General features: G+C 42.6%; 3 protein-coding genes across 4 annotated transcripts in view; all 3 read left to right on the plus strand.

Moving 5' to 3' along the window:
- Positions 1-18051: 18051 nt before the first annotated feature.
- Positions 18052-83102, plus strand: CACNB4 (calcium voltage-gated channel auxiliary subunit beta 4; the record flags this gene model as incomplete). Of its 2 annotated transcripts, XM_082483465.1 has the most annotated exons (13): positions 18052-18096; positions 52282-52401; positions 52746-52868; positions 57594-57724; positions 60124-60200; positions 60573-60592; positions 60692-60772; positions 62925-62983; positions 66954-67063; positions 68686-68837; positions 71867-71962; positions 78614-78799; positions 82842-83102. In XM_082483465.1, the coding sequence occupies 13 exons, from the start codon at positions 18052-18054 to the stop codon at positions 83100-83102; spliced, it is 1461 nt and encodes a 486-aa protein (XP_082339591.1). The 2 variants fall into 2 exon arrangements, with proteins under 2 accessions (XP_082339591.1, XP_082339592.1); XM_082483466.1 differs by lacking the exons at positions 60573-60592; positions 60692-60772; positions 62925-62983; positions 66954-67063 and having other exon boundaries at positions 60124-60272.
- Positions 83103-90183: 7081 nt separating this feature from the next.
- Positions 90184-100810, plus strand: ARL5A (ARF like GTPase 5A). Its single transcript, XM_082484350.1, has 6 exons — positions 90184-90282; positions 92282-92342; positions 95369-95516; positions 96664-96747; positions 99459-99610; positions 100131-100810. The coding sequence occupies exons 1-6, from the start codon at positions 90237-90239 to the stop codon at positions 100177-100179; spliced, it is 540 nt and encodes a 179-aa protein (XP_082340476.1). The 5' UTR covers positions 90184-90236; the 3' UTR covers positions 100180-100810.
- A 27096-nt stretch (positions 100811-127906) lies between these two features.
- Positions 127907-144179, plus strand: part of NEB (nebulin) — a 133564-nt gene continuing 117291 nt past the window's right edge. The window contains exons 1-12 of the mRNA XM_082483611.1: positions 127907-127995; positions 129385-129450; positions 134041-134085; positions 136949-137152; positions 138098-138205; positions 139821-139925; positions 140294-140398; positions 140515-140619; positions 141357-141461; positions 142700-142804; positions 142993-143100; positions 143867-143983. Of these exons, the coding sequence (XP_082339737.1) occupies positions 129418-129450; positions 134041-134085; positions 136949-137152; positions 138098-138205; positions 139821-139925; positions 140294-140398; positions 140515-140619; positions 141357-141461; positions 142700-142804; positions 142993-143100; positions 143867-143983 (1140 nt within the window). The 5' untranslated portion in view covers positions 127907-127995; positions 129385-129417. The remainder of the gene's footprint in view (positions 127996-129384; positions 129451-134040; positions 134086-136948; positions 137153-138097; positions 138206-139820; positions 139926-140293; positions 140399-140514; positions 140620-141356; positions 141462-142699; positions 142805-142992; positions 143101-143866; positions 143984-144179) is intronic.

The raw sequence follows: 144179 nt of genomic DNA on the forward strand, positions 1-144179 counted from the left end.
TTTAAATCCAAGCTTGCTGGGACATGGACAGTGTACATGGAATCCAGCAGAGGAAAAGGTCTCATGAGGTCTTCTGCATGATGACTTTATAGATTTCTAACTAAATACAAAAATCTATGCCCTTACTGTCCTGGGTAATATCATGGCTTTGATGGCTCAGAGTAATGTGGTGGCTCAAATTTAGTAATTTATTGCTTTGGGCACCAACTAGTCCCTTCACTAAAAGGTTATTCAATTGGGAATTCATGAGCCCTGTTGATAAGTGCTTTCCAGCTGTGTGGATTTGTATGATTTTAGGGCAGCCTGTAGCATTTCCAGCATCTCCTGGGAGGGTTATCTTCTCTTTGTCCTGGACTGGGAGAACTGAGCAGGCTGGGGGGGATCTCGGAGCTGGCTTGTCCTTTGCTTTTGTCTGCTTGGAACCCCAAACGCAGTATGCTGATGTGCAAATCTCTCTGCTTGCTCCCCAGACGTTGTAGAGCACAGCGAAAATCTTGAAGATGCTCTAAAGATGGTATTGTTTTGAGTCATGAAAACACTAATAAACACTCCTACACGCTTGCAGTATTCAGGCTCAGTTGTTCTAAATAATTATAATTGCTTTAATTCGTCATATTTTATGATGGCTTGTTCATTAAATCATGAGCTGCATGAAAGCTCCAGCTACTGAGTCGATCTGGTAGAAATAGTAAGATAGTATTTAGCTGTTTGCACAAAATTATGCAGCAATTATGACGAAACAAATTCATTCCAGATTCTGCTGATTACCATGGTAACCCACATTCAAAATAGCAGTATAAGGCCACTTAGCATAAGAAAAACAGGTTTTTATCTGTTATTGACTGATGCATACTATAGATTTTGGTAAAGAAATCCTTAAAATGGAGATGCTTCCCTTTTTAATTGCAGTCGTGTTGTAGCACTGTGAATTCTCCTAGGAAAAGGTGAAGAGCAATCTTGCTAGGAGCATCTCTTGCAGAATAGCTAACCTTCTGCTTTGCATAACATGTGCTATATATTTTTGACTTTTCTGACTAACGGCAATTAGTAAGGGAGGACAAGTGGCTGCTACAGGCAGAATTCCCAGGTTAGCAAGGCAGCCTATTTTTAGGCACATCTTGAAGGCACAGCTATTAAGTTCTATGCAGTGCTTCCTGTAGCTCCAGTTTATAGCTCTGGACTCAGTGAAACTTGAGCTGGATGATCAATTGGGCTAAAAGGATCTCATGCATTTGTGATGAGTGAGGTTTTGGCAACTCTAGGAATTTAGGAATTGAGTATTGACTCCCAAAAATAAAGCTGACTTCAGTTGTTATCAGGATAGCTGGATTGGATTCACTTTATGCTTGTCCATATCGTGTACCTTTGTTTTAAAGTGTTTTGCAGCTGCCGTGTTTTGAAGGCAGTTTTCCCCAACTGTGTTGGCCAGGAGCTTTTGAATTAAAGCTGAGAGGTTTTTTTACTTTTTTATTCTTTCTCCAGAAATTGAAGTGTTAAGAAAAGCATTTGATGTCATAGCACTCATGGTAAAACTGAAAGACTTTCTCATCCTGTAAATATTTTACTCATCATCGGTGTGAAAAATATGAGCTTTTTGCTATGAGTCACACTCCAGTGTAGCTGCAGAGGAAATTATCGGGGCATCCTGATAATGCCTTGCTGGCTTTTTGATCAAGAGCATGAGCCTAGCCTATACAGACTCAACAGCGAGTGACGTTCTATCTGCAGGAGAGCTGGTGGTGGAGGGGGGCAGCTCTGATGGGAAAGGCTGTGGCAGAGGCTTTGGGGATGCTGCCACAGAAGGTGATGCAGAAAACCAATTCCTTGCCCCACGGTGGGTCCCAAGTTCCTGTGGTGGAGAAGTTGGTAGCACTGAACCTGTAAATAGAAAAGGTTTTCATGCTGCAAAGCAACTAGAGTCCCGCTGGCAAGAAAACAGCTGTAACAGATGTGGCTCTTCAAAAGAGTGGAAGTGATAGAAGTGTTAGTGCTGGGGAGGTCCTGTGAGCTGGAGGAGGTGGCGTGGGGGAGGCCTGGGAGGCAGGCGGCAGGGAGCCGGAGTCGGTCAGCGAAGTAAACCTGAGCCCTGGAAGGAGCCAGAATGCAGTAGAATTACCCAGTGCTTTAAAGTAGATGGTGGAAAACTTAATTGTTCTAGCAGGGGGAGAATAGGAAGGATATGATTTCACTGATGACTACAGGAGATTAATTTAGTGGGTGCATACTTGTGTATTTTTATTTATCTGTTTGTTTGTGATCAGTGAAGCGTAACAGTAACGCATTCATTTTTTCATGTCCTCCAATTATTTTACTTGCCAGTACGCTCGCAAGCAGTACAGAGGGTGGGTTTATGAACAGTTCTGTTTGAGGCAGTGGATGCCCAGAAAATGCTCAGGGAGGTTGAGATGTAGTTGTAAGAATACAGTCGATGAAGCCTTTGAAAATTCACTTTTGCATCACAGCTCTAAGACTTGATGCAGAACTGAAACTCAAGTTCAGGGTGTGTTTTCACTCTGCCCAAAACACTGATGTGGAAGCTGGTTTGTCTGTACTTCCTAACTTAACTGAAACCACATGCTGGTGGTCTTACGAAAAGATTCTTGAAATACTTTCCTCCCTTGGATTTGCTCGATGAATGATACAGGGCAAGCATAAAGCTGTTTTTCCCACAATACACTTAGTGTGGTGCCATTTCCTCATTCTAGAAGGTTATTTTAAGTGATTTGTATTGCTTTGTAATAGCAGAAGCAAGTTAGCAATTTAGTGTTCTCACAAAGACTACAGCTTTTCATTTTTTGGGTTACTGGACCAAATCCAGCCTGGGCTGGCGAGCATGTTTGTCTTGCTCACACATATATTCAGTGGCCTATCAGAAATGATGAAAATCAGAGCCCAGGTCTCTGTATCTGGTAACTCTGCACCTACCATTAACTGACACTTGTTTCATTTGTTGGACTTCAAGCAGAGACCAAAGATGGCTCATTTGAAACAAGAAGACAGCACAGCATGCATGAAGTATACCTGTGCCACAAATGCCCATAATGTGCTTATTCCATTCATTAAATGTATTTAAGAGGCTTATGAGTGCGTTGCCTGTAGTGTAAATTACCTGTGAAGATGATACTGGCATCTGACAACACATTTGGGCTGTTTTCTATTTTTTTGTGGTTGATAAACTATGCCTATGAGTCTTGCTACAACAAAAGCTTTTTCTGGAAATAGCTTCTCAATTTTGTAATATTGACAGTTTAGTTGCTGTTATGGACATTAGCAAGATGGGAGAAAGTTCTGGGAGCTTATGTCTGGGGGAAAGGGAAAAAATTGCCTGCAGGTAGAAGGAATATTTTAATTACCCTTACATCACTGCTCATTTAACATAAAGGCATTCAAACGTCTGTTTTACAATCTGCATAGAATTAAAGACATTTGGTATTTTAAGAAAATGTTCCCGTGAATGTATCAGACCCATCAAACTTCACCTATTGAGCTAGATATTCACAGTTCAGAGCGTAATTCAGCTCGCTGCTATTCCTTTGTCACCTATGCCCTTGCCACCTACTTTCCCACCCCCAAGTTTTAGGTGGGTTCTTCAAAAGATGAATAAAACTGAATTAGCTGCATGAAGAAGAATTCAGGGCTTTCAAATTCAGTGGGGAGAGCAGGCACGCATGTGTGTGGGAAGGAATGAGTCCACTGACAAAAGAAGCTGTTAAATCTTTAATGCTTGCTTCCTGCTACTATGAAAAGTATTGAAGACATTTAATAAAAAGTCTTTTATTTTTATTTTTTTTCCATGACTAGGTCTGTAAGGCTGCTATACTGAAGTTGTGTTACATTCCTCAGCTATAAGATGCTGCGCGGTAACACCTGCTTGAAGGACCGTTCCCTGTTCTGGAGTCAGTGGTGTTTGGCTGTATTGCTGTTCTAATCTATGCCTGCACAGAATTTTAGTTATAACACATTTTTAACTTTGCTGCTTCCTGTACATCTGCAAAGCAATTACGTCTTATTACCTTCAACAAGTCATAGCAGTGCCTCCCCCGTGCAGTGAGAAGATGCATAAATGTTACACCCTCAAACAGTAAAGCAAGACTGGCGTGTGTCTTCCTGGGGCAGGGATGCATCCAGGCAGCTAGCAAAAGTGGAAGCAGCAGCAAGTTATTTTGAGGAGTAGATGGGGGGGGGGGGGAAAGGGGGTGTTTATGAAGATCCAGCTAGGTTGGAATACCAATACAGAAATACAAGGAGCGTCACACACAAAGGCGGCTGAAGAAGCAGGAAAATGCTGATTCAGCATTCTCTCATGGTATATTTGTTGCTTTTGTGCTCAAAGCCGTGCAGTGCTTCTTCAGCCTTTGTTTCAATCAGTTCACCTCTCTGATTAATCACTGAAGAAAGCAGTGGGTCCTTCTACATCTTTCCATTGGGCACGATTAGTGCCATTTATTTATTTTCCATGGTGGACTTTCCCTGCTTCATTTCCTTGTAATGCATACCATGCTGTGTCATCAAATTTCAGTTACTGTACAATTATTTAGTGTTTTCTGCTTTGTGTTTTTTGGATGATAGCTGTATCCTTCCCTATTACTTCACCCTGCCTCCGTTACTTCTGCAGTGCCCTACTTCCATCCCACCCGGATCTAGGCTGGAACTCCTTGGCTGAGCTGTGATCCAGGCTGAGTGGGAAGCAAAAGGAGTTCAGCTTGCCTTGGGGAGAGATGCTGTATTGTGGAGAAGAGGGTGAAGCAATGTGTGGAGTGGTGTGGAACTGGGGTGAGCATGGAGGTCCCTTCACCTGGACTGCCCACCTTCATGTGTGATAATCAAGATCAAGTCAAGAGGTGGCTGGAGTAGATGGACAAGAGCCATAACTAAAGACTCAACTCTTCCAGTGGAAGAGTTTTCTAAGAAATACAGTCAGTCTGAAATGGATGATCAGAAAGATCCAGTGGGTTTGTTTTGCTGGATGCAAGACAGAGTAGCTTTTGGGTGGGCTACTCCTGAGACAGGTATCTGATACTTTCAGGCCACGTGTAGACTTGTAGTGCTCACTGTAGTCTGTATCACATCATGGTCTCCAGATGTCCAGATTAATAGCGGTAAGAGTGAGTGATGGCTGGTGTGCCCAGGAAGAAGTGCAAGCTGGGGAGGAAGGGACAGGGAGACTGGTGATGTCCGGGTGGATCTCGTTTTGATGTGAAGTTGACCTGAAGGTAGGAAACACAGCTGGGACCAGGAACTGGGAAGTGCTTCCTTGTCCTGTAGAATAGCCACAGTGCCAGAGCTTCCTCAGGAGAACTACTCTGTGGCGTGGGACTTGGTGCTGCCATGGTCCCTTGCTGGGGCTAGCTGTGCCCCTCCACCATGGTCCTGTTTTGCCCCAAGCCTGGGGACTCTGGGGCCCAGCAGGTTGGGCCCCAGGTGCTGAACCACACCATGGCTTCCCTGGGTGGACCTCAGGTCCGGGAGCTCTGCCTGTGTGAAACCAGAGACCTTGGGGAGGCCAGGCCTGCATCCAGTAAAACTGATGGGCTTTTCAGTTTCTTGGTAAAAAATTCTTATTATAATTTTGACATCCTCCTGTTCGTTGGCCAGCCGCTGTCACACTACCTGTCAGGACAGAGGACTAATTGAAAGGGATCTTGGCAGGTTATGAATGTGGGCAGAAAATAAAATGCTAATCGGCTGCAAAAATACAGTCTGAAGAAGAGTAATCTTAAGCGTACATTGAACAGATGGATGGTGAGGAAAACAAGGGCAGAAGTCATCTCACAAAGGTGAGCATAAAATACGCATTGTGTTTCTCAGAAACATGTCTTTTGTTAAAGCATGAAAGTGCCGTTTTAATGCTCCAAATCTTGTCTCTTTACTCAAACAATTAGAAAAACAAAGCAAGTTTCAGTGGCATTTTTACTAGTGAACTCCCAATGCTATACTAAGGGAATAACTATCTTTGGTAACCTTTGCTCAGGTACTTTATAAAGAATGAAGGCAACTGTTCCCAAAAATCAGAAGATAAAAGCCTCTGGACTGAGCTCCCTAATGGTAGCTGTCAGCAGCATTTTAATCATGAGGGTGATTAACGTCTGGAGCAAAGGGAAGCTGTGGACTGTCCTGTCCCCGATGTCTTCAAATTGAGACCAAATGCCTTCCTGGGAAGTTCTGTTCACCCAGTATAAATTTTTCCTAACACAGATTTGTAGGTCTCGGTTAAGGGGTGTGGTGGGTAGGTGAAGTTCTTTGGTCTTCAACTTGGAGAAGGTCAAACCCAATCACTGTCCTTTCTGAACCTAAACACTTCTGAACAAGTCCTTTCCTGCTTCCTGGGAGAAGCAGCTGTTGGGTATAGCAGCGTACTGCTATGGCTTGTAAGGTGACTCTGTTTCCAGATTCATGCTCCAGATGTGAAGGAGCTGCATCCATTGATGCAGTTCCAAGAAGAATTTGAATGCGAAAATAGTAAAACTGCAATGTAGCTATCCCCCCTATCCCTCCCCCTCCACCTCCCCCCCGATTTGCTCTATGTTCACCCAATTCCACAAGGTCAACAGAAGTGACTCCAGAGTATCCCAGTACCAGCTAGCTTTGGAAAGCCACCTTGAAACCACAGGTTTCCAAGGGCCAAATTTTTGACTGTACAAGTCGTGTTGGAGATTAATGAAAGCTCCCCATACATACGCTCCATCTGTGGAACGCTACTCGGTAATCTTATTCTGCTATTTTTATTCTGCTGAACCAAGAGGTGGCAGCACTATTCATTACTAAGGCATTTGATGTGTTTTACTGTAGTACAATGTAGTAAATGTAGTACAATGTTTAATAGAAGTAATGAGGGTTCAAGTAATAATTTTACTTCTGGTTTGAACTCAGTAGCGACTCAGTAGCGACCAGTGATAGGACAAGGGGTAATGGATTCAAGCTGGAACACAAGAGGTTCCACTTAAATTTGAGAAGAAACTTCTTCTCAGTGAGGGTGACAGAGCACTGGAACAGGCTGCTCAGGGAGGTTGTGGAGTCTCCTTCTCTGGAGACATTGAAAACTCGCCTGGACGCCTTCCTGTGCAACCTCATCTAGGTGTTCCTGCTCCGACAGGGGGATTGGACTAGATGATCTTTTGAGGTCCCTTCCAATCCCTAGCATACTGTGATACTGTGATACTGTGAACTGGAGTAAAACCAATGTTTCATCATTGCACCGATGTGTCTGAAAATAATGCTTATAAGTTTCTGGTCTAGACCCAAAAGGTTGGGTTACCTTTGGCTGCACAGGGGTCAGTGTTGTAGAAAGTAATAACAACTATATTTGAATAGAGTGAATATGAGTCTAATCTAATATTCTGCCCATCACAGCAGCTAATGGCAGATATTTTTGGCGAATAAAATGCAGTAGAATAAGCTGTCAACAATATTAGGTATCTTCCTAAGCCTGTCCCTGCCAAGGGATCAAGGCTGAAAGCGAAGCTTGACCATATCCCTTCAAATTTTGCTAAGCAGAACGTGTAGAGCTACTGTAGTTGCAGTGTTCAAATAAATGTCCTTTTTTTAAGGATAAGCTTTACAAGTTTTTGGTTCCACCGTTTATTTTAAGAGTCTGGAATTTTTCTACAGTTTGGATAAATACGTCCGTTTATAAATTTTGATTTTATCACCTTTTAATTCTGTATTCGCTCTGGATATTGAATTAAATTCTGAGAACATGGGGTTCTGATCTGCTTCTCTATTGCTCATAATGATTATAGGCGGGGATGGCAGAGCTGCCATTATTTATTATTCTCAACACTTCCAATTATAATATTCTGTTTTCTGCTTGTAACTGTCAAGCTTAGCTGTTCAAGCTGAATTTTTCCATACTTGCTCTCAAATGACTTCATTTCATGTGACAACGTTGCTATTGTAATGGAGACCTTTTTTTTGGACTAGAGCAAATATTAGACCCTAAATATTGATCCTTCTCCATTTATTCCTGCTTTTTTTGTTTCTTGTCTCGTAGGCAGTTTTAGATCTAGGACAGAACTTTCCTCTCAGCAGCCTATTTAGGGTTTGGGTTTTTTTTAAAAGTAATCTCTATAAGGATATTGTCAAAGATTGAATGAACTAATAATTCTGTTCTTTTTTTTATGGATGAATGTAGGGTTTGAGGGATGAGGGAAAACCCATGTCTAACAACTGCATGGAAGAGTCAGGGGAAAAAATATTAGTATTTGTATAAGTGTTCAGAGAATCAGAAATTACCTGATCTGATCAAACTTCTGAACCATACTGAGCTTTCACAGAATTACATCCTAACATCATGTGCATTGGTGCATCATTTCCAACTGTGAATTTTAAAGGTTTACCAGTGGGTTCAAACACCTTTGCTTATAAGTTGAGAAACAGATTGTATTCTATCCTATTTTACTTGCTCCTCATGCATCAAACCCCCTTGACATACTGGGCTTTTCATACCTGTAACATGAAGATGGCCTCTGCTGCTGCAAGGATTTTTGTAATTATGATTGTTCCCTTTTGTAAAGAAAAGGCAGAAGGTATTTTTAGTCATTTCTAACTGCCTCAGATTTGTAAAAGGACTCATACAGTGCTGCTGGCATGTGGAGTATTTTGAGATGCTGAATGGATTAAGTGAGAATTGCAGGTGTTTATCCCCCTGAGCGGCGCACAGATGACTCATTTCATCCCAGATTCCTGTTTGACTTTGCTCAAGGATGGCGGTGCCCGAGGATCCCTCAACTGTCATCCGGTCGCAAGTCCCCGCTGCACCGCTGGATCCACTGGTGCAGACCCCACCTGGCATGAGGTCTCCCTGCAGCGAGGGTAGGCTGTGGAAGGGAGAGGGCTGACATTTTGGATGTTCTGTGTCTGTTTTGAGCCACCCTACCCAGCACAAAGTGCCTGTCAGCAAGATCGACTAAGGCCCTTAGTCCTTCTCCTGGAAATGGTGATGTTTGTTTCCTTCAAGGAGACTCACAGTAAGAATTACCAATGGAAGGGAATGAACCTCTCAAACAGGGACACGTTAAAAATATATTTTAGGATAATGATGATGAGCAGTCATCATTTTCAGGATTTTTCACACAGATTTTGTGTTCTGCTCCTGGATGGTGAGAATGTGACAAATCGACTGTTTCATCAGGTAGATAAGAGAAGGTCTCTTAGAGACTTTACAGGCAAGAACTCTACTTGCTTAAATATACAGAGCCAAATCCTTGAATCTTTGTTTTTCTCAACTTGGTTCCCAACTATCCTGACTAAATATTTAAAGAAATCAGGTTGGATAAATGGTTCCTCATTCATTGATCTGTTGTTTCTGGATCAGTTTCTCTACTTGGATGGGTGTCATGGAAATCTACTGAAATGAACTGAAGAGTTTCCTATAGTCCTTTGCCATGAAATTCAAAGTGCTGTGTTGCAGTATATGGTAATTGGATTATAAAGCATAAGAAAATGCAATAAAATCAACAGGTTAATCAAGCCATCCCTGTAAAACCCCATGGAGAAGCAGCTAAGTTTGTGTCGTGTTTGCCTAGTTTTATTTATTTGTTTTACCTTTTAAGCTCTTAACAAGAACAACAAATTCTCCTTAGCACTAGGACTTCAAAACTCTTTGTCTCATTCCTTTTAAGACACCCTTTGTCTTAGTCGAAGTTACCCTAAATACAAAATAGAAATTGTAGTTTTACTAGTTTATTTAAAGAAAAAAAAAAACTCCAGTGAGGTCATGTTTTTTACAGAAGTGGGTATTTAATTTTAGCTAGCAGGGTTATCTCTCCAGCTTCAACTGCTCAGTCAAGGCTTTGTTTTCTCTAAAGAACTATTACATGATAGTTGTTATTTATCAAAAATGTATTTCGAGTAACCTTTTTATGAATGTTTGCTGATAACCTACAAATATTTGAATGTATCTGGGAAATTAAGACTGACCAGCAGCTTTCTGGGCTGTATGTCTTTTATGAGACTGGAAAATCTTTCTGCTTATTGCTCTGTAGCCTCTGTGACATCCTCTGTCTCACAAGTTTGGGATTTTGATGAACTCACTTAGGGTAGCAGTGTATTGCTGCCACCAGCTAATGTACTCTTCTGTTACAATGGGTATCAGATGATGCTGAAGATCTGGAGATGATCCGTATGCAGAGTGTGTAACATTAAACAAACAGCCGCAGTTGGGTGTGTTGTACCTGGCATCCGTACGCTTGCAGTGCTCCTTCCCCTGCTACAGGCTCCCTGCAACTTTGCTTTTATCAGCCCCAGGTGGATCATCGTTCCTCTCCTCTGTGTGTGTGTGTGTGTGTGTGTATCTGTGTTTCAGTGCTGATGGGGTTTTCCATAATGTAGTGGGGACTTTCACTGCTGGGGTAAAATAGCACCAGCTTCCCATAAACTTTGTAATTGGCTTTTATTGATAGTTTCCCATCATTTCATCAGTTGCAGTCTAAAGTGGTGTACAGCAACGCTCAGCATCAGCACTTAGTGCAGTTAAGGAGATTGATTAACATTCATAAGAAAAGAAGAGGAGCTTAAAATAAGGAATAAAACAAATGCTTAATCCTTTGGCCCAGATGGCTTTTGGCATGGAAGATAAAATTGTGTCTTCTCTAAAAACAGAACGCCTCTATCTTCCTCCCAACAAAGAAATATGACACAGTTCCAGCCATAAAACCGCTCTGTCTCTTCTCTCTTCAGGTTGGTACCTGTAGCGTGACTCAGTATTTTGGACTTTCAGCCAGTAGCAGCCTGGTGGATGCTGAGAGCTGCTGATTGATGGGAGTTTTGCTGGAGGGAGATAGATCTCTGTGTGTTCGGTGCCTGTGAATATCACCGTGCCTGCTCAGCTTCCCACATACCAGCATAGGTACTTCATTTCAAGTTCCAAGTCTTTAAAAGGGAGACCCGTGTTAATATAGTGGTATGGCTACAGGCTGTGTCTTGCAACATTTTGCAGGTAATTTTGGATTTGCGTCGCTCGATACTGTGCACCAGTGGAAGCCACAATTAGAATTGGCTGGAGTTATTAATACCTCAGAGCACATTCATATCTGCCTCAGGAGGTGGAGGTAATCTACTCTTCTTTATCACAAAGACTCTGGAAGGCCGTAGCTATGGTTCCGAGTTCCCCACAGCTCAGCTTCTTGCAAATCTCCATAGTGCCTGCAGGAAAGAAATTTCACAACTAGTTAAATATAGAGGATACCTACAAATGTAGCCCAGTTACCTCTCTCATTGTAGGTGCTTTAAGCCAAGAGAAAGTGACAATGAAGTCTTCACACTCTCTTTAATTATAGCAGCCTTTATATAACAGTGTCAGATAAATGTGTTTTAGAATAGGTGGCACCTCACTTCCTCCAGAAGAACTGTCAAATTAGACCCTACCAGACTAATTTGTTACTTGAAATTCAAAGAATTAAAGCATGCTATCCAGTAGTCTCTTCGAATAAAACCTTTCAGTGTACAGAATCTTCTGGGCCACGACATGTTTCAGCCTGGAGAAGAGAAGGCTCCAGGGAGACCTTACTGCAGCCTTCCAGTACCTAAAGGGGCTACAGGAGAGCTGAGGAATGACTTTTTACAAGGGCGTGTAGTGATAGAATGAGGGGGAATGGCTTTAAACTGGAAGAGAGGAGATTTAGATGAGATATTAGGAAGAAATTTTTCACTTTGAGGGTGGTAAGGCTACCAAACCTAAACAATTCTGTGATTCTATATCCCAAACAGCACAATGCTTCCTTCTTTTGAAATACAAATACATACTTATTCATCTGATAGCTTTGAGGACTGCCAAATAACACAAATGTCATCCAGTTCTCATTGCTCATGCGATGCTGGAAAACAGGGTTAGTGGGGATCTCAGGAGGCTACCTTATTCGTACCTCCACCCCAAGGCAGAAGCTGTTGTTACTGAACCAGATGCTTATCTAATCTATATTATAAAACAAAGCAGGGGAGAGAGAGAGAAAGAAATTGCTTTAGAGGGAGAAGGGGTAAGCAATTGGGCTATGCCAAATAACTTAGAAGAGTGAGGAATTGAACTCCTTCCAACTGATGGAAGCAAGTTCTGCCTTAGGTGGATTGCTGGAGAATGCTGACGGTCCTTTTCCTTTATATTAATGAAATATATACTTGGGCTGTTTTGCTGATTTCAACAAGAGAGACATTGTGTGGGGGAGAGCAATTTTCTTCAACAGGTCCCAGAATTCAGGCAATGGAAGATCAAAACCAATGCTTATGTTTCATATGAAGTATGCTGATAAAGGCTGTGGGTTTTGGAGTCTTCTGTGTGCTTAAAATTGCTGGAAGAAGTGGGTTCGTAGCCAAATGTGCTATTAACATAACCACTAATGTTTTTTGTTAATATGCCCTCACCCGCTGTGGGGATACTCTCTTGTTACCCCTAACTGATGCTGAGAGTCCAGGGTCATAACCTTGCTGTCAGAGCAGGAAGAGGCCGTAAAGAACTTCTCACCTTCTTCACCGAGTTGGTATTTGGCTTTTGTTGCTTCAGGGTTAATATTCCCGTCGATCCTTCTCTCCTCCACAGTAGCAGGAAAAGAGGCATCGAGGCCTGCAGTCCTGCTCTACGACTTGCAGTGGGTTAGTAACAGCAAAATCCCAGGTGAAAGTGAAATTTGTTCGAGTACGAAAAAGAGAGAACTTGCTGACTTACATTCTGGCTTTGCGCACTGCAGTGCTGAGGCATTTACTTGACTTGGCAATCTAGTTACTGTGCATTTATTCAAATAGCACTTTAGTGTGTTTATGCAAATAGTTCATTGCTACATCTCCTAAAAGAACCATACAAGTGCTGTCATTTGATTGTGTAATCATTAGATTGGGCTTTAAATAAAATTTCCTATGGTTCTGTACAAAATTCATGCCTTGGGGAAAAAACAGTATTCCCACATTTGGGTAGCTCAGAAATGACTAAATAATTGATATTCAGGAATATATGGATGCATGTCTCAAAGAGACTTCCGTTGTACTTCAGAAAGGGTTGGCTTTAATAAAAAAGGAGAATATGAATAATCTCTAGTGGGATCAGAGTATTTGGAGGAAGCAGAGTATTTCAGAGGTCCGTGGGATGCTCAAAATATTCTGACTTCCAATCCATTCTTTTACCCCACCACCCGATAGGGTGCAATAAAGTCTTGGCTTTAATGTTAATGCTGGCTCAAAATTCCAGTAACAGCTTAATTATCATTGAGCCCAGTCTCTTGACGTGGCCCCTAACTTCAGGAGGAATTCTTTCTTTGCAATGATTCATGGGTTTCCTTGTGTGGTTCCCATTTGTGCTCAGGAAGGGTTGTTGGTAGGTAGTATTTGAGGGTGGGTATCATTAATCACTGTTGTTTGCTTGTTTTGTGCAGGATTTCTATAAATTGCATTTATTTGAGGCCAGAATGAAGTGTGTTAGTCTGTGTTATATCCTCAGCAACTTATTGGTCATTAGAAGTCTTAGAAGACTCTTTCCAAACGCTAATATTATCTTAGGTAGCCACGTGGGAACAGCAGCTATAGGTAGTGCTGTCTTACAGTACGTATTTGCAGGATCATTCTCCAACCCCAAGATTAAAAGGAAGCACAGAAAAACAACTTCCTCCATGTAACAGGTCAGAGACCAGAGCCTTTCAGCCAGTTGTGATTATGCTCCAGTATATATTTGCCTGTGTGTGGATGCTCAGTGCACAGGTGATCCAAAGTGCTTCAGGTACATGCCCAGGGACTCCTGGGTTCCCTGAACAGCCCTGCTTGCGAAGCAAGGGTTGCTGTTAACCGGGAACGGGGTAACTGCATTTCTCTTCATGAGATCGCTTTCACTGTGGCTGCTGCCAAGTATGGGAAGGGAACAAGACCGACTGGATTTTACCTGCTAGCTGTTGTTTCCCATTCTTTTCCAAGTCCAGCACACTTTTTTGGCAAGCCTCTCCTTTTAATTTCAGGCTTCTTATGAAGCCTGTAAAAAGTCCAGAGAAGGAGGAGGCTTCTAGCTACCCAGCAATAACAATTCAGGGCGCTAAAGGTGATTCCAAATGATACCTTCATTGTTAAGCCATGTGAACTCATGTTACACCTCTTCAGCGATGGGACAGCCTGTTTTTTGACAGACGCATTTCTGTAGAAACTGGATTGTTTTGCAGTTTTTTGTTTACATCTCTTTCAAAATCTCCTGTACCCGTGAGAACATGTGGAGTCGTGGGCTGAGGTCAAAGGACAATATATGTTCCCCGCATACAGTATTATAGTAAATCCATGTGAAACCTACTTCATAGTGGTCCTGCCATCATCACCAGAGGACGGCAATCCTCAGTGAGGAATGTCCCACATGCTTATAGAGATTGCAACACACCGTTATGAAGTCCTATTAAAAGTAGTGACTGGACTGCTTGAAGATGCCTATTTTAAAGTGTTAGACCTGAAAAAGACTCAGTTCAGCTCATTTACTCATTACATCTTTTCACCGGGTCTCTCGCAGCTATGCATGCGCACACACAAGCACTGATGGGTTTCGGATGCTGGTTGCTGTAGTGTTAGCCAAGTGCAGACTGAAGATGACAAGTACCAGAGTCTTTCTCAGTGGCCTGAGGCAGTGGAATTCCCTGCCTAATAATATCAGATCATCTGTATTGTCTTTTGGAAATAGGCCAGGGATGATTTTGATCTCTCAAAACCTTCAGTTCATGTGTGACCCTTGTCTGTTATTGCAGTGGATTTTTTTTTGGTGTTCATTTGAACCGCTTTTTGGGAAGCTAACCTAAAAAAGATGAAGCTTTTAACTGCCCCTCCCATTGTACTCTTTCCTTTTTGCCTGTGCTAAGCTATTCTATAAGTTGAAATTAAAGAGATTTGGCTTTCTGGAAGCCAACAGAGATGACCACCCATATATCCAGTGTAACATGGTGTCCCCCTCTGTAAAAACATAACAGACTTTTACTGAATAATGCCCCATACTCTAGCAGTCATGTATGGAGATACCTGCATGACATATCAGTGGAATTGTGACGGCTTGTCACTGAAATAAATTTTGAGTTATTTTCCTTACCCTGCATATCCTCCCCTCTGCAAAGCTTCCGTGCTCCTTGTTTCCGAGCTCCATCCAGCCTCCTGTTTCTTCACTGTATTTTGAGAACCTGATTACTCTTCAGACAACTTCTGAAGAGCGGGACGGCTTCTCCTCTCGCTTCGGTGTGCTACCTCTGTTGGTTTGCATTGTTTCTTGAATAAATTGCTTCATAATATTCAAAAGGGTCTTTGGTTTAGAGTTTCTCTATTTTACAGGTATTTGTATTTTCTGCATTTTAGGCACGTGCCTGGGTAAAAAACTTAGAAATACAAGGGTTACTATATTTGGCTCTCTATTAATTTTCCCCAACTTAGACCATGAAAATGGGTGTTAGATGTGTATGTTTGGGCTGATTGAGGTTTGCGCTGTGGCAGGGGAGGCAGTTTGGGTCTCCCCACATCCCGGTCCCTGTGCTGGCAGCAGGGCGCTGTACCGGGAGGGCAGGGGCAGGACCCTGTGCCGGTGACCTTGGGGGGATGTTGGGGGATAGGACTGCCAGACCTGCCCGCAGCCCTTCAAGCAAACTGGGAAGAACTAACTTGAGGCTCCTTGAGGGGGATTCAAAGCCCCTACCCTCACTAAATGGCCTAAGCACTGTATTTTAGGCACCTAAGCTAAATGCTTGAAGTAGGTTGTGCGACTGTCCCTTATGTTTAGACCTTTTTCAAGTACAGTCGCTATTTAATGAGCTGTATGTATTTTTATAGCATCTTTTAGGAGCCTTTCAAGTTGAGTCATTAAATATATATTTTTAATAACCTCTGTGTCTTAAAAGGACAGTGTGAAATGTAAGTACTGGAAATCAAATAGTGATTCCCCTGACTTCTGAATTTAATTGTTTCATTACAAATTTATGTGAAGTTCAGACACTTCTTTTTTCTTCTTGTGATTTCATGGCCTTTTTTTATTTTGAGCTGACAAATGATTCTGATGTTGCACTTAGAAATTCCTTCTGGTTTTAAATTTTAATAGTCTTCCACCAACAAAGTATTTATTTCTTTAAGTTTGTAACATCACAGATCTTCAAGGTGGGGAGGGGAAGGGACCTCTCCAGTAGCACAGGTCCTAAAAATTGATCCATTAACCCCTGTACACCATGAAATGTCCCAAAGCATGCTGACTGTTCTCCAACCCCGACGCAACTGGAAGGATAACCCCCAGGAGGAGGATGAGCCACTCAGCTTCCGGGGCTGTTCTGCACGTGGTCGAGGTGGCCAGGAAGGAGCCAGTTAGCGGTTCTGTCATCTGAACAACCGTTCCACCAGGAGCGGTTTGACAAAAGTGCTCTCTTGTTTGAAACAGACTACTGAAAAGCCATCAGAGATTGGCACAAGATTAACTGCTTGTGGTGGCTTGTTGGGTTCACGTTGGCAATAAGCTTGTGGCACAGGGCTAGAGATGAAGTTCTCTTCCTTGAAAGACCTCATAGTCTGAGAACTCAATCCTGAAAAACACTTCAAGAGACCTAAACTTTAACCATGAGATTCTTCTCTTGATCATCAGTGGGACTATGTTTCCTCTGTATGTGGATACGTAAGGTCTTGCAAACCAGGAGGTTATATGGGCAAAAGCAAAAAATGCACTGGGAGCACAGGGGAAATAGTAAATTGGGAATAAGACTTACCATAACTTTGTGGAATCTTTGATGAAATCTGTAAGAGGTTGTGAATATGGGGAGAATACTACCTTTGGCTTTGCTCCAGATGTCTGTTGGACACTTTCCAAGTGATTAGTGATAACTTCGCGTAAGCCTTTGGAAGGAATAGCGGAGGGAATGAGTGGAAAAGACAGCTAGGAAGCATTTATGGACAGAGAGATGGTGGATCTGATTGCTGTGAAGACGAGATTTAAAGTACTTGTTTTAATAGCGATAGGAAGCAAATTGTAAATTGTTTCCCTGTAATCTTTTTTTTATTATTTATTTACTTTTTTATCACATAGGGCTGTTCTCCAGTGTTACGCTCGCTTGCTACAAGTTGTGTCATTCTGGGAAGGACTGGGAAGGATTCTTACTCAGTGTTTTAAGCATGTGAGTTGGGAAGTCAAAAGACATACAAGTGCAGGGGTGGCTTTGCAGTTTCCTTGCTGTGTGACTGACTCTGATAGTCAACTGGCTTCTCTGGCCATGGTTCCGTTGCCGGTGGAAGGAGGGTTGCCGGTCCCGTGGGCATCCGGTGAGGCACAGCCTGCGCGTGTGGCCCATCCTCCACGGGAACAAGGAGTTACTTGAGAGGTGGAACCAGAAACTTCAGAATTAGAGCTCCGGTAGGACCCGTCTTAGAAATTTGTTTCTTGATTTAGTTGTAAATAAGGGCCGGACTTACGTTCTTTTAATTCTCAGTGTTTAGGGATTGGTTTGTTTCTTCCCAGACCTTGGCGGGGGGTGTGGGTCTGTGTGTTTCTCCTCAGAAACGAACGGCTGTTCTCTGGGATCTTAAAGAAGTGAAGCTGAGGGAAAGAAAGAAAGAAAGAAATACCCTCGTTATTTGCCTCCCCTCGCCTCCTCCTGGGGCACCCTGGCAGAGGAGGTGGCCCCGGCGCCGGCAGCCAGCGCCTGTCGGTAGTTTGTCAGGGCCGCGGCCGGCCGTCGTGAGGCAGTTGCCTCGGCGGCGGCAGGGGGCAGCGTAGCGGTGCGTCGCAGCCAATGGCGGCGCAGCGGCTGCGCGTCGCAGCCAATGGCGGTGCGGCGGCCGCGCGTTGCAGCCAATGGCGGCGCGGCGGCGCTGGGAGCGGGCCGCGGCGGGCGGGAAGGCGGGCGGGCGGTGAGGGGGCTGCGGGGCGGCGCGGCGCCGGCAGCGGCACCTGCGGCGGCGGTGGGCGCGGGAGGCGGCGCCGCGCGGCTGGGGCGTCCGTAGCGCTGAGAGGGCAGGCTCGGTCCCGCCGCCGCACAGGCCTCCGCCGCCGCTCGGGTGTCCCCCCCCTTCCCCCCTTTTCCCCTCCCCCGCGGCGCCTCGCAGCGCCGGTTCCGCACCGAGAGAGGCGCCCGGCGTCAGCGGACCTCCATGTACGACAATTTGTACCTGCATGGATTTGAAGACTCGGAGGCGGTGAGTGCCGCGGAGGGGTTCCCGCGGGGGCGGGGGGGGGGGGGGGGGGGGCGCAACACACCCCCCAGGGTTTATTACCGGAGGTGGCGTGTGCCGGTGGGAGCCACCTGAAATGCTCCTTCGTTGCATATTTTGGGGGGGGAGAACAGTATTTGGGGGTCCCGGCAGAGCTTGCCCGGTCCTGCTCCCGTGCAGAAGCATCAGCGGAGCGGGGAAAGCTGCTAATTACACAATACTCGGTGCGTGTTTGCCAAAACAGCAGCAGAAGTTGCCCGGCTGCCATCTGTATGGCACGTCTGCTGGCCAGCCGGTCAGCGTGGGCGCCTGTGCTGTGGGTGAATAAAAGCAGCGGTGCAGGTGCCGTGGTGGCCAAGGCAGCACCGGGGTGACGGTATCGTTATCGCCCAAAAGAAGTGGGGACAAGCTGGCGTTGTTCGGTGGGAAACGATCTCCCCACCGCCTCCCCCCCGTCAGCCTTGCTGGGAAGCCGGTGACATCCCTCACAAAATGGTTCTCTTGCAGTGCGGAGGCCCCCCGTTACCGTGGCCAGAGCTTGACGCCCAGAATGAGATGCGTTAGCGGCGGCTGTCCGAGTGGCGTTTTGTTCCGGCGGGAGCTGCGCGGGAGCCCCGTGGGGCAGAATTACTCGGGGCGAGGGAAACTGCCGGGATTGCCGCGGCGATGAGCATGCCGTTCCATATTAAACAGGGATCTGTTACATAAGGCGTTGTGGCCAGCTCGTAAAATACACAGATTATAACATAAAATAGAGTGTACGTCAATGCAGACGTATGTATCGTATGATGTGGTATCCCCCAGGAGAATGGACAAGATCCCACATCACTTCGGATGAGGCTTTTTTCCTTGCCTGACAATGAGGTTGTATCAGTTTAGGGCTGGAAGTGTAATCTGTCTACGTGTTGCCTCACGTACTGGCAACTTGTTTTAACATCCGTTTATTTTGGAGGGAGAGGAACGACAACTGTGCAGAATTGAAATTAAATAACACAGTACACCATGTATTTGAATCCTTTAAAACTATGAATTCTTTCAAAACTGTGTTTCTTTGGGTCAATTTAGAAATTCCTGTTTTTTTTAGTATGCATGTGTTAATTTCTGTTTTGTGTTTTCTCTCACTGCTGCTTACAAGCTGCCATGCCAAGTGCATATGAGTATGTTGGTTCCTTTAGGGATGTGTTTTAGGATCCAACTGGATGTTTCTGTAAATCAGGCATTTGTAAGGCAAAGCGTGAATTCTTGGGAACTGTTCTCAATCCTGAATTTGCCTTGTGGTGGTGTAATGTCTTTCAGCATAGTATCAATATGCTCTTACGAAGACAAAAGTACAGTAGCATGACTAAGAAGGCTAACTTGCTGGGTAGTGGTTGCTGTAGAGGAAATGTTTTATCTATAAAAGCCAGATTTTAAAGTTCACTAGAGAAAGCAAATAAATGTCTAGTGGGATTCAAGGGTGCTTCTGAGATCCTTAACTCCACATAGTTCAGTAAAGTCCCACTGATTTCTTACAAGAACATTATTTGGGAAAAGCAATTTAGGCGGTTTTAATGACAGAAGACCAAAGACCTACCTGTTACACAGACGTCTGTGTTAGGATTAAGGATTAAGAATCATGTTAGTAACAGAAGAGGGGAACTAGGTCTTTAGCCATCCACTTTGAAGGACTGGGATGAAGAAGGCATTTCCATGTTCCTTAATACTCTCTTAATTAGTTCATGATAATGCTGTTGACAGCTTTTGTAATTTTACAGTCTCTCAGTACTTGAGAATGTTTTTGATAGACTTAACTTCTGGAATTGTGGGAATATATGAGAATCTTAGTTTTCATTAATAAAAGAAACCCCAAACCAAATCACCAAGCGCTAAAAGCATTCTAGATCTCATAGTCATAGGGAAAAGCTAGAGGCCGTAAACCCCAAAGGCTCAGACACAAAGCAGATAAAATTCCCCAAGTGTTTGTTTGCTTTATGCTCCTGAACCGCTTGCTTAAAACATTATACCTTATTATTATTTTGAATTCTGACTCATGAATTGAGAATGCTTGCTGAGACAATATTCTGGCAAACAGGTAGCGTGATGGGTCATATGAGTATTACTTTCAAGCCAAAGAGAGCCAACATAATAGAATTAATATAGTGAAAAACAAATCAAGGGTAGAATACTGGTTCCCTGCGGTTAAGAGAAAATAACTGTGAGTGTGGAAAGATGAAAGAAAAGGCCTCTGTATTGTTCTGGTTTTTAGGACCTGGAAGGCTTAGCCCAGATGTTGTGCAGCTAGTGAAGTGAAGGAGCTATGAGCTTGTATATTCTACACGCTCTTTCATTCCCTGAAGCACAGGGAGATGTGATTGAGGACTTGCGCTACTTGCAATGCTTCAAGCATAAAATAAACCATATCAAGATGAGTCATTCCAGTACAGTAGCATCTTCCTAAAGTAGGCATTTGCCCTTATAAAACCCATACAGCCTAATATTCATGGCAAGAAATAAGAGCTAACAAATAATTTTTTTTTTACCCCTGTTTTCATTATTTTGCACGTGGACCCTGTTCACTCCTCATTTTCTCTGAAGGAAATCCTGGTGCATGTCCGAAGTAGCAGAAAGCTGTTGCAACCTGGTGGACTAGCAGTGGTCACTTAGAAGGTCTGTCTCGGCCCTCGGCTAGGAAGGCAGCTGCTCCGGAGTGTGCCTAAGTGTGCGGCTGCTGAGCGAGCTTTAGGCGCTCTCCCGGGCAGGACTTCTGTGGAGATGCGGTAGGAGCTAAAGCTGCACCTAGCTCTACTGGTAGGGCCAAAACCAACATCCACTCACCCTGCTTTCTCAGGGTTTGTCCCTGCAATGTAAAGAGAGTAGCTTGTGGGCTGGGTTTGTCACCGTGAATCTGTTCCTTATCGATGAAAGCAGAGGGAAGAGCAGCAGTTGTGATCAAGGGTTAACCTTTGTCAATCTTCACTGGACTGAAAGAGATGTATGTTGCTGAGTGCCTCTGAACTGCTTCAAGCTAACCTAGTGGTATTGCAGCTGGAAATCAGCTGAATGGCACACTGACAAATATCCACAATTGTGTTTTTTTTTTTTCAGTAATAAAACTATAGCCATTATAAGTTCTATGTGTACATATCAAATTTTAATTTGCATTGGAGGAAAACGGGAATGATCAGTGTATGGCACTTAGAGTAAACTTGCTTGCTTTTGGAAAGGTACTATAAAATCACAACATTTAAAGATAGGGAAGCTGAGGTATGTACTGAATTTATACCTAGTCTCTTCTGGTAGATAATATACAGATTAAGTGATGAGAGAATGCTAGAAGTGTGCAGGTGAAATTTTCCTGTTAAAACGAGGAACACACAGACATTCTTTAACAGTAAACAGACATATAGATGAATTTTGTAATTGAAGCTGTTATTATACTGTGTGCATGTATATAAAATACATGCAAAATTACATATTTTTATTTATGTATATATAAAGAAATGGGTTGAGTGCGTGCATGGGTATTACAATCCATTACCAGCTGTGATGATTAATGTGAAGTAGGTGATGCACTAGCTAGTGTGAGGCTTTTTGGAGGAGGAAAATTACACTGTTGAAGCTGAAAAAAACCTAACAGTGATTGTAGACAAAAAGTAGTTGCCGTGTTGAAGAAAAGAGGTGCAGAGATACGGAAGCAAACAACTTTTACAAGCACAAGTGCCCTTGTAACGAACATAGAAAGTGCAGGATTTCAGGTGATGGAACATGCATGACCATAGAGAGAAACATCTTCCCAATGAAGATTTTTGCATTGTTTGTTGCCCTCCCATGTGATTTTGGGTTTTGGGGGGCTTTTTTTAGTGCTTTGGGTAGTTCTAAACAAGGTCACCCTTTTTGGAATGAAAGCTTGTTTGCCTTGTAGGGAAGCGTGTCTCACATTCTTGATAACAAGAGAATAGGACATAAAAACCCATCAGCACAGGGGGCTTAAGAGGGTGAGGTCCATCGGGCAACCAGATAATGCTGTTTTACCTTCACAGTTGTGAACTAATAGGTGTGTGCCTGTTTGTGGTGGGAAAAGTTCTGAATGCTGCTTGATACATCAGTCCAGAATCTCCCAGTGTTCTTTGGTTTCAGTAAAGACTATCTTTTTCAGAAACAAATTGCAATGAAACCTTCCCATAAGAAATTGCATTTTCTGTAAAATTACATTTTCCATTAAAACAGCATTTCATTGAAAAATTATCTCCAGGAATTAGCAACAAGTACCCTCTAATGCAGAGTCCTTCTCAGCCCCACCAAATGATTGGGAATGACACTGGCTGCAAGTAAGTGTCACCCTTTCTGCACCTGCGGAACTATCAGACCAGTCCCTTTTAGATTGTTTGTTTATATTTATACCCCCAAAGCACTCATTTCAGAGCAACACCTGAGCATATGAAATGGCTTTCCCCACTTCTCACAAGGTGTAAGTTTAACGCTTGTCAACATGTGAGAGGCTTTATCTTGTGTGCTTGAATCGGTGATCAGGACTGTTGGAAATAGCTGCCTTTGGATAGGTGCTTATTTCAGCCTGGTTTGGTATCAGGCGAAAGTGCAGAGAGCAAGCAAGGGGTGGCCTGGCATGGGGTTAGCGAGGGGCTGGTGTGGGCAGGGCTTGGGTGAGAAGCCCCTCTTGCATGGCCGTGGTGGCAAGGGTGCTGTGCAGCGTCACTGCTCAGCGGGAGCCAGTGACAGCCTGCAGCACTCCCTCCGCGTGCCTTTCTGCTTAGTAATGCCAGTGTTTCCCATTCGGGTCATCTTCTTCCTCCTTGTCTTCAAGTCATTTTAGATGGCATCTAATTTATGCCTTCGTCTTCTTGCTTGAGAAGTTCATATTTAAATATTGATTGGATTTCTGTTTGGGACCTCTCTGATCTCTAAAGGAGGAGGAAGGGTGGTCTTTGCTTGCCCTGTACATCTCTGTTGTAGTGGGTCTTTTTGTTAACTGCTTTTACCTATTTGCTTTTTCTTCAGCGTAGTCTCCATAGCCAGAGCTGTATATGCACCTTCCTTTCTTGACTTCTCAGCCTTTTGGCCAATATCTAACCCTGCTTTAGTTTCCCTCAGGCTCTTCTCATCCCTGCATCCACAGCCTGCCTCCTGTTGCCGGTGCTAGAGGGGGCTCTCAGTACACCAGAGAAGCAGGGCTTTTCCTTTAGTGCCTTGTAAGTCAGGATGATGTGCTTCAATCAGAGGTACTATGCAAGTTCAAACTCTATCACCGAGAATTAGATAAACACTTTCAGTGGCATTCATGCCCAGATCCACAAAAACGTTTTAGGTTCTGAAAGTCCTTTGGTGTTTATAGGAACTAAGGACTGGTGAGACTGAACCTGGTAGCTAATGTTCAGAGTTTGCCATAAAAAGGGCAGTGAGAAGGGCTGCGTATGCAGATGCCCGGACTCTGCCGAAGTTTCTACAGCCCTGGCACATCAAGGCTGTAGCAAGGAGTTGGGAAATTGGGGCTGGCAGTGCAACGTATAGCATATCGTTACAGCATATAGCATTATCATACTGACAGTATGTGTGGTGATAGGCCTGAGTTTCAACCGCAGTGTTAATGGCTTTAGGTCATACATTAGGGTAGAAGGCTCTGCTTGGAGTCATGCTGGTGTATTGTTAACCAGTGGTACAAACAATGGTACTGCTGCAACTTGATGACATCGTGTGTGTGCTACAGGAGCCAGAAAGGAGACTGCTATGATGCAGGGCAACAGCACTGTGCATTCATTCCACTACACAAAAGTTTGATGCGACATCTGTGTAAAACCCATACTTATCTGTAGGCTTTGTCTCCAGTTACTGCATGTAATTCTTGGGAGAGCATTGTTGAGAATTTTTAGGAAAGAGGTGACAGGAATAGTAGGAAAGCACATTTTATTCACCATGCAAATGGTCAGTGGCAGTGTTTTGAGGACAGTGTACTCCACTCCCTTTCTCCAGTTTGGTGACATTTCTCCTCACACCAGTCATTCCTTCTGTTGCTAGTGTACACTTTTTCTCATGGCAACTGAGACAGGAAGATCTGGATGCTGCTCAAGTAGAAAAACATGATTATAGAAACACAAACCTTGGTAGAGAAGTTCATATTTTGAATATTGGTTGGATTTCTGCATGGTCCCTCTCTGATCTCTGAAGGAGAAAGAAAGGTGGGCTTTGCTTGCTCTATACATCTTCTCAGTTATCGTAGGTTGAGAATAAGAAATAAACAAAATGTGTATTTAGAAGTATTTTTCATCCCGTCTCTTTGGTGATTATACTACAAAACTCTTCCAGTTAGTGTAATCTTAAAGACTTGTTGCATTCTGTTTACTTGTAAACTGTTCTGCAGTATTGCTTGCGGTTAAGTGTAGATCCATGCAGAAGTTGCAGCCCAAAACATCAGTCTGCTGTTCACACAGCAAATACACCAGCTGCCACTTTAAGTATATTCTGGTTTCTTACCCCTCTCAAAGAAGAGGTGCCGGGCGGTATGTTCCGGGAAGGGGCGATGCCCACAGAGCACGCACACTGGGGCTGCACTCATGGCCAGTCTCTTGCACTCTCTTCTGAAATTCATTCCCTGTGCCTGCAGAGTTTGTCATCTCTTTCTGCTATACCAGAGCCAGTTACTGTAGTGAGTTTTGTAATAGCCGATTTGTTTTATCAAATGTCTTTGTACAATGGGCAGCTGAGACCAAGCAGAAGTCTTCATACAGCTGTCAAATAAAACCGGGGACTTTCAGTGGGGTTAGAAGGGTGTCAGTGGTTATTGGGTACATCATTTCCACAAGTTTCTTCTGCAGTTTTCAAGCTGAAGATTGAAAGTCGGTAGTCTGGGTCTGATTGTCATTTTATATGGCTTGATGGATTTTGCAGGCAGGGATGAAGGCTGCTAGTGAGAGTCAATGCATTTTTCTTTTTTTCAGCATGCTTGCCATCAGGATTCTCTGGTGGTGGAAAGCCTGGTGACACACACCCTCTTTACAGTGCGCAGAGGAGTTTTATACGTGCAAAATCTTTGCTTGGTTAATACGTAAAATTAATTATAGGGTAAGACTGCACAGGGAGCATGCTGAGTACCCAGCCATACAGACCGTCTATGAGACATTGAGCTTTCCTTGTGGTTGGTGACACAAAGGGAAATGAGATTAAGGCTGCTGAAGTCATCCTTCTTTGGGAGGTCCACCTTTATAAAACAGCAGGTGGGTGGTCTTGTAAGAGCCTCAGTTGTGGGGCTGATCATCAGTAGGAGGCAACTGGATTTCCTTTCTGTTACTCTTCAGAGAGACCATGGATGTGTATGTGAACAGAGAGAACAGTGCTTGCAGTGCCATTTGTTTGTTGATGACGCTTGGCTTCTCTTCAATCATAGCTGTTCTTTGTTTCTCCATTTGAATTAGTTAAATTTTCTCATGTTTAATCCAAAAAGGAGGAGTAATGCCAGGACCTGGTCATTCCAGGATCTCTTCTAACTGCTAACAGTTATCGACTTGCTGCTTGTATATGTAAGATTTTTGCTTTCAAGTGTGCACTAAAGTGTGTCTTGACTGGGAACATATTCAGTACTTTCTGATAAAAAGAGATTGTCTTCTGCCCATGAAGTCTTCTTAATTCTCATTGAGATTTGGCTTTTACACAGTCAAAGCATTTGTGTTTTTGACAGTTTCAAATCTGTTTTCATTTCCATTAGTTCTTAATAGATTCCCTTGACTAATGAATCATCATCTGCCTGACATTTTTCTTTTGTAGAAAGAGCTGTCTGACAAGGGTTGGAAAGTCAGCTTGTTTTCTGTTTTGGGGTTTGCTTGGGTGTTTTGGCTTAGGTTTTTCCTGCTAAAATTTCCAAAGTCCTAGTGTTACTACAACGTTAGCTATTCTTACCACGTCTAATGTTTTGTACTCATGTGAAAACTGTTTTCTGTCGGACTCAGATCTTCTGTTTGTTAAGTGTAATGTTGTGATTTGATAGCATAGTAGTCAAATAAAACTTCCGGTAAGAATCATAAAGAATTTTTATAAATTACTACTTGCTGATTCCATAGAGGTACTTCTCTCAGCAAAAAAAAAAAAAAAAAAAAAAAAAGCTTCAAGTCATCTAAACAAAAGAAACAATGAGGAATAGCTAACAGTGTGTGTTTTCCATTTCAACTGCAAGTAAGAGCTCACCTGATTGGGGTAGTGTGTGTTTAGTAATATTGTTTGTTCATGTGAAGGACTAAGGTGTGTAATTAGCTATGGCTTTAGTCCTGCTTTTGGATTGCTTCTGGTGAACTCTTGAATGACTGTGGAGCGCAGCTGAAGTGACAAGGGCTTCTCACAAATGTGCTGATCCTGGGTCGCAGATTGCTTTAAAAATTTCCCAGTGCTTAAGCAAATGCTGCCGCAAGGAAGCATAAATGGCTCTGCCTGGGCTCAAGGGCATCCAAGGGAGGAACGTGGCTCTTGGTGCTGAAGGAACACATCATAGGAATAATAAATAACAAGGGAAGAAGCTTAACCTAGGATTTGTTGATGTCATGGCTTGCTTCCCTATCTCCCTAAAACATGTTCTGCTTCTGAGATACTGAGCTGTTAGATGTTTTTCCATTGAGTGTGCAGTTACAGAGAGAGTAGAGCCTGGTTTTGAAAATCAGCAACTTGCACAAATGCAGATTACTTTACAAACAGGACAAGCCTGACAACTGTTCATGGTCATTTGGAATCCAGTAATTAATTTCAAACTGTCATTTAGCTGGCTGAATGCTGAGTTCTGTAGGGATTGCAGGTGGTGTCAAGATTTGCTTGCAAACTTCTGTCAGATCCTGGTCTGTATTTTTCCATAGTGCTTTGTTGCTGATTTTCATGCCAACAGTGAACTGTTTTCAGTTCTCGAGTGTCTCACTTTGCCATGTCCCTTCCTTCTTTCCCGGTTTTCAACATATAATTTATGTTCAGGTGCAGTATGTTTGTACTGCTGCACGGAGCACAGTGAGGAGGTTAACAGCCCATTAACAGGCACGGGTTTGTCTTTGCCCAGGTGGTTTCCTTCTTTTGGAAGGAGGGGTCCATCACTGGTAGGCATCTTGGTTCTCTTCACTCATGAGATCTTTCACGTCATGGACCTGTGTGTACCAAATGAATTTAGCTGCCTCCCAGTCACTCCTGATGTAACATTGTCTATGCATTAAACTCTTCGGGAGCGTGGCTTACAGGGAACTTTTCATTGTTTGTTTCATAAACCAAAGAAAAGAAGGATCAGACTGGAGCTCCTGTGCCCCGTTAAAGCTTACTGGCTCATGTGCTGGAGCACTGCTTCGTACCCATCTTTCTGTGTGTTACTGGGCATCAGAAGGGATTTATCCTCTGGAAAAAGGCACGAGAGAGCAGTTTTTGAAAAATGAGAGGAGATGTGGGCAGCTGGGTGGGTTAGAGAGAGTGGTAGACAGCATAGTTTAGCATGTGCTGAATAACTTTGGGGCCTCCTCTTTCTCGCTCCTGCATCTTGCATTACCTTCCCTTCCTCTAAGGTTCTGTCTTTCCTTAACTTGGCTCAATTCCTAACATACTCACTTTGAACAGATGATGGGTTTATGTCTATATATATACATACATATGTGTATATACATACATATGTATATATGGGGGGTTGGGCTCAGGAGGTCCCTTCCAACCTCAGCTATTCTGTTACTCTATGAAAACTGAACGAGGACTTTCAGAGCAGAAGGGGAGGCAAGAAGGGGGTAAAGTCTGTCCAACTGCAAGTTCGGATGCTGCTGTCTCATGCCCACCTATCTTTGTCTACCCCATGGCACTGATCAGGAAAACTTGATTTTTGATTTGGAGGATAACCCGTACGTCCAGAGTCAGCCAAGCTCTTCCACCCAGCACAGAGAGCTGGAGGAAGCCAGCGGTGCCTGATTCTGTGCATGCACAGTGCAGGATGTAAATCTGCATTTTCTGTCTCTCTCTAAAGCTAGCCTTGTCAGGAAGAGTTCTAAGTGTTTTGAGGAAAGGGCTCAGAAGGAGCAATGGTGGGCTACAGGGTCCACTCTGCTTCTCAGGGCTGTGAGGATTTTAGTTTTCACAAGGGCATAAAAAAGCAAGAAAACCCTGAGGGAGTGGGATAAAGGGCTGCTCTTCTGTTTTGGTTGGTTGTTTTTTTTCCTACCAAGTCAGGTAGTACAGAGGCTTTTTAATTTACAGAGATGGAGCTATTTGGTTGTGCTGTTTCACCAGCATGGGGAATGCAGCCTGGCAGTGATTTGATTTATTACAGTAACGTGGAAGAAATCATGAGGAGAAAATGCTCCCTATCATCTTGCTGAGTACTGAAGTGGTGAAGTGTGTGTTTGAACGAGCTGCTAACACTTCATATAAAACTTCACAAGCCTTTCTATTTTGAGAGAATTCTGCTTATACCAAATACGTTTTCTCTGTGAGTCTGCTCTTGTTTTTTTTTTTTTTTTCCTGTGCTGGGACATTTCCCTGCAAATGGACTCTCTCGCTGCTCAGCTCACTTGCACTTTCTGCTCCTTCCTGTGGGCTGTTTGTCCGTGGTGCAGTGGCGTCACAGTTAGTGATTACATTATCATAAATGTCGTGTTTTCTGTGAAAATGTATTGCTGTCGATACTGTCGATGCTGTACTAGGTGCTCTTGGTGTGTATGAGGCTGGAGGGTTTTTTTTTAATAGCTGTGTCCGTAATGGTCATAAACGAGACCTTTGCACCTCTTGCCCCCATCGGACGAGCTATAGGGTGAGGTGGCCAAGGCATCCTCCCGTTCCCCCTTCCTGCTCATGGAGCTGGGTACAACCTGAGAACCTCTGGCCTATTAGTTCAAACTAAAGTTTTTCAGAACTTTTAATCCTTTAATCTCTTATTATAAGAATCCTGTGAATAAAATCATGTTTCTAATGGTTACCCCTGTATTCTGCGTCTTTACAAACTTCTTTCCATGCAGGATTTCTTGACAGTATTTTTAAGCCACGTTCCTTCTGTGATTGGTGTATCCTCAGAAGAATGCATCTGTCTTTTGCCTGGGGAAATTATGTATTCTGACAAATCATCAGTTAGTCTTTGCTAAGATATATATATAGGTCATGAGATATCACAATAAAGTTTTATTTTCCGAAACAATCAGTGGTGATCTCATCAGGTTCTGACAGAACAAGCCCCAGCATCATTCTTGGGCAGAGATGTTTCAGTTATGACCAATGCTAAGAAAACCTTGACAAGCGCAAGATCCGGTGGCAGCTAGCTCTGCCTTTGTCAGCAAAGGCTACTTCTGTGTGAGACCTAACAGCAGCTCCTGGCACCAAGGGCTCTGTCCTCAATGGCATGATGAGAGCTCAAGAATAAACCCACCGCACTCCAGGAATGACAGATACCACAGAAATATGTCTCCAGGTGACACCAAGCTAGGAAAAGAAGTACCCATGATTCATCAGGCTGTGATGGTACTCATCCTGCCTCCACCAAGGCGGTCCTAGCTGTTGACTCAAGACAGATTCGTCAAAGGTTTGTCCAGTGTGGGAATGCAACTAAGCTACCAGCATGAGAATGCTCTGCAGCATCGAGTGTGACTTAAATGCTGGTGCTGCACATAGAAGTAATTGTCCTGCTTCCAGCTGCCTCCTGGTGTATGCTCTCCCCGCTGATGAGCAGAAAACTGTCTGCATCTGTGGCTGCTGCTGTCCATGGACCTGGCTGAGGTGTCAGCTCTCATCACTGTTTTCCTGTCTGAATACCAGAACAAGCCAGATATGAAGGACACGCAAGTTCCGTTACTAGTGAGGATCTCTTCTTTGTCCTGCTGAATTGCACCTGCACTGTCGCTATAGGACTCTACAGTATTTCAGGATTTCATAGCAAAGACTGCCAAGACCCGAAGGTGGGACGTGATATGTTCCTAAGATGCCTCTCAGGCCTCTCAGTCAGCCAGGACTACATTCTGAGCTAATGAAAGACTGTTTGACCTAGCCAGAAGGTGGCAAGTGGCAAGCACTAGTTGCTGTCTATCAGTGCTGAAAGGAGAGTAAATGAGTGGGCGCATGATAGTCTCTTTACCCTTCGGATGTCTTGTCCAATGTCATGGTCCTCAAACCAGGACAACCAACTTTGTTCATCTTAGATTTTTTTTTTTTTTTCTTGCAAGGGTCCTATCCCAGCTGCTCAGCAGAGATAGGCCCCTGATGTCGTTTTACGCGTGTACCTACCAGTGGATGTGGGCCGACAGCAGTCTCGCCTCACAGGGGCTCTTGTTCTTCAACCAAAATTACCTTACTGATACACAACTGTAATGAAGTTTACTTACCAAAGTGTCTGTGTGAAAGAGTGCGCAAAATTATTTCTAAGTCTGTTTGTTTTCAAAGTTTCTGGCAAGATATGAGAAGTAGCTTTGCCCCCAGTGTTGTGCTCATTCTAGTTAAAATGTTCTCAAGACCTTTTTGCACACTGTGAAACAGGAATATTGGAACGTTGCACTTTTATATTGATCTCTAATTAGAAAATGAACAGGATTATTGACAGATGGAAAACCAGAGAAATGAATTGCACTTTGCCTCCCTACATTTTTCCATGCTGATTTCAGTCGTCTGTTATTTTTTACTTACTGTCCTAAGGAATAGAGTGGTAGGAAGTGTTTTAGTACACTGTTGAATAGCATTGTGTTACACCCTAGAGTGGATTCATTTCAGGAATGTGTTAAGTAATCTTTCCCGTTAATAGATTAGGTCTACTATATGTAAACATACAGTATGAGTGGGAGTGTAAGAGAGGAAGAGTCGCAGACTGGAATATTTTCTGTTATACGTTTAAAATTCATAGTGTGGTGGTGGATACAGAGAAGCTGTGTTGCTGAACGGAATTAAGAAGTTGACTTAGGCTTTGAAACTTGCTATTGAATGTCATTTCTAGTGCTGATGCTGCTACTAGTTGTAATTACACTGAAGACATTTTATCTATTATAATATTTAAGAACCTTGTTAAATTTTTAGCTCCACTACTCTGTTCTGAATATATCACGTATGAATGTTTCCTTTTTGTTGGCTTAGAATCAGATTTGTAGCTTTCCATTTCATTGTAAAATCTTTCCACCTTATTTTTGAAAGAGGGATGTCCCATACCACCCTCCCAGCTCATGCAGTTACTGTATAGGTTTATGTTGTGCAGGAATTTGTACACAGGGTTTTGACTGATGTAGCGCCCAGCCCCCCGGAAAGCATTTTCCCTGTTTCTGGTCTGTCTCTGTCCTTGATTTGTTTGGCTATTCTTCTTGTTCTTTCTGAGCCTCTCATTTTCCAATATTCCTTTTTGAGAAAGGGAAGTTGTGGCCGGTGCTCTATGTACTCTGCAGATAAAACTGCACCAGCATGGGAGAAGTGTTCGGTTGACAACTTTGAAGTTACTTGTATTTCAGTGTATTTCAGGTGTATAGCACTGTGCTTCATGAAAAAGGTGTTATGCCTTCCAGTGACTGGACTATATACATTTGGAAGATAGGGAGAAAAAAAAAAAAGAGTTTGTATATTACTGAAAAAACCACTTGCAAGATGAGGGCTTTGCCGAGTATGTTGTTACTAGTTGAGAGTGGTCCAGAAAAAGATTACTGCATCAAATATTTCCTTGTGTGTACAGTTCCAGGTTCAAAATACTCAGGTTGATCCTTAGCCATTGGTTTTATATGTTTTAAGACCGTAACACCTTGGGTCTTAGACTACATCAGGCCAAGTGTGTCCCTGGTGTTGACCAAGTTTAAAGTTCTAGTCATGATATCTAAGGGGTGATTGTGACAGTCATTTTAATATGTAATATGCTCAGTACTAAAATCTATTAAAAGATGCTTGGATATAACACACAAACCCATCATACTTCTATAGACTTTCTATTTGTGGGAGGAAGCTTCTGTTTTTAAGGTTTCTTATTCTGGTCCTCTGCATGCAAGTGATATCCGCTCAGTGGGCAAATACATTCAAAGGAATGTAACTTTGGACAGATATTTTGTGTCTTCCTTCATAAGCAAGAATTTGATTTATAAAAGATACGTGAGATCTGTTTGGCATCAGAATTGAATATTTTACATTCCTCAACAGCAACAACAAATTAACAAAGCTAGTCTACTTTTCTTCTGGATGGTCTGATCTCTTACAGATAAAGAAATCCTCATCTGTATCCTCAGAATAACAACAACAATGTAAATAAATAAAAGCACTGCAGTGTCCTTTTGCTGAAAAATGGTCTGTGAAGAGGTTATGTCCAAAGTCGTTACAGCCTGCTCTTCAGGCTGATTTTGCTGAACATTTTCAGACCTATCTGGCCTAAATAGAAATCACATGTGCACATTAACACTGAAATTTGGGGCCAGAACTGAATTGAGGGATAAAATCAAAATGAGAGCCTAGGTTTCAGTGAAGCTAGACTAATGTATTTCAGGGAAGTATGGCCCAAAAGTCCTGATTCCTGCTCATCTCTTCCAGCCATTAAATAATTCCTCCCTTTGGTTGTAGTGAACTGCAGTTGCTGCATTACTTAGGAAAAAAATCCGAAAGCTTCTTCCCAGCAGCTGGAAGATTAACCAGCTTTCCCCCGTCAAACCGTTTCAGGAAGGAAATCAGCAGTGGTTTCCCAAGTGGCTGCCTGCCTGGCTGGCTGGGTACATGCTGCAGTCTCTGGAGATCCCAGAGGCGTTTCGGGGTGGGGTTTTTTTTTTTTTGCTTTCATTTTATTTTGCTCCTTTCTCTCTGCCTTTGCTCTGAATTGCAGCGGTGCTGCTGACACAGAGCGTGGCTGCGAGAGGTTCTGCCCGAGGGGAGCTACGGCTGCCAGGAGGAACAAGCTGGATTTTGCTCTTCTCTGGTTTTCTCTCTTTCAGCAGCTGCTGTTATCGTTCCTCCCGTCACATTCCAGGGCGTTGGATGAGGTTGGCAGTTGACCACCACACTGGTCACTGCTTCGGGATGGTGGAGTGGGGGGAAGGAAGAGGAGTCACTCATCCCTACGGCTCAGCACTTTTTTCCCCTCTTACTTATTTGGTACTTCGTAGTAATTTGGTAATTTATTTGTATTTCAGTGGCTTGCACAGCTCTTTTCTAAGTTTGAGACTGATGCAAGAGCTGCAGCATAGAATCATAGAATGCTTAGAGTTGGAAGGGATCTTCAAGATCATCTAGTTCCAACCCCCCTGCCCTGGGCAGGGACACCTCCCACTAGACCAGGTTGCTCCAAGACAGAAACATAGAGGTATAGAGGTATGGAGGTATAGAGAGGTACACAAGGGGCTGCCTTAGGGCAGCAGCACCACACCTCAAGAGCAATACGGATACAAATGTCAACAAGGAACAGCTTGAGCCCTGGCTGTGCCTGTGGTGACAGTGCGCTCACTCTGCAGTTCCCTGCCCACAGCATGCCCTGAAAAGACATGCAGTGGAGTAGGAGCTTCCTAGGAGTCCACAACTTCCAGGCCCTGGAGAGGATACACATGGACCGGCCTCCACAGGAAGGAGTCCGGGACTTCGTAGTTTTCACTCTGCTGTGCGTTGCTGGTAGAGCAGGGTAAAAATCCTCCTTTAGGAGATGGCTCTGAGTAGGAGGGTGATGTAAACCCTCAGTGGGACTGAAGGCGAGCCTGGGTACCCCACGGGGAGCTGCGCAGCTCCTCCGTACATACATGAAAGCACAGCCTGCGCTGGCGGGGGCTGGGTGCCCGCACCAGGGCTGGAGCGAGCGCAGTGCCACCTCCCTGGCCGTGTCTCAGACAGGCTTGGCTGTGCTTAGTGCCCGTGCCGCTGTAAGGCCGAGGGAGAGCTGGGGCGTATGTGGGCTCTGCCACCCCCAGTTGCACTGGCAGCCCCTTTTTCCAGAGGATGCTGTGCTGGCTCGTCCCTTCGGCGAGGCGGCTCATCAGTTCCGCAACTATGTGCGTTGGAAGAGGTTGCTGGAGTGCGGCGTGAGGCCTCCTCCTTCCCCTGCGCTGCTCCTCCGTGCTGCTTGCTGTCTCCGCAGCCTTCCCACCTGCTGCCAAGCCGGGGAGAGAGATGCTGGGCGCAGGAAGAAGCGCCAGTTTAACAACAGAGTGCAGCGACGCAGTGCCCTCCGCATGGAGCTAATGGCACACAAGAGGATTTACAGAATAGACTGGGGGAGAACTCTTCAGTAATTGAATTCTCCTGCAGGTTTTGTGCTGCAGAAAGTAGGATATACACAGCAGCCACTGCGGCTAAACACACACCTGATCCCAGAGGAGCGTTCAACCCTATAGCTTCCCGGGAGCAAGCTCCTGGCAGGGCAAATGCACGTAAAGAATGAAATACAAAACATTTAGTTAATGATAAAATGCGCTAAAGAAAACATGAGTTGAATACAAGCCTTCCTGCCAGCAGCACAGGGCACGTGGACTTGCAGTGGAGCATGGGGATCTCTTGGTGATCTGTCTCCTGCAAGGGGTGCCACAAATGCATTAATACTTACATGTACTATGCCTGAGTGTCTGTCCATCCCCAGATCTCTTCTGTTATCGGAGGTGGATATGGGTATTGTTTATGAATATATTTAGATCAACATCATGTTATCATGACATTGAAATATTTTATTGTAACAGCTGCAGGGTAAGTTGAGGGCTGGTCTGTCCAGCATGAGAGGTTTGACTACCCAAGAATGGAGCTCTGGGAGTTTCACTTTGGTTACCTCAGGACAGAAAGGGAACTTGGAAAGTTCCTAAAGTTCAGCTGACTGAACTTTACATCCTGCCCCTTTTCCTTCTCTTTCTTTGGGTGTGCAAGGAATGGTTTTGCATCTGACTTCACTGAGATGCTTACCTACCCGATGGGAACTGGCTCAGGGTAGTATCAATGTTAAGGGCGGTTGTGAGGAAGCAGCCACCTCCCATCTTTTGAACTTCCGTTCCATACTTGTGATTTTCATATTCTGGTAGATGATCTTTGAATGTTTTCCTTTTTTCTGTTGGACGTTTTCCTGTACCTTTGACCAGGCTTTAACTTCACTCTAGCATCACGCACATTACCTGCCTTTTTGGTTACATTTCAGTGCAGATTTGTAGGGCAGTAGCAGAACCCTTGACAGCAGTGACATTGTTTTTTGAGCAGATGTACCTCTTCTAGAATATCCCAAAATAATAGCAAGTCTTTAAACAATATTAAGGGTTTTAAATCTTGTCAAGCTTTTGACAGTTTCCACTCCTGACAGACTTTTTTTTTTTTTTTTTTCCCTTCTTTCAGCAAAGAACAATATCCAGGTGCTGGAAGTTGTCCTGTTTGCTTCTGTAGATTTGTGTTATTGATGCACGTGAGGATATTGACAGAGAAGGAGCTTTTTGCACAGAATGAGATCTTCAGTGTCTTTCTCAGTTACTGCTTTTGCCAAATCTAAGAGGCTGTGGGTATGATAGTGATTCCTAAAGGATTCTTTCTTGGTTGGAATTCGTATTGGATGCTAGTAGGAAGGAATATCAAACTGTTGTTTCTCCTAAGCCATTTAATTAAGAATCTATTTTGAGATAATACTAGGGGAAGTTATTAAAAGAAAAAGGATTTTGTCTTTGAGTTTCTAATTTTTAACTTTCTTAAATAACTGTCCAATACTGTTGTACTTTGTAAAATTGAAATAGTTTGTCAGAAGCTCATGGTAATCATAAGAATTTGAGAAAATATGTTCAGACCACGCTATGTACTGAAAAAAATATTTATGGTCTCTGGACTTTAGATGTAGACTAAGTTTTTGGCTGTTCCCTCTTCCTGGCTTTACATTTCTACCTAGCATAACTTAGTGCCTTCCTGTTTATCCCAACAGTGAATATATGGAGTGACTGTTGAGCTAGTGGCATCCCAAGGTTGGTTTTTTTTTTTAATCTTTGACATTTGTTTGTTCCTGCTTCTGATCTACCAAAAATAAACTGTTGTTTGTTTGTCTTGTGTTTTGTTGGTTCTTCTTACAAACCACCTGAGCATATGTGATAACAACACCACCTCTCAAAATACTATTGTGTTTTCAACATGTGAACTAATACCCAAATCGGAACAGATATGGTAACACTCAACAAATATTATTGGTGGGGATTTTTTCCATATTTTATGTAGTAGTGATAACCCACCCCCTAATTTGTTTGGACTACACCTGTGCTCCATCGCTACTCAGCAGTGCTGTCAGAGTTGTCATTGGGCAAACTGAATTTCCAGCCCTATCACTGTGAAGTTGCATCCAACCTGTGGGCAGCAAAGTGCAGACTATAATAACCCTGAGGCCCTAGAAAGTCCCTGGAGTCCTGGACTGATTACAGCAATTAAGTTCCATAAAGTGTCGCTTAAATATTACCTCTGCAGGTGATAGCAAGTTGCCCTTTCACTTGTATTTTGCTCTCAGCACATACAGTTTTTAGATTGCAAGGTTTTTGGGGAAAGGAGTTGCTATTTACAGAGTGCGTAGTACTTAGAAAATGAGAGCTTTTTCTTACTAAGATAATTCTAGCGGTATGTAATAGCTTATTGTGAGTTCAGTAGTTGTGTGATTTCAGAATTTGGTCCTTGCTGCAAGGAAAATAATAAGAGATCATAGCAGCTGAAAGTCTGTTCTCTGTGGAAGAAAAAAAAGAAAAAAGAGTGGAAAATGTGAAAAGAAAAAAAAGTAAAATAGTCTGTCTGTAAGCTGTATTCATTAGTGTTTAAAGCTGTTTCTAAGCCTCTGAGTTTGGAAGGTTGTGGAAGGAAAAAGCTAATTAAAACCACAATACAACACAACATACTAAACCATAGCCCAAACCCTATCAGTTGCCTGGCTTAAATTAAGCAGCATGAAATTCATTTCAACAACACCGTAACAGCATGTCACAATTCTTTCCCATTCACTCCACAGCGTGAGTATTTCAAACAAAGTAATTTTCCTATAATTTCATTGAAGATGTAAGTCTGCTTTGTTTTTTTGTGCCCTGGTGAGACCCTTAGCAAAACCTGTGAGAGGTGGGCAAAAGCAAAGGGGATGGGATGACTTCAGAGAAAGTCATTGCCACCTAAATACAACTTGTCACAGCAGAGAGCTGCAGTCCTCTGTGTAATGACTGGAGTTTGGCTGCCCACCAGGTTTCTTCAGTGAAGGATTACGAAGCGTGTGCTATCTGGAATTTGACTTCTGCAAGCTGGGGGCCTGGTACGGAGCTGGAATAGCTGGTGCCCTGCAGACCTGCGGGGCTCGTTTCTGTCTTACAAACTAATGGGCGATTGCAAAGCCAACCACCCGTCTGCCTGAGCACCGTTGGTGAGTCTGTGGTTTTACCAAATCAGCTTTGGGTGAAATTGTGAGACAGTTCAGCATGTTCTAAACCACTTCTGTTTAAAAAAATAAAAAGAAATATTCAGGGTTATTTTGGTTGTATAAAACCTGATGGTGTGGGAAGTGGTGACACCACACTAGAAGAAAATCAGGACACTGTAATCATAAAAATCCTTAAAAAGATGTATGCTCTTTAATTTAACTGTTTGAATTTGGAAAATCATGCAGTGAAAACAGACAGGTGGCTAGGATCTTCTCGACAATGAGGTCTCGAGGAAAATTCCACTTCTTTCCTCACATTTATAATACTTTGAAGGTTATTGTATTGAACGTTTCTGCTTCAGGGGCTGAAGTCTTCTGTGTGTGTTTGCAACCCAAAGAGAGTTGCACTGTTTCTTGGAAAGTTGAGAAAAATCATTTTAGCCAATGAACGGGAGAAAAGTATTACTGAGATCCTTCATTTTATACTTTTTACCCTTTCCAGTAATGCCAAGTCAGCATAAGTGTGTTGCGCAGAAGAGATGACAAGGAGGGAGGTGATGGTGAGGGTCTTCGCTCCAGCTGCTGCCTCTCAGCCACTTGGCAATGCTATTCTGTGAGTCTCTTCCATGCAAGCCATATTGTAAGGGCAGGGATTTGAAAACAGCGGCAATCTGGCTCACCCTACCTACTCTGTTTCTGTGCCATCAACTTCTGTGCTTGGGTCCCATTTACAAAAATAAGGTCCCTTATGCACATAATCTGTGAAATAAAAACCGGAGGTCGCAGCATATACTGAGGAAAATGAATGTCAGATGTCCATGTGCTGCTGAACAGTTCTCCAGGAAAATAAACTTAAATATTCCATCTGAGCTCTCCAATTTTTCCTTTTTCTAAAGGAATCAGCAGAAATACCAGCCATCCTCAGGCATAGAAGAAAGCATAAGTGACAAACTTGGTCAGTTCTAGCTCTCTTTGTGAATTAGCTTTTTGGAAACAGATTGCAGTCTGTTCACCAGAAGAAAAACAGAGGCAGAGGTAGAAAGTAAATTTCAAATACTTTAATTTTTCAGGCTTTTTTTTTTCTTCCAGGGAGCAGTTTGAAGAGTGTTGGATAGTTCTTGTTCACTTATTAAATGATCAGAAAATTAAATTCTAATAAATACTTCTTTCCTTGTCCATAAAAACAAGACTTCTAGATAAAAATCTGCTGTATCCGGAGCTCCTAGCTTGATTTGTGCCACTAACTGAACAAAACTCATCCTTGGGAAAAAGGTTGGTGAAGGTTTATCCATGTATAAACCTCACACAGAGTAGGTTTTTGAGGTGTTGTATGGGTTTATTCTGGTCCTCTGCTGAGAGTAAATTTCCTCCAGTGGAAGGTAGGTAAGGTGCAGCGGGGAAGAAGGGAAGAGATTCAAGGTTGGAAGGACAGAATTGTGGCTGTCATATCAAATTGATGAGATTTGGTGAACTGTACGAGGTTGCTGAAGGCCAGTTAGGGCGGGAGAGGAGGTGGGTCTGCTTGGAAGTCAACTGCGGGCGGTGGAAACTGGCTCATAAATGTAAGATGACATTTGTGGCTTCTCTCAGCTGTACTTACCTGTGCGTATTGGTATTTTGGAAAGCTTCAAGCTGGATTAGTACCCTCGTAGATTGATGGGAAATTGTATGTTTAAATACCCCAAATGCCCGTTACTCTATTTAGGTTGGGTTTTTAATCTATGTGCTTGGCAAATGTAAGATAGGTAATAACAACTGTGTTGCTTTAAAAACAGCCGCTTATTCTGGCACAAGTCTCTCATCCTGTTGCCTGTGTATGTCCATCAGTCCTCTCGGTGGCCCCTCTCTCAGGCGGTTGGTGTTGCTGCTCTGTGGCTAGATACAGAGTTCTTCTGCAAAATGTTGTGCTCCTTTACTCAGGCAAACCAGGCTAGGGTCGGGTGTTTTTAAAGCAGTGACGAGTATACTGTTACTCCCCGGTGGGCTTTTTGTAAAGATCCAAAGACTAAAATCTCACATAAGTCCTGTAGAGTCAAATAAAACAATGGTGATGTTCTCCAGAGATCATTGCTACAGAAGCATTGTTACTGGCCTGTTGACAAACTTATGTTGTCATAAAAAAACCTGAAAAAACCAGGCAAATGATGCTGGCCCTTATTGCCAGGTGCTTCATTGCCCTGTGAAGTCCCAAGGTGTGATTTTGGGGGTGATGCTTCCTGCGTCTGACTGCAAAAACATACCCGTGAACGGTCCTAAACCCATGACAATAACAGCATACTCGTTATTCAGCTCGCTGTAGAGGAATAAATGCTGATTTATAGACATGCCCAAACCCCAGTGGTGGCCTCTATTCAAAGGTGAAACAAGTGTTATCTGAGAGCAGTCCCGGGTGAGAGGGTACAGCAGGGCACAGGGCAGCCCAGCTTTCACAAGGGCAATGTGGTGGTATGAGTTCACCAGGGAGAGAAGACAAAGCTAAGATAGACGAAGACGAAAGAGAAATGGGAATAAACTTGAAGAGAGCAAAATAAGAGGAGAAATGGGAGCTGATCCCCTTCCAGATCAGCAAGTCAAATGTCTGTGATGCTGTAAAAAGGAACTAGGTGCAGGTGTGGTTTTAAAAAAATGTGGTCCACCCATGTCAGCAAGAACGCTCCATCACAGCCAGCATGAGAAAGCACCCATAATATTCCCAGTTTATTTGTTCTGCATGTCTCTCTGCTCTAGGATGCTGCGCTTGGAGCAAAAGGGATCTCTGAGAATAATGCAGAGGAGGTGGGGGGGAGAGCAGGGGCTTAGGGAGTGACTTAGAAATACACCACGTTATTGCAGGACTTCCTGGCTGAAGACTATGCTGTGTGTCTGAGGAAACGTTGTGGTAGACCACATATGGTAAACACAGATGCTTGTGTAGTTGGCAGTATGATTAAGCTTAGTTTGGGGGCAATATTTGTCTCTTTTTCTTTTTTTTTTCTGAAGACTTATAGAACATTCTTGACTTCCTAATGTGTTATTGGGGACAGACACAGAGCAGCATCTTTCCAGAAAAGCTCATTTAGGATAACAGGTGCAATTTTATTAGCTGGTGTATTATTATCAGGTGTCATAAAACCCAATAGTAGTAGCTTCCCCAGAGCCTCGGGAAGATCACTCAATACTTTCAAGAGCCAAAGTAATTAGAAAAAATAAAGCAGTGTCTCTTTACTGTTGCAGCTTTAATTTGGTGCCTTTTATCGCTGAAAAAAACCCACCTTTTTTCTCTCCTGGGTCTTCTGAATCGCTTTCATGAAAAAGAGGAACCAGCTGCAGAGATTGAGGCAAAATTCAGACTAGAGGTGTTCAGCTGTTGACTCACTCACACTTCTAGCAATTGGAATAAAACACTGATCAGAGCATTTCCAGACAGATCTTCGCTCTTTTATGGTTGAGCAAAAGATGGAGTTTGAAGCGTTTGCGGGTTGTTTGAATTTGTGGTTTGGATGCATTTTTGGAGAAAAACAATCTGAGCCTGTAGCTACCTATCTGGCTGTGATCTTCACCTTTCAGTTTGCTTGGAGACTGCAGAAAAAGTGCTTTGTGTGGGAAGATCTGAATTTAAACTCTTTTTTTTGGAGGGGGCGAAAAATCCTCACCCCAAAGCAAAAAGGATTAATTTGGAGGGAGGGGTAGGAAAAGGCTCAGCAGATACTCATGTCTGTCATGGTCCAGTTCTACTGTGAATGCCATCAGCAGACACGTTACAGATTCTAGCAGCCTCCTGTTGCGAATATTTCAGGTTAGAGATGCCTCAGAGACAATCTGTGTTTCTTTCCTTAGGTTACACGGCAGTAATCAGAGGAACCTGATGGGCTTTGCTGAGTGAGAGGATGTGCTTAATTGCTTTGCTGAGTAGTGGGCCAAAATGATACAGCAGCTAAGAACTGTTCTTGTGAAGGGGACCTGGTAACTTTTGGTACCCTCGGCTGTTTTAGGTAGTTGTTGCCAGCAGAGGTGAGGTAGCTGGAGCAGTTTGACTAGTACCACAATCCATTTAACAACTTACTTATTACTGATACTAATGTGTAAATGTGTTTTTACGGTCAAGAGAATGGAAACACTCATGGACAAACTAGTGAAACGTTTTGTCCATCTTTGTACTTCACGTAATTTATGCTGTCCTTTTTCCCACTAAAACATCTACGCTTTGTCCTGACCGATGAGCGTTTGAGGTGCCAACAACGGCAAAACGACATTTGAGTTTACAGTTATTTATAACATAAGAAATTACATGTCAAAATGTGAAAAGGAAAAGTTCAGAATGACTAACATATTCAATGACCACTATGCCTGGCTTCCTTTTTTAGTCTATATAGATCTTTAAACTGTAGATCTTTTCCATGTGTTGCACCCAGTGAATGTATACCTGTAACACACGTCAGGCAACATCTTGTATGTCTTGCATGTTCATTTGAACATTACAGAAAAAGATGTAGTATTTTGGCAGTAAATGTATATATTACTAGTACTTTTTTTAAAACTAAATTTCTTAGATGTAAAAACACAATCTGTGCTGAACTGAAGGCAGATTGAGAAAGGAGATGTGACTGCAAGATTTTAAATTCAGGAAAAGAAAGAGATTGTGAAAAAAAATGTTAGAACAGTTGCCCTATTTTCTAATAATTAGTATTCAGAAAAAAACCATGTTCTAACTACCTAGTAATTTCCAAATTGCTGAGACACCTAATGAGTTGTCTTAAATAAATTTACCAAACATATAGAAGGAAATAATTACTGAGCATTTAATTCTGAAATCACAACTCAGTGCAAAATGGTTATGCAGCTGGCTTGAGTGTGTCAGTTATTCAGCAAGAAAATGATTTGGTTGGGAACTGAACCTTGTCCTGTTTGGACTTTCAATGGCACATTCACATTGTCTCGTAGATGTGCATTTGTGAAAAAGTCCTACTGAAATGCTTTCCTGCAGCTCTACCGGACCTTGTCATTTAACATTACAACAGCTGTAACAGCTTTTGTAATTCTAGGGGGATATTTCTAGAGGATATTAAAAGCAAAATAGGGGCTGTGCTTCCAGTGTAGTCTCCGCACCTCATTCTGCAAAGCCTTTACAGGTGGGAATAACCCCTTTGGTTTCCTTAGTGCAAAAGATTGTTCCTCCTGCCCTCAGCCCCCACAGAAGTCTCACTCCGGCCCTTGGGATAGATAAGACCTCTCTGCAGTATTTCACTGGTGTGGTTCTTCTCACACACAGAGATTTTTCTGGCCCCGACTTTGATTGCAGCACAGTGATGTTTTCATGCCAAATGAATAGATACCCACTGGTTTGCATTTGCTTCTTAATTACATCACCTGCTCAGTAATTAAATTTAGCTGCCTGTCCCCAGTGCTGAGACCAGGTGAGCACCAACTGTGGTCAGTGGTAGTGGCCACTGTTATCTAAAATGTGGGTTTTTTTTAAAGTCCACAAGTTTTGATTCCTGTTTTCATGTAAAAATCTGTTAGTACTTACCGTCTGTAACACCCATCTTTGTGGCATGCTTACATTAGTAACCTCTGTGGGTTAAACCTACGTTTTCAGGCAGCGGGAGCAATACAGATGCAGTTTGTGCAGAGGGACTGCACGATGCACGTGGACCAGTGAGAGATAGCGTTTATGTTGGGTCTTGCAGTGAACTGCATCTAAAATGAATTGTTCTTCCATTTAAAAAAAAAAGAAACCCACATCATTCCTTGAACGCACGTGGCATATGGCAGCATATGGCCCTGCAGCCAGCACTGTGCCTATTTGTTCTCCTTTTGCTTTGCCAAGAACTTTATCAAGTTTCTGGGAAGTTGTTAAGGAGGTACATAGCTTTGTGTGTGGTGCGCATCGACCTCAATTCTCGCTGAAAGTGGCAGAGGACTGAGGACACTCAGTCTTTTTTCAAGTTGAGACTGCAGTTCTTGATGGATACATCTTGTGTGAAAGGCAGGTAGAGGATGGGCTACTGTAACCTTCCTGCTAATGAAATTGGTCTTCCTTCTCCGGGAGCTGCTTAGGTTTTTGGCTGCTTCCACTGTCAGAGTGTGAAGAGACCTCAGCCCCAGCTAGGGACAGAGCTACGGTCTGGAGTTAAACAGGCTTTAGGAGATATCTTTTGTTTCTGAGCAGTGCTAATGCCCCAAATCACACTGAAGTTTGAGCAGGCTGTTGCTGCTCATTGCTGAAGATGGGAGCATAAATAATTACATGGGGTTTCATTATTATTTTTAAAGTGGATGAATGGAGCAATGACAGCAATGGAAAAGAAGTGACAAAGCAATGCAGAAAATCTAAGAATACTAATAACAACAATAAACAGATCTTGAGTTGCTTAGAACTTGCAGTATATGGCAAATGGAAAGAGCCACTTCTCTGATGGGGTTTTATTGACCTTTTATCTGCATAAGCTGTCCTGGTACTAAGAAAAAGTCTTCTCTTATTATTTCCATGGACATACCTGGCAAGTTCAGAAGTAATGTATATAAGTAGTTTTAAAGACCTGCATCGCAGTGTAACTTGGAACAAATAATTCTCTGTAAATACATGTCCTGAAAAATAGCCAGCAGTTTTAGTCGTAGGGAAAACATTACTCTTGTGGGCAAGACATGGTTGCCACAGAGGGGCTTTGTGAGCATGGGCTGGTGCTGTGGGTAAGAGGGTTGGGAAGAGGCAGGGCTGGCCACCCCTGGCATGCACAGTGTTTGTTGCTCTGAACTGAGCTTTGGCTGCACCAGGGGTTTTGGGACCTCAGCTTTCTGCTCTGCTTTGGGAGGATGAAATCTTGGGATTTCGTCTGTGTGGCAGGAAGAATGTTTCCTGCCTGCTTTTGTACAAAATACTGTTGGTTACAGTACTCACACAGGTAACTTGTTATCACAAGACATACTGAATGCATTTAGAACAAAAACGGGACTGGTTTAGATGATGCTTGGGTAAACTGATTAATTGTGCCTGGTTGGGTTAGAATATGGTTTGGCTTGACAGCAAGGGTTACTTTGCTGTTTACTGTGTTTCAGCCTAAGACTGAATTTCTTGGGAAATTAACAGAGTGGAAGCAGCCTCTTCTGGTGGCAGCCTAGCCATGAGCGACAACCATGTGGCATCTGAGCACCCGCCGGCCCCTTCCAGGAGCACTGTATTTCATGTGCAGGTCTCCGATCAGAGGTTAAGGCAGCTGGACGAACCACAAGCCCTGAAGTGCCCAATTAATCATAAATGGCTCTATTCAATGGGAAGAAATGCTTTCCAATTATTGCAAAGCAAAGATCCTAAAAAATTCAAGCCCCATGACAGCATGTATTTAATCCAGCTGAAGTGACTAGAGGTAGCCAGTCTCTCCATGATTCCATGTCTTAGCCGAGAAATGAAATTTCAGTGTTTTTGCATGGAAATGTAATGTTTCCTGGCAGTGCTGTAACTACAGCTCCAGTCCTAAATGTGGCACTTCCATGCTTTTGTGGGAATCGGAGGCACGGGACAGATCTGTAAGTTACAGTGTCCAGCTTTATATAAGGATATTTGAACGAGCTGGATATTAAAGGACACGTCAAGATTGCACCCAGAAGTCTACTTTGGATGCTTTGATTCTTGGTAACATTGTTAGTTTAAAAAAAGAGCAGCAACAAAACCGCCACAGAAAGCCAGCCCCACTGTATTGTCCCTCTCCTCCTGGGTACGTAGGAGCCTGCGGTTCCTCCCAACCCATGCAGTTCTGGTTCTGCCATGCAGTGTCAGCATAATGCAGCAGAATCAACGTGGAACAAATTGCGGCATAAAACAAGTTTCCCTATCTGTATATCCATCTGTAAATGTAAATTTTTCTTTTAGTAATTATTACAAAAGTTGCAGGCTTCCAGTGCAGCAGGGCTTCTGTGTGCCAGCCCTCAGTGGGGATTTTTCTGGCTGTCCCCAACCTCGCAGAGACGGGGATGTGACAATGCAGGCTAAGTGTGAAAAACAGCGTGTAGGAGAAAGTCGCATTGTGTTTACAAGGCCATGTTTATCTGTTTTCCAGTATAAAACAGCTAAACAATGATGAGCAATCTTGTTTTGTACAATATTGCTCTCTTAAACCTCTGTCGTACTATATGTGTGCTCACACACTTGGATGTCTGCTAGAAAATTTTTAGTTGAGGTCTGACTGGTGTAAAAGCATTGGTGTGAGCTCCAGTTCAGCTCTTTGGTCTGCTGTGTAACCTCTGTGTTCATCACCAGGACAGGATCTTTAGGATCTTTGGGGCCTTTGCATGCTGTGCCTTAGAATCATAGAATGGTTTGGGTTGGAAGGGACCTTAAAGACCATCTAGTTCCACCCCCCTGCCCTGGGCAGGGACACCTCCCCCCAGCCCAGGTTGCTCCCAGCCCTGTCCAACCTGGCCTTGAACACCTCCAGGGATGGGGCAGCCACAGCTTCTCGGGGCAACCTGCGCCAGGGGCTCACCACCCGCACAGGAGAGAATTTTTTCACAATAGCTCATCTAAATCTCCCTTCTTTCAGTTTAAAACCATTCCCCCTCATCCTATGGCTCCCCTCCCTGATCCAGAGTCCCTCCCCAGCTCTCCTGGAGCCCCTTTAGGCACTGGAAGGGGCTTGAAGGTCTCTCCGGAGCCTTCTCTTCTCCAGGCTGAGCCCCCCCACCTCTCCCAGCCTGTCCTCCCAGCAGCGGGGCTCCAGCCCTCCCAGCACCTCCGTGGTCTCCTCTGGCCCCGCTCCAACAGCTCCGTGTCCTTCTGCTGTCGGGGGCTCCAGAGCTGGACACAATACTCCAGGTGGGGTCTCACCAGAGCAAAGTAGAGGGGCAGAATCCCCTCCCTCGCCCGGCTGGTCTTGCAGGAGGTGAAACTGCCTCGAACACCAAAAAACCTGTAGGGAAGCCTGAAGGTACCAAGTGGGATTCCTGTTGCGGGGAGGAACTAGAAGAAGAGGCACAGGAGGAGAGACAGGCAGGGGTCAGGACAGGACAGGAGTGATCTTTTTTCTCCTGCAGTATTTCATGCTGTCCCTAGCTCTGATATTACTCAAACTCCAGCAAACCATTCAAAATAATTGGCTGCCTCGAGGTGTGCTGCCGCTGCTGCTACTTCGTCATTTTAAAGTGCTATGGATTTTCAAAGTGAACTCTCTGTTATTGCAAAGGCATTTTTCATGTTCTCAGCTGAAAACAGCGTTTGCGTATGAACACAGATAGTAGGGCTTTCCTCTTCAGTGGCATGTATGCTTTATTAAGCATAGTGATTGCCATGTGTGCTCAATGTCTGTTTATTCCTGGAGAGATGCGCTCAAAATGCCCATAGCTAGTCCTTCTGTCGGAGAAGGAAGCCTACAATTAGACAATGCTGCCCTGGTGTCTTGCTTAATGGATGAGGCAGAAGCTTTTTCTCTGAGCAGAGTATGTTATCAGAAATGCTTTCTGGGTTGTGATGGACTCTGCAGCACCCTAAATCTTTTCAAAAGAGACTGCCTGTCATCTGGCTTATTGGAGCTCCTAATGGATTAGTGCTTTAATTGCACAAGCTATATGACAAAGCATTACAAGTTATGGCTGGATAGAGAGCAATTCAGATCTGTATATTTATGGCAGCTGGAAAAAAAAATTATTTGCAACCTCACTCAAGTTCGTTCTTTTCTTCCCACCCCCCTCCTGAAGCCATAACAGCTAAAGGTTGATATTTTCTTCTGCTCTTTTCTTCAGCAGGCAGGATGATGGATCTGGCTGGCTGCTGTTTGCGGTGTCCAGGAGGAGGATGCATGTGAACTTTTCCTCCCTAAACAGGCTGGGGCATAGAAACACCATGTTCACCAGGAATATTGTGTTACCCTTTCCAGTCACCCAGCCACCTCGGCACGTATCTTTCCGCAGTCTCAAGTGTAAGGCCAGTTAGTCAGTGAGCAAGAGGGGCTGATGATTTACCATTATCTTGTAGTTGTTGAATAAACAGACCCACTGTTCTTTCTGCTTTACCCGTTTTCCCTAGCATTTTTGGGATTGCTTCAACCTCAATGTTTTTATCAAAACTGAATTATACTAATTGATGAGAGAGGAAAATGAATGAGGGAGAAAATAAATAATAAATTGTAAGAAAAATGAATTCACAGAAGCCCAAAGTAAAAAGGCTGTGAAATATGAAACGAGTCTTTCATTGCCTTGAATAATATAATTATCTAGCAAAGCCTGTTTCCTTCAAATTGTCAAATCTGGTGTGCACTTGGACTCATTGAGTACGCTCCCACTTCACAAAGTTCCTCTATCTCCCAGGGGGGCGTGAGGTTGAGGTTGGGTGACAGTTGGCGTGATAATTGGTCCTTGAATATTATGTGCAAATGTGAAACTGTGGATGTATGTGATATGCCCCAAATTATCAGCTTGCTGCTGTAAGCAATAGGAAAATAAAGAAATTAAAGTGTCTTTTTGGTAAAGTTTTGGTGTATAGAAAAAGATGGGGGATGCCTTCTTTCCTCTTTATTCTCCTCTCACTTCCCTAAGACTGCTAACATGATTTGGTTTTCACTGTGTGCTCAGGCAGTCAGTTACACTTTCCCAGCTGCGACAAGAGCATGGATGCATCGTAGTATTTAGAATCACCACATCTATTGCAGTTTCAACAAATAGGAGCTGTCGGTCCAGAACTTCATTGCACTTGGTGCTGTACAGGCATGAGTGGTCGTATTGCACAGTATTGCTGGCAATATTCTGATCTTCAATCAAAAATTTTAAACAGAACCGGAAATTAAACACAAGAAGTAATGCTCTTGTCTGTGCACAATTTTCAAAAATAGACAAAAGCTGGACTTCTGAGGATAGCCAGGGTTATTTTTAATTTATGGACAGCTTGTGTTGTAGTAGTTCCCGGAAGCCTTAATCAGATTCCGAGTCCCATTTTGTGAGTAGAAGTCACTGCTGCCAAGAGCCCAGTGTAACTATGGATGCATCTTGGCTGGTGAATGCAGAGTGCTGGTGGTGTTAACAGAAGCATGAGAGATGCCGGGCACATCAGTGGGATGACCTGCAAGGGTCAGGGACTGGGCATACCCGATGGGACTGGGCACTCTTGATCACTGTGGGGCAGTGGTCAAGGTGAGAAAAGTAAACCTTAATCTTGCTTGGTCTTCTGCTCTGACCGAACGTGGACACTCACATTCCTTGGCCCACGCTTACGTTACCTTACAGAGTGCCAGTTTCCACTGCTTACCTTGGACTGCTTTTTCTGTCCATCTTGCTGCTATTTGCAGAATCGTGCCTTGTTTCCAGTGTGATGCTGCAGTTCAGCATCACGTGAGTCACAGTCCTGGGGCTGCATCTTTCAGATAAGCCACTTGCTATTTGGCATAACTTGCAAGAGAAGGGATCATGCGGATGTGATTGTACCAGTCCATATCATTTGGCGTACAGGCGGTGATTAGCATTGAAGAGCAGCCTGGGGTAGCCTTGCAGTATCAGCTACTTCGGTTAAGACTACTTTGTTTTGACAGCATTAAATAGGTCAGTGCTCAAACATATCCCACTAAAAGCCAGTATGGGAAACTGTGCATCCAGCATAGGTATCTATTTCTATTAAATTCCCTTACAGAGCTACACTGAATCATATCCAGAGGACTTCGATAAATATATAGATGTGAGGCTGTGCACTTTTTGTTCACCGTTTCCCCACACAGATGATTTCTGCAACCCACCTACGTGCGTGATGCTGCTATCTGTCCCATGGGTGATGTGTGCTGTGCCTTGTTCTCATACACCTTTCAGTACATAGAAAATTAAGGGGGAAATGACATGGTCGGAGGGCACGTGGATGAGGAACAGTGTCTGCTACTCTCGATGACAGCAGTAGTGGCTTTGTCTCAGGCTTCAGGCATGCCAGGATGTGGTGCGTTCCTGTTGCAGTGTATTATGCCAGGTAGGACTAAAATCTTGGAAAGAAGCCCATTCCTACTGCAGTATATTATTTATATTTATTATTATGCCTTTTGATTTATTATTATTTGGAGAGTATGATTACTTTTCCTTTCTGCTGCTATTGAAGCTTTGTTGTCTTTAAGTAAAAAATGTGATGGTCAGCAGCTATAAAGCATTTTGTTTCTTCAGAGTGTTTAGTGGACAGTAAATGCTAAGCTGCTCTCTGCCACAAAGTTGGTAGTTGGTCTGTCTTTGCAACTCCTGGTCTATTTTTTTTCTTTTCTTTTTTTTTTTTTTTTTCTTTAATTGCTTTGAACAATGCTGGCCCTGGTATAGAGCACAGGCTATAATTTTAGGACTAGAATATATGACCATATACGTTCAGTCTCCTACTGCTAGACTTCTCCTTCAGGTGCTGAACAGAGATGTAGGTTGGAACAGTAGGGCAGGCAGGGGGTCTCCTGCCACCCATTTCACCCGGGTGGGGTGAGTTGCCGTGCTTTGTGCTCTCGCTTTTGAGCAGGGAAGAAGCGTTCTCAGGCCTCTGTTGGTGATGCATTTGGCAGCTGAAGTTTTAATATTGCCCCCCAAAGTGGGGAGAGAGGAGGAACTGGCAGGCACTGGGCAGCCCGAGAGGCGTCTTTGGAGCGCGCCTAGCCCAGCGCCATGCCTGGCGAGTTCCCTTCTCCATCCCGAGGGAAGCAGAAGGAAGAGCAGCATGCCTAAGCTTCCCAGCTCGGAAAAGCTGAGCTGCCGCCAGCAGCTAATGCTAGTTTTCAGCGTGTTGAAGTTAGACTTGTTCCAGCTCAGGACCCAGACGCGTGGGTCCCTGCAGGCACCCGGCTGCTGGGAGGTGCTCTGCCCTTTCCTCGGGGCGCAGGGTGACTGGCTGTCCCGGGAAGGAAATTTTCTGGTCTGTTCAAATCGTAGCTGCACGCTAGCTCACGTTAGCCGAATTCTGTTCTTGACATAGATGAAATCTGCCCTCCCTCGTGACAGTGCCATGCTTATGGCCAAGTTATGAGTATGTGACAAGAAGAGAGCATATGCTCATCGATGGTTCGTTGCCAGAAGTCTTCTAGTGGATATGTACTCACATCAATATTTAAGAATATGTTCGCTTACGTGGAGAGTAAGAATATTGATTTCTATGGTAGATTACATAGAATATGTGTCCCTGTGCTGCAGGATATAAATCAATTTAAGGAAAAAACGTTTGAAAGACATAATGCTGTGGAATGGCTCTTTTGGAACACATATAGAGTTACAGATTTTGGAGCTCTGTGAAAATATAAATATATAGATATGTATGTCTTCAGTTTGTTGCTGGAAATGTGATGAGCTAGAAATAATTTGTTACACTGGTTATATAGTACAATGCAGTACACGTAGTCCAGCACATTACTCCTTTCTCTTATTTAAAAACAGAAATAGCATCTCTTAGCCGTGGTCAGACGTTGCCGTGTATCCCTCCTACTGACTACAGTACTGGGGCCGGATCCTTCTGCAGCTCTGTGTTATCCTGACCCCTTTGAAGTTCTCCTTTTTTATGATAGTGTTTTTGTGTAGTTATTTTTCCTAAGGCATGCAAAATATGTAGGTTAGAAAATTAGACTACAGTGCAAACTCCATGCAGCTCTTTATGCTAAACTTCATATACTGACCTTTCCAGCAGCAGTTCCCAGCCCAGCTGGGGAGTCGGGGACGGCCGCGTGTCACCTGCAGCCAGCGCAGACTGTTGGGCTGGGAGGGTGAAATGCAGACCTCTCCCGTGCTGGGAGCAGCCTAATAACCCAAACGCAAATTAGTCAAAATGCTGTATCGAACAGGACGGATTCTGCAAGGCTGGAGTCTGGCTTGAGCAAAGGCTATCGTTCACCAGACAGACGTTTTAATTTATTAGTAAAGATTCCATTTGCTTGGGAAATGGCTCAATAAGGGACATATATTTCCTGTTCAATGTTTACCTTGAGTGGAAAATTAAACCTAGACTTTGGGATTTTGAGGTCTTTGTAGGAATGTCCTCCGATAGTGAAATTTTTCTTCACCTTTTGTGTGAATGCCCAGTCGTGCACGCCTCCATCAGCGGTGCTCCTGAAGCCTGGGTTCAAGTCCTAGGCTTCTGGGTCATTACAGGAAAATAGAATAGAATAGACTGTTTCAGTTGGAAGGGACCTACAAGGAGTTGAGTGTTTGAGGTTGTGAAAAGAAGGGGATTGGCATTTCAGATTTCATTATGAGTAAACATTCCCTTTACCTTACCTTGTCTGTTTTGCAAGATTAAAGTCCCATCTTTCAGTTGGCTCCACGCAAACATAAAGATCAGCGGAGTAGGACACTGGAGACGAGAGAGGATCCACTGCATACTTCAGATGTTGCCAGGCGTCCTGAATAATGTCCCAGACAGAAAATCTAACTGTGGCAGTATCTTATTTCCTGCCTTACAGGCTGTTGCATTCTGCTGCTGCTTGTTCGTGCTCTTTTCATTTCATATCATTGTATAGCTTTGGTGTTGCCCTGTTGAGTAGCTTTTAATAATGCAACTTTTGACACTTTTTTTCCCTCTCGAAGCACAGAGCTTTATCTGAGTGGCAGCCACGGGAGGGAAGTACTATATTTACAGGGAGGGGTGATTCCAACCAAGCTTTATAATACCTTAATTATATTTGATGTGACCTAGCCCTTGACAGTCTTGAATCTAAGGTTGTCAAACAGGATTTAAATACTGTAAAGACTTCTGGACAGTGCCCAGAACTGAGCTGTATTTCACTGTGTCAGTAAGAAAGTGAAGAGATTCTTTGAAAGTGGAGAGAGAGGCTTTTCTTGGGATTTTTGTCTTTGGCTTAGTGCACCCGATTGGTAAAGCCAGGTTATTTCTCTCTTAAATTCTGCAGATTTTTCATGCTAGCAACAATATGTAAAACCCACTCAGAAAAATTAAGAAACAAATATTTTAAAAGTATTTTATGAATCTGACTGGGGAGGGAGTTTCTATTTCTTACACGTTTTCTTAATTTCAGGGCTCAGCAGATTCGTACACAAGCAGACCCTCAGACTCTGATGTCTCTTTGGAAGAAGACAGGGAAGCTATCCGCCAAGAAAGAGAACAACAAGCAGCTATACAGCTTGAAAGGGCAAAGGTGTGTTCTCTTCAACTTCAATAATAACTAAGTTATGTGGCATTTATCTTTTGCCCACTGTTAAAATTCACACTGTTGGTTTATGACAATGCTATCTTTTGAAATAGGTTGGCAATTGAGTCAAGTTATCTGCAGACAAGATGTTTTGGGGGAATATGGTGTAAATATTCTCATATAATTGGGGATCTTCTCTAGCAAGCTGAACTCTTGCTGGCCCATGTGAAATTACCAGGTCTGAATTTTGATGTGTTTGGCAAATGTCCTCTGCTAGGTTTTTGGTAATTAGATACAGTTCTTAATTCAGAAGGGTTTCCACTGTTTGTGATGTGTGTTTCTATTTGTAGTCCAAGCCAGTAGCATTTGCTGTTAAGACTAATGTGAGTTACTGTGGAGCTCTGGATGAAGATGTTCCTGTCCCAAGCACTGCCATCTCTTTTGACGCCAAGGACTTCCTACACATTAAAGAGGTAAACCCACGAAGTAGTAAAAGGGAATCTTTTTACATGCCAAGGACTGCAATTTGAACAGTCAGGGCTGAGCCATACTGGATGAAAAAGAGAGCCAAGAGCCGAGTGGAGGCGGAAGAGCCCAGCACATCCGGATGTCTGATTAGTGATGATGAGGTGGTACTTCAGCCTTTTTAGAGTTCCAGCACCCTGGGGTTGTTATCTTGCACTTTTTTAATGCTTGATGTTACTGACTTGTCGGATTTTCACATCACAGGAAGGAAATAACATCTTGCTATATTTTAAATCCCTTTCAATGTGGTAGATTCAGATTCTTTTCATCAAATGAAGTTTGTGATGGATCAGAAATTACGTAAGAGAAAGGGATTCTATTGATCAAAAAGTGAAGTAGCACCAGATTACACCAGGTCTTCATAAAGCACCAGCTAGGCTTGTAAGGGAGGAAATAAGACTTAGAATAATACAATAAGAAAATATTGAAGAGGACAGATGCAAAAATAAGTAAAAAGGAATAGGAATAAATGGCCCTAAGTATGGCTTTGGTAGTGAAAAATACTTTTTATTGCATGTTGAGCATCTTTCCTGCAATTCTTTATCTGAAGTGAGCCCTTCAAATTACCATAAACCCCTGTTGTTTTGTAGATTTGTACATAGGCTTGCAGCTTGCAAAAACATTTTTTCATCTCTGCATTCTGGGTTTATTTTAGGGTGTTCAGTACTCATTTGTCTCTCTCTTTGAACATGTGTCCATCATAGCGTCAGACCACTGATCTCCCTTTGACTGAGCACTTTTAGGAGGAAAACACCTGCTTCTGCACCTCCAGGGGCAGAGATTGGTGGTACAACAGGGGGTTTTGCTTTAAATTCTTTCTGCCTGAGAAGGACACAGGAGAGGCAGTTGATTCTCTTGTTCCACTTTCTCAGTTCGCTGCAAACAGATGGAAGTTTGATTTGGATTTCTTTTTGTGTGTGTGTGTGTATCTTTTTTTTAATATTTGTGTGGAACAGTGCTTAAACCGCTGCTGAGGGAGTGGAGCACTGAATCTGAATCTGCCTATCTCTCCGTGCAGAATTGATTGCCCCTCCTCTTCATTCACCAGGAAAGTGTTCTCTTCTGTCTAGCACCTCACCTGAACTCCCTTGATGTACACCACTTTCTAAACCTGCTTCCCATCAGGAAAACATCCTTTGCTAGCACTCAAAGTACAATGCAGACAGCTGCATCCATTACAGCACTCAGATCACTTTCTGAGCTACCTTCTTCCCTGACGTTTTCCCATCCACACCAGAAGTGTACCCTACCTGACATACTATCTTTTTAGCATACGTTGTCCTGTGTAACCATTCAGGTAACTCTGTGCATCACCATTAAAACAAGTATTTGATCTTGGCTTTCCCAGGATGTGGCTACCTTTATTGTCAGGCCAGTGAATTTAGTGTGCTAAACTTATACCGTGCTGCCCTGTACATTTTTCAAGAGAAGTGTCCCAAGTCCGTGTCTTGGCATTCTGTGAGTTTCCTTCCAAGATCTAAATGGCCAGGATTGCATTGCCACTAAACTGTAAGCCATATGGCTTACTGGTATTTGTCAGCTCTGCTAAGGGTTTAGCGTAGTTTCTTTGTTAACGCTGAAACCTTCAGCTTGCCTGAAGCTGTGGCTGTAACTCAGTAGGATGTCAGGAATGGTTCCCCGTGCTGGGGTCTGTAGCTCCGTGGAAGAAGGCTTTGCAGAATTTGTTTTTTAACAATCTGGCAAGCTTGCTTGGACTAGAACAAGCATGATTCCAGATTTTAGGATAATGCTAAACTAGGTAAGAAGTAAGGTCACCCTGCTGACGGGATGAAACACCAGCAGTACTGATGAGTTGCTATATTGAGAATGTGTCTTGTATGTCTCATCTGTCTCCTACAAGACTATACATTATGTGCTTACTTAAAAGATGAAGTGGCAACAATTACTGACAATGCAGAAGAAATAGGCATGGCAACCAAGAGGAATGAACTGTAGTCCTCCCACATGCTGAATGTGAAGAATACCATATGGGAGGTAATGACCTAATGCAAATAGCCCTGCATTCCTTGCTGCATCGTTATAATCTGTATTGTTCAGATATTCTCAAGCATAATGCTGATTCTGATCTCATGTCTAGAGGCATCACTCAGAGGTCCGTGACCTGCTGATGGAAGAAAGATTCCTGTTTTCAAGCCCTATGTTTAGAACCAAAATAGCATGGGTGGTGCTCATGGAATTCAGGTTTTGCAGTGGTTTAAATCCATTGATAGATTTCACTGATTTACAAAAGCAGAATGCTAAATCCTGAAGTATTTGTCTGTTTTAAAGAATGCAAGTAGTTCTGTTGACTTAAGCAGAAGCAACATATTTAAAATCATGGAATCATAGAATCATAGAGTTGGAAGGGTCCTCTGGAGATCATCTAGTCCAACCCCCCTGCCAGAGCAGGGCCACCTTAGAGCAGGCTGCACAGGAACGCGTCCAGGCGGGTTTTGAATGTCTCCAGAGATGGAGACTCCACCACCTCCCTGGGCAGCCTGTTCAAGTGCTCTACCACCCTCAAGGTAAAGAAGTTCCTCCTCATGTTTAGGTGGAACTTCCTATACTCATGTTTGTGCCCGTTACCTCTTGTCCTGTCACTGGGCACCACCGAAAAGAGCCTGGCCCCATCCTCCTGGCACCCACCCTTTAAGTATTTATAAGCATGGATCAGGTCCCCCCTCAACCGTCTTTTTTCCAGACTAAAGAGACCCAATTCCCTCAGTCTTTCTTCATAAGAGAGGTGTCCCAGTCCCCTAATCATCTTGGTAGCCCTATGCTGCACCCTCTCCAGCAGTTCCCTGTCCTTCTTGAGCTGGGGAGCCCAGAACTGGACACAGTACTCCATGTGCGGCCTCACTGGGGCAGAGCAGAGGGGGAGGATGACCTTCCTTGACCTGCTGGCCACACTCTTCTTGATGCACCCCAGGATGCCATTGGCCTTCTTGGCCACAAGGGCACATTGCTGGCTGTTGTCCACCAGGACTCCCAGGTCCCTTTCCACAGAGCTGCTCTCCAGCAGGTCAGCCCCCAAGCCGTACTGGTGCAGGGGGTTATTCCTCCCCAGGTGCAGCACCCTACACTTGCCCTTATTGAATTTCATAAGGTTCCTCTCCGCCCAACTCTCCAGCCTGTCCAGGTCTCTCTGTAGGGCAGCGCAGCCTTCTGGTGTGTCAGCCACCCCTCCCAGCTTTGTATCATCGGCAAATTTGCTGAGGGTGCGCTCTATCCCCTTTTTCATCCAAGTTGTTGATGAATATATTGAACAGGACTGGACCCAGTACTGACCCCTGGGGAACACCACTCGTCACTGACCTCCAACTAGACTCTGTGCCCCTAACCACAACCCTCTGAGCTCTGTCTTGCAACCAAAAATGAAACTTTGCTTACTGCCATTGTCCGAATGAGAGTAGTAACAGCCTGAAAAACAGATACTTAGAAAGTTGAAATGATGAAGTAATGGAGCCTCTTGCATAAATAACAGCTATATGAAGAGGACTGGCGTTCAAGATGATGGTATAAGGATTGCATTTCCCATAGCCGTATGTGTTAATATTTGTATGTATGGATGGGTTAATAAATAGGTTAATTTATTTTTCAAAGGTGTTGAGGCTCTGTATGTTTCAGAGACTTCAGTTAGGCACTGTTGTACCTTCGACAGCTAGGACGTGGTATTTGTGTTTCTGCAAGAACTTAAGTGCTGGAGAATACAGAGCCAAGAGAACTGATTGTTTTTAAGAGGAGATTTCTGTCATAACTTTTTCCTCAAGGCATGCAAACAGAATTGGTACATTCCTGCTGGTTTTAATGACTTGAAGGTCTGTTGTGAAAAGTAATATTTCATTTGAAAGCTAAAGTACCTAATGAAGCATAGCAGGTTTTCAGATATGTTGCTTCAAAAGCTCTGCTCTGCTGGCAGCCAGCTACAACAAATTCTTTTCCACTATGATTTCTGCTATGATACTGCTTTTCATCTCTCCATCATTAAAGTTAGGCCAGGCTTTCAGTAATGCAGAAAAATGTATGTTACTAAAGTTAATAATAAAATTAAGTTTTCTATGTTCAGGTGTATATTAAAGTTTCTTCCTAAAGGTGAATTTTTCTTCAGCTGTCATAAATTTTAAAGTGTATGCCTCCGAATAGTTTAGCTACTTCTAGGCAGCAGCACTATAAAAACGTCATTTGTAGAGAGGTGTCACAACTTTGGTTAGAGCTCTCATTAACTTTTACAAGGAACCAAAAACAATGGTTCTGATGGTGATATGAAGGTGTTATTTTTATGTTTTATATGGCTGCTGTGAGGTATTTTGGTGGCCTTGGTTCACCAGAAACTGGTTGAGCTCATTAAATCACCATCACGCTGAGCACCTTAGTTGGTGACATCAGAGGAGGATTCACAGCAGGATTGTTGTGTTGGGGCAGTTAAGAGATAAGGCAGTGCTGCCACAGGTAGCACCACTTTCCACTCTCTGGCTACAGAGACCTCAACCTTCCAAATCCTGCCTAGCACCTTGTAACTTCACTTAAATTCACATGGATTGTGCAGCATTCTGATGTCAGTGTGAGTCTGGTTTTGTTGACCAGCGTGGAGTTAAGGATTGTGGATAACAAAAGAAGGGAGTTTTGGACACGGAGCATTTTGAACTGAAGCCAGTAACCTTTCTGCGTTCCAGAAATATAATAATGACTGGTGGATAGGAAGGCTGGTAAAGGAGGGCTGCGAGATTGGCTTTATTCCAAGCCCGCTTAGACTGGAGAATATCCGCATTCAACAGGAGCAGAAGAGAGGACGTTTCCATGGAGGGTAAGAATGCTGTAACCTTTTAAAATAATTTAAAATCATTTCTGACACCGGACAATATTTTCAAAGGTCACTTGATTCTTTTTTATTGCAGTGCGTTTGGAGGAGTGTTTGGTTTGGGATTTCAAATGAAAATACATATTTGCAGAGAATAGACGTGTTAGATATTGATGATAAGAAACAAGAAAAAAAAGCGTATTGACTTTCGGAAAGATCAGTAATACAGTATGAGTGGTAATGACAGAAATTTCTGAAGGGCTAGAGAGTTTCATGTCCCCATGGGTTTAAGTCAACTTGGTGCTCAAAGGCTGCCAGATTTTTTTTCCAGCTGTTATGTTCTTAAGGTTGTGGGGGTTTTCTTTCTTTTTTTTTTCTTTCTCTCCATTTTGGGGGGGAAAAAAAAAAAAAGACTTTCCGAACTTTATCATATGAGCTTTGTTATTTCACTTTCTTTATTCTTCGTCTTCCAGCCTGACCATTCTGTGTCTTCACACTGCTACAGCTGGAGATTGCAAGTTCCTGGAAAAATATAATCTTGGTCACAGGTCTAGGAAGTAAAAGTGATTTCTCAAAATCTCAGTTCATACACTGTAGTCACTCTTCTATTGGCTGAATACACAAAATACTTTTCTGTCTTTTTTTTTTTTTCAGATTACTTTACTATTAGCGTATTATTCCCACTAATTGAAAACGAAATTTAAATGTTCACACAGATAACAAGGAGAACAAAACCTTTAGTACTGCAGAGTAGAGAGACAGGAGCCAATTGAATCTGGACCTAATAGATAGCAGTAAGAGGAGTATAATTTAGCCAGTATAGCACTGTTAGGGAATTGGCATACTCGAACACTTAATCAAGGTCAGGAATCATTTCAAGTATAAACCATCTGGGGAAATGTTTTTAGAATGATTGAACAGCATTAACTGTGCTTTTTCCAAATTGCTTTTATAGTTTTTGAAATAGCTTCAGAGGAAGCCAGTGTATCTCAGTGTACAGAAAGAAGTTTATCTAATTCAGAGAGATGGACACTGACAGTATTTAGGATACTGTTTCAGATACAGCATATGAGAAAAATTCTCTGCTTGTGTGAATGGGTATGATTCCACCGGATCACCAAGTCCTGCAAAGGTTTTTGTCTAATCTCACCTATGGAGAATATTAGGAATAAAATCAAGTATGAAAGAGACAGGGGAAATATTGTAAAGGATATCTATTAAGTTTTTAAGTAGTCTGCGCTAAGACTTCTGGGTTTGTATGATAAAATTGAAAGTAATGTATAATGATAAAAGAGTTTATTTTTGAGCACCTTTGTTTAGATAGAGTCGTATGGTATCTGTACCTTAAGATTTCTTTAAAACCTGTGACTAGCAGTCATACTAAGGCTCTATCTGATGAAGAAGAATTCTAGTTTTGTCTGAGCAAGGCAGTGAAAAGTCATCTATTAAAGAGGGTTTCTAGAGTCTAGTATGTGTTCGCAAAGGATTTCCAAGCCCAGGAGTAAACAATCCCTGCTCTGGAGAGCATGTGGCAAGAAAGCAAGGACAAAGTACTGGTTGGGACTGGTGTCCTCTTGCTGCTCAGCCTGTACACAATGAAAAATACTAAATGCTGTGCTGAGGACATGGATTGTACCACGGGGCTATTGTCACCTGCAGTAAGCAGGTTGCTTAAACAGTCCTCTTCTTTCTGCCCTGAGTTCTCCTTCCCTCCTCCCATCTCCTCCTCAGCTGCTTGTGCAATGAGCTGAATGGGAGAGCTGATTCACCAGAGCATCGTCCCCAAACCAGTTCCCTGTGCCAGTCTGCTGCAGGTTTGTGCTGGGTACATCACACAGGGAGAGGAGGACCGGACACAGGGACAGAACTGCCTGGCTGGAGGCAGGGAGGTACAGCAAATGGAAAAAGGAGCTACTTAAACCACTGTTGCTACACAACAAAAGCTATTTAAACCACCAGTTAAGATCCCAAGAGATGTGTCTGGTCAGTCATCTGTGCTGGTAGAGAGACCCCACAAGGCAGAGGAGTGCGGTGGGGGGGATCTCGTGCAGAGCTGGGCTGAGTGCTGAGTTTAGCAGATGTCTGTGCCCAGAGCTGCTGCATTTCCCAGCCTAGGGGCAGATCACAGAAGAGCTTTGCTCAGTCTGCAGCAGAACCTGCTCTCCCCTCGTAGCCTGTACGCAGCTCTTCCGGATGTGGAGATCTACTTAATTACAGAGGCTTTGGTTTCCCTGTGTCCCTTCACCTCTCGCTTCAGAGGAAGCTTTCTTGCATCATGAATGTGGGTGAAGACTCCTCTACTGTGTGATTTCTCATAGGGCAATTCCTCATAGCTGCTGCCTAAAACCTCACACGTTTGCCTCTCTGGGCACTTGATGTTAATGGGGTTCTTTCTAATACCATAGGAAATCCAGTGGAAATTCTTCTTCAAGTCTCGGAGAAATGGTTTCTGGCACATTTCGAGCCACGCCCACTTCCACGGGTAAGACAATTTTATTTAAGGAAACTCTTGTTATTTCTAATACTTCTATTTTAAAAACCGTATATGAAAAATGTGGGTTTCCCCCCTTTGCTGACTTATTAAGACGTTTTACAGAATGCTTGCGTGTGGAGGTGGAGAAAGGCACCTATTTCTAGACAGGTGATAGTTGCTAAGGGACTGGGAAAAAAAATCTCGGGAAGAGTGGGAGCTGCCCCAAAACGGAATAGATGACCAATTTAAACAGGGCCGACCAAAAGGGAGGCGCACTGAGAGAAATCGAAAGCGCATTGATAATGGGATTTTTGTTTGCAAGTGTTATGGTTGTTATACACAGTGTGTGTTTTTTAACCAAATTCTCATTTGGTCTTTTAGCAAAACAGAAACAAAAAGTGGTAAGTAGTACTTTTGTTTTCATTCTAGTACATAATTCCCAGGATTTTCATATAGGTCTTCCTTGGTTAATGATCTGAAGGGTTGTTTTCTTCTTCTAGACAGAACATGTTCCCCCATATGATGTAGTACCGTCCATGAGACCTGTTGTCTTGGTGGGTCCATCACTGAAAGGCTATGAGGTACGTATTCCAGGTATTTGCAATTAGTTCGCATGTTCTTATCTATAACCTTCCGTAGTACATTCAGGTTGTGCGGTCCAGTGCAACTGGTTTATGATAATTCAAAGTAATCTTTGCATAAATAAATGTCAAAAATACTATGTAAGAACTAAGAGCATAGTTACCACTTTGCACCATTTGGGTAAGGTGAATTTTTTTCTGCCTTGCAAGAGTGTCTCTTACTTGTGATGTCTGAGCTGAAGGGTGGGTAATGTAAGTACACCAGCGCTCTCTTTGCACTTTTACTGCTTTAAACATGGTGCACGGCCGTTATTTTCAGTACAGTTATTCTTGCTTAAATCAAGTAAGAAAAAGAGGATTTGTGTCCTCTACAACAAAAATTTAGAGCAGTCAAATTAACCAGCTAGGCTTCTGTACACATGTAGAATTTTAGTCAAACTAGCACATGCTTTCAACTTAATTACCTAAAATTTTGAAGAAACTTCCGCATTGTTCTCCTTTATTTGCTTAGAAAAACTTTACATCTTCCCATGAAACTCCGTGTCGGTAAATGAAGTAGCTGGGTTATCGCAGCATATTCAGTTCTCCAGCACCTGAAACTGAATATGAGAACTAATGATTATTATTTCAGCATGTTTTCTTGATGTTTTTTGGGTTTTTTTTTAAGATTATTAGTATATTGAAATATATATGTAAAGAGACCTTTAACCCTTCTAAGTTATTTGCCTCTGTTCAGCATGGAATTAGGTATGATAACATGCACAGATAAATAGGACACCCATTTTTCAAGGCTGCTGCAGATTCAAATGAGCATTTAACACGTGCTAAACGAGCACAGGCTTTTAGCAGGGCATTTGAGTGAACTTAACCATCTGTTAAGTGTTTTGCCGAATTAGGAACTAAATGAACATGAACATAAAATCAAAGATACACTTCATTTAGCTTAATTAATGTTGTTAGTACTTTATAGGATATTATTAAACATATTGGAATGGTTCTTTTTGGAAGATTACAACATGGTACCATTATTAGCATAATGCCATGGTTTTGCATTGTTTTTTTTTTTGTAAGAATGATTGAAAGTGTAGTTTAGCAAAGCAGGTACTTCATATTCTTCCTCTCTGCCTTTTAATTTTATGGTGATGTTTCTTGAGAGGAGTAAATTTCATCCGTTGACTTCCATGGTGCTGCACCACAGAGTAATTTGCCTAGGGACTCTCAAGTTTGGAGGGGAGAGAGGCTGTTTGTTAATACAGACCTCCACAAATATGCCGTCCTGCCTTTCTTTCAGAAAGTAATACGAAACATGACATCTTGAACATATAAAGGTGTATAAATGGTAACACAGAATATTAATTTCAATTACAAATAGTGGTCTACATAATAGAAAGACATTGATCTTACTTCATAACCTACATGGGAAAATTCTTTTGACTTTTTTTCCTGAGTGAATTCTGAGGGAACCATTTTGAAAGATAACCTAGGAGAAATAAACTGCCAGAGGCCTGGGGGCTTTGATTAAGTTTCTGTCTATACTGGCAGATAATGGGTGTCAGCCTGAGTTGTCCTGAAAAGGACAAGGAGCTCATTCAATAAAATAGATGACAGCTGTTGGGGCTGAGCGTCCCTCGGATGCTTTACCATGTACAGGAACGGAAGCATCCATTTTTTCTGCTTGTATGCCTCTCTGAGAATAGTTTTTCTCTTCGGGTAGAACAGTCATCCAACACGATAAATCTTGTATCTGCAGTATTAAGCCAGTTCTAATAATGTTACTGTAGGGAAAAAATCAAATCATCTGTTCAACCTGAATAGTCCCATATGCTTCTGACATGTTCTGAAGCCTGCTGGGAATGGTGTTGCTGTGGAAGGTGGTGAGGTGTGCTCTGATGCTTCAGTGCAAGTCAAGACAAGAGCAGAAAGAGCGACAGCTCTCACATCCTCCGTTCCGCATTTTGGAGAATGAGTCAGAAAACTTGCAAGTATTTATTACAAAGCGTGCTGCCAAGAGCATGAAAATTAAATGATTGCCACCTGTAAAAGGTATTGATTGTTGGCAGTATCCTTACCTTCTACTTACTTCTTTTCTTCCTTTTGACTTCTTTTTCTCCCTGTCAATCCTCCCTGTTCAATCTTCCTCACCTCTGCAAAGGTGACAGACATGATGCAGAAAGCTCTCTTTGACTTCCTGAAGCACAGGTTTGATGGGAGGTGAGAAATACTGTCCTTTCATTCTGCCCCCCCCCCCCCCCCCCCCCCCCCCCCTTGTGTTACTAACATTTTACTGATTTATTTTTTTTATAATGCAAGAAGATTGATGCATGTTCAAAACTGATTTACTGGCTTTGTATCAACACTGAAATGCAGCCGGCTGTGGGGTGGAACACAGCTTATGTGTTACTAGAAGTGCATGTATCTTCATATCTGCTGTGTCTGTAGTAGGATTTCTTAGGTTTAACAGAATAATTCTGCCTCAGCATCTTGCCAGCCTGAAGTTACAGGAGAAATCTAGATGAAAGGTGACTGGGGCCCGTGGAAAATGCCAGAATATCTTTAAACACGTCATTACCAGGCTCAGGTTTTTAATGTTGCCCTGGGAAGCAGGCTGTGCCCCTTGTTCAGCCAGGATTCGGAGGGAATGGTGCTACCCGGTGAAGAGTCCTTTCGGCAGAACCCGGCTTCTGGCTCGCTGCTGGCCCTCGTCCTTCCCTCCGGAGCTCCCAGGCCACTGCTCTGTGGCCTGAGCCGACTGCGTGTTGGGGAAATGGAACTGAGTAGATTGCTTTTTCAAAGAGCTGTCCAGTTCCTTTTGTGGGTGGAAGAGTTGAGAAAGCATGACTGATTGCATGTAAAAGTACTGTTTTATTCACAATCCTTTGGGCATATGAAAATTTCTTAACCATTGGATACAAGTGTGTACTGCTGGACCAGCTCAGCCAGCCGCTGAAGTGTGCAGACACCAAATAGTAAGTGCCTCCTGGTTTTATTTTGAGGTTGCTCTGTTTGGGCTGGGTTCATTCTAGCACCTTTTGTGAAGTTCCAGGCTCCTGTGCAGCAGGACGTTTTCTAAATAAAACTAATCACACCCTAGTCCGGAAATAAGCATCAGAAACAGAAGATTTCGACAGGGTGCAGTAACGGTGCTTTGGACCAACGCCTAAGAAAAATCAACTCTTAAATATTCTTAGTAGTCAGAAATACTTAAAAAGGCAGTTTAATGAAGGAAACGCTGAGAACTAAAATATAGAAAAAAGTGTGTCAGAATAGGAGGGTTCATCTTGTTCAGCTGGAACACAGAGAATAATTCCTGATGAGCTGTCAGAAGGATAATTTGGATTTCTTTGCTAGGAACATAGGCTTGGTCCGTGGCATCTCTTCTTTTCCGCTGGAGCTCGTCAGTAGTTGTAGGTGTCTGCTGCATCTTTGGGATGTTCTGCCCTTCTCTCATCCTAGTTTGTTCAGTGTATTCTAACTGTGAAGAGGAGCTTATACTGTGCTAGCTGGCATGTGACAGTAAGTCAGGTTTGAAAATACCTAAAACATTGGCACTGGGAGAGTGAAAATAACAGTGTCTGTTTAGAAGAGGTAGAGTATGATTTATGGTCAAGGCACCTTTTTTGGGTGCAGTGAGGAGATGGCGGTGCTGAACTAACCCATCAACAGATTAGACAAAACGTTTCATGATCAACAACTGTGCAAAATATCTCATCTCCTCCCCTATTTTTAATTGCCCAGCTCAAGTGATTTTAGCAGATCCTAAAAATGTAGTGATTGACTTAAAACCTGACAGATGAAGCACCGTACGTGACAGCCTGCAGTTAAATTACTGTTTTTCTGCGCTGTTCACTTGTCCTCCTGGTGCCTCCCCCCCCTGCTCGGAGCAGTGGGACCGCTCTGGTTCCACTGCAGCTCGCTCCATGAGCTCCGGTGCCCATTTGCGTTAGGTGTAGGTACAGAACCGCAGCATATGTTCTCTTCCAGCTGTTGGCATATGTCTGTCAGCTTTGCATATGCCGGTGGTAACTGAGAGTCATTGTTTTCGGTAGGAAACCATGGCAACGGGAAGTGATAAGTCATCTCCAGTTGCCACGACGTGATTGCTATGAATATATCCTTTATGAGGTATATTTTTATACCCTATATGAGAATACACTCAGCAGAGGCCTGGTCCATGAAGATAAGCAGTGCCTAAATACAGAGAAGAAAAGGTAAAGCACACTTCGAGACGCCCCTTTAGGCTGCTTAATGCGATGGGAGGCAGGATGGTGCCTTGCCCTGCTCTCTGTCTTTGCCCCACCGTACCCTTGGGCTGCGCAGAGGGGTAAAGGGAGAGATTCTGCCTGGAGTGGGGTATTTTTTTGGAAATCCTATTGCCATTAGCAATATTGGCAACTACATCGGGTAGAAGTATGAAATTTCAGCATTGAAAAAGTTAAATGCCACAAGCAAGCTGTTACAATTGACTTTAGCTCTGAGTAACTTTAGAAAAATGAATTAAATTCCTTTTCAGGCACCTCAGCTGCTCCTTGGTTCTCCTGCCAGGTTTTATGGCTTTGCAGTCTTCCCCCTCCCCTCCCCTCCCCTCCTTTTCTTTTTCTTTCTTTCCATCTCTTTGGCAATTTTGTGACAGTTCCACGTTACCAAGAAGGGAAATGACTGTCCAAGGGAGGAACTTTTCATAAGACTCGAACTAGCAGCGCTCCTTCCCTGCCTCTGAACACACTTGGTGTCTGTCGGCTCCTTTTGTAACTGCAGCATCCTCTCCTGGGCTGTGAGCTGAAGGAAGGGCCGGAGGGCTGCGCTGGGCACACCTGCGGAGAGGGGTCTGCTGAAGCTCTGCTGGCACAAAGCATTCGGGGAACGGCTGCTGCAGAGGCTCTAGCGGCGTCGTTTTCCTAATGCATTGTGTTTGATCACTCTTGCATAGACCAAGCCTGACTCTAGACACCGTGTAAACAAAACAGCAAAGGCACTTTTTTTTTTCTTAACATCTTTCAGCAACAGTGATACTTAGGATTACTTCTTACGTGGGAAGACCGAAATGCTTCTTGTATCTGGCACAGTGGGTGAGCATTTCTGGTCCTTGCTCTGTTGCACCGCTCTGATTCCAGCTGTCAGAGGTCTAGGACCTCCCTGAGCCAGAGGTGCAGTCTGGACCACCGTGTTTTGTTGTCACCTCTAGACTGAGGAGCCATTAATTTCTCCCATTTCTTTTTTAAACTCATTTATACTTTTGGTCTCCACTGTATTTTCTGGCAATAAATTTATTTATGTATTATGTAGAAAAATTACTTGCACTTCTTTTTAACCCTCCATCTGGTAATTTCACTTAGAGCTGCATAAATCTTACGTTGTTTGGAATAGCTGCTAGTCATTTCCAGCTTGCTTGCTTTTCAGTATTCATAGCTCTTCGGCTTATCACAGTCCTCCTAAATAGAGTTTACATGAAGTGATTGTGGGTCTTTGTTTTATAACCTTTTGTCTCTTGTCAGCTCACTGACAGATCAAGTAAAAATAATCACCTTCCTTAAGTTAAAGAGGAGGCTCCAGTGGTACAGATAGCTGTGCTCAACTTACTTTTCTCCTGTTCAACCATGAGCCGAGTCATTTAGCCCATCGGCACAGCTCCGGGTCTGGAAAAGGAGAGTGCGTGTTGGAGGACCAGTCTCCCAAAGCGAGCAGCTCTGTTCAGTGACTCCTGGGCACTCAGATACGAGTGACGCGGTCTGCTGGGATATCCAAACATGACCCTTCCTCACCTCTCAGCAACGTCAGCTTTAATCAATGGTTTAACTGTCTGGGAAGAGAAGTGCTGTTACTGTTACGACTCTCTTGCTCTATGCCCTAAGACTCACATTACTTGTAGTATTTACGGTACTGTGTAAATTCATGTAGGAGATGAGTTGGGGAGGAGAAAAGTTAACTAATGCATTAAGTAGAATAGCAGAAACTATATGCCAGAATCTACAGTAGTGTAGGGAGTAGAAAATACTTTACAGTTACGCAGCATTTCTCTTTACTTGTTGTTTAATGATGATATAACTTAGCTATAAAACATGTTGGAGTGGTATTTTTATTGTATTTGCACTTTGGAATGGAATGTAGCTGTAAATCATGCACAGTGCACTGAAAATTTGACTGCTGTGTTTTTGTTCTGTCTGTCCTGTGTTCTTACTCATAGGATATCAATAACTAGAGTGACAGCTGACATTTCTCTTGCGAAGAGGTCTGTTCTAAATAATCCAAGCAAGAGGGCAATAATTGAGCGGTCAAATACAAGATCCAGTTTAGGTAAGACATTGACACAGATGTCATTCTGAACGTATTTACCTACTGGAGGAATGTGGCAGGATTTCAGCCTTCAAGACGTCATCAGTTCTGCAATTTTAAATGCGCCTACAGCATTTTAATGTATAATTCTGAATTTCACATACTCCAATGGGAGACAAGTTTTGCCTGACGGAGGAGTGGCAGCAGAGCACAATGTGCTGTGTTAACCTCGCATGAAGCGATGACCTGGGCTAGAGCAAGCAGTATTTTAGTTATTTGCAAAAGATGAGTTAGGGGCCTGCAGTCAGAATGTAGGTTCAGTGCTGGTTCCTCCCAAGGTGAGTTGGCCTCACAGCTCCCCTGTGCTTTTAACTCCACATCACAAGGTGCTGGAGAGGTTTCACCTTGCCCAGTCAAGAAGTAAACATGTTCTTATTCCTGACCCTGCGACTGGGGTTGTATTTTACGCTGAACAGCTACAGCTCAGTTTTCCTGTCTGGCCATGAGAGCAGAGACTGGGGTCCGGGTCTTCCCCACTCGCTCCTCGCAATGGCATGGCTGCTGGGTTACACTGGCCTGGTGAATTTTTCTCTTTCACAAGGGTGGAAATTTGTGTGTAGTACATGCGTGCCAGTCCCCTGGTCTCTGGCTGCCATCCCAGGAGGTAGAAGGAGTTTGCTTTCAGTCTTCACAGGAAGAAAAGGCTCTTAAGCCCAATTCTCTGACATCCTGAGAGACTGTTTGAACTGGAGGTATAGTTCGCTGGACACTACGCTTCTAGTTGGTGTTCTAGTACAGGGGTAGGCACCCCAAAATTAAGTGCTGCAAGGGTGAGTACTAATCTTCTGCCTGTGAACATAAGTTGCTCTGTGGAACAGCTCTTAGGCAGATTAAGTGCATGTGAGTTGCTGACATACAGCTCTTTTGTACTTTGGTGGTGTAACTTACAGGCTTCAATTTGCACTGAGTTTGTCTATTTAAAATTCATCACATGCATGCGCGTGATTAAGAAGGATCAGAACAATGAATATCAGAAATACAATTTACATGGAAATAAATTTCTCCTTTTTCTTCAGACAAAAGTGCTTTGGTGTGAACATTGCCATTAGTGTCTTCTTAAATAATACCCTGTCAATTATTTATCATAAACAAATTTTTGTGGTTATAGATTAGGAGGTCACAGTTCTGCTTTTCATGCAGACTCTTGGTTAAGTTAAATCAGAATTGCAGTCCAAGAACAAAAAATTTTTAAGGAATATCAATACATCACTTGCTGTTGGAAATAATAAAATCTTATGACTCCTAAGCTATTTAGCAGATTTGGAAAATATGCTTAAGTCTATTTTGCTTTAATAGAAACATGCATATTATTGTACTCAGTGTTTAAATACATTGATATTATAAATTAACATAGTACGTATGTATTTTCAGGCAACAGAATTATCTCCAAGGTAATATTTATTTTAAAAATTGCCATGAGTAATAGGTTATTTTATGGAAGTTACATTAATTCACATACAGAGTTCATATACTGAATGCATACAGTCCATGAAAACAAATGGGTGATGGTATTTTTGTCTAAGTAATGCTGGGAGTAATGCTGGGGTTGAATGGCTTTCACCTGTTTTGTTTTCCTTTACTAGCTGAAGTACAGAGTGAAATCGAAAGAATCTTTGAGCTGGCAAGGTCCTTACAACTGGTTGTCCTAGATGCAGACACTATCAATCACCCTGCACAACTTATCAAGACGTCTTTAGCTCCAATTATTGTCCATGTTAAAGTGTCTTCTCCGAAGGTAATGTATCTCACCCTTAAAATATGTGCGTTTGAGAGGGACCTGGCGGGCAGTGTGGGAGTGAGTAGGGTCGTATCTGCTCTGGAAAAAATTAAGAGTGAGATGAAGAGAAAAAAAGTGAAATTTTGAGATCAAGGGCTTGACAAGGGAATGTCTGATGCAATTTCCTTTTTCTGCCCTAAACCTTTACCTAACCTTAGGCTGAACCTTAGACGAGGCACCCACCAATTCAGTAGACACAAAAATTCCTGAGGAGCAAATTCTTTCTGTAGCTCTCAGTTCCCCCTGGCAGTCCCTTTGCAGCCCCCCTACCCCAACGCAGCCGGAGTTCTGGGTTGTCTCTCTACAAGCCCTAACCTTAGGCTGAGCTTCAGAGACGAAACCCAGCCCTTTGCCCACCTCCCAGGCAGTTAATGCTGGTCGTCTGTTGATCACAAACAAAGCCTGTCTGCTTTTGTCTGTGGCTTCTGCCTGGGGCATGTTAATAGACCATCCACAGCTGGGTCTGGGCCAGTGTGGCCAGGCTACTGGCCAGCTCCAGCTATGGAGCATCAATGTGACTGTTGCTCAGGAGCACAGCACGGACCCCACCGTGACCTTGGCTGTTGGTGCAGAAGGGAGCCTGGAGTCATGACGGAGACACAGCGATGGTGGGATTCTGCCCAACACCTGCTGGAGGGACCACCGTGGCACATCAGAGATGGCCGCAGAAAGGCATGCGCCAGTTCTTGGTGCAGGTGACCAGCAAGTGATGGGGGAGGTTCTGCTGGACCTGCTACTGCAGAGGAAAAAAGGAAGAACTGGACAGAGTTGTGAAGGTGCAGGACAGCCTTGGCTACAGCAACCGTGAGAAAGTGGAATTTAAGATCCTGAGAGAAGCGAGCAGTACCAATAACAGAATGGCTGACCTGGGCCCTAGAACTGGCTTGTTCAGGGACATGTTCAGCAGGATCCCATAAAAGACTGTCTTGGATAATGAAGCAGCTCAGGAGATCTGTGTGATCTTAATGGACAGCTTCTTCCAAGCACAAGAATGATCTGTTCCTACATGGAGCTGGCAGGAGAGCAGTGTGGATGAACAGGGAGCAGCCTGAGCTCAAACACAAAAAGGAGGCACACAGAAGATGGATGCAGAGAGAGGCATCCCAGGAGGAATACATCTGGGGGTCAAGTTAAGAAAGCCAGAGTTCAGCTGGAGCTAGAACTAACGAGATCTTAAGGGTAACAAAAAAGGTTCCTGTAAGAACATGGCAAGCAGAAAGAAAGCTAAGAAAAGCATGGGTCCACTGCAATGTGTGGCAGGGACCCACAGTAGAGGAAGGTTGATCTGGAGACCACCTAACTAACTGGACATATGCAAGACCAAGGGACCAGATGGGATTCACCTGAAGGAGCAGTCCTGTGCCATTGCAAAGGTGCTCCCTGTTACCTTTTAAAGCTCATAGTGATCTGGGAAGGTTCCTGATAACTGGGAAAAGGCAGATGTCACATCCATTCTCGAGAAGGGTAAGAAGGCGGATCCGGGGAACTATAGGCCAGTCAGTCTTACCTCAGTCCCTGGGAAGGTTATGGAGCAAATCCTCTGGGAAGCTGTTCCCCAGCCACATGTGAGACAAGAAGGGGACTGGGAGCAGCCAGCAGGGATTTGCCAAGGGCAAATCATGCCTGACCAACCTGGCTGCCTTTTGTCATGAGATTATGACCCCAGTGGACAAAGGAAGAGCAGTGGCTGTTGACAGTCTTTACTGTAGCAAGGCGTTGATGTGGTCTTCTTGTAGTATCTGATGGGCAAATTGGTGAGATATGGTCTGGATAAGTGTGGACTATAAGAGAGATGGAAGACTGGATGGGCTGCCGGGTCCAGGGTGCTGGTCAGAGGTACAAAGCCCAGCTGGCAGCTGGTTACCAGTGGTGTCACTTGAGGGTCTCTAATGGGGCCAGTACAATCCAACATTTTTGTTAATGACCTTTGTTAATGTCCAAGGTTGTGGACAATACCTAATTCTGGGGCAGGTTAATGTTCCAGAGAGCAGGGCTGTCCTTTAGAGGGACCTTGGCAGGTTGGAGAAACAAGCTGTCAGGAACCTCTTGAAGTTCAGCAAAGGCAAATATCCAGTCCTGCCCCTGGGCTGGAGCAGCCCCTGGCCCAGGTCGGGCTGGGGCCAGCCGGCTGGGGAGCAGCTCTGCAGCTGGGGACCTGGGGGTCTTGGTGGGTAACAATTTGGACAGTTGTGAGCAGTATGCCCTTGCAGCAGGGAATAAGCCGCATGTTGGGCTGTACAAGCAGACATGGGTCAGTCGTGGCTCACAGAGGTGGTGAAATCTCCTTGGAAATGTTCAAAACTCAGCTGGAGGAGGACTTGAGCAATCTGATCCAGCTGGTCTTACCTGGAGTGAGGGCTTGGCACAGACACCTCTAGAGGTCCTTCCAACTTAAAAAATACTCTGTTGTTCTATGATCCTGTAATTTTCTTTGAGACTATACAGAGAAACAATTTAGGATTCCTAACTTTTCCGCCCCTTAAATTCTAGTAAAAGACACGGTGGAAGGAAAATAATAAAAAAGTAATATGAACTATGTGTGTAAAATACCTTCTGTACCCAAAATGTACCTCAGAACAGATAAGGTTACAGCGTTATTGCTACACAACATAACATGCTGCTACTGTTGTGCTGCAGTCAATCCAGCAATCCAGTATAATTCTGTATACGTATAATTTTCATGGTTCTGGAGAAGATTACATTTGTCAAAAATAACCTATTACTACAAGTAGAGAAAAGCAAAATCGCCATTCTCACTGCATTTGAAATATTTGCAAGGGATCAAACGTGATGCAGAGGGAAATGTGCACAGCTTTCAGGGAGGTTATCAGAAAGGTTTGTGCTTATATTCAAGGACAATATTTTATCCCTTTTGTTAAACATAATGGAGAGCTTCTGAACTTGGTAATCCTCCGATGGCATGTCAGTCTGAGCTTTATGGAGATACATGATCCTTAAATTCACATTTTCCTCTTTTCCTCTGTCAGGTTTTGCAGCGACTGATTAAATCTAGAGGAAAGTCACAAAGTAAACACTTGAATGTTCAGTTGGTGGCAGCTGATAAACTTGCACAATGCCCACCAGTAAGTACAGAAGAAAGGCTAAATGACTTGTAATACATGGAGTTTTAAAGATTTCTGCTGTGTTGGTCCTTGATTATAGCTGAGTTCATACGTTACCACGTCACTTTATGGTGATTCAGACAGCCCTGCAATTGCGACCGTTGATCAGCTTTTATTGCTAAGAAGCAAGTTGTTTGATACTTTCATCCCGATATCGCCTGTGCTGGGTTTATTATGATCTTTGGCAAGGTGACAGGTCAAAAACGACGTGTATGGTAAAACTGATGTACTAGGACATAAGTAAATTACATCATTTGTGAAGCAGTGCTATCTTAAGGTCCCATAGGACCAAAGTCTCGGACTCCTGGTTTGGGAGGAGGCTGCAGAGGACTTTCCTCAGCTGCACAGGGAGTCCAGACCCACCGTCAGTACCGGGCGAGTCATGTGTCTGCGTGCACGTGATCCCTGAGCCTCCTGACACAGCAGCATCTGCAAGCCATTCTGGTTACCTCATGGGAGCACAGGCTCCGCTCACCGACCATTTTATCGAAGATACCGATTACTCACCTTGAATCACCTGCTGCATAAGGAGCAGAGGTCCTGGAGAGATGATTAGGCAGGCAGTGCTGTGCAGAAAAGCTGCACGGGTGTTTGGACAGGGCAGCTCAAACTTGCTTTTATTTTCGAAAACCACACCTGGTTTCCACAACAGAGAAAGCCTCTCGGTGGAAAAAAAACTTGGATGAGGACTTTGGTCCTCATTGGTCCGGTAACATTGCTCTGGTAGAGCAGAGACTGCTGTTCATACCAGGGCAGTGATCGGACAGTCCAGCCTACGGCTCGCTGTATTGCCCGTCTTTCTCATGCCAAAGAACTGCAAGGAGAAGTCAGATTAAATCAGAGAAATTCAGAATAGGCACTGGGAAGGTTTCCATGATCACACTCTCTGACTTAAAATAGGGAAAGTGCTGACAAAAGAGATGTCTTGGAACAATCTAGGAACAAATTTGGGAGTTGAGATCAGCAGAACGAATGCCCAACCCGAACGGTCAGATAATGCTTCTAGAAAACTTTGCCTTCTGTTACGTAGACCTTAAAGAGATTGCCTTCATTTCATATGGCTTTTATTCTCGATGCAAATGAAAGTAACAAAGTTCAAACAGCTTTTGTTCTGCTGTAACGATCTACAAAGATTTATTTCCGTGAAACTTGGGTTTATTTGCTTCTTAAGATACCAAACTTCACAGCCTCCTCCTCTCTTGTCCCCACTGGCCATTAAAAGATAATTGAGGTATTTCTGGCCACTCCACCTAAATTACAGTAACAGATGTTGCTTTCTAATGGTTCCCATTGGTAGGAATTGAGGCTGAGCCACATCTCCTTTAGGCCAGTGCTCTCACACCCCTCAGATGTCCCAGAACTGCTGGTGGTGGGAATGGTGGCACTCCATCCAGTGAAAGGGAGACCTGGAGAGAGCTTTCTCCTTCTCTCTTCTCTTGCCTACTAAAAGGTTGGCCTTTTAGGTTTGTCGGTTCCTGCCATCAGGTGGACCTCACCTAATTGCGAGCTGCTGTGTGGAGGCTGCCGGGCTCTGCTGCATGGGGGCACCCGTCTTTCCTCAGCAGCGTTGTGTCCTCCCGCCTGCGTGGAAGAGTCGGGCCCCTCTGTGGCATCAGGTCTGCCCAATTCTGCCTTGGCTGAGCCAGGGAGCGGGTGATTCCACATGGACAGACCCGCTTTCTGGAAAAAAACATTTCAAGCTGCTGACACTGCTAGCAAGTTCAGGTTATGTTTACTCAGTAGTTTCAGCTGAATACAAAGTGAGGAATAATTAATGTGGGTCTGTCAAACTGAATTTTGGCAGGTTTTGCAATGTTTTGGTGTATGTTCAGGCTAGATTCACACTGGAATGTTAGAAAGCAGAGAAAAAAGTTAATAGGTTTGGCTGAAATGTCTGTCCTCCGTATCTAAAAGTGGAAGGGAGACACGGAACTTGTCCAGAATAGGAGAGATCTGATGCAAATTCCCCTTTGCCTGATATAGAGCAGAATTAAAATAATCCAGAAAGGCGCTGGCGGTGGTGTGTGTATGTGGGAGGTACATCTCGATTTCACCAGTTAAATACCCTTTTTGCAGTGCCCGCTGTGCCCCAGACAGCTTGCCGTCTCCCTGGCGGGTGAGGATTTTGCAGCCACCCTCCTGCTGTCCCTCTCAAACCGCCAGCCCCCCTTGCAGACGTCCAGCTGTCCTAAGGGGTAGATGGTGACTGCATGTGCATCCACCTGGTTGTGTCACTGCAGACCTGTAAGCTTCTGGTTACAGTAACTGTAGATCGTGTTCCTCACTCTCTTACCCTTGTTTTCCACTTCAGGCAGCACTGAAAGATGTTCAAGCCATCTTGAGTTCTTCTGGAGAACTCAGCTATATTATGTTTCTCACGTGTAATTTTCTACTGAATTGTTATCTCTTAAAATGGTGACGGAGAATTCCCATGAGCCATTCAGGTTCCATTAACTAAAACGAAATTGTACATTTTTCTGTAGTACAAAATAATTTCTATAGAAGCATATAGCTTCCTAACTCTTAATGGGTGTGAGCCAAGTTAAATGGAGTTGCACCTGCACCCATTTGAATACGGCTTGTGGTACTTACACCGAGCTGTCACTAAGCTTACACACAGAACAATCCGCTGCACATTGTTCACATTTGAAAGGTGTATTTATTTTTCCACCTGCACAGAGAAGGCTGTGCATGTTTCACAGCCTTGTTTGCCCTTTATACAGTGATTTCCTCTTATTCCACTTAGGTTTGCTCACATCAGTTGAAATGAAGTGGTTCGCTGCGTGGATTGAAATAAACAATGTGCAGCAGCAGGATGCATGTCCCTGCCTGTTCCTTGCATGGTGGCACTTAGATTGTCCATCCCCAGGATCGAGTAAACTCCTTAACACCCAGTCCTGCAATTGTATTTTGTTGCCTAAGTGAGACCCCACCTGGATAAGAAGAATATTTCCAAATTTCAGTGTCCAGATTACAAACATATAACCGTGCTTGCTCAGAGGCTGCCTTCCACTCTGACCTGCACAACAGCCTTCCGCAGAAACCATCCGATCAGTTTTGCCCTGTTTGATCTCAAGGAAGTTATTGCTGACTTAGAGCACTTGAGGGGAGATGAGAGTCTGGGTTAGGTTTAAATTAAAGGACCAAGTCGATCCATGATTTAATTAAGTAAAAGTATACTGCTAAGACCAAAGACACTGCTGTCTGTCTTGGGCGCTGTGACCTGCTTCATCCGTTTTGCAGCTCAAATTCCTGCAAGAGGAGTGTTTGTTTAAAGTGAAGATACTTGAAAACTGTAAAAACCTCATTTTTTTTTCATTTGCTGAGAGCCAGCCTTAAGTAATCAGATGGTGCTCTATGTCTAGACATTTTAAAAATAGCTGTCTTTTTTGGCATAGTTAAGTTCAGGAACCGCTTTCATTATTAATTCCTTGCTAATCTTTCAGTCATGCTGCTCAAGCCAGCGCTAAGCATGTCTATCACTGCCTGACTCCATTAAGCAGGAACGATGGCTCAAGGAAACACGAACTGTACTGACTGTACAGCTTTAGATACAGTGGTCATATACAGTTCATTATGATTTTTTTTTTTTTAACATTTGGATCAGGGATCATGTGCTAAGAGAGGGTACACATCCCTCTGGTCTATTTGATATAACCTAAAAAATACCAGAAATTACAGTCCAGCAGAACTAAAATGCATTGGTTATAATTAAAAATAGCCAGTACACCAGATATATGTACAAGTTCAGATTCCTTTTCAGGTCCACTTCCATCCTTGTGGTTCTGTCTGGGGCATCTTTTCCCCCAGAGCCTGAGCTCACCTCCCCTGACCCCCAGGATTAAGATGCAATTTGGGATTGCCCTTAGCTGTACTAAGGAACTGTGGGCTGTGCCTGAGGCTCAGTCCCTCTTACACTCCTTCTTCTGAGCGTCCCTGTGGGGAGGAGGATGCCTCTGGAGTCAGGACCATTTTATTTTGTGCTGCTAACTTGGGGTAATGCACCCGGAATACTTCACCGTGGTCAGACAGTAAACCAAAAGAAATAGCAGAGGACAGTGGCAATTTTATCTTCTCTTCAGGAAAGAACACTAATGTATATCACTTAAGAAATACTAGTATATGGAAGTGCTCATATGGTAACTATTTTACACATGTTGTAAGAAAATACTGCGGTGAATAAAATGCATTGTAAGGAGAACTGGGAAGAAATTGCTTTACTCCATGACCCTTACAAACAGGGATGTCCTTAAAAGACTCTTTCCTCCCAAATTCATAGAAATAGAACAAACACAGTTTAGCTATGAGCAGAACTGCTAAATGCAAGAAAAATACCTGAGTGCTTTCTCTGTAATTTTTTTCCCTGTAAAACACTGTAGTGCCCTGGAATCAGGATCCTGCCAGTTTTGCGGCTTTTCCCCGTGACCTTCAAATGACAGCCTGAGAGGCTCACCATTACCAGTCCTGGTGTTATTTTACAGTCAGCTGTTACAAAGGGGACAGTTGTACTGCAACTGTTAAAAGTTCTTCTCCCCTAAATTCAATTTAATTGAGATCCCTGTCAAAATACCACGTGAAGCTCCATACCGTCACAGAACTGGGTGGTTCAGGTATGTTAGCTAGAGTATTAGCCGTGCGTTTCTTGGAGGTGCGTGAAGGTGTTACTCTGTTAAGAAGGGAAGCCGTAGGCAGCAGTACTGGCATTCCCATCTCAGATCTCTTTGTCTCCCCTTGCAGCACGTTTAGTTATGCCGATACAGCATTTTGTGAGCTCCCTGAATCAACTGATCCAGGGTGAAAAAAACAAACTTGAGATACAGTTCCCTAGTTCAGCAGGAGGAGGTTGGAGCGTGTTGGAAGAGTACTCATTGACCTGCTTGCTGGTAAAACCCTGCACAGCTGAAAATATGCCTCGAGACAGAATTACCTTGCAACCTGCCAAGCTGAGTTTTGTATCGACAGCCAGAGTTGCCCTCAAATCCGCGTGGGGCTAGCTATGCGAGGAACGAGGAGCACAGGAAAACTGCTTACTAGTCTCAGACCAGAAAATGACAAAATTAATTCTTTATTTAAGAAAACACTTATTATATTCCAAGTGTAGTGTTTTAATTTCAATATTTTCCACAGCAACGTATATGTAAGCAGACCACCTTCTTTTATTTCCTAACCTAACTATGTTTGAATTACTAACTTCTTGCACAAATAATGATGTGTGTGATATAATGGAATATGTAGTGTATCAACATGTGTTCAAATAGCAAAGGAGGGTGTAAAGGGTATAGATAAATAGAGGAACAAACCAAGCAGCAATAAACACTGAATTTGACCAGAGGATGTAGTGTTAGGAGTATTCTTATTAGAAGAAAGCTCCATACTTGCTGGCAGAGGAGGAAGCCATGCCGATGAGAAAATAAATTAAAAAATAAATAATATGGCTTTAATATTAAAGTAAGTTCTGGAGCAGACTTTTGGGCAGAAGGTAGAAGTGTGATCAAAATTTATGATAAATTCATCATGCAGTTTTACATCTTATTCTAGAGATGTCAGCTCAGTGTACATTGGATAGATCTATAAATATGTATGGAGGAAAAAGCAGCCTGCGGTTTGTATCGGTTACTCTTAACACCTGCAACACTTATTTTTCACTTTCTGTCCTATTTTCACAATATTTTTTTTCCACTAAGGCGTGAGTTAAGATTAAAGATGAGTTACAGAATTTCACTGCTGAAAATAGGTTTATATTTCTCTTGAGGGACTCGGTTTATGATGGTTTATTATCAGCAGTTTATTACCAATACCCATCATGCAGATAATCTAAAAACATTGTCTGCAGCATGTGCCTTTGACTTCTTGGCTAGCAGAGAAGCCACACGGCTTTGAATCCCCTCCACGTTCTGGGGTCAGTACCCTCTCTGTGGATTGTGCGGGGAGCAGGTCGGAGGCAAGCACCAGGACTTGCACTGATGGTCAGGGACTGTCCCCTGGTAACCAGCTCAGGAGGGACAAAGGTCCTGCCTGCACGGTCTTGCCGATGTGAGAGCAGAGAGGTGAGACAATCCAGACAGGTGTAAATGAAGAAAGTTAACAAACAGCACACGGAGATAGTCTCTGAAGAGTTCCCAGCTGTAGGCAGCGGTGGGATGTCCTGCAGCAGCCTTGCTGAAGCAGAAGTCCTGCTGCTAGCAAAGTGCATGCTGTGTTCCCTGAAGGGGAAGCGGTTTTAGGGGCATGGAAATGTGTCCACAGTTAGGGCGAGAGAAGCATGTGTGAGTCCCTGGGTCCAAAACCAATGCAGAGCACCCCTGTGTTACTCTGATGTCCTGCTTCGGGACCTATCTTAGAGCAAAATAAATTCATTAAAGGAGTCTTCTGCCTTTGGGCACGGCAGGGCTCATGCACTGTGTAGTGAACCTGGCTGAAAGAATACAGGGACTTCTGAGAGCTTCGGCTTTTGGTCACCTTATAAACCCACTGGTATGATTTTCTTTTGCTATCCCATGTTCTGAATCTTATTTATCGCATTTTAAAGGATTAGCGTGATGAGAATTGTTTAACGTTTCTTTCTTTTCACCTGTAACATTGTAATGAACCAAACTTTGTTGTTGTGATCAGGAAATGTTTGATGTGATTTTGGATGAAAATCAGCTGGAAGATGCTTGCGAACACTTGGCAGAATATCTTGAGGCATACTGGCGTGCTACTCACACCACCAGTAGCACACCCATGACTCCTCTCCTTGGGCGAAATTTAGGATCCACCGCACTTTCACCATATCCTGCTGCAATCTCTGGATTACAGGTAGGAAAATCCACTTCAGCCCCAAACCCCGGTGCAGATCAGGTGGGGTTCTTTAATCCATGGGGAAATAGAGTAATAGGTTTAATATAGCATAACTTATATTTGCTTCATTAGTCATTATTCGCTGTTTGGCCACTGCCAGCAGTACGAAGGCAAGCCAAGGCCCGTAATCAGTGAAGAAGCCGTGAGTCAGCTGAGTGCCGAAGCGCTGTCTCTGCGCTTGCGTTCATGGGGAATGACATGGCCAGGAGTTTTCTGGCAAGGAGTGAGTTCTTGAGGAAGAGTTAAATGGCGCTCCGTCAATTGGTATTGTAGCCATATTAGAAAACGGCGCTTTTTTAATCTGGAAAAAGTGTCATTGCAAATGCAGCCCTATGAGATTGAGAATAAGCATGTGCAGTATGTCACAGCAGCTGAGCTAAGGGCTACCGTGTTTAAGAATGCAGAACAGTGTCTATAATGATCCCTTTTATTTCTATCCTCGTAACTTCACAAAACATTCCCTTTTGGGTGAAAAGCTTCCATGCTTGTCTCTTGCATCAGCAAAATGCCTTCACCTTTTTGAGTTCTTTGAGTGTGAATAAAATACATTTTTTTACCCATTGAAAAAAATTCTGACCATTTTTTTCCACAGGGATAGCTCAAAAACGGCTGAACTTTGAAACTTCAAACGTGGCATGTAAATAGTCCTTAATGAGAAGTACGTGCTTTACTAAGTTTGAAAAGAGAAAATGTTTTTGATGAATAGTTATGAATGCTTGAGAAGATCAGGATTGCGGCAAACTTTTAAGTCTGAAAGTTTCAGAAGGAGTTGTGTGTGTGTGTGTGTGACTTTCCAGGAGTGTGCACTTTCTAATGTATGTCAAAAGTAGAGCTGAGCGAATTGCGTTTAATGAATAATTCACCTGACAAATTTAACCTCTGTTCTGCTTGTAGAGTATCTGGAAGCAGGTAACAATTTTGAAGGAAATGATGCTTTGTTCAGTGTTTTCAATTAACATAAAGCTGTTTTTTCTGTGAGTGAATTGCACTTCACTGAAGGTGCATGATACTTGATACTCACATTTCTAATGCTGTGCTTGATTTTATTAGGAGCAGTAAGTCACTGTTTCCTGACTGGCTGAATGCACAAGCACTGTTCTATTACTAATAACGTGCACATGTAAACTGTTGTTTCCATTTTCACTTGCCTTAAAATTTCAGTTTTCCATCCCTTCATGACAATAAAATACCATCTGCAGAACTTTCACCTCTTCAGTTTCATTTTGAAAACTGGGTGTATCCACAGAATTTTTTTCAGGCATTTATTTCTCTCTGATCAATGGACACCAGCAGTAACTGTGAAATGTTGCTCCATTTACTTAGGGAAAACTCACACTGAAGATGAAAATCACCCCTGTGCAGTGGGCTGGCTGAAGGTATGCATCACTTAATCCCCACTTCACCCTAATTGTGAAGGCTTAGGTGGGACTTGAATGGTGCTAGTTCTCTGCAGAGGGGTCAAGTTCTCCCTGAGTGAATGATGCCCAACTACAGCCCCCAGGATTTGCCTTTCGGTGCCACTTCAGCGTTGAGGCCCACGTAAAGAGTTCTGATGTTTTACATGGTTATCTCGCAGTAAAGACTTCCGTCATCTGAAGTGCTTATCCACCGAGAGGTTTTACGTTAATTCAAGCCTTTGGAAGGATTTGCATCAGTTTTAACTGTAATGATGTGCTATGGTAATTAAAGCACTCGTCCGAATCCTAGGAATTAAAGCAGCTTAGGTGCTTATGATATATTAAGAATTTAGACTTCTTATGACCTTGTGATTCCTTCTCCCCTGATACCTTGGGGAACTGAATACCGAAAGATCAGATCCTGGTGTAACGGTCACACCTGAAAACGATACAGATTTGCGGGGATGATCTGTACATACTTCACCTAATCAGGACGAGGGAGTATCCCTTTTTTACTTGATTGTGACTTGGGCTTTAGTTTACTGAGACTTGAAACTTCTGATTTAACTTTAAGTCTTTGGGCTTTGTGAAGGTCATCAGGGTGAAGTGGCATAGATACACAAGAATCAGAGAAAGCAAGAGGGTATATGCAACAGCGTGCTCCCACTGTGCCCCGTCACACCGCGTGTGGTACACCTGCCAAAGCCAGTGGTCATTCAGTCCTTGGTGGTGACCTTGCCTAAAAGGGGAAGATGTCGATGTTGAGTTGTGTGTGTTTGCAGTCCTCAACAGGAAGAGTAGATTTTGTCATTGCCCACTCCTAGGGGCCAGTGGTTCGCCCTTGTACCTAATCCCTGGTTAGCTCTAAACCTACATAGTGTAGTCTAATTTCAGCAAATGGCCTTAAATCCTGTAATTCAAATTTGGGGGATATGTGTTTCTTAGGCTCCAGGGGATTTGCATTTTAAGTCTGTTACTGCAGGGAAATGTAATGCAGCTTATCATTCAATTGCGCTGCAGGATCAAAAGTTATTTGGGGCATAAGACCCAAATAGTTGGGTAACCCAATAGAAACAAACAGTTTTGTGCCACCCTTACACCTCTCAGGAGGTAAATAGTGGGATCAGAATGACTACGCAGTCGAGGCAGGGAAACAGGACAGTTTCTAGAAAGAAGCAGGTTGCAGCCAGAGCAGTAAATTACTACAGGGAAGATAGAGGGTGTGAGCACAGAAAGTTAAATTTGCAATTGATTAGGTGATTATATATCAAAATTGTATGCCCAGGTCAAATACATATGAGAAGTACAATTTGTGAAGAAAATATGTGGACTTTGACAAATAATCACTACTAAAAAATGATGCTGTAAGGAAAACTTGGGGATAATGTGGTAGAAGTTGCTACCCTGCAACCGAGTGTGTGAATTTGCAGAAGGGCACCTTTTCCATGCCAGCTCGTTAGGTGGCATCTCTCCATGAGTAACCTTGGTAGCATCGATCCACAGAAGGAGATGCGACATCGTATCTGCGGTGCTGTAAATGTACACCCATCTGCACAGTTACTTCCCCGTGCAGACAAGCCTTTTGTTATAAATTATGCAGCTAAACAGTTGCCATACAGAGAGGGTGCAGCAATAGGAGGAAGGTTTGAGAGCACAGAGCAGGGCCAGAATTTCCGCAGGGAGAGGAGCAGACGATGCTGTCTGTGCGCAGGAACCTGAGGCCACAAGAGTGCAGCCGTCGCGGCAGCATTCTCTGGGCAGTCGCAGGATGAGAACAATGACATTGGGCATGTAATCTGGAGAAAGAAAAGTATCGACTGAGTTTGTTCTGAGAGTACGGCTAGCTATACTCTTGAGAGGTGTAATGTGTGAGGACGGCAAACAAAATATTTTTTGAGGCGATTTCTTCATTGTGCCATTTACCGGCAAAAAAGATGAACTCATTCTGTTCATGTGACAAATGTAGCACATTATGGGAACGTGAAGATAGCAAAGGCTAAACCTTTCAATTATTAAGTTATCTTAGAAAAGGATTTCGCGTCAACATATTTAAAATATTTATTATGTTTTAGTTGAAACAATTTGTTAACACCTAATCATTTTAGCCACCCCTTAGCTGCCTGGTTAGCAGTCCATCATTTGTTTGGTCATATGAAGATTTTTAAACAGGGCTCAGAGAAAACCTTTTAGAAAACAAAACCAAAAAAACCCCACAACAAACATCTTCAGATGTTTTCTAAAACCACCTAAATCAATGCTTAAAATTTTTTAAGCAGAATAGAAGCATGAATGTTATGTTCATGATCAGAGAAAAGTGATAAATGCTGAATACATCAGCTCACTTTTCATGCTAACTGGCCTGTAATATTTAACAAGGTGAATACCGTAAGGTACGCATCGTAATACTGCCTTTGGTCTGCTTTCAGCTCTAGGAACCAGACTATTCTTGTAACCCACTCCTGTAGCACACAGACTTTAATATAAAATGAGTAACACAAAAGTGGATGGACTCTGAAAGACCTCAGAATAAGTCTCAAAACAAGTTAAAAAAATGTAAAATACTTTCTGTCTGTATTAATGCTTGGATTCTTTGGCACTCGTAGAGCCAGCGTATGAGGCACAGCAGCCATTCTACAGAGAACTCTCCAATTGAGCGGCGAAGTCTAATGACCTCAGATGAAAATTATCACAATGAAAGGGCTCGGAAGAGCAGGAACCGCTTGTCTTCCAGTTCCCAACACAGCCGAGATCACTATCCTCTAGTGGAAGAAGAATACTCTGACTCGTACCAGGACACTTACAAACCCCATAGGAACCGAGGATCCCCTGGAGGATATAGCCATGATTCACGACATAGGCTTTGAGTTCAAGAACCTGGGGAAAAATAGTATTCATCAGTTGATAACTTGCCATAACGTAGCTAGGAAAAAAAATGAAATATCATCTTAATTTGGCAGATGTAACGCGGTTATACTGAAGTTGCACTCTGCTGTCATTTGATGTTAAGTAGGGGGCAAAAAAAAGTTACCATGCCCTTACGTTTATGCCCGATCATCTAGGTTGTTTTTTTGGATTTATTTTTTTTAGTACAGCATTTGCATTTATAGCCATACTTTTTCTTGTCGTTAGATATTAGACACATCCGTTTGTAATTTAGAGTACTTATCAAGGCACTTATAAAATAATTTCCTGTGCTGGAAATTCCAAATGACCAGTTCCAGTTGGAACCAATTTATAAACCAATTCCTGTTGGAATTTGGGTGAATTGACTGGAAAGTCGACTTGAGCATGTTGCAATCAATTGAAAAAAAATACAAACGAAAAATCTGAAAATTACAAACCATAGAAGCCAGAAAGTCAGCTACAGTATTTGTTTGCTGGAAGCTCAATTTACATTTAAGGTTAGAATAAAAGGATTTATTCTAACTACTTATTTCCAAAATGGCTTTAAACTATTTGAGAGTGCCAAATATCACAAATTATTGCAGCAGTTACAAAATACTTTCCAGTTTGAAATTATTTTTAGACCTGGCATGAATATTGCAGCAAAATGATTTCTTTAGTTTAGCCAGTACTGACATTTTTGTTGCGGTCAGCAATGATGAACTATGACAGAATGAGGGGAAATAGAAACAGGAAAATGAATAAACTTTAGAATAGTTTGTATGGTTAGAGGTCAAGAATAGTCTTTTTTTTCCCCTCTCGTTTCCCTGAATACAGCTAGTAGTCCCAAAATTGAACATTAGTGTATGGATACATAATTATTTATTCCCATTTTTAGTACTCCGCCTTTTTAAATGGAAAACAATACCCTCTTCTTACCCAGTATGTAGAGTACCTACATTCCAGTACATCAGAGTACCTACCTACATGTTACATCTTCCCAAATCCATCTTTGAATGTCTGAAAATTCCAGCATCGCACAAGAACTCTCCAGAAGAACATCAGTTTAAATTCCAGTAATGAAATCCAAGGGAAGGGGGCAGGGTTAAATATTTGTAAATGATGAACATTTAAAATAACATATTGGTCAGAATCAGCGTGCAGAAAAAAATCTGCTCACAGTAAAATAGTAGAGCTGACATTTTTCATTCAAAGAACTATGGTAAATCTTTGGAGATATTGCTGCCTTACTTCCTAACAATCACTTCTTTTCACCTACTGAGTCTTCAGTTTTTTTGAATAGATAAATTTATGTGATTGGACCTTATGTCTTACACAATCAGTGAAGCCTTAGATCCGATGCGACTGAAAAATTTACCATAATTGACCGTTTTGTACAACCCACTAATGTCTTTAAGTAGAGACTCCTGAAATTCCCCACTGCGTGCGTTTTCTAAAATTGACAGAACTGTACTGAACATGCATTTTTTTAATGCAGGTTCACGTCAAAACTATTTTTTCAAAAATGAGGATCGTAAACTTTTAAATTTGCTTATTTTCTTCCCAAAGCCTGCTAACAGTAGGCTTTAAAAGCATGTAGCACTAAATGAATTTCCTGAATATTACCGTTTCTTCTACTTTCTGGACCGGTTAGCGAGAATCACTGGTATTTTCCACCACTGTTGAGTCTGGTTATCTTCTTGATGTTAACAATGAGAAAAGTAATTAATCTCCTATCTGATACAACCAAAAATGATGTACATCTCTAGCAGCATTAAAAGACTGCAGATGCGTGATTAATTTTTTAAACAACTTCACTGCCTAAAAGGCAGCCTTCAACACCACTAGATGATTCGAATGGGCCGGTTACCAAGAAAAAAAAAAAAAAAAGAATCTCTGCATCCATTGGAGTAACAGAGTGAAGAATGGATATGACAGACCTGATCCTGTTTGATTTTCTCAGGCTGGATGCCTGCAGATTCCAAAAGAGCGTTTAGGCTGAGAAAGCAGGGCAGGATCTGGTCTGGGAACGGTAGCTTCAGCTGCCTTCTCTAATATTTTCTGCTATAGCACAGTGGAGCATTCTCCAGTAATTTTTACAAGTCTTTGTTACATGTACAGCACACATACCTGCATGAGAAAGAAGGCATTAGACAAAACATTTTTTCTATAAGCTTTAATAAGTTTCTTGTTTGTGTGCATTAAAGTATTAATTGCAAAGGATGCACTGAGATGTATAAACCTAGATTAGACAGCTCTTTTATCTTTATTCTGTAGTAGCATTAGGGATCAGATCATTTAACTGCTTGAAGATATTTGCATTTTAATGGCAGGTAGCTGCGAAGCATCTACATATATTTTCTAGTAAACAAGGTTACTGCTTTATCATTTCCTAGACAAAAATGTCTTTATTTCTAGAGCGTTTTGGAGCCTTGTTTTTAAGTCTTCCATGTCATGCTAGTAAAGGAAAAGATCGACACAACACATATGCACAAATTCCATCACTTGCAGCATCTGAAGTGCCAAAACTACTTTGTTTGTTCTAATAAAAACAAGCTTGTGAGGGAAGTCCTGTATTGTCTTGAAAGAACACATTGCGTTCCTTTATTATGTGGGTTTAAGTTTACTTTACTGTTGTGTGTAATTAGTTTACCCTCCCCTCTCCCACTGCCCATTTAACATAAGAAATCGGTTATAAGTGATCCAGCAGGTCTTGCTTGCTGTTTTTTTATTCTTTGAAGATAGCTACATCTTTAAGTACAAATACACTGGATATGCTAATAGATGATTAATTTATTCTCTAGATACAAGCTATGGGAACTCTTTATTTTAAAAAGTCAATTATTTTTAGGAAACACGGTAATCAGTAAAAGCTGCAATGTTGATCAGGACATGTTAACTCATAGTATTTGTATTAGAACTTCAGCAATGCTAGCCAGCTGTATTGTGATTTATTATGCAATGGCGCTATATAAAATTGTGAAGTTCATGTATTCCTGAATGAATACGACTAAGACTAATTTTCCAGTCCTCATACCATTTCTTCTTGTTATTAAAATATTATTAAAGATCAGAGTTCTGTTCCTAAGCTCTGGCTTATTCAGAGAATTTTTAGAAATGTTTATAAAACCTTTTTTGTTGTTGTTGTTGTTGTTGTTGTTATCTGAGTTTTTCATTAGGACACTTTTGGATTAATGAAAATTTAGCCAATAAAGGTGATAACAACAATCTTAATATCTAAAGACAATATATGTCACTGCATTCATATGTTTGTGAATGAATTAACAAAGTATTTTAAAAATCTTAAAGCCACTTTAAAGACAATTAATTGTTAAGCTTGTAATTTAAAATACTTTGGCAAGTTGTATTTAACAGATGTACAGGTTCTTTTACTAGTTCCATAGATGAACATTTATCCCATGGGCTGTGCACCTCCCAACTGATTGTTTTCAGAGCATATTATGAAATCATGTTTAAAGGAATGCAACTGAAGCATTCCATATCAAATTTTAGTTTATAAACAGTGGGCCAAATTAGATGATCGTTTTCTAAACAGGTCAGTTGCTCTGCTTGAGAACTGATCGTGCGGTATGGCCCGACACCCGGCTTGTATCCCCAAAAATCATCTTGCCATGGAAATCAGGTGGCGCCCCCGATTTTGTACTTGATAAGCAAGAGCAGTTTCTAAAGTAAGTGCTGTTACCTCTTGCTAATCACCCCTAACCTCAGGGCCCCACTGGGCACTTGGCCTGCTTCGGACGCCAGGTCTGTCTGACGTAACTCCGATGGACCCAGTTAAACGCGGTGTGCTCGGGATGGGAGGTGGCTCTGTGGCTCGGCAGACGCAGCTGCCGGTGATCGTACTCACAGTGTTAGCGTTGGGTTTGCTGCAAACAGAAAAACATTTTACTGTGTTTTCTCCAGGTTCGAAAGCTGCTTCTGAAGTTGGTATTTGGGGCTTTAATCTTTTGTGCTCCTTGCTTTTAAAATATCGTTTAATAGGTAGTTCAGAGAGTGAAAATTACAAAAAGGAGGAAAGGTAGCTGGAGGAATAACAAGATGATGGTAGTTCCTCTGGATGTGCATAGGCCTGTAACAGTTTGGTCTCGATACCATAGACTTCTCTGAAACATCCCCGAATGTCATGTTTGCTGACATGACCATTCTCAAAATAATGTTGCTAATACTATTACTTTATAGCATACTGATTTGGGTAGGTTAGGGCTTTCATGAGTCATTTTTTCTTTAAGAATGTATTAAATGTGTCCTCTGCTCTATTTTTTTTCCAAGTTCAGTGCTTCTGAAGCCAGTCCTTTACTCCGCAGTCTTCATTTTCTTTAACGCAAAAAATAATTGGAGACCACAAAATGAAAAAATCAAATGCCTATTTTGTAAAATACCATTGATAGAAATCTGTTTTCACTCCTAAAAATCTGTATTTTAAACCCGGGTTGTGTTACCCCAATTGGTCTCAATGCAAGTTTGGATACGTGGTGTTCTGCTATGATGTATTCTGTTGCTGTTACCTCTCATTCCTTCAAATAGCAGTTCTATAAAGAGTAACAAGACTGAAGATACTGTAATGTAGCCAATTCTAACTTGGGGGGAATTGAGTTCCCACTATCTTTAAAATGATGCCAAAAGAGAGTATATTATTTGAATAACCTCTGTTAGATTGTTATTCAAGTCCAATTTATTTTGTATAGAAAAATAAAGGTATGTCTTTAAAAATAAAGGGACATTTTAATTATGTTATAAAATATATGTAAGGCATTAACTTGGAGAAAGCTGAAAATGTTACTTAGCATTGAAACTTGTGTTAAGATCTCTTTCATTACTTGCGGAATCCATTTAAGAAGTTAGGAGAAATATTGTAATTGAATCCATAGAAAGAATTTTGGGAGAAGGCAGAAATCATGTTAAAATGTTAGTAAGAGTGTGTCATCCCTTTATTCCTTGGAAAGTGGTGAAGTTGGGAGTAGCATTGGCTTGGTCTCAGCCATCTTTAGTAGATTTGCCTTTTCCCCTCAAATTTCTTGGCAGTGAGTTACTATCTGGACTAGATCCTACAGACACCTACTACGGGACACAGCGTTTATTACTGTCTTCTCCAAGAGTCAGTATGTGCGAGGTCTGACCGTAAAATGTCACATACTGATAATCATATGCCTTATCCATATTTCCTGAAAAACAAAATGTAATTAAATTTAACACCACAGTCCCCTTTGATATTAATTCTATTCTGTATAAGCAGTAGAAAATCCATATAGTGAGAAAATATATTGTACAGTACAGAGTAATATATTTTGCCAATGATGTAAAAACAGAGCAAGGAAAAAGAAGCACATTTGTAATAGCACAAATTTACAATAATTCCACTACTGCATTTGGCATTGTATTTTTGAAAAAAAAAAAAAAAAAGGGGGGGTGGTGGTGTAAATATTTTGATCCAGCATCAATGGATTTATTGCATTTTTGATCAGTTTAACTTGCTGCCCGATACTTCAGCAGTTTATTTCTAAGCCTCGCATTTTGCATATGTGATTGATTTTTCAATAACTTGTATTCCTTCCAATTAGTGAAAAAAAAAAACCCACCTTTTAAAATTAGAAAGTCCACCACATTCATTTCTGCTAATTTCCTCCTCAAAGCTGAAATTACATTAATAACTTCTAATTTTGGTCAATGTACAGATTTTGGCATACGACTGATGAATATCCCACGAATACATAAGTAGCCCAAGGTTGGGAATTAAATACCCCCGGTAATTAGGTTGTCGGGGCTACGGAGCTACGTGCTTTTGTGTGGGGGGACGGGGAGGTGGGGGAGAGAGGAGCGTTACACCGTACCAGCTGTGGACGAGTCCACCCAAAACTTCCACTCGTACTGCTGAGAATTTAAATTTAAAAAAGATAAACACAATTTTTAAAAGTAAATTTAAAAGGAAAGGAAAGTAAGCTTAAGGAATGCATGCTTGGGCCCGAGGTGTGTTCATATATATAAACACGCGTGTATGTATACGTGTGTGTATATATAAACGTGCCCGATTCTCTTCTCACCCAGAGAAAGTCAACGCTGTGCGAGAACAGCGTAGGAAGAGAATCAGGCGAGATGCAGATTTGTGTGTGCGCCTGAGAAACAGAGGGGCAACGAGAAGACGATGAAAACGGTCGTTCAAACCCCAAACGACGGACCTCGGGCTTCTCAGAGGACAGAAAATCCTGTTTCTCACCCAAAACCGGTTCCCAGCAATGGCTTGGTGGGGTTACCTCAGCAGGAGCCTGTTCAGTCGCGCTGGGAAAGACGTTACTAAGAAAGAAAACAACCCACCAATTTTTTCTTCTATTTTCTGCTGATTCGCCCCTTTCTGTTTTTACTCCTATAGATTCTGTATGTGTAGCATTCTACGAGGCATGCCGGGTACAATATACTATGCAAATTGTGTACAGTGTTGCATGCTTTGCTCTCCCTCTGCTTTTAGTGGCTTTCGAAGGAAAAAAAAAGAAAAAATAGAAGTGGTGTTATTTTTGTGACCAGAATCATTTAAAAAGACAAGAAAACGCGGGCTTGCATGCTGAAGAGTGTCCTCCTTTCTATGGGTTTGTTTTATGGAATTTAGATGTATAAAAAAAAACTGCATTACAGTTAACTTTTCTACAATAAATGAGGTAAAAAAAAAAACCACAAACCGTGTAAAAGTCTCTCTGTGATCACTTAAGCGAGAGGCGGCGGCGGCGAAGGCCGCGCTCGTCCCTGAGGGGTCGAGCGCGGCCTCCGCCGCGGCCGCCGCTCGCTGAGGCGGAGTCGCGTAATGGCGGCCGCCGCCCTACGTCACAGCGACGCGTCAGCCCCCGCCTTCCCCCGGCCCTACGGTGGCCGCCGCGTCCGCCCATCGCGTCGCTTCTCTTCCCCGCTCAGGCGAGACCGGCCCCGGCTGAGGCGAGAGAGGAGCCGGGGGCGGGCGAGCGGCGATGTCCGAGCGTGAGGTGATCCGGCCAGGCCCCAGCCGGCAAAACGGGCGCTGGGCCGGACCCTGAAAGGCGGAGGCGGGGGTGGTGGTGGGGGGCAGAACCCGGCGGTAAGCGCTGAGGAGGCGGCCAGGGCCCCGGCTGAGGATGGGGATCCTCTTCACCAGGATATGGAGGCTGTTCAACCATCAGGGTGAGGGCGAGGTGGTGGAGGCGGCCCGGGGAACGCGGTGGGGACGGGACGGGACAGGCCTGAGGGGCGATGGCCGGCGGGCTGGAGGCGGCGGTTCCCGGCCCCTTCCTGAGGTGGGGGCCCGCTCTGGTAAACCGCCACAGCTTTGGCCACCGGGGCTACTGGGCTACGAGCCCCGGGCGGGGAAGGGTGGGCAGTGGGTCGGGAGGACAGGCTGCGGCCAGGAAAGTTGGGGGCTTTTAACCTCCTCTCCCCCCCCCCCCCCCCCCCCCCGACCCCCTTAAGTCACTGGAAAGCTCATTTACTGAAAGGTGGATGTTAAATTATTAACGCGAATACAGCTGTGTTGTGTCGTTGCGTCTCGTCTCCTCTCCTCTCGTCATCTGCCGTTTATTAATGGCTTTGAGGGATCAACCTCCATATCTGGCAAAATTGCTGCTTATGGAGTAAACGTTAAAAGTAACTTCAGATTTGTACCGCCTGTCTCCTTACAGTAAGGTTTTAATGAGAGTTGGAGCTTTAACTATAAAACACATGCTGACGCTCTTCTCTGTGTTTATAAGGTCTTTTAAATTTGATTCTGGGTGAACTTAAATACTCTTACACATGCATGCTGAATGTCCCAACTATATGCCCATTGACACTTAGTGCAAACACAACAAAATATTTTTGTCTTGTAGCATCCAGCCCCACCTCAGATCTTCCGTTCCAACTGATTTCCTAACATCCACTATGCTGGCAACATCACACCAGAAACAAAAGTTCCTAGTTATGTGGGGTCAGGTAAGCAGATATTTTTACAATATTGTGCAGTTATGCAAAGTTATTAAAACTGGAATTTATCTTTGATGGTACGTAAGACAAACTCTGCAAAACCACACAATATTGATAAAATGAAAACCAAGAAACCCCACTTACCTGACCCCTGTCCCCTACCTCTCTCCTCTGTGATGAATCAATGCAAGTGTACTTTGCTAACAGAAGGAATTGATCTCTGGTCGTCTGAAGCTTGGGCAGACTTGTAATGGCTTTTTGTTGCCCTTGTGGACCACTGGGGAGGGGAGGAAGAAAGCCCCTTCTCATGAAGCTTTTACTTGCATGAATAGTCCTGTCGAAGCCAAGGTTATTTGTGCAACGAAAAGTTGTGTAATATGGCTGAGAGCAGGCAGCGCTGACTCGTCCTGGAAATCGTAAATTTGAATGTGCTTGACAACACCAGCTGTAGAATTCAAATTGAATTTTTTGATGTATAGAAAAGAAGGTGCTAAATAGAAACAATAATTGATTCTGGCATTGAGTTCAGAATGTGTTCGCATATGTGTCAGAGTAGTTTTGTGTAGTAAGTACTCTTTGGTTCATCTAAAACTAAATTGGGTGAATGCGTACTGTAAAATATTCGTAGGCAAATGTGTTCTCCAGGTTCCAAACCTGAAAGGAAAAGAGGGCACTGCGGGAGACAGCTGGATCACCCTGCTTGCAGTGCAAATCAGCCTTGCTGTGTTTTTTAACAACCCTGCAAAGGGGTCAGGATGTTGCAGACCGTAATAAAAGTACAGCCTTAGAAATGAACATTTAACATGTGTAAGCACGTGTTCTGGAGAACTACTGTAGTTGGGGGGAATAGAGAGTGCAGTCTGTTACAATCCACAAAAATGTGTGGAAGTTTGGGAAAGGATTCCAGCGTGAGAGTGCTCTAGCAGTTTAGAGAAGGAAAAAATCAGCATGTAATCTCTGTAATCGCTCAGAAATTGTTCCTGTAGATGTGCAGATGGGGGAAAAAGCGGCCAGTCACTTAGCTGCTCAGAACAGTGCACGGGTTTGTACACCTCCACAGTCAAACCAGCTTTTAGGTATGGCCCATGAAATGTGGCACCTGAAGTTTGGCGGTGTTTGCCTAGGAAATCAGTCAAAAATGCGACACTAACATTGTTTCATAACACAGTTGTTATCGTGATAGCAAAGTTAACTATGTGACTTACTAGAGTTATTTTTATTTCAGAGCACAAAGTAATCATTGTTGGTCTGGATAATGCAGGAAAAACGACCATTCTTTATCAATTGTAAGTATGAACTGCAGATGACGTTTCATGTACTTCAAGGTGTGCGTTGTATATATTACTCTGACTTGTTGCTGCTTTCCTTGTTAGTTTTTCCTTTGAGAGCATTATGCTGAAGATTACTGAACAGCATAGGTGGCAGTGGGTCAAAGCGTGTGTTTAGAGTTTGGAAAGGTCTGTGTTTTGCCTGGTATATGAATAAGGTTTTGTTCGGGGCTTTTATTTATCAGATTACATTGCTATTACCACTTAATCACAACTGCCTTTGGTGTCACCGGGTGGGCTGTTTGCCAACTCCATAAAATATGATCATAGCGAGGTTTAGCCACAGGACAATGCTGCTGAACTGATCCACGCCGCAGCATGTAAATACTAAACAAATTGTGCTGCGAGTAGCAAAGCAGTGAAGCCTGACCTCTCCCTGCCGTGACTTGTGTGCTGCGCACCAAGGTGTACTTCCATGGCGTTTGTGGTAGGGGATGAAGGAGGAAGGCTGAACCCAGGGCAGCACAGCTCTGCGGCTGGTGGCAGCCCATGCTGCCTGGCCAGGGCTTTATTTGAGCCGTCAGTGCTGGTGGCTGTTCTGCAGCTTCTGCCTTGAATAGTGGCACTGACTTGTGTTTGTCTTGCGTTAACCTTGCTACTGGTTTATGTGAAACTTGTATGAGCTTCGTATCTCTGGTCCTCAACTGCATTTTGATAAAAGGGGACAAATTTGTCCACAGACTCAGAAGCTTCTAGGTGGGACAGGCGACTCAAGGTCTGTTTATAATAGAAACAGATTTGCGATTTCTCACGTGAAGTGGTCTAGTGTTAGGAAGTATTCCTGGGTCACTATCAGAAATAATTCCTGTTAAGTGATACTGGTCCAGCCCAACACTTAAAATATGCTTTCGTAAAATGTTTGGGTTTTGTTAAATTGTGATCTACTTTTGCCTTTCTGAAACGTGAAGCTCATGCGGCATTTCCAGCCACTTATGCCCTAGCATGCTCTGCAGAGAAAGTGAAAAGAAGGTGGTTGTCGTTATTTGAATCTGGAGTGAGAGATTTTAAAAAGCATAAATAGAATGAAGAATAATTTTCAAGTCTAGTAGCTGCTGCAGCTGAGAGCTGTCCTCAGTGCATTTTAATGCTGCCTGTGTCTTTCCACTTCCTCCACAAATGTCTCATGATTCTTCTCATCTTATTTCTGCAGTCTCAGTGTTTTCTTTTCCCTTTTGTACAGTGGATCTCTATATGCCTCCGTTTTCTTTATACCCGTTTTAGCTCCACAGGACTTCCCCTTCTCTCTCCTTGTATTCCCCTTCCCCTGTTTGCTGCTTTGACAGAGCTCTGTACGTGTAGTGTCCTCTGTTCCTCCTGCCTGACTCCTCCTTAAACCCTATCTCCATCTGTGCGTATCCCATTTTTTTTCTTACCGTTTCTTCGTGGCAGATAAGTGTTCTGAGCATGAATGAATATGTTTAACTCTTTTCTTAAGAGATGGGCAGAGATAACCAACAGGACGAGTAGTGTTGGTCAGTGCGCTGGCTGTTACTTTGATGTCGTGGAGGGTCACAGCAGACGTGTGAGTGGTGATTCTTCTGACAGATCACTGCAGCTCCACAGACACTTAATTTCGTCCTGTTCTCGTACTCAGATCTCCTCCCTCCCCTGAGGCAGCGGTAGGATTTTGTGATCAGGTGTCTAGAAAAGATGTTGAGCTTCATGCTCACCTTGTGTCAGTGGGGAGGAGGGAAAAATCCACCTATCGTATTGCAAACTGAGATGCCCGCAGCTTGAATGTGAAAGGCTGCAGGTTCAGCCAAGGAAAGGGGACTCATGATACGTCTCCTCCAAGCATTAAAAGAACTCTGCTAAAACCTGTTTTTTAAATATGAAATCAGCCACAGGCTTCTTATATATCATTGTTATCCTTAATTTGATTTTATGGTTCTTTCTTCTAATTCTCATTCCCTTACATAGTTGCCTTCAAATGTGCGGGGTGAGAAGGTATCTTGTTACGCTGCCGAGACACTGTGTAACTGGGATTCCTTTTCAGAACGCTGGACCATCCCTTTACCTCCCCCATTCTCTGTATCCTCTTCAGGAAATATTCCAGCACTGTTACAAGTCTCAAATTGCTGTCACTGTAACTAAAAGCTCTGCTAAAGCTTCAAAAAATGTTCATATAAAATGAAAAAATATATCAAGATTGTCAGAAGAGAAAATAATTACGTTCTTTCAAAATGGTTGATGTTTTCCTTGAAGCCGCTTAAAATTTTTTTTGCATATTCCCATACAGTAGAGTTTAAATAATTTGAACTTTAGAAGTATGCAGAGTACACATTTGGTTATCACTACTGATGTGAAACTTCAGTGACAAAATTGCACTCAGTATCTCTAAACCAATATATTTGAAATACTTAATGTCTGCATTTGTCTCCAAAAAGTAGAGGTTTTGGACTGTGCTGAAGGGAGAGAGAAGAAAGTTTGGACATAAAGTAACTGAGTTGTGAAGAAAGTGCGCTCTTCGTGGCCTGTACTGGAAGGAGGGCAAGATGTAGTATGTTTGGTGGAACTGGATGCTGAGTTGTTGTTTTTCTGCAGCCTTGGAAATCTTGTGGCTTAACCACATTCTTGTAGCAAACAACTGCTCTCTCCCCATGCGTGCCAAAATCAGCCTGGAAAAAGAAAAGCTTAGAACAGCTTCTGAGGCAAATATCCTCTCAGCTTTATGATTCTATCAATTACAATGTAGTTTCGTTCATGGATGCGCTCTCAGCTTTATAATTAAATTATTATTTAGTTTTCTGAGTGCTTTTTTATTGCTATTTGTAGTTATTTTTATTTTTATTCACCTTCCACTGTCAAACCTTTTCTCTATTTGCTGCATAAGGAGTGTTTGCTGCAATTCTCCTACCAAGCTTTCTACCTCGGAATAAGCATGAAGATTAGTTTTTATAGCAGTAGGTCGGTTTGGAGTCCTATGGTGCTCGATAATGCCAGTTTTTGCAGCGTCTCACCGAGTCGCTCTCTTCCCTCTGCAGCTCCATGAACGAAGTGGTGCACACCTCGCCCACCATAGGGAGTAACGTGGAAGAGATAGTGGTTAACAACACGCGCTTTCTGATGTGGGATATCGGAGGGCAGGAGTCCCTTCGGTCTTCGTGGAACACCTACTATACAAACACTGAGGTGAGAACGAACGCCTTGCTGGAAGTCTTAGTGTAACCGTTGCTGCGGCGTACCCGAGATCCGTACCAGACACGCTCCCAGAGGGCTGCATTAACTGCTTTGAATGTCACCGTAGCCACTTCGGGGTACTCTTGTTTTGATTTTTGGAGTCTCCTCCTTAGCAAGCTGTTGCATGACTCGCTTTTATATTTCTCAACATCAGGTGCATAATATGGACTTGTGATTAAAACCAACTTGTTTGTAAGGATTCTGTGTCTGGGTGTCTGCGGCTGTAGGGCGGGCGCTCAGTCTGTCTCGGTATTGCAGATCCCCGTGTTTACAGGTCCCTTCTTGTGGGCCACGACTGCCCTGTCTCTGTAGCGGGTACTCTAAAGCCTGGGTAACCCCTCAGGAGTAAGACTGAAAGCCCAAAAGTTTTCCTCCAAGACCGTGGGAGCTCTGTCTCGCCAGCTCCCATCATCAATTGATTTAAGCACCCCCAAGAATTTTAAGAACTCTTTAGCGATGGGGTTGCAGAACATACACCGAACTTGATTAAAATAATGATTTAAGTCAAGGTTTCCTATGTGATATCAATTATGGGTTTTTAAAAAAGTTGTTTTTTATAATAATTAACTTTGTTCTCCTGAGCTTCCCTATAAGGTGCTCTGACATGTATCTGCATGTGTGCTCTCAAAGTATGGCGTTTACGGGTTTTTTAAAATCCCTCGCATATATCTATTTGCATGTTAGTATTTGAAGTTAAGGGAAAAAGCTGGTACAGTTTTATCTTTTTAATGCTGCAACAAATTATTTGAGGGATCTGTGTGCTAACTCAATTATGCTAAGCAAAGAACAAAACCAGATCTGGGATTACAGAGAAACACTTGTGATCAATATAAATTTTTCACTTGGAAATGGAAAATGGAAAGTCGAAAGATGTGCCAGAGCTACTTTTGTATACAAACCACAGCATAAGTTGTAAATGATACCAGTGCTGTGGATAATCACGCTCCAGCTGGGAGAGCGTATCTGGAATATGATGCTATCTGACAATCCAGCTGACTGTCTGGATAATGCGAGGGGAACAGTAATCTGTTCTGTTGACAAGTGTGTGGCCAGAAGGATGGAGTTTGTTCTCTGACTAATAACTTTTCACTTTTTAAAGTTTGTGATAGTTGTTGTGGACAGCACAGACAGAGAGAGAATTTCTGTGACTAAAGAAGAACTGTATAAAATGTTAGCACATGAGGTGAGTAGACCCTATGTTTTCTTTGTTTTAGTATTTATTGCGGGTAAGATCTGGATGATGCGTGTTAAGGGAAGCAGATTTGCACGCTGCTTGTGAAAGCTCTGGCTTACACCTGCTGGCTGGAGACAGACCAGAATGGAGAGAGGCCTCTCCCGTGAAGCCCGAGGCAAACCTTACCAGTCACGGTCTCCCAGCTGCAGGTAGTGCTGTAGCAGAGCTGTCGTGTTCCTGCTAGAGGCTGTCTGTTGTGAAGCTCCTCATAAAGTTGTAAGTTAATACCAAATTCCTAAAGAGAACTCCCACAAAAGTAGCTTATCAACTTCTGCATGCGTCAGTGAAACAGAAGTTAGGACCTATAAATGACTTTTGTGGCTTTTATACTTCAATCCATGTTAATAGCTGAATGAGATAATTTAAAAAAAAACATTGTTTTCTCCAACAACTTAATTACTATTTTTGATAGCTTCATGGTTGCTTTCTGTTTTCACAGTGAAACAGATACAGCCTTAATAATATGTCTTATAGCAACCAGCTATGAGACTGAAGAAATGCACTGCCTGTGGCTACAATAGCCATTCTATTTCTACTTGGAATTACAGAACCAGAATACAGGTTGCTAACTTGCAAAGAATCTTTTTAAAATTGAGCCCTGTGTTAGGTCTAAAACTGAGCTATCTGGGTCCGATTCAGAATTAGCGGACTGACGCATAAGCTGAGGAGCACCTATTGCGTGACCTGAATGTCCCAAAGACTTTAATCTATCTGTACAGTGCCACAGGACCAGAGCCCTGATTTTTGCTGAAGATGTGTTTATATAAGATGGACTACTGGTGGGACTCATAAGACAAGTTTAATGCAGACTGGATCAGTTTGTCTGAGATGACACTGAGCTTCCAAATTTAAGTGTCAGAATACAAAGACATGCATAAAATTGATGGCATTATATCCCCAAATATTCCATCTATATTTAAACTGTAGCCGCTGTTTAGTAGATGACTGCAGGAAGGGCAAAGGCTGCCTATGTATTTCCTTTGAGCGATCATGGTAATCTGAAGCATTTGAGAAAAAACCAAGTGCTTTGCCTAGTGTCTTGAATTTATAATTTTTGGCATTTAAGTTAAAATTGTTTAATAAAATAAATTCTTATAAAGTAGGTCTGGCTTTCTTGGTTGTGGTGGAATGTTAAATGTGGCACGGGGGGAGTATTGCCATTGGGTTTGCTGTTGTCATAATTAAAATTTCAGAGATGTACTCTTCAGTCTGTTGCAGTCGCTAAACAAAATCTGCATCTTCTGCCTTATAATCTATAAAGGAAGATGCGGATGTTGTTAACGAACTGAATTTGAAATGAGGGAAGTCTGGAACCCCAAGCAGCAAGAATGCCCTTGCTTCGTGCTGGAAGACTATTTCTGTGCTCCAAAAGAACCCGTCTAACAGTAAATGTGCCCATTGTTTTACAACAGGATGTTTTCAGTATATTCTGCTAGCTCTCCAGATGCTGTGACGTTTGAAGAGAACAACAATACATATAAGCTGAAGTGAAAGTCAAATATTTATTTAGAATAGCTTTTCCTTGCAGTCCTTGAAAATACTTTCTTTCTGATAACCAGTTCAATTGAATTTTCGTTAAGGCAAAATTGAGTTGCCCAGGTCGGTTCCAACTATTTTCTGGACCAGTAGATCATTTGGGAATTAATTTTACGGCTTGTAAAAATTCGTGTGCCTGATAGGCATTTAAGTGAATGTGTTGTCTTGGCTTCCTGGGAAGACCTTTTTCCTTTTGGAGGGGCAGATTTTCAATAATACATGCCCGTACTAGTGTAATTCCAAGCAGCTTGAGATAAAATAAGCTTGCCCCTAGAGTCACTGTTCTCTAAATTGTTAGTACTAATGTTTTAAATATTACATAGGCCTTATAAAGAAGTTTGTTGTAATGTGCTTGTTCAAGTAGATGTCCATCCTTGGATTCTGAAGCAGCATAAGCGATGATTTCCTACAAAGTCTGTGTATCCTCTAAATAAAATATTACTGCAGCTTGCTTTACACCGTCACTGGCAGTCTTAAAGCTTCTTAATGGGTGGGATTTCCCTCGCCGAGAACTGCTGCGCTGGCAGAGCGTCCTTCTGGCTCCGGTGAGCCACGGTGCCGGGCTGGGTGCCAGCACGCACGCCACTGGCACCTGCTGCGGGCAGCCCTGGCAGGGTTTTACCACTGCTTAAAACATTCTGGTGGGGGAGCCCACTGTTGCCCCATGTAAGAACTGCTGCACATTTGGTACTAAAATCAATCTTAACAGCATGGTAATATGTAAAAGTGTGGTGTGCGTATGTAGAAAAGCCAGGCTCAGGAGAATGCAGAGGTTGGTTTGGCTACACGGGCAGGAATGACCCGCAAGGTCAGGGCTAAAGGGACGGCCGTGGCTGCTGAGGAGGTGCGTGGCGTTACTGCGACTGCGCACGCACACACACAGGGTGCCTCTGAGCCTCACGGAGCACAACAGAATACGTAGTTTTACAGATCATCCTAGGCAAAAATTACATGTTTGATCTGCGGGATCAAAGGATGTTCCGAAGTTCCGTGTCAATCAGCCCGCAGTGTTTCAGTTTAGGGTTTTTTTGCTGGGGCTTGAGGTTCTCTAGTTTGGTGTCACATCTTTTGCCTCCGAGGGCTCATTTGTAATCATCATCTTTTTTTTTCTTCTTTCTCCCTAGGACTTAAAAAAAGCAGGTTTGCTGATCTTTGCTAACAAGCAGGATGTTAAAGAGTGTATGACAGTAGCTGAAATATCTCAGTTTCTGAAACTGACTTCAATTAAGGATCACCAGTGGCACATTCAGGCATGCTGTGCTCTAACTGGAGAGGGGTAAGAGTTATTCTCATCTGTGGGAGGGGAATCTTGATTTGTTGTGGTATTTTTATTGCTATGTTTGGGTTTAACATGTGTTCCTTTCCTGTCAATAATAATCTTATACTTGAAGATTTTGGGGCTCAGAACATACTGACTTAGGATCTGTGTGATCTGAAAACCAACTTACACATTAAATCCACAGTCTTGCCTCACAGTGATAAAACTTTGTATGATTTGGGCCTAATGAGGGCGGGGGTGGGAATGACCTAAAACCTCTTCTGATTTATTAAGATAATCATAATTAGAGAAAACTTCAGTATACGTCTTGAAGTGCTGGGATCTAAAGTCTCTCAGCCGTAGATTGCATAATAAGATCTAGGAAATGCTGCGCTCGGAGTGAATCGTTTCTGGAAATGATTGCTTCAGCCAGAATTGCAGAGTTCTTAGGAAGAAATTAATTGGTGCCATGGAATTGTCTTTGAAATTACCCTGAGAAATGCATGTATTCCTTAAAAATTATCTCTTTTCTTTACAGACTGTGCCAAGGACTCGAATGGATGATGTCAAGACTTAAGATCAGATGATTTTTAATGACCTCTTTGCACAGACATTGCTTAAAAAGAGCTGTACCCATGATTACCTTCACAGTGGCAGAATTAATGGGTTAGATGTATTTATACTGAACTGATTTCAACTTTATTTTCTACATAGATGCACACACACATACGTGTATATAAATTAAGACCTTTCAGCAAAAAGAAAGATGCAGTCGAGGCTCTGGTTTGGTTTCCTGTTTGGTTTCCTCTGAGGATGCATTTAAAAGCTGTGATCAACCGTCTTTGCAAGATACAGCCTCTTGGAACAGTCCACCGTTGAGCGTGGTGAAGATGAAGTGAGAGGAAGGAGCTTTTAATTTTGAGTTTTATTATTCCATTGTAGTCCTCTCTAGTTGAAGATGTTGGCTTCATTATTCCAGTAAATTAGCAAACAAATCAATGGCATAGATATCAACTTTCCAGTATTTTTAAGGTTACCAATGTTACAAATGCAAAAATATTTTCCTGTATGTGTACTGTACATATTTGTGTATATTTATACCTCAATTTTAGGTTAATTGCAATCTGTTCAGACCAGTGTGTAAGGCTGAATCAGTATGTTGACAGTAGTACTAATATTTGACGTCGCCAACTTGTCACAACTTCTTTGTTATCTGTATGGCTGTAACATCCATCAGACAGTTGGCTCGCCAGAACTTTATAAAGCAAACTCTCTCTTAAGACTGTTGCTTGTTTTTCACGTGATTTTTCAGTTAGGGAGGATGCCATAATGAATTGGGGCATATGGATCGATCTTCAAATTACAGTGTTGGCAAACAGTAAGAATATGCCTAAGACTTTGAAAGGAGATAGATTTTCTTTTTTTATGGTAGTCATCATTGGATTCGGTGATTCCAAAAAGTTCATGTCATGCTGTCCTATGGTACTGCTTTGTTTTTTTTGCAGTACTGTTCATCTATGATTCAAGTCTAGGAGAAGTACCTTTAGCTGTCATAAAGGGAAAAATGTCATCTCTTTTTCTTTTTTTTTTTCCTTAACCAAAGAAGAGGCACAAAAGTATGTTTTAAAGTCCCACTGGAATCTTACAAAAGTCATACTTTTTATTAAGTGTTTTTCAGAGGAAGGCACACTTCTCTTTGATAGCATAAAATGTATATATATCTATATGCAATGGATGGAACTTGGATGGGGAACAAAACACATTACACTACTTGAAAGGCTGTAAGTGACCCCTGGATCACGTTCCCACAGAAGTGCCAGGGCAGTACTTCTTGAAAATATAACTCCCTTGCATGGTCCCCAGGTGACTTATAAGGAGGTGTCAGGACACTATGTGATTTTCTTACTGTAGTACCTACTGCGATGGATGTCCCATACCGAAGCTGTTCAGAATTCCCATTTTAAAGGACACAGGCTTTTCAGTGGGATGGCAGTTGGATGGGTTGAAATATCGTCAGTATTGTGAAAGTGTACGTAGCCTTAATCATAGGCTTTTATGTTGGAGATGTATGTTTGGGGAGTATAGCAAAATGAAATAAAACTTTGTTTAAAATGTCCTTCCCTTTCTTAGCTCATGCATCTGATAAGGATGGAGAAGACATTTTAAAGAAAAAGCTTAGTTTGAACTTCTTAAGGTGCTTATCTTTGGTTATGGGATAATCTAGTCGGCGCACCTGCCTTCCCGTTTGCCTGCTTCGCTGGGGATCGTGGTGTGAATTTGTGGGGAAAAGAAGGGAGGCAATTTCAAAAGTCTGTATTTAACAAAGGCAGGTAAAGAATTTAACTTTTTAATATATTTTTGGTATCTCTTTATGATGCTCACTGGCTAGGGAATCTGCTGTCTTTGTTAAACATTTTAATGTGTACATGCATATATTTATAGTGCATGCACATAGATATTGGTATTTAACTGGTGTATTGCAAAATGTATAAATGTTTGAAGAAATAACAATTTAATGCAAAGACTTTCTCAGTTTATCTGATAGTATCTTTGAGAAATGAGCTCTGTGCACACTTGCATATGAAATGGAACTGTACGTTTTCTAGTCTTAAAAAAGAAAAAGCAGACTTGCTTATAAACCTAAGCGTTTGGTTTTTGGGTCTTATGTCTTCCCTTTCATCCCTTTAAAATATTTTGCTTTAGTATCGTTAAATACTGCATCCTTTTGCCTGAACCTGCAGAGGCTGTGCATGTTGGGTTTTTGTTTGTTTTTAAGAAAATGAGCTGTTGCTGTTAATGAAAGAAAAACCATGGAGCATTATTCTGATACCTGCTTCTTGCTGAAGTTTGCTGCCTGCTCCTTCGCTTAAATTTGTAGGGCTTAGGATGTCCGTGCAATGAGAGTATGATGGTTTTTTCCAGGTACGGCTGATGTTGCAACCAGACATCTTATGTTTGTACATAAGTAAACTTATGTTTACTCTTCTTCCCTCTCAGTGTCATGGCCACTTCCACTTTCTGTGGCCTCTGAGGTACTGCGTGGTTCACTTCATCTTTGTGTCACAAGTGGCGACAGACCCTGGCAGGGAGTTGGGATAACTGCACGCGGGAAGACTGCCTCTTGAAACAATGTCTTTTGCGCCCAAGAGCAAATCCTTGTCTGGGTGTTGGGCGGTGAGCAATCAGCCTTAACCTGACTACAGCAAAGGTGTGTGTCATGTCACATATAACGATGAGTCACCTTTTCTACCTATTCCGCAATCCCATAGTGTTTGAGCAGACAGATGTGCGCTTCATAGCAAGAATTCAGTGGTGGCCAAGTCTTACTGACACAGCGCGTGCCTGTTGCATTCTTGACCGGGGCTTAGGAATCAACGTAAGACACACCTTCATTTTAAGTGCTGGATTTGCAGTCTCTAAGGATGATGGATTTTGTCTGTAGTAGCTGGGAAGCTCTTTGTCACCCCATTGTCACCAGAGGTGACGATTCCCAATTCTCACCTTGCGTGCGATGGTGCATTAAATGCAGCAAAGCGTAGCAGAAGCGGAATGGCATTGACCAGGCATTGCGGTGGAAGGTGGTGTAGGAAAGTTTGTCTGCCTGAAGGTTTTTCATGAGAGCAGCTGTGTTTGCTCAGATACTACTGAGATGAACATTAGAGGAATATACAAATATATATACCCTCATGATAGTGCTGTGGCTCTGACGGTCCTTTTCTACACACCTTGCCTTTTGTGTAACGTTAGAAATGTTTTTAAACTTAGTCACCTAGTAGGGCTGGAGAAGAGCAGACACACTTTTGAACACACAAACCCTTTTTGTATGTGCTTCTTGTTTACAGCTTTTTTTGGTTTTCCTGTAGGACAATTCGCATTTTTCTCACCACTCTGCCCATAGAAAAGCAAGTTAACTTTGCATCAACGCTGCTTTCAACTGCACTCCTTATTGTTTGGAAGTGATTGTCTTAACATGAGTCATGACCTTGATTTGTATTGCTTTTGTGTTTTCACCCTCTGTGTGTTGGGTTGCTTTGGCTTTCAGCTAAAGCTTAAAATTACTTTGCCTTTGTTCTTAATGAAATTTATTCTTAGGATATTATACAGAAAAAGGGAGAGGTCTTTAAAAATGGTTATTTAAGTTTATGCTGCAGAATGCCATTTTACTGGCACAAAAAATACAGCAGTAACTCATATTTCAGTAATCTAATACATAAGTTTCCTTTGGTTTAGCAAATAATGAACTTGGTAAATCAGCTCTACAACATGCTGCCTCTGGGATCTGAGAGTTACGCAGGTTTTTAATTGTGAGGAAAGGTGGGAAATGTAAACAGGGATCTACATAGCTGTTTTGTTTTGTTTTGTTTTGTTTTCCCAGGGAGGCTTAATAGCTGTTTTCCTATGCATTCTGTGGTATGTTCCCAGGTGTACGGGTGCGTGTGTGAATGTTAAACATATCTGATGGGCACCTTCTACAGTCTATGCAGCTCAAGTGCCTGAAACTTAAGTCGGTGATTGTCTTTTTTCTTCCTATGCTACAATTTCCATTTTCCTTAAAATAGATGTATTTCTATAAAAGCATCTAAATGTGTGTGAATGAGTGGGGTTTCCCCCTCCTTACACACCAGTTTTAATATGATTTATGATAAATTTATTTGTTAGAGTTCTTTCTATCCTCTGCATTCCAAGCACTTTTCCTTTTGTCGGACATCCCATAGTTAGCTTGCTTTGTGAGAGGAAATACTAAATTTGCACTTCTGTCGGATGAGTTAGCTGGAATTCCTTTTCAAGGAACTCCGTTTAAGTAACTTAATCCAAGAATGCTTGGCCTTGTGAGCATCCTCGTGTAAGTAGTTCCTTTTTAATTGGCTAGGAAAACATTAACTTTGCAAATGAATGTAATATTAAGCCTTTAAATGGTGCGTCGTTGAGCATTATGGGACAAGGATGATATGATGTCACGAAGAATGGCACTAAGAAAGAAAAACGTCTTTGCATATAGTCGTGACGTATTATAAATACAAATGGGACTTGAATATAATTGTTGCAGTGAATATATTAAATGTACAAAAATGAGAAAAGACAAGTGGTTGCTACTGTAACTTTTGTACAATGTGCTTTAGAATCATAAGCAGAAATTCTAATCTTGCCTTACTAGCATTTTACCGGGTAGATTTTATATTGTACAGAAACTTTGTTTTTTTGAAAACGCTCTTCACATCAGAGAGTAGCCTTCGTTCCGCGCAGGGCCACGCTGCCTCGCTCGTGCCACCCTTAGCCTCTTAAGCCAGAGTGAGTAAGGACACAAGTTGGGTGAGGTTTTTAAGCTTTTCCTCTTTGTAAATTTAGAAAAGTTAGCTGGTACTGAATTAAGTTAAAAACTGCTGCTTTACCTAGAAGGCTGTAAATCATTCTGTGTAAATCACCAGCTCAGTGTTACTCTTGTCTAAAACTTCCTGCGTCAATGGCTGTGGAGGGTAGAAGAGGTGGCCAAGAAAAGACATAATCTCCTGCAGAGAGATTCAAACATTAAACAAAACAAAGCCCCCAAACCCTCAGATTGGAAAGCCTGAGCGCTGTTCTGGCTGAATTGAAGAATTGGTAGGATGTGATAGAGGAATGGTAGCCCATCCAGTTTAAACTGTGTCTGTATTATGTTTTGATGAATGTTTTCAATTTGTCCTCCGCTTTCTCACTGCCTTCTTTTCCAAAACCTTTAATCCTGCAGCCGCAGTCCGGGCCTGAGCCTCTCCGTGCTGCTGCGGGGGCAGGATGCCCTGCCGGCTCCCCCGGCAGGGAACCGAGCTCTGCATCCTCAGCCTCTACTGGGGTAGGAACCTCCAACACGAAACCTGTGATGCTTTGAGTCTAAAGTAAACTTCTCCGATTGGTATATCAATGATGTAGTTATGTTATAGCATATTATCTGTCTGTTACAAATGCAAAGTCCATATGTACATGCATTAATCATACGAGCAGGGTCATATTTCTTTTGATCACTTGTATTTTGTACTTCTCTTTCTAAAAAGTTTGTCTTCTTTCTGAAAGAAATGCATAAAGTATCCCCCTAACACCGATACGGCAATAAAATTTCATTCCAGACCATACGAAATTCCTGCTTCAGATTAATCCAGAGAGTCGCGAGGACTGCGTTTCCTGGCTCGAGCACTTCCGTGTCTGAAATTTAAGCATGTTTATTCAAGTAATTTAGCTAAAAGTTTTTAAAAAGCTCTTTATGATAATAAAATTCAATTATGATTCTGTTAAGTAACTTTTCCTGAAATTTTATCATACCATTCCTTGAATCGTTTCTCCCTTACCTCTCCCTGTCTTTCCTGACTTTTAAAATCTGATGTTCTTTTAGTTGAAGGGAACTCGTCCAGTTCTTTTAATTCTTGTTGAAGAGTTGAAACGCAAATTTGGTGTAGAATTGTTGGGGCGGGAGAGCTGTGCACGAGCACGCGTACACGTTTATAGGTAGCTTCAGAATTGCTCATTCTTGAGAAACTACCAGTACTTATTATTTTAAGATGAAAGCACTTGTCAAAATTTTACTGTTTGCGTTAAATCTTTTGTGTGTGTGTATGTGTTGTGGTGAAACATTTCAAGCAAAGGTCTGATTTCTGACCTAGTTTGTGGGGTTGTCTCGGCGTTATTGGGGTGAAACACGGTGTTCTGCCAAAGCTGTGATGACAGTTTTTGCATTGGGAGATTGGCATTTGGGACAAGTTTGGTAATAAGTATGTGTTGGCTGGTTTTAAATAGAACGTAAATTAAAATTAATGGTGAACTGCACTTTTCCTACGGAAAATGCTGGATTCCAGCGGTGGGCCGGTCCTGCACGTTCACGTGCCGCCCACTGGTGTTTGCGGCCATGGGAGTGGGGGGGTTACAGGTAACTTCCTAGACAGCAAAAGTGATAAAACCAAAACTGGGTTAAAAAAATCAGGTTACCGTGTTGGTGTACTACAGGTATGTTGCTGCTCAGCTCTGCAGCCCCAACAGTCCTGTCCCACGGCTGTTAATTTGGGACTTGTTGCTTTATTTCCAAGTGCGCAGTGTTTGTATCCATGTGGCAACTTTGTAGAATCGCTTGTCTGTTCAGTCATGCAGAGGCAGATGATGGCGTTAACGGAGTTTTGAGGAATAAGTAAATGCACCGACCCCTCTCTGATGAGGGTGCGATAGATGGCAAAATGCTCCTCCGCGGTCTTTATCCTCCTGTCCCCGATTTCAGCTGTGTGTCCGGCTGCCACCCTTCTCCCGCTCGTGTGGCCTTTCTCTCCAGCTCCTCCCAGGACTGGTGGCCGTGTCCCCCTCGCACGCGGCTCTCCTCCTCCTCCTCCTTCTCCTCCTCTGGGCGCCCTTCCCCGGGGGCTGAAGGAGCGAGGCACTGCCTTCACAGCTCCTTGTTCTCTTTACTCTGTTATTCCGTCGATTTGCTGCGACTTTTCAGCAAACTTCTCTTGTCTTTCTTTTGAATCCAATTAACTATAAGGTGATTAAAAAAAAAAAAAATACACACACCGCTATCAGATACTTATTTTTGGCTGGTTTAGTACAGGGTTCCTCTGAAGGGTTCATTCCGCGGGCCGTGGGCATGTTGTCTGCTTCGCATCCCCTGGGCGCTGTCTGATCTTAGTCTATAGATCACCACATCATCCCTTAAAAATACATTCAAAATAAGTATTTTTGAAGGTTTTTATTCTGGTATGGTTTTAGCATTAAATACCTTTATTTTTTTTTAACTGCGCGCAAGAAAAGTGTTTGCCACAGCTAAACTCTGACGGTTTTACTTCTGCATCCAGCACCTGGGTATCTGGCGCAGCGCAAACCTGCTGAAATGAGCCGTGGCTTCGTTATTTACATCTGCACCATCAAACTGTAAATAGACTTTTTAACAGAAAATGCTGTACCTTTTTGGCTTTCTTTCTTGACTGTATGAGAGTTAAAGACTACCTTGTTCTCTTTAATTGTTTTGGGTTTGGTTTGTTTGGGTTTGTTTTTTTTTTTTTTAATAAAACATAATATAGTACTTTTTTGATCCTATTACCATTTTTAAAATTACCGGACATGTCTTTACTCTATAGTTGCACAGTCTACATTGATTTATTCTCCCTGAATATGGTCCTTTAACATGAGGTTGGGTTAGATGCAAAATTACAGAACGGTCAATGTCTTCTGTAATGCTCATTAGTAACTTCTTTGTTCTGTCTTGCTTTTTGCCCCCGATTCTTCAGAATTGGAAGACTTTTATTTTTTCCTTCCTCCCCCCCGAATATGTATGTGTGTGTATATACATATGTGGGCAAACTGTCGGGGTCGTGCAGAGAGGTGCAGGTCATGGAATAGGAACAATGAAAATTGTCAAAGTTTTTTTGTACATAAATAAAGATGGAGTATAAATGCCGGTACTGTTGAAGACTTGCTTCTGAGGTCCTTGCACTGTTGAATCTGAACAGACGCCCCGTTATTACCTGGGGAGGGTTCGAAACATGGATTAACGGATGCATATTAGAGCTGTGTAAACAACTAATAAACCTGTTTGTATTAAGCTGGCCAGATAATTTCTTCATTTTAGACTCACCGTACCATTTTCAGAGTAAGTTTGACAACTTGTTTTCTTGTTTTTCAAGGTGAAATCTGTATTGTAATAATTTTGAATTCGTTGAGCATAATACGTTTTGCCAGTGTAGCTGCTGCCATTTGCAGTTGTACACGAGCGCTGTTTTAAAGCCGGTGGGTAGTGATGGCTGGGGCGTATGTTTGGTCTCATCCTGCACTGAAAGTGGCCGGTCAGCCGGCAGGATGCTGAGGAGCAGTGTCTTCCTGTACTGTTGCGATGCAATTTTCCTGTGCTTTTAGAAAATGCTCAGTTGTATACAGTGTAGTGAGCAACAAATAATCCAATTGCTTTGTTGGTTGAAAGGTGGGGTTTGTTGGTTTTGTTTGTTTGTTTGTTTGTTTTTTAAAAAAAGCTTTAAATATATTTGGCAACATATTTGAGTACAGGTTGCCGTTGTTGGTAGCATGTTCCCAGCAGCAGGATGCTCGTGTCCGTAGTTAACGGGCCGCATGTCGAATCTGTTTTGCTCCAGGATGCCAAAGGTGCTGTACTATTTACGGGGCAGTGAACGGGTGAGCTGACAAATGAAGGAAAGTCTTGAACTTTACTTAACACACAAATCTTCATAAGAACTTTCAATATCTTAGTTTTCATCCAGACTTTGGTAAAACATGTCTCAAGAAAAAAAGTGAGGAGAATGAGGAGTTTCTTAATGCCTTAATAAGGGCAAGCCGCTTTCCAAAGCACATTTTTAAACTGTAAATTTTCTCTCTCCGCAGAGCAGCTCCGGCATGCGTCAGCCAGCTGCATAAGAGCAATCCAAACAGCTGGGAGTTAGTAAAGTAATAAATTGTCACGGATCCTTGCATCGTGCCGGTACTTGGTCACAACCGGCGGTGGCGCAAGATGCCATGAAGGAGCCCGTAGCGCGGTTCCTCCACACGTTGCTGGGTCGTGGAGGGTCTTTGCTGCGCTGGTGAGGTTTCTCGTTGGTACCCGTTTCCTGCTGCGTGCTGGGAGTTGATAATAATTAATTAAGACCACTAAGACCCTCTTTTACAGGACCTCAGAAATCCACATACCTTCCTCCTCCACACCCCTACACTCTACTGATCACCTCTGGACCTCAGCATAAAATATGAACCTGTGCTTATTTATGCAAGAAACAAAGTGGTTAAAACAACTGATTTTTCTGAAAACGCGTTATCCGCTAACACAAGCTTTTCATCTGCTGCAGACAGGAACTTGCACATGCACAGTTTTTGAGTATCTGATTTTGGAAGTTACCCCTTTTTTATTCCTTTCTTAATGTATTTAAGACATGAAGATAAAGTAGCCTTCAAGTGGTCTGATATGGACTTTTTCGATACAAGATCTGTTTGGGGTTTTTTTTCTGGTTCTGGCAGCAGCAAGACGAGTCCAGTTGCAGATGGCAAATCCCAGCGTCGCTCGGCCTCTGCATGTCTTGAACGAAGAATACTTCAGCAATCTGTGCGCTGATAAACTGCCCTGGCCAAACCCTATTTTTATCAGTGGTGAACTATTCCGTAAAGGTAAACTCCTGCAGAGAGGAACCAGCCCCTCTTTGCCATCCTGTGGACAAGAGCAGCCTGAACCCGGGCAGAACAGATTTTCCACCTGTGCTTAGACCATTAGCTCTTACCTGTCCTGGTGCATTTAAGGAGAATCCTGGGATAATGCAAAAAAAGTGCCTATTGGTAAGTGAGGTAGCTCTTAACTGAGATAGGTGGGGAAATCCCATTCTTACACGGGATTACACAGGTCCAGAGGAGGCTGTGGAGATGACCCAAGGGCTGGAGCCCCTCTGCTGGGAGGACAGGCTGGGAGAGGTGGGGGGGTTCAGCCTGGAGAAGAGAAGGCTCTGGGGAGACCTCAGAGCCCCTTCCAGTGCCTAAAGGGGCTCCAGGAGAGCTGGGGAGAGACTCTTGATGAGGGGGGGGAGCAATGGGACGAAGGAGAACGGTTTTACCTTGAAAGATGGGAGATTTAGATGAGATATGAGGAAGAAATTCTCTCCTGTGAAGGTGGTGAGCCCCTGGCGCAGGGTGCCCTGAGAAGCTGTGGCTGCCCCATCCCTGGAGGTGTTCAAGGCCGGGTTGGACGGGGCTGGGAGCAACCTGGGCTGGTGGGAGGTGGCCCTGCCCAGGGCAGGGGGGTTGGAACTAGACGGTCTTTAAGGTCCCTTCCAACCCAAACTGTTCTGTGATTCGATGATTTTAGCTGCCAACCAGCAGTGACAGCCGCTGTTTCACCCTGAGCCCAGCAAAGGAGCCAGAGGCCCAGGACAGAGGGTGTCAGGGGCAGACAGCGTGGGGGAAGGCATTTGGAGGGTCTCTGGGCTTCAGCTAGTTTGAGATTTAAAATTAAACCTTATTTCTGTTTTTCTGATAGCTAGAGGTCCCTCTGGATTTTGAACAACGTGTTTCTCCTCCCCTTTCCTCCTCGCAACCGGTGGGGAGAGGCAGCTCAGCTTTGCAGACAGAGTCATATTTTCAAAAGCCGTTTCTGCCTGGAAGTGTAATACAGAGTATGTGGAATATGTGATGTGGTAGAGATTTATGCAGGCAAAACGAATAAAACTATTGTTTTTCTGTATTTCAGCGGTGGGCACAGATTTGCCGAGGGGACTATGGTTCCCTTCCCACATTGGCAGCAGATGGTGATGCCTATATATTCCCGTTCACACGGCACAGTTGGACCCATCTGCACCCCACAAACAAACGATAGCATGACTGGAGCTGCTCCAGAAAGATTATAATTATCTCTGCTTTTCTGCTAGTCAAACCTCGATCCAAAACCTGAATTATTACCCGTTTCTGCGTGCGGAGAGCGGCTCGGGAGCCAGCGTTCGCATCCTGCCCAGCGCTCCTTTTCTCGAAGCCGCTCCGAAGGATTTCTCACTCCAGCTCCACCTGGGGCTGCGTCCTTCCAGGGAAGCCTGATGGGGGCAGGAGCCTCCTTTTTATTAGCAAATACTTAGAAGCTTTTTTTTTTTTTTTAAATAGGAATTGAGCTATATCCAAGGTGATCAAACACTTTCAGCCTGTGCTGCCACCAAAAGAAATCCCCTTAACCTCTCTCTCCTACAAATGCTTGTGTGGCACTTTGGGACCTAGTTGTGATAAAACTGCCTTTATTCGTAACCTTCTGAATACTTGCTAGCTAAATCGGTGTGCTGGCTGCTCAAACAGCTTTTTTTTTGGGACTGGCAAGGGTAGGAAGAGGGAGGATGGAGGCAGGACTGAAAGCTGGAGATGTTGGGAGGGTCAGCATTCCTTTGTCGCACTGGTGCCGGATTAGCTCCTGAGCCTGCGTTCATATACAGTATAATTTTGATTAATTTAGATGATTCCCATGCCCAGGTAGCGGGTTGCTGCTAAACCGAGACACAGGCTGAGTGGCCCCACCACGGCGTAGCTTTGCACTTGGTGTCTCGTTTTGGGCAAACAAGAAAAAACTTTGTATGTGGAGCCAGGACTGCGTTAGGTTTATGTTTTAATGTCTGATCGCAATATGATAGTTGTTAGTCGAGTCACTGTGACGAGGCCGGACGAGCTCTGAGGCTGAGACCCTGCGCTGCCGGGTGGATAGAAGGCCTGTGGCCTTTTTTATGGCAATGTCCCATTTATCAGCCTACAGCAGCTGAAACCGGCAAACTGGGGAGCCGGCAGAGGCTGCCGCTGATGTAAGGAGGTTGCTGGGTAAAGGGAAAGGGCTCAAATAATTGGTGTGGTACAGATCATCATAGACTTCAAAAGGAACAAGATGTGAATACTTGCACTAATTCACCCACTGGAAGCCGGCATGGTGGGGGTGGGGGGAAGGAAATCCTCCGTAGGTGTAAAATTTTGAAACCCTGCTTTTATTTTAAAAATCTGTGGTAGCCTTACCTTTGCCCAGCAAAATACCCGCATCTGCTGCGGGGCTCTCTTTTTCAGGGTTCATGGGCATAATAAACCATAAACGTGGATTTGGTAGAATTAAGGAAAAAGGTCTGGGACAAAACCTGTTGGTTTAGGTGAGGTTCGCAGTGACTATTTTGGGGGTGGGGGTGAGGGATAGAGGGCTCCTGAGAAGCCGTGGGAATGGGGCAGCGTCACTCGTGGCCGCTGCTCGTGGCTCTGTGCGTGGAGCCCGGGGAGGTGACCCGGAGCCCGGGGGAGCCACACTGCCCGCCCTGCGCGGGGGGACCCCGAGGGGAGAGCGGAGCCCTCCCCGGCGCTGCCAGGGGCACGTGTGTTCCCCAGCTGCCAGGTTGTCGCTCTGCGTCCTTGTGCGCGAGCCTGTCTGAACAGATCCCCTCTTACGCAGAAGAGAACGGGGGGTGGGGAATGGGACCAGATTAAAGGAGATGCGGTTTTGAGTCATACCATCTGTGTGGGTAGGATGTGTCACATAAACTGCCTTATTTCCCAAACTGTGGCACGTATAAACTTACTTTCCTTTGCGCTTAACTGTTACTAAGCCTCTCCTGGGCAAATGCTGTTGGTTTCCTTAGTAACTGGGTCCTTCAGAGAGAAAAGCAGAAAGTGTCTGGGACGACAGTGGTGTGTTGCGGGCGGTACGACAAAGCGTGCCAAGTCCGGTCCTGCCGTCGGTACGGCTGGAGCAGCCGGTCCCCGAGGCGGAGGCCGGGCGATGCCGGGAAGAAAACTCGCTCATGCTCGGCTTGGGAAGGCTGCGCCGGTCCGTGTCCCGGGGAAAGCCCTGGTCCCCCCAGTTAAGGCTGGGGGTGGTGTTGAAGTAGGTGATGTAGCTGCAGGTGATGGGCTTCTGTGACTTAAATGGTTCGGTCAGTTCTCACCATGCGAACACACACAGATAAAATGTCACTAAACTGTGATTTAGTTCTTGTGACCAAACCAGGGGCGGAGTCCAGGAATTGTCTCAAAACTGGAGATCCAAATACAGTGTTTTGACTGAATCCACCCCAGTGCTTCGGTATTTGATTCTCTATTTAAACCAAACCCAGACCTGTCCCAGAGCCCTCCCTGATGGCTTCCTGACAGACCACCCCTCGTGCCATGCACGAGGCTTCTCCCAGCAGCAGCCCGCGTCTCGCCGTGCCTCGGCACGTGCTCCGCGGCGCTGCCCTCGAACAGGGGCCACCGGGGCTGTGTCCTGTCCCAGCCCGTGGATTGGGACTAGGTCTGATGTGGATTTAATGCGGTTTTTTAATGGCTGTGACCCTGCGTCATTAAGCGTGAGGGTGGCTTCTAGCATAAGGGTTAACACCTCAGTATCTTTGCAGCTGTACGTTTCTTGTACTGCTGCATTGTTCAGAGGATTTAGATTTTAGCAAACTCTTGCTGCTCACTCTTGTAAATTGCAGTTGAGTAGAAAGCAAAAAGCCTGATGGAGCTGAGCATCGCTGCGGGTTTTATTGCGAGGAGCTGCTGTGTGTGAAGTGCCTGTGCGAGCTGATGGCTCCCAAACTGGAGTCGAAGGCCACGTTCTCCATTAAATGTGAGATGAGCTCAGGAGACAGAAGCTGTGGCGCTGTGTCACGGCTAACGCGGTGGCCGCCTGCGGGCCACGGGTGCACTGCCCTACCCTAGCGTCGACGGCAGAGCCCACTGCCAGGGACCGCCGCTGCCTCAGCCCCACCTTCAGACATCTTCTCTGGAGGCAACACAGCGTGAAAACAAACAAGGAGCAATGGATTAGGAGTCTTAAAATTCTACCTTTTTAAAAAAATCAAAGTTGTCTCAACATGCCCATCACCTGCCTTAGAACAGTCTGGCTAAGTTTAAGCCGTGCAACACAATCCATAACACTAGAGCTTTGCTGCAGCACTGGTAAAAGGCTGGGTCTTATTTTTTGAGTCAAATGGATGGATAAGCTGAATCCTCAGTCCAGTGTATTAAAAGGAATGGTGATGCATAAGCTCAGTGCATCGAAGATGTCACAGAAGGAACAGCAAGGACCTGGGTGAGGGGAAGCAGTTGCTGCTGCACTTGAAGAGCAAAGACGGGAAGCATCAATTAAACATGGAAAGCTGTTTTTTTAGCTCACCAATGGCTTCTGAAGGAGAGCACTGCAGACCCCCCTCCACAGGCAGAGGGGCTCCACAGTCCTGCAGCAGCGAGGGAAGAGGCTCTTGGCAGCTCCACTCTCCTTTCGTTCCCTCCATCAGGTGGTAGGCAAGGTCCTTGTTTTATGTGTACTGTGCACCTTCCCTATGCACGCCATATAATTTATTAACTTCTGTAACGAGGGAAGCGCTGCAGCAGCTTGGGAATGGAGGTGACCGCTTCTCGTGCGCAAGTACGTTACCTGCTGTGTGGGGGTCAACTTCCTCTGCACCTAAAAGAAGAGTTGCTTTGAACCCCTGCCAGGACTTGAGCCTGTAGTTTCACAGAAATAGGGTGTTTTTATGACTGGAATACTTTTAAGACCGTAAAGCCACTGCTATTGGTCTTCCCTTAGAAAATGATGTGTTTAGAGCTGTTGTCTTAAGGAAGCAGCTGTAGCAGCCTGTATTTTTGTCATCTGGAGTAAAGATTATAATGTACACTGAACTTCAAATTTACTCAGCTTGACATTAAACAAAGCTAGTTCTCCAGTCCTTCAGGTATTCATGTATAAAACCAGTTTATTCTAATTGAACATGAATGAAAGTTAAAGCACAATTAACTTTCCCAAACTCCTATCTTAATCTATTAAAACTTAAGCTTTGAATTACATGGGCTCACTCTTCAGCTCAGCTGCACTTTCAGCTTTTTGTCTCTCTGTTAAGCATTCGGGGTGGAAATCCTGCTCATGCTGGAGTTTTTGTAACTGATTTTCCGAGCTCTTGGGTTTTACTCTAGAGCTGGAGCCGAATGGATTTCAGCTGGCTCTGCATTACAAAAACAGAGTTATCCCAGTCTGGTCTCTCCTGTGCCAATCCCGGTTTTGTAGACTTATCTTTCCTCTAACTCATCAGTTGAATGGGCTGCTAAAAACCCAGTCACCTCTTAACCCAAATAAATGCTGACAATGTCACGGAGTAATTTAATGATCTGTTTTGAAGAGCAGTAACCCCTTACTCAAGTTAGTTCTTATATCTTTTATCTTATTTATTTATTTATTTTTATATCTTTTAGTGAAGACAGCCCTACGGTGATTTCACGGGGCCTTTGCTGGTATCCTGCAGTGCCTGTGAAGCTTCCTCCGCAGCCGGCTCTCCCCACTCAGGCCCCTGCCCTCAGTTATCACCCGGGAACCTCTTCTGCTTCGCTCAGCTGACTGCAGCATCCGTCACCGGAGTCATTTCAGTGGTTGGTTGTGCTGGCACATGGGGAGAACAGGGAATCGCATTCAGTGTGTGCAATAAGCAGCCCAAGAGAGAAAGACCTTAAACCATCGTCACTGCTGAAGGGTAAAGATTATAGTGCTAAAATAAATTGCCCATGTGGGAGTTAGGCATTTGTAGCCCAGGTCCCTAAAGACAAGTCGCTGCTTAACTCCAATGGATTTCACTGGTAAATAGAGGCTAGTAACGCCTCACTGGAAGGTGTACATCACTGTTGGCAATCTGATGGATCTTGAAGGCATTTTGCTTGTCTTTATCATAGAATCATAGAACAGTTTGAGTTGGAAGGGACCTTAAAGCTCATCCAGTTCCACCCCCCTGCCCTGGGCAGGGACACCTCCCACCAGCCCAGGTTGCTCCCAGCCCCGTCCAACCTGGCCTTGAACACCTCCAGGGATGGGGCAGCCACAGCTTCTCAGGGCAACCTGTGCCAGGGGCTCACCGCCCTCACAGCCAAGAATTTCTTCCTCAGATCTTATCTAAATCTACCTTCTTCCAGGTTGAAGCCATTACTCCTCATCCTATCGCTCCATGCCCTTGTAAAAAGTCCCTCCCCAGCTCTCCTGGAGCCCCTTTAGGCACTGGAAGGGGCTCTGAGGTCTCCCCGGAGCCTTCTCTTCTCCAGGATGAACCCCCCCACCTCTCCCAGCCTGTCCTCCCAGCAGAGGGGCTCCAGCCCTCCCAGCATCTCCGGGGCCTCCTCTGGCCCTGCTCCAACAGCTCCGTGTCCTTCTGCTGTGGGGACCCCCCGAGCTGGGGGTACTTGCTTTTCAGTGTCAAAGCCAAGAAAATTAAACAAACCAACCAAACAAAAATATTTGTTCCATGTTTGCTGCTCAGAAATCTGTGGATTATAAACACTTCTGCAAGAGGTAGATGGCTTTTGAATCTTTTCTGTACATTTCAGCACAATATTCTCGACAGCGTATTTCCAACACTCTCAACCTGCCGTGGGCCGGATCCAGCCCCAGACCAGCTGCAAGTCTCAGGACCGGTGGGGGGTGCTGAGCTGCCTTGCACCCCGCTCGCTGGTGGAACCGCAAGTATTGTCCCAGGGTTGCTGGATTTCCAGTGACTTGGTATTTAGGCTTTTGTTCGCATCCTTTGCAATCCGATGGAAGAGGGGCATGCACTGACTAACACCAAAGATGATGTGCTGTAGTGAAAAGTGTTCGAACTTGATGGAACCTCATGCTTGTGTTATGTCATTGCACTTAATTTGCAGATTACGAAGTGAATCACTGCATTAAACCATCCCATCCTTTAATAACCTTAACGAGCATAGCCTGAGAACGTGCATCCCATCCTTCAATAACCCTAACGAGCATAGGCTGAGAACGTGCTCAAGTATAGCAAGTTCTGTCACAAGACATTCCCAAACTCAAGGTGAGTTGTCTCCTTCCCGGAAAACCAGTATGTCTCACGCAGGGTGGTGCTAACCTTCCCCGTCCCCCCCCCTCCCCCCCCTCCCCCGTGGGGTGACAAGGACACGCTTTGCATCCGGTCGCTGCTGGGTGCGATGCAGCACCGCCGGGGTGGTGGGCTGCTGGAGGCCACTGGGCTCAGGGCATCTTTGCCGTAGCCAGGGTAATTCTGCAGCTGCTTCTGTCCGTCCACCACCATTATGTTGCTTTATAAAAAGAGCCATGAAGTCATCAGGAGTTTAGCATCCCATGGAATCATTTTCAAGGAAATGAGCTGAAAGTCTGCCAGACTCATTGAAATGAAAACTATTTAACGAATTTAGTTTTCCTCCCCCTTGCTCCCTTATTGTAGATAAAAAACCACATTGAGACGCCCGAGTCATTTTTGACAGATGAATGAGACAACGTGAAAAGATCCATACAGGATACAAGTGGGACCGTACTCCACACGTGTGTGTGGGGAGGGCCCAGGGGGCTCTGTGGGCAGCTACAGCCCTTTTGGCAGGGGGTGAGCAGAAGGACATGAGAGGAGTTAAGGGCTTGTAGTTATTATCCTGATGGCGTGACACCCAGTGCTGAAAAGGCTGTGTAAGGGTGAAGAAAATAAATTCCATGGGGCTGAATGTCAGTCTTATAATTTGTACTTTCCTGGTTGTTTCTTTTTGTTCTGCCCTCGGTGTGAGTTATTCAAGTGAGGTCCCCATTTATGTCACCGAGGGAGCATCAACGGGATGGCTTCACTTTGCAGAAGTTTATGTTAGCTCATGAGCTCCTGTGAATTATGCCAGTGAGGATACTGCTCTTAGGACAGAACGGTGTAATGCCAAATGAGTTAGAGGATTTCATTTGCAATAGTATCATTCCTTATTGCAATTAAATGTCACTTTATTGACTTCGGTAATGAAGTGCTTATCTTATTGTCTAGTGCCAGTGCAGAGCCGAGCAACAGCAGATTCCTTATGGCTGGTTAGCACTGTTAATAATAGTCCAGAGAAGAATTTCTTGTGGTGGCTGTTGTGTTAATGACCTTTCTGTTGTGTTAATGACCTTTCACGGAGCATTCTGCCACTGGGAACTGCTTCTGCAAAGTATGACTGGCTGCAACTAGCGAGTAGTCTTAATATTTTATGGACTACTGCAGATTGTATTTCAGGATATGAGATACCATTTCAGCAATGTAAGTTAGGAATGCTAAGCATGTTGCAACCTTTCCCACTCGTTTTGCAGTTGGAGGTGTTAGTAACCTTTCATATAAATATGTTCCATTTAAATAAGCAGAGCAAAAGGGAGAAATCTACCCCCTGCCCTCCCCCCCCCCCCCCCCCCCCAAATGGCTCTGAGGCACAGGTTACAATTTGCTAAATTCTGTAACATTGAAAGTTGGGTATGTGCACTTTAGCCCATTACTTAATCAGCATCCTGCAGGTCAAGAAGACTACAGACACATGGATTGTATATTGATGGAGAGATTTAGGTATTATGGTACTTCTTAAGTACACTCACTGAGCTTTGATTTAAATCTTGACCTTCTTTTCTAGCAGCTTGTGTGATCTTGCTCTTGGATGATTCTTTTAGAAGCCCACGTCTCTTCTGCATTGCATGTTTGCTTTTCCATTTACTGTGGGAACTAGTTTGCAATAGTCAGAGGGGTTCAGAGGGAGAGGGCTCAAGCGGCAGTGCATGATGCCATCTTACTAGAAGCTTTACAAATGAGCCCTGCACGAGTTCGAAAAACCCTTGGAGTGGTGAGATGTCATAAGGAAGACTGATAGTAGCACTTTTCTTCTTTTCCAAGAAAAGAAAAGTTAAAAGGACTGTTATCTCAATCACACCTTTCTATTCCATAGTTTGTTCCCTTTTTGGAAGAAAGTACATCCTTGGTGAAAGAAAGGTATGGGGGGCTAAGTAGTAAATATTTGATTTATTCCCTCTGTTCTCACGTAGGGCACGAACGTCTTTCAGTAATATCGGTGCAATTATTGTTGAACTGAAAAAGGCAGCAGAGGTGATTTCAGAATTAAGGGACTGATCACGGTTTTTGCAGAAGGCAAAGAGTGGGTTCAGCCCCGTCCCTTCATCCCAAGTGGTTTACGACAGGGAGCGCCTTTATGTTCCAGCTGTGTTTATCCATCCATTTATTGGTTACTGTTGGGGTGATGTGGAAAGCTGGCAATGCTGTTCAAAGCCACATGAAACTTTCCTGCTGCCAAGCTTTGTTAGAAATAGCAGGCTTAATGTGAAGACTTATTAAATGATCTGAACATGGAGTGGGATATAAATGAACCTGGACTGGCTTATGATTTCTCAATAAATTGTTTCAGTTCCATAGGAAACCACAACAACTGTGCCTCTAAATTCATGGTAAGGCTCTGCTGAGTTCAGAAAGAAGCTGGGGGGAGAATGCATGTATAGGGAAACTAATAGATAGGTTTGAAAAGTTGAGGCACAATTAAATTGGCATGTTGTGAGAAAACTGGACCATGTCATAACAGCCAGCAGCATTTTGAGTACTGAGGTGGGACAGTTCTTGTGCGTGCCCCTGAGGTGGACCACCAAGGAGATATTACATTTCTTCCTTCAGCATAAGTGCAATAATAACCCACCTTAGGGAGTGAAAGGAAAAAGGACCATCCTTGCCAAGAAGCAGTAGGCACCAAAAAGCTGGGCTGTACTGTCGTCCTCATCCCACCATTTTCATACCAAGTGCTGTGAAGAGGATAGGCGTTACTTGCTGATCATGGACCTGCGTGACTCCAGAGGATCTCTGTCCCCGCAGAGGAGACCTGGAGACCTATAGATCATGCTGCTTAGAAGATAACATCTGCAGCTCTCACCGTAGTTGCTATAAGCTAATGATTTACAACAACAGTAATAATAATGAAAAAGTTTGTCAAAAGATAAAAGATCTGTGTTATCTTTACTGCACAGTAGTAAGGCAGAAGCTTGTCCAAAGGGACAAGTGTTGGCGACAGGATAAGAACTGCAATTCTGGCTGCCAGTCATGGCTTTTTGCTGGCATTTACAGCTGATATTTGTACCTCTGTTCTAAAAATATAAAAGTTTATTTATCTTATAAATAGAAGGAAGGAAGAAGAAAAGATGTGAAAAGATCCTCCCCTTCCTTTCCTGGTTTATACTAACTTAATATTCTGAAAACTAGAAACTTTGAGTTACAGATGAAAGTTGTGTGCTGTATCTAAGCTTACCCCATAAGCCCGTGTTAGGAAATCTGATCAATACAATCAGAGCTGGTTTTGTATGCTGGAAGAAATCTTCCTTCGGTGTATCTTCTTTCTGCTCAGTGCCTATGTGAAAAACCTTGTTGCTGTCCTGGGAACATTAGTAGGAGAGATAAATTAGGGTGTTTGACGTCATCTTGTTGATAAATGTTTTCTTTTAAGACTCTCAAAGGACCTAAGTAAAGAAGAGTTTAGTCTGTGACAGACGCTGTCATGTGAGGAGGACTACCCCTCATGCCAATTACCAGATTCATTTGGGAAAAAAACAACAGAACAAGGCTGCTGCTGGCTGTTGATTATGTGTAAATATCTTGTGGCAATATGTGGTAGCTTTTACACTGTGATTTTATATCTTCAGGTGTAGGGTCTTTTTTAAATCATACTAACTTTTATGTTTCTACAACTACTTGGAGAGTTAGGTTGACATGCATTTGTTCATCTGATTTCTCTTTGCTTCATGATATCTCATAATCAAATATTTGGCATCTCGTTCATATTCTTTTCAGTTTGGGTTTGTTTGGGTTTTTTTGCCCCCTTTTGAATCTTCTCTTGATTCAATGTTTAAAATATCCCGCTTGAACACTAACAGAGGTGACCAAGTGAGATTTGCACGAATGGAGAAAGCAAGCAAATATTCTGCGTGTGAATAGCAGTTGGCATATGGTTTTGAGGAGACATACCTGCAGCAAGCAAACAACATGTCCATGTGTATGTGTTTCCCCGTGAGTTCAAATAATATTCTGCCTGGAGCAGTATGGGATAGTGATTTTGAATGCTGCTTGAATGTGAGTTACCTAAATGTAAGATGACGAGGGAAGTGAAATGCCGGTGATTTTTTTTTCCCTAATGCTGTTCTGTACTAAAAACTTCAGTTCTATATGCAAAGACCTGCGAGCACTGGGATAATGTTTATTTGGATTTTATTTTGGAGCTTGGCCCTGTCAGAAAAAAGCAGTGATTGCAGTCTCACCAAGAGGGGGAGGGGGGACAGTAAACAGAAGCTTGTCATGTAGAGAGACTTCCTAACCCAACAATTTGATCTGTGAGATGACAGTTACTTCTCTGTCCAGAAACATCAGGAAGAAACACCAGGAAGCATGAAACGAATTTTGGTTTCACACCAATATTCCTTTCTTTCCTCCTCTTCCAGCAAAGTCTTTTTGACTCATGGCAGTATACGTAGTGATTGGCTTACATACCATACAGCTACTGGCCTGAGCCGCTACTCACCCTGTATTAACCTGTCAGTATCAAAAAATAAACACGAAAATAAGACGCTGGAGATGATTTACTCACGGCATTTTGATTGCATGGCCTCTAAGTATATTATTTGTTATGATCTAATATTTTCTATTAATACTTTAAGAAAGAGGATAAGCAGCACCAAAGTAAAAAGTTAAGTTCATCTTGTTAGAACATGTAGCCATTCCTAAAAAACCCACATTTGTATGGTACTTCCATTTAAAAAAAATAATTTTTGCAAATATTTGTCTCAATTGGCTGGATAACCTAACAAGAATAAGAAAATGCATCTGTGGTATAAAAAACCTCATTAGTCTTACAAATACATAGGCATTGATTCTAGCATTTCTGATTCCAGGGAACAGAATGAAGGGAAGCAGCTTTTTTCGTTTTGTATTTTTATATATTTTCAGTGAGTTAGCCAGCTGTTAATTAACTAGGAAACCATTCATCATTAGATACTGACTTGCCCCCTGTTTTCAGGAATCATCACAAAACAGTGAGTCTACGACATTGTCGTATTCAGGTTCTCAAATGCCTCAAAGCTTTGGGACATGGGGACACGGACATGGTGGTTCAGACACAGCCGATGGCTGTAGCTGTAGATGGTTTTACAGCCTGTGGGCAGGGACTCAGTGCTGATGGTTCGGTGGCTGAGAGCTAGAGGTATACCATGCACGGATTGTGAGGGTTATTCCTCAGTGCGATGCAACTTAGCAGTTCCAAGGATTATCCATAGTTTAAACAGTTAAATTCCCTGTCGGATGGAATTTTTCATTCCTACGCCAAGACCCAACCACTGACAATGCATGTGCTCCTTGCCTGTTTTCATGCAGAAGAAAAAATGTTGTCTTAATGTACTGCCAGCTCTCATATCATAAAGGCAGGTCTCAGAGAAATATACATACATATATATATAAAATTATAAGGCAATCATTTGCATTTGTTTAAACAAGCCCTTCACTTCGTATTTTCGTTAAAAAAAAAAAAAAACAAACAACCCACTTCCCACAATATTTCTATACATCAGACCAAAATCTGCCTACCCCCCCTGCAGAGGTCTCGGGCAGTGGCTCCTCACAGCTAAACCATCCCGTAGGTCAGCTGTCCCAACAGGTCAGCCTGGCTGCCATGGATGGCAACTCTGCACCAGGTAAGGTACTTCTAGAAGAACCTTTCTTCTCATAGCCGCCTCTATCAATAGCACATCAAAATCCTATGCATTCTGGATATCCTAAAATCTATCCCATATCTGAAATCCTGTCAGATTTTGAACAGTCAGGCTTCCACCCATGCCTCACAGTTTCATACGCTAATAAATCTTCTTAGTAGTTTCGAAACAATTATGAGAGAGATATGTTTGCACATGTGTCTCCAGTATACGCTGCACCTGAATTTTTTAAAAAGAGAAACCTGTTGTTATGTTTCATATCCTCATCTGTCAATTCTGCATCTGCACCTGCAGCTTATGAAGCGAAAGCTCAGTTGGACCATTAAAAATGCACAAGTTCAACTTACTTGTGTAAGCTTTTCTTTTCCTTGAATGTAGCTGAAGTTCTTGTGATGTGGCTTTTGCATACTTCTAAAATGACATGCCACTTTCACTGCATGATAATTAGCAGGAAGAAAAATAAGGCAGATACTGAGAAATAAAGACTTTTAGTCCTAGGAGAGCATGGCTTTTCCTTTGCTTGTACGCTTAAAACCGTGTCTTAGTTACTAGGCTGCATGACAGTTACAGAAATTGCAGAGATGTATGGCATGTCTTCAAAGTGCATATAGTTCTTTGCTCAAGCAATGCTACACTGCCAACGTAAGTGACATACAGATTCAGTACTGAGTTCCTGAAAATGGTTTCCTCAGATGCTTCTAACACTGCAGCAAGCCAAATCCACTGAGGTTCCCTAAATTGGGTGAATGTCCCTTAGCTATTGCAGTCCTGGTGTCGATGAGTACCTTTGCACCTGACTTCATTATCAAGTCCATGTGGGATCTAGAAACCATGTATAGTCAAGCCTGTACAGGGTCCTAATCTGGTAAATGTTCTTTGGGGAAAAATGCAAGATAATGGTCTACTACCATGTTCATGCAAGCATGAGTGTCCTTAAATTGTGCTGGTACCGTCCTGATGTGAATACTGCAACTTGTAATAGGTCATGGTTCATTCCCCACCTACTTAGAGGACTCTCTCCCACTTCTTAGGAATGCACAATAAATACTGGATAACAGTAAGCCCTTATAAGAACAGTATGGCAAGGGAAAACCCTTACCTAATTCCCTTTTTTGCTCCCTTTTTCATTATTAGCGGAATTTCTATGACTCGTGTTTTCTACACCTGGTTCCCCTGTTGTTTGGATCCCTGGAGTGCAAATACAAGTATAGCTCGTGGGCCTCCCGGCAGAGGCTGGTAACAGCTTATCTAATGAGAATTCCTTTCATTTTAGGGCTCTGAAGATATGTTGTGCTCTTCAGTTAATGCTTTCCTCCCAGACTAAATGGCTTTCACATTTAAGGCTTCTTGATTTTTACAGCATTTTTCTGTCTTGCAGGTTATATATTATAAGCAAACTACATTTCATGACTTACAGGCTCCAGTGCATTTTTAAATTTTTGGTGGCAACCGCACACTAAAGGAAAATTTTGGACATGTGATTAGCTTAGGTGAGAGCCAAGTACAAGATTATTTTTTTTTCTAGCTTTCCTGTGCAAAATCTGTTAAGCAGAAAGGAATGTCAAAAAGAATGAGAAGTAACTTAATAATGGTAGTTAAAAAATAGACACAATAATACAAATATGTATTAAAATATGTCCTTTTACAATGATAAAATGCTTGTTAAGTCCAGGCGGTCTACTGATTACCTCAGAAGGTTAAATATAGCACCCATGATGTCATTAAGTTTATCCACACAAAGGGCAAGACACAGAGAAGCCAGTGTAATCTCTGGCACAACAGATTTCCTGTGTGATTTTCAGTCAAACAGATGCAAGGATGGATATAAAGTCCCTTGACTCTTCAAGTTGTCTTCTTCAAGAAGCAATTGTGTGCTTGCACTTCAATGACACCTACTGCCTGGGTTTCATGATGTGGGATCTGGCCTTGGCTTATTAAAATTTTTCCAAACTCTACCTTGGGACCTAGACAGAGATGGACTATACAAGAGAGGGAATGAATTATCAAGACAATACACAAATGTCGGTAGCTGGGGGGGAGGTTGTAGAAAACTAGAATTGCTGTAATAGTTCTGTCTTTTGGGAGTGAGGGGGTTACAGTGTGGCTGCCCTTTGGCCCTTACATACTGATCCTCTATATTTTGCCCTCGATATTGTTCAGGCTCCAGGATTAAATTACATATTTTTCATAGGTGGAAGACTGCCTCCCAAAATGAACGAAGTGCAGTTCTAGAAAAAAAGCAGTGAGTTTTTGTATGTGAATGCTGTGTTGGTTAGGGGAATGAGTAAACGTAGGCTGCTATTTCATAGTTCTTGTATTATATACCTTCTAAATAAATCTAGAGAAGGTCACATGTTATTTTCTTCCTTTCCTCTACCCTGAGTGGTTACTGTTTGATAAACAGGACACTATTTTATAAAGTTAAGTATAAGAAAATAGTTTCTGCTTTAAAATTTTGGGCCATTTAAATGCAAAACAACATCTTCCTCTACCTTAGTCATCTTGCACTGTTCTGTCTTTTTACTTCAAAACTGCTGAGCATATACGTATTTATGTACGGTGGATAAAACAATCTGGTTCTGGTGTGCTAACCTGTGTCAGACCTGGCAGGCTGTCATTTACAACAGAATTTTCCTAATGCCTTTGAGACATTTGTCCCCCAGAAAGTCCCGTTGGTATTCTCAGAATATTCCAGCAGTGACTTGAAACCCAAGTCACAGACACAAATTTTCACAATAAAGCAATTAAAAAATATTAAAGGAATATTAACCATTAGTATTCCATTTACCTCATTCACGGTCCACTTCAGCATCCAACTTGCTGATATTTCGATACAAATATGTATCGACATTTTAATGGTCCTAAGAAGTGAATGTTATGAAATGTAACAATGACCACAGTAGTTTATTTCCACAGTGAAGACAAATGTATAGACATATGTGAAGATATGCATGTGTGCACATGTTTTGGCATTATATATAAATATGTAACAACTTATTTATATATAGGCAGGTGTGTAAAAAGCCATTTATTGGTATGTGTTGTATGTAGATAAAAGCACTTAAGCAAGTGAACGCTAAATTTTTGGCAATAAAAGACAATTGTGGACTTGAGTAGAAATCACAGAAATTGTACTAGTTTTTTTTTCAGTTTTAAACAAAAAATGAAGCTAGTAGTGATAGTTTTGTCACAGTTGTTCCCTGAGATTTGGAGCTGAAGGAGCAATGCAGAAAATGTAAGAGTTGAAAGATCTGCTGGCAGCCAGAGGTGACTTAACAGCACTCTCCTCCCCTCTTCATGTTCTGATGTCAGAACATAAATCTTATGTTCTGTCCAACTTTTCATTTCAGCAATAATACTTTTGATTCTCAGACCCCTTCTGTAATTGTGACGGGTTATTCCGTGCTTCGCTTCCAGTCCTGACCTGTCTGCTGCTAGAGATTGCCGTGTTTCATGCCAGAGACAGATGTATTTCAGAAAAAGCGGTACTTGCATCCTGAATGTAATTTTGGCCTTGTTTGGTGTCTTTCTAAATAAGATATATTGAACAGCACTGTAAAAGAATCTGAAGGTGATGTTCTAGTAACCTAGGAGCTGCAGAGTGTATCACTAAGGGAGAGATTGTTTGCAGGAACTTGCAAGAGAACTGCACAGAAAATTGCATCCTGTTTGAAAATGCTAATTTTGTCAGAATAACCATAACAGAGGAATACAAGCTTCTGTTGATCTAGTAAACCAGATTTAAATCAGGTGATTGGAATGAGGCATAATAATATCCAATGGGGAATGCCATTTACAGGAAGGGCAATGTAAAGTACAACAGTTAAGTCTGAAAAAGAGGCCATGAACCCAGACTTGCTGAAAAGAACCAAGACAGGGGATGGTGAGTCACCGGCCATGGCGCTAATTTTGACATCGACAGAGGTTCGAGCTGGAAGCGACAATAATAAATTACATATTTAATAAAAAAATTGGCCCTTCACTACATAAAGGTTTGTCATCCCTTAAGTAGATGTCAAATCATGCATCCAATCAACTGAAAAGCAGTACTCGGGAGAAAAATGACTCTGTGAGTTATTTCTGGAATGCACGCACACAGGATCTGGACTGGAGAGCAGAAGCTTAAGCTGACATTGCTCTCATGAGACTCTATTGACATCCTATACTCATTTCTGGACATCTTCAAAACATGTTAAGAAACTGAAGGACTTTTAAATAAACAGAAATAAGATTAAAAGGGGAAGGATTGCCTAGTAAAGCAAAATGCTAAGTAATTGAAGGCATATAGCTTGCCTAAAGGAGAAAGGAAAGGATCTACAGCTCTGTGCAGAGTATAAAATAGTTGGCAGTAGTGAATGAGATATGATATTTCATCTGGATATAAATATTAACTTCTAGAAAGAATTAAGGAAAAAGAAGATGTCTCTCAAGGGCTCCTGACAATCATTTACTGAATTATGTGATATAGTATATGAAAAGAGATCATTGTTGATATTGGCTTTTAAATGCACCTCCTTGAAGAACTAAAGCCAAACCTATAAAGTGAGATGACTAGATGACCTAACAGGTCACTTCTGTTATCATCACCGTGATTCTACTCCATACATCATGTAATTCTTGACCTTCCAAAATACTTTGTGCATTAGATTTGCTTCCCTGTCGCTTAATCTCTTTATCCTGTATTCTTACTCTTTCTTCATCAAGCACATTGGCTGTTAATTGGGTTCCTTGCAAGTTTTTTCCTTGCAAATAGTCAGTTTTCATGTGTTCCTGGGTCCATGTGTTCAGTGATGTAACATTTCATAGGATGTGATAAAACTATTGGCACGTGATTTGCATCAAGTTTAGTTGATAAAGCACTTCAGGGATACTTAAGGATGAAATGAAAAACAGCCTTATAATAAAATTTTCGTTCAAAGTCCAGACTCTTCTCTCCTTTCTCTGAAGTTCAGAGATTCTTGAATTTGGATAGTTTTGATTCAGGTACAATATAGGAATGAAATCATAGAATCATAGAATTATAGAAATCGTCTCTGCCAATTCAAATACATCATAATTATTATTATTATCATCATCATCATCATCAACTCTGAAAGAAGAAAATGTGCATGTGTTTTTCCATTTGAGTGCTGCCTTGGATTTGCCTAGGGATCCATTTCCGCAGAGACCTGGTGAAGTTCAGTCAAGCTCTGGTGTGTTTTGGGTTTCCTCGGGAGCGCAGAAGTGCCTAGCTCCCTTTTCCTTCATGTTCCTGAGAACAGGTGGCCTCCTCCCGGGGTCACCAAGTATATTTAGGGCTGAAACTTGAGCGGGCTGGAGCCAGATTGGCTGTGCTAGCCACATGCGTAATTAGGAGCCGATGCACCAGGCTCGCTCTCACCCAGTGCTGCTCTGGAGGGAAGACTGGAGAGGCTTTGCTCCTAAGGATATTTACTACATGTTGCTGGTAAGAACATTTTAATCACATTTGACTTCTTTTCCTTACAATAAGATCTTGAGCACTTTCCTAATTCTGTAGTTTTTTGGGAGTAGTTGTCATGCATTGACCATGGAAGTCAGATTTTCTGTCTGGAGGACTAGTTGCAAATTGCAGTAAGAGGAAAGGACCTGGAACTGTGTTTTGGAAGTGTAACTGAAGGTTATGCTAGTGACAGTTTGTATAGATTGTGTCCTTATGTGCAATCCCTACTTCTCGGGTTTATTCATAAAGTTTGGTCTACGTTTTCACATACCATGCTGCTTATAAATTGAGTTATTCTTAATTTATTTTAATAGTTAGCATTCTGGCTTAACAAACTGATTCTTTTTGGTAATTTTTCTCAACACATTGGAACTAAAAAGGGACAGTATTCTATGTCCCTATATTTAACCTGCATTACTAGACTTCACTTGCCTCAGAAGGAATTGCAATTTAGCCAGCTAAACAAAACCACCCTGTCATTTGGTAGTATTAGCTTACACGGCAAATATCTTTGGACTCAGGAACAGCTGTTCCAAAGCCTCATCCCCTACCAACATTAGAAACAGGGCTGTAGTCTCTGGTGGAAAATTGTAGCTTTGCCTCATAGCAAAATCATTGTGTTAATTAATTCGTTTAAAGGTTTTGACAGTAATCTGTACTTTGTAATTCAGCCAACTGTATGGATTTTTATATTTTCCAGGTCTGAAGAGATAGAGAGAAAAAAGCCACAAGAGCTAAAAAAAAACCCAACCCAGCCAAAACCCCCCAAAAACCAGAGTATCTATATAGGCTAATGCTGGGAAGACAGAAATTGCCTCATTAACCTAGGGTCACTTAAAAAGAATATTTACAATCGTTTTCTATATTATACTTTTACTTGTGAATGAATATGGTAGAATATACAGATAAAGATCCCATTCAAACAGGAGCTTGAATAATATGATGGAATTGTATAGAATATAGTCACAGAAAAAAGAAAAATTCTTCAAATCATTTTGTTGTAATGAAAAAAATCAAGTCATACTTCAAGAAATCTCTTTCTCTGTTGTTTTTTTTTAATATTCATTGAATTCCAGTATTTGTGTTACAACTATTAGAATAACGTATTTCTCCAAAACTGTAACCTACATCAGTATGTTTGAAACTCAATGCAATTCTTTCCCATAATAGTCAGAAACAAAGTAATGCCAGATCCCAACTTTAGTTCTCTCTGTTGTTCAAGTTCTTTCACTAATTAGCCAACAACATCGTACTAATCTGACTAGTTACTAACTGTGACCCAGGCTCTTTATGAACTTGACCAGTAGCTTTTCATAGTGCTTTCAGTCTTGGGCTAATACTGTATATTCACTCTTTCATCTGCTGCGTCACCAGTGAGTGGGGGAGAGACAGAAGAATACCCTCAAAATGGAGGAAGAAGAATATGAGGAAGTTGTGGAGGTAAGAAGAAAATCTGAGAGTAGAAACATTTGTTTCCTGCTTTGTGAATGAATACATTAATCACTTTAATGAGATGTTGCTCGTGAACATAGTTACTTGCTGTTTGCCCTCTGAAGATTAGGGTATGGACAGATACCTGTTAAATGGTTTGATCAGTAAAAAACAACAGTGGAGCAAAATCTTTCTGGTCCCTGTCATGCTTTCTCTGTTTAAATAAGGATTGTAACCACCCCACACCCCCATCGCGAGGTTTTGTGGTTACTCTTCTAAGTAATTATAGATACAGTGGGCCATCTCTTTTCCCTCCTGGCTTGCCCTCTGTCATCCAACCCATGCCAGAGAGGATGACTTTGGAAGCCACTTTCTAGCCTCGCCTCTGTGCCCACTGCAATGCAGAAATGCAGCAGTTCTGTGCCACCAAGGTACTGTTCACGAATTTGGCCTTAGAAGCTGCAGAGATGGAGCTAGATTTAAACCTGTAGATGTCCGTGGAGTTGCATCAGGGATTAATTTGCTGATAGGTAATTTAAACTCACAGCTATATGCCTAATTATTTAGGCTCAGCAATTTGATTAAAAGAATCCCCAGGAACTGGGGAACCTACTACTATTATAAGCAAGTGCCATTGGAATAATGACTTTGCTATTGAAAGAGTATACGAAGTTAACAAACAGTGTGGTCTTACCTGTTGTGTTGTTACTATTCTGAAATTAAATTATGTGTTATGAAGTACACAAGTGATTATAACAATTTGCTCAGTGTTTGTTTGTGGAAAATAAGAACAAGTACAAGTGTAGACATCCCACAATGCATTATCTCCACACTATATTCAATGGCCTGTTGATTTCAGGCAGTGTGACAGCATTGAGCCCTGACTGCCGACTTTATACATTTCAAACAGTGAATGAAGTAAAGTGAAATGGTTTGCCAATTGAATTAGTTAAACTTGTTTTGGAAAATAAGTGTTACCACTCATAAAGTCCATTTTAAAGACCTTGTACCACCTAGTTACATAGACACCAGTACTTCATTAAGTTTCCTATTACCATGTTACTTGTAATTGCCTTTATGTTTCCTGAGCATTGTGTGCTCTCTGTAAAAAGCATATATTTATTTGCTGACAATGTTTATTTGTTGCTGCTGGAATTATGGTACATTGGGCTTTTTGTCTACACAGCTGTTTCATTCTTTGTTTTTAATTTTCAATGACCACTTTCCTGTAACCGCATCCCTAGGACAGACCGAGACGATGCCGCTTCAGCAGCTTCCCTCAAGTGAGGGAAGTTCATAGTGAGAAGTTTAAGAAAACAGGAACAATAGCATCTGGTACAATTTTAAGGCAGCCGCAAGCCTTTCCAGAGTTTTCTTAACTAGAATTCCACTTCTATATGAATAACTGATTTTACACCTGTAAGAATTTTATCAGAAATTCACCTTCTGAAAGAGTAGAAAATTATTGCTGAATAATAACTGGCTGGGAAAATGTTGAGTATTTTAAGATACTATTTTTTCTTCCTCTGGAGTTACTACCCTGTACTGGACATTGCAGTCATTTGTGATGTGCAAAAACCACAGTGAAACACACAAACCTTTGCTGCTGAGGTATTTGGGGCTTTGTGGAAGGTGGTCAGACACGGCATGGGACTAGTGAGCAGAAATTGCCTCAATACACCCCAATATGAGACAGCTTGAAAAGTATGGGCTTGTTAGGTGAACCCAACTTTGAGGGACAGCTCTGGGAAACGGGCTTAAATTTTAATCAGATTTTTTTTAGGGCTTGATTCAAAGGACTTGCTGCTCCCACAGTTTTGGCATGTGACCCTGAGCAAATCATCGCTGAGGAGATTTTCAAAGCTAAAACCCGCATTTTACATTTTCTCCTTTGTGGAAGTCAGTGGCAAGTTAAGCACCTTTTTGAGTTGCTACAGAGGATGGAGCAACACCTTTAAATGTGGTTTTTTTTTTTTTTCCTTCAGTAAGCAGCTATGGGAGATGGAGGGTGAAGGCCCGGGGTGGTGAAGCCTCGGCGCGACCCGCTCCCCTCAGCGCGGCCGCCATCTGCCGCGGGGCAGCGCGGCGCTGCGGCGGGCGGGAGGGCGGGCGGGCTGGCGCCATCGTGCGGCCGCCATTTGCTGCGTGTGCCTCAGGGGGTGGCAGTCTGCACCCACCTCTTCTCCTCAGTGCTCTTCTTTTTTTTTTTTTTTTTTTTTTCTTTTTAAATTCTTCCTCGGGTGCTTCAGGAACTAGGGTGACCTTTCTGACATTCTTCCCGGCAAGTGGCGAGCAGGGCGGCAGAGGGCTCTGCGTTTGTACAGTGGCTCTGGTCAGAGCTGACTCTGGAGCCTTCAGCTCCTGGCGGCTGTAGGGGAAGGCAAGCTGCCAGCCAGGGAGCGAAGCCCTTGTTGCCTCTCCAGCTGGGAGATGTGTTCTGGTCAGGTTGCTCAGTTGCACCAGAGGTTGCTGAAGGAAGAGGTGATCAGACATCATGAAGGTGAAGAAGAGGTTGACAGCACCTTCATGAAAAGCAAGAGGCAGAGCCATGTGTGGCGAGGAAGGTGTGCGAGCTGGAGACCCTGGTTAAATGGGTGATGGAGGATGACCGTCAGGATGGAGAAGGCAGGAAGCTCATAGTTTCCTGCAGCAGGAGGAAGGTCCATGCTCCATCTGCAGATCTGCAACTTCAGAGTAGATGTAGCATCCCAGGAACTTCTTTAGGCAGCCAGAGGAAGCCTCACAGGCAAAGCCTTTGTGCTTATGGATAGCTTTAACCACCCCAGTGTCTGCTGGAAAGGCCTGTGGCTGGGCACAAACAAGCTCGGAGTTTTCTGGAAAATATTGAAGGTAAATTTCTTGATGTAGTTGATTGATGAACTAACTAGGAGAGATGCTCTACTGAACATGCTACTCACAAACAAGAAAGAACTGGTGGATGATGCAAATGTCAAGGACAGCCACGGCTGCAGTGACCACGAGACTGTGAAGATTCAGAGAGGAGTGAGCAAGATAAACAGAGTTACAATCGCAGACGACAGAAGAGCAGATGTGGGCCTGTTCGGGGACGTGCTTGGGCAGATCCCATGGGAAAGAGCCCTGGAGGGCCCAGGGGCCCAGGAGAGCTGGGTGATCCTCAAATACAATTTTCTCAGAGCACAAGAATGGTTCAGTCCAATGTACAGAAGTCAAACACAGCAGAATTCTGGTATGGATGAACAGGGAGCTCCTGACTGAGCTCAAACACACAAAAAAGAAGTGTACTGAAGGTGGAAGCAGGATCAGGCCTCTTGAGAGGAACGTAAAGGCGTAAGACATTATAAACTCCATTCCTACATGCATGGGCAAAGTTCAGCTGGAGTTGAAGCTGGCAAGGGAAGTGAAGAATAGCAAGAAAGATTTCTGCAAGTGCCATCAGCAGCAAAAGGAAAGCTAAGAGAGTGTGAGACCATAGTTCAGTGGGCAGGGAAGCTAGAGACAAGGAACAGGCAAAATGCTGAGGCACTTGAAGTCTTTTTTGCCTGAGGTTTGATAAAGCTTGTCCTATGGTCATCCACATCTCTGAGCTTCCTAGCAGAGACATGTGAAGTAGTAGCCACAGCAGAGGAAGGCACAGTTAGGCATGACTTAACCCACTGGGATGTACATAGTTCAGTGGGACCAGGGGGGATGGATCCAGGGGTGCTAAGGGAACGGACTGATGGCATTGCAAGGCTGCTATCATCTTTGAAAGCTCAGGATGTTGTTGGTGACTGGAAAAAGACAGATGTCATACCCATCTTCAGAAGAGCCAAGAAAGAAGATCTGGAGAACTACAGGCTGGTCAGCCTCACTTCAGTCTTTGGGAAGGCTATGGAGAAAATAATTTTAGAAGCTATTTCTAAATACATGAAAGATATGAAGGTCATGGGGACCGGTGAAAATTGATCTATCAAGGGCAAATCAGGGCTGACCAAAATCATTGCTTTTTATAATGAGTTCACTGCTGCAATGGGCAGGGGGAGAACAGTGAATGTTGCATAACTTGACTGGTTTAGGAAGATGTCTGAAAGAGTCTCCCATAGTCTTCTTATCATCAAATTTGTGAGATATGGGATAGATAAGTGGACACTAAAGTGGATGGAAAATTGACTGAGCTGCTGAGCTCAGAATTGTGATCAGTAGTACAAAGTCTAGCTGGCAACCAGTAATTATTGGTGTCCTTCAAGGATCTGTAGGTAGGAACAACTCTGAGGGCAGCCTTAGGGAGAGAAACCTACCACAGTTCCCTCAGCATATTACCAGACACTTGGAAAATCCATTTTTTTTGAATACTGATTCTTTCTTTTAGTGTTTTTGTCTTCCCTCTTGTGGGTACAATTAGATAATGATCCTTCATTAATTACTTGGGAGGATAATTGAGGAATGTATGGAAAAAAATCCAATCATTAATGAAAAAAAAAAGTTCAGAATTACCAAGGATGCAAGTGTGACTACACAGGTACCTATGAACTGCAGTCCTATTTCTCCAGAAGTGTGTTTTTAAAGCCCCTTAACAGAGGCTACAATTGCTATTCTGTATGATCTGGCCTAACAACGATGTTTTTTTCTCTTTAATAGTACTACATTGAAGAGACAGTTATTGAGGAGGGTGAACCACACGAGGTAAAGGTCCCTGTGAAGTTGCATGTGGAGTATATATGCGTGTAATTAATTCATTATGCTAAATTAGTGGCCTTTTATATTTCGAGGACTAATTTTTCATATTAAACACACAAATATCAGTGAACAGTTGCTTCTTAATACTTTATTTCCTCTGCAAGACCCTGTTGTGTGATGATCTAGAGGACTCCTAGCTTGTTCCGAGTATCCTGTCTGCCACTCTTTGGTTTCCATTAGAAGGAGTTGTGGATGTGTCCATCAGAAAAGGATTGTGCTAATTCCTTTTCTGACCTGTGGCTTTCTGATAATCTTCCCTTTGCTCCTGCCCAGCAGCTGTTTGCACATGAGGTGACGAAATGAAACAACAGGTTATGTTAATAACAAGCAAAACAGACAGAAGATTACTTGGGTAACATATTGACAGAATCTGGTCATTAGTAGTAAAGATGAACAGAATTATTGAGGATTTAAATGTGACTAGATCTGTACATATGAACAACAGGCACATACATGCATTATACTTAACCTTTTTTATGAAGAGGAGGATAAAAAAAATCTGCCTGAAACCAGTTTACATGTATCAGTTGTGTTCCCTTCACCTTGTGTACTTTCACCGAAAGGCGGTGGTTTGCAGGTTTCTTTCGTGTTGCTGGTAACAAATATTTGAGTCACCATAATTTGATACATATATAGATATAACCCAACTCTCTGCTATCTTACCATGTAATATTCTTTATGGCATAGGCTTATGTGGAAACAAAAATGGTGAAACAAATGTTTCACTTTGTGAGTGTGTTTCCTTCCAAACAAAGAATCTGTTCCCAAAGTCACAGAATCACAGAATCACAGAATTTTCAGAGTTGGAAGGGACCTCTAGAGATCATCTAGTCCAACTCCCCTGCCAAAGCAGGATTGCCCAGAGCACATTACTAAGGACTGCATCCAGGCGGGTCTTGAAAATCTCCAGGGAAGGGGACTCCACAACCTCCCTGGGCAGCCTGTGCCAGTGCTCTGTCACCCGAACCGTAAAGAAGTGTTTCCGTGTATTTGAATGGAACTTCCTGTGTACTAACTTGTGCCCATTGCTCCTCGTCCTGTCACTTGGAACCATTGAAAAGAGCCTGGCTCCATCCTCCTTCAACCCACCCTTTAGATACTTGTACGCCAAGTCTTCCTATATTTTTAATTTAATAAAATATGATTTGATTAATACTGTTTGAGCAAGTAATCTAGGACAACACTTTTGAAAGAAGACTGCCATCTTACTATTTTTAAGATTAATTTATCCACTGTGTTCATCAGGGGTTCTAAAATCTGTAGCCAGGCTGGATTTAAATGGAGCTATAGCATGATTGATTTATTTCTGTGTCTGATTTGCATCAGTTTTTGAAAACAATATTGTGGAATGAAGAATTACGTATGAGTACGAATGTCTTTCTAGCTAATGTGGTTAGACCTTTTCCCGTCATCTGTAAATGTAGTTTAATGCATTAGTGTCATGTGGTCCTTTGAGTTATGATATCAATATAAAAGGGGTTTTTTGCACAAAATGCTGTATTTTCAGGATCAAGCCTCTCCAAGTTTTAGAAATATATTACGACTTTTTATAAACAACTATTTTGTTATAAAGCTAACAGCAGGTAGTGCTGTTCACAGTGTTCGCCTAGACAGGTTTCAAACTCTCCAGTGCTTTCAGTGCCAAAACTTATGTGAACACTTGTATATTTGAAAAGAGTTGTAAGAGAGAAACTTGTGGTGGTGCTGAAGTAACTGATAACATCTTGAGACAGCATTACTGGAATGCAATTAATGTTCACATAGAAACAAAACTTTTGTAGTTTAAGTCTTGTATACTTCTCAATTTAACGTTTAAAGCTTGGTGTATTTTCTGGTCTGTCTCATACTAATGCCAATAGCCATCAGAAATCTGAGCTTCATGCATTCCCTTTTAGAGGTGCTTTTCTTTTAAAGCTAATTGATATGAAATAAAACGACACTTATTTGGGTGAATTTGGAGCATATTTTAAAGTTGTATTTTTAAAATGCTTTTAATTGGAATATTAACGTTAACATTATTGCATGAATATGTTGATAAACAAGTATGTAAACCATTTAAATTAATTAAGGGCTTATTTCCAATGGTTGCCCGATCAACTGTTTATTTATCTCAGCTACGTCTCTGCCATGATTGTGAGAAAATGTAGTTTAGTAGAAAAGGTGGATTCTTGGTATTTGTTCAGTCAGCTGGTACATTGTGTACTTACTACAAGATCCCAAAGACTTGGTCTTGCCTGTCTGCTGTGTCTGTTCCTTTCCTTTTGCAAGAAGAAGATAATCTTTTTAAATGACGGTATGCACCTTTGACTAGCTTTCACAACTTTCAGCAGCATCATTAGGAGCCCTAGCTGTGTGATGTGTCTTCAACACAATTTCAGCACTGAGAACATTTCTACACTTTGGTTTTAGTAGCTGGGGATCCCACCTGAGAACTCCCCTGATCTGAGTGGAAGTTATGCATATAGAACAGAGGCAACAGGAGTCCCACTCTTCCAGCTCCTCTGGAGAACAATTACATGAGTTTGATAGAGAAATCACCCAGTCAGAAACCTTGTAGATTTTTTAGGTTGGGTTGGGTATAGTAATCCCAGTATATTATATATACTATTACTATAGTAATAGCAATTTTTTAGGTTGGGTTGGGTATAGTAATCCCAGTATGAAAAGCATCACTGATTTTCTGTATAGCATGGGGTTCCTGCATAAGAACTGGGCACCGTTTTACTACATAGGAGAGGTGAAAAACGCTTACTGTAAAACGATGATTTATAGTTGTAAAGCAAATAATTATTCTTTTCTTTGTTCCCAGGTGATCACTGAGATCACTGAGACTGTTAGCACAGACCTCACAGGTTCTAAAACTACCACCCATACTATTGAACGTGAAAAATCTTCTGATGGGGGTGCAGCAGCTCCAGTCAGAAAGAAGACAATACGGACAAAAGTGGACTCGTCTAAGTTTTTGACACCATATTTGCAACACAGTAATAAAATGAAGGACCTATTCAGTGAGGTAATTTGTCACATATCTCTTATTTCTTGAGGAACAACAACTTTAAAAATATTTAATAGGTATTCTTGCAAACCTTCGTGCTACTATTTTGTCTCCTGTACTTCATTTCATGATATATTATTATTTGCCTGAAGTAGGAAGTTTCCTTCTTTGAATTACCCCCTCTCTTGCCCATTTCCTGCTTAAGTGTAGTAGGTAATCATTAGGCACAAAAAGCAGCTTGAGGCAGATGGCTGAAGAGTATCAGAGATGTCAGTTAATAGGACTCCTGCACTGGCTTGGATATCTGAGTGAAGAAAGGTATCAGGGACTAGTATCTATTGAATAGCAAACTTCAGCATTTTTTATAATAGTAGATTTCTCTATACCTCTCTATATATCCAAGAAAAATCCTGTGCACAGTATATAGGAACAAGCACCAACCTAAATTCCCAAATTCCTGGTATGGGATATCAAAGTCCAGTAGACCAATACTGTACAATGTTGTGAGAAATGGAAAACTGCTCTGCACAGATGCAGATGGTATCACATCCCTTTTCCTAAATTTTAATGTATATTACCTACCAACAGTCACTGTTTAAGGGTTATGTGAGATCATAGGTCTAGGACTGCTACCCTCTCCCCCCATATTTTCTTTATCTTTGGTCACTGAAACAAATAACTAAATGTATCAATATCAAGATCCTAATGAGAATATAATCAATTCGAGGTGATCTAAAACAGGCTAAAGGTAGAAATGGATTTTTTCTGTTGTGTCAGATGGAAGTCAGTTGGTTAAAATAAGCATAACTCTGCAAATGTAATTGAGTAATGCTAGTTTGTATTATTCAATAATCTGCCCAAAATTCCTATGCTAACCAGATAACTAAATCAATAATTGCTACATACATTTCTGCCAGAGCTTTAGGATATATCTTAATCATATTTGTCATTATTTTCTTTCAGAACAAGTACAAAGAAAAATTTAGAAAAGAAAAAGGAAAGCCATATGCTTCCACAATTGATACCCCAGAAATTCGGAGAATCAAGAAAGTGCAAGACCAGCTCAGTGAGGTAGGTAACAATTGTCATAAGAAGAAATATTTGCTGAGTGCTAAAGAAGCAAACTGAGTCAGAATTTTAAACGTTAGATAAGAAGTGATAATTTTTTTATGATATTGTGATAAGGCAATCTTAACGTTTAGCAGAAACTATCAGATTACAAGAGTGAGGAATTCAGAGCACATGACAAATTTGAGTTCTATGATGTAGGTTGGAATTTAGGGCTTTCAGGAAGGGAGATGTGATGGTTCCTTTCTAGCTGAATTATAGCCCTGCTTCATTGTGCGTGAAGAGCTTTGAAAATTTCTGATCAGAAGTTACAGGCACGGGAGATGATCACGGCCCATATCATTGAATTTGAAGATTCATAAAATCATAGAAACATAGAGTGGTTTGGGTTGGGAAGGACCTTAAGGATCATCTCATTCCGATCCCCCTGCAACGGGCAGGAACACCTTCCACTAGACCAAGTTTCTCAAAGTTCCATCCAACCTGGCCTTGAACACCTCCAGGGATGTGGCATCCAGCACCAGTCATCCACACACTATGTCCTGCAGTCATTATGAATGATGTGCCTGATGATTTTTTGTTGAGGTTAAGTTGTCCACTGGGTAAATAACCCTAGAATTTTGTTTTTAAATGTATTTAAATGTTTTTGTTTTCATAAAGCAACTGAACATCAGTTTCCTAAAGAGATACTCAAAAAATGATGCTCCAATTGTTGCAAAATGAACTTCTGTACATCTTGTCATTTACGATGGGATTTTCCAAGATGTGTTGTCCCCTCTGTGTGAATCCCATTCTTAGGGATCTGCCTTTGAAAGCTAGCCAAGTGCAATTGCCCCACCAATGCAGTGCTTGTAGTTCTGGAAGCAGCTCATCCTCCCCTCTTTCTTCTAAACAGCACTTGTCTGCCTTTCAGCAATACACCTCACAGTTTGGGAAACTGAAACCCACCTACAAAGGCTTCTTAATTCTTTGTACAGCAGACAGGGAGAGTTGAGTCCCTAGGAATGGGAACCCCTAAAGCTGAGAGGGTAGTCATCTAACCTAGCCTGTGTTCAGGAGAAGAGTGTGCATTAAATTCCACTCCACTCCTGACTTAGGATGTTTTGAGGAATGTGATGCAGCAATCCATGCACTAATGCTGACTGAGCCTGCTGTCAAGCTGGGAGAGGTATAACCACATTAGAATGATTTTGTACCCAAGCTGCTGGTTTGCCACGGTAATGTGGCTATATTGGTTTTTGGCACTACAGCTAGTGTTTACATGGTCATGGGCTGTGAAAATGGGATGTACTGCATAGCATGGTGATCTGGCTATCTCATTATACAGGGTGAAAGTACTCTTAGAAAGAACTCTGTGATTACAGAAGGGCACTGCCTCTAACTTGGATTCGCAGCTCTTGAAAGTGTCTCAAAGCTGCATTTCTTTCTCAGTTAATTCACAAAATCCATTTGTTTCTGTAGGCTTCGTTTCTAAGTAACAACTAGTTCCTAAATGCTTTATTGAATTGGGTTTTGGGTGTTCACAGTATTAAGTGTCAAAATGTCAATATACTGCTTTTTTAAAAAGCTGTCAGTTTTTGCTGTAAGAATAAATGCGTTTTGTTGTGCATTAATCTAGGTTAAATACCGCATGGCTGGTGAAGTTGCTAGAACTATTTGCCACGTTGATGAAAAGGCCAAGGATATAGAACATGCAAAGAAGGTGTCACAGCAAGTGAGCAAGGTGAGCGAGTTCCGACTTTCTGGAAGGGTTGTTAACATTAGTGGCTCATGAGGTTACTGACATGAATAAAGTTTCGAGCTCAGGGCACTAGAGCAATGTTTATAGACAGTTTAGAAGCACAGGGAGAGATAGCAGGGAAGTTGATAAGGCAAGTATAAATACAGCCTTAAATGTTTCCAGTTGATGTCTTCAAATGTCACTGGTTTGAGACATTCACTTTGAAAAAATCTTTACAGCAGGTAGTTTATTCATAAATGAATACATGAATAAACTACATATTCTTAAATATTATGAATATTATGAAAAACTATTATTCATAAATATTTTTCTAGTGATAGAGTAACCAAGGTGCTGATCTTTCTTCCCAGGTATTATATAAACAGAACTGGGAGGAGAATAAGGACAAGTACCTGCTTCCCCCTGATGCTCCAGAGCTTGTGAATGCAATAAAAAACACAGCAATGTTCAGCAAGGTAAGAAAAAAAAAAAAAATCCCAGGTCTAGGCAGCTGAAGTGCAAGAAGCATTCCAAGTCAGAGATTAATTCATAATGAATATTCTGGCATTTTTCTGGTTTTTTTTTTTTTTAGAAACTCTATACTGAAGACTGGGAAGGAGACAAAACATTATTCTATCCATACAATGACAGTCCAGAGCTCAGAAGGGTGGCACAGGCTCAAAAGGCTCTGAGTGATGTAAGTATCAACACCTGATTGGCAGTTGGGTCACTGTTACAGTGTAACTTGGTAGACTTCATGGTGGACTTTGATTAGATATACAAACTTCATAATGGAACAGAAAATAAAAATGCATAGTTGTGCACTGATAGCTCTGATAGTAGTGCTATTTCAACAGGAAAGTATGTACTCAGTGTAGATCTGTTGGCAATCTGATGCTGGGTTATGAATGAATGATATAATTAATTTATTAAAGGTCTTCTGAGGTAATCAGTAAGAAGACCTCGAGTATCTCTCAAAAAGTGTGGAGAAACTCTCAGGGTTGGCTGTAAGCCCAGTTCACTGTTGCGGATCTACAAATCTGTCTCTCTAAAACGTTGATAAGAAAAGTCAGGAATTTGTGAGGCTGTGTGATTTGTTGATAATTAAATACACAGAACTCTTTAGCTGAGGATATCAGGTCTCACTTAAAGATTTCCATGACTTTTGAGGATGTCCAGAAATTCACTAGTCCATGTTTATCAGGAGCAACAGAGTAATATACTTGAAAACTTTGCCGGGGAACTGATTCTTTTTCACTGTCTCTTAACAAGAGGCTTCTCAGCAGTCCTCCGGAATACACTGAAAGAGTTTATGCTGAAGTAGCCGTGAACAGAACTACTTTCATTAATGGAGGCCTTAGCAGAGTTAAAATTAAATGTTCCGATGCTTAAATTGGTAGTTACTGTAAATGTTTACTTCTTTCATGTTTTCAGATTGTCTACAAAAAAGGGCACGATGAACGAAAATCTAAATATACTGCTCTGCCAGATCCACCTGACGTGGAACAAGCCAAGAAAGTGACAAGGCAGCTGAGTGATGTGAGTAGAATGCAGTGCTCTTCTTTCTGTAGAAACGCCACTTCTGGAGCTACAGGGGCAAAAAGGTACCTAAAGAAAAGGAAACAAAAAAAAAAAAGACAAGAGCTCATATGAAGACCCCTATGATTTCCAGTGGTGGAAGTCAGTTTGTGTCTTCCTGAAATGTCTCAGAGAAAATCCTGCCCAGTCTCAGGTGAAAGGCAAAACTTTATTTTTGTCCATGAACTTAGTTTTCACAAAACATTTCTGCTTCTACCATACACACATTACTTCCCATTCTCCCTCTTTTTTTTTTGTCTCCTGCTTTACACTTTCTGTGTTTTCAGGAGAAAATAGTAAATGAAGTCCATTTTGCTGTTCTCTTAAATGTAAGCAATGACATTTAAATATATATGTGGTTTTGGAGCGAGTTACTTGCTTACAAGGAATAACCCCATTGTGCTGAAAAGTTGCCAACGTCAACTGCGCAGAATACATTTTAAATGTTCATTTCAGTGGCAAACCGTTGTACGCATACATATCCCAAGTATTCTTAGGTTCATGGATACCAATCATTGGAAATGTCTGGCAGCTTAGATAACCATTTCCCGATTTACACACCAAATTAACAAGTAACATTAAATTCCATAACGTTGTGGCATAATTAACAATGAGTCTGTAGCTGAAAATGCATTTCAAACACTGAGGCAAAACTCGGGAAGATGTTTTATTATTAGACAGACAGGAACTGTCTGTTTAAACAGTTGATACTTGATTTCCATGTGCTTGAATATAGTCTTACAGAAATCACATGTACCAGGCAATCCATATATTAAAAGGGTTTGCTTGTAACAAGTTTCAGCAGCAATAAAAATGAATTCTGGCTTAACCAAAGGCCAATAATATGTCGTAGTATTATGTGACCAGTGAAACAGAACTAAGGGAATATGTTAGTGGTGTCTCGTAGAGAGAATTTCTTATTAATAACTGTCTTCTAGAAGGACTTATTTCACCTATTTATTGTCTTTTTTTGGTCAGGGAAGGTACTAAGAGAAATAACTGAATACTGAAGTCCTTAGGCCATATCACATTTAAGGTGTTGATAATAACTGGTTTTGATAATAACTGCTAAGGTCGTTATAAGGCAGATGTAAAATGTGAAGCAACTTTAAAAAGAAGACTTTTAAAACCAAATCTGCCAAGTGAAATTTGAGCTGTATCTTGGGGATTAATTTATTTTTTTTTTAATTTCGTTATAGGTTATTTACCATGAGGACTATAAAAACAAGATCAAAGGCAAGTGGAGTCAAACTCCATGCTATGATGTTGCAATTGCGAAAATGAATGCAGAAAATATAAGTATGGTACGTGAATTCTTCAGAAAATCTTGAAATGAACAGCTTTATCCCCTGTTTATGATAACATGGAAAATACTGATTAATTTTGCCTGCTCTGTTTGTGGTATTTCTCTTTTCTTAAATAAGCTACTTCGGGGATGTCTGATTTATAATTTAAGTGCATTTGATACATTGTTATCTGTTGCTCCTAACAGAGAAAATACCAGGAAGACTTTGAAAACATGAAAGACCAAATCTACTTTATGCAGACTGAAACTCCAGAATACGAAGCTAACAAACGAGTTTCAAATAACGTCAGTAAGGTATGTTATATGTGCTCCCATCTGTATAGTTTTAGTATAGTTCTGCGGTCAGGCCAGTTTGTGCTGAAACTGTTTTGTCACCTGTCAAAAATATTTTCTTACATGCAAAAGTTGTATTCTTTTGTGCATTCCACTAGGAAGCTTATCATGACTCCTAGCCATGCTTATGATCTTCCACAACAGTACCCATGAAATAGAGCTTTCTTTTAGTGTAGTAGGATTTGCTTCGTTGTTTGTTCTGGTTATGTGCTTGATTTTTAATTGGAACAAATCAATACTGTTAACCAAGACCAACTTAAGCTAGCTGAATTTGGCTCAGTATTTTCATATTTATTCATCTTTGCCTAGTGTATCTCAGTGATGTTGTGCTGGCCCATCTTGTGTTCAAAGTATGGAATTTGTTCAGCTTCTGCATTTTCTGCAGTAGTATATGCATCAGCAAAGACAATCTTGTGCAATTAATTGTAAGAATGTGACTATTCTGAGATGTGAACTAGTATTTGAAAAATTACAGTGTTTGGAGAGGATCTTAGCAGTGGGGACATCTACTAAATAGCTCTCACTTATCTTCTGACCCTGCCTCCCATCTCATCATCCACACACTCCTGCGATAGAGTGCCTTTCATGGTCCTTTGCCATCATGAATCATAAGTTAAGAAACAGGGGTAATTTTCCTGAAAAGTTCAAGATGATACAGGTTAGTGAGCATTTGACTTGTAAGACTGATTTTTAAAACCTTACCCTTTTTATTTTTATTTTTTTAAAGATAAAATACAGAGCAGACTATGAAAAGAACAAAGCTATTGCAGATTATAATGTGCTTCCTGCTACAGAGAACCCATTGCTGAGGCAATTAAAAGCTGCAGGAAATGTGCTGAGTGATGTAAGTATTATCAAAGTACAGCTGGATGATTGTCAGTCATGTACAATAAACCAAACTCGTCATTTCTTCACAAGGCCTCTCCTTTGGAGCTCTTAGTATTTTTAGTTCTATCAATCAACATTTGTCATGAGATACCACCAACCGGAACAGTATAGCTGAGGAGTCATTTCTCCATAGCAGAGTGTAACAATAGCTG

Source organism: Vanellus vanellus (genome assembly GCF_965231255.1).
Source record: "Vanellus vanellus genome assembly, chromosome: 5".
NCBI lineage: Eukaryota > Metazoa > Chordata > Aves > Charadriiformes > Charadriidae > Vanellus > Vanellus vanellus.

Excerpts from the sequence above, each read along its gene's own strand:
- ARL5A (XM_082484350.1), top strand. The coding sequence starts at position 90,237 with ATGGGGATCCTCTTCACCAGGATATGGAGGCTGTTCAACCATCAGG. Across the intron at positions 90,283-92,281 it reads GAGGCTGTTCAACCATCAGG|AGCACAAAGTAATCATTGTT; the intron begins GTGAGGGCGAGG and ends TTTTTATTTCAG. Across the intron at positions 95,517-96,663 it reads CCTACTATACAAACACTGAG|TTTGTGATAGTTGTTGTGGA; the intron begins GTGAGAACGAAC and ends CACTTTTTAAAG.